Below are 144,179 nucleotides of genomic sequence, written 5' to 3' on the forward strand. Positions count from 1 at the left end.
ATAGAAGTAAGCATTTAGAATGAAAGTGAATCCTCAGACACAAAACCCGGAACAGCTGGAGCAGTCCCACAGCCTCCACCTCAGTTCAGCACATTGTGGAGCCCGCAGACGTGAAGCCTGGAGCAGTCCCACAGCCTCCGCCTCAGTTCTATGAAGAGCAGATTAAACATCGCGGAGCAGTGAATAGAACCGAGCTGCCCTTCACCTCTGGTCCTGACACCCTGCCTTTTCAATCCATCTGGCCTGGCGTTTAAATCATCCAAACTTTGCTCTGAGACCCAGGCTCTGTTGCACTGATACACTCTGGGCTCGGACCCGCTGCCACATTTCAGCCCGTACCCAAACTTTCCAAAGCAGCCCAGCGCTTAGATTGATCAAACTTCGCTCTCAGTTTAGATGGAAGGGTCCTGAATCTGCAGACATCCCACCCTGCAAAAACTGTTTTCAAGGAGGTAGCACCACCACCCCCGCCCCCCAATCGACCTCCAAGGGTGTATGCATACAGGACATTTGATTATGAAAGAACACAACAATTTATTTGATCACATATTGAAACTATTTACATACAAACATATATATATATATATTCCTTGTTGAGTATTTTGTTGGCAGTCTCAATGCTAATGCAAATAGCTTTTCTATTTCTTTACAAACTTTCCTTGTACTGTGATGTGGCTTGCTTGGCAGATTTGAGCATTTTGCCGAAAGTCTCAACCTCATAGCAGTCTGTGTCAATGAATTTGTTAATTTTGCATCAGATTCACAAGTGTTTTGTGAGACAGCTAACTTTTGAATTCTGTTTTGATGTGACACACCATGCTGAATGCCCTTTCTACATCACAATTAGAATTCGGCAGCACCAGAAACAGCTTCATCAGCTAGCAGAGCTCTTTGAATCTCAACTGCCCTGTGCTCACAGATTTTACTTTGGACAGCTTCCCCCAGAACTCATCAACTGGCAAACTTTTGTAGTTTGGCACCAGTCCTTCAAAGTTAGTTGAGACATAATCCAGGATTTCCAAGTGGAGCTGATAGGTCTACTTAGCACAAAGAGAGACTAATCAGGATGCTCTCTCTGCCACTCTCTCGCTACATCTATTGCTCCCTCTCTCTGTCTCTCTTCCTCTCCCCCTCTCACTCGCTCACTCTCAAAAAAATTGATTTCCCAGATGTTGTATATAATTTGCGGGCATCAGGGATCCGCTATCAGTATGCGGGAGACTCCTGGAACTTCCGGGAGAGGTGGGATGTCTAAATCTGCCTCTCCTCCACTCCAACTTTTCTCCACTCTGCTCCTCCGAATTCATCTCAAATAAGTCTTGACCTCAACCTGACTTCTCTCAAACATGCCCCGACCTCGCCCTGCCTTCACCTTGCACTCGCATGCTTCGAGTATCGACTTGGCCTTGCCATTGCTCACCTCTTCATTGTTTGCGGTGATCGTTTAGCATAATTTTTAACAGAGGAAGTGTTACTAATAAAGTATTTAGTTGTATTTCTTGTTATGTTAACCACCAGTAAGTTGTCGCTCGTCTTCAGCAGTGCCCTTTAAACCAGAAGAATATAACATGCAAATGGAAGAATATAATGAGCAATGTATTGTAGAAAAATGCAAGGTCAACCATTTTAATAATTTTTAAATGAGGGATTGATACAGTAGGTTTTGAAATACTAAGGAATCCTTGGTATTTTTGTACATGGATGAGTTGAGGTGAATATGCAGACAATTAGGAAGATGAACACTGTGATCTTATTGAATGGTGGAGCAGGCATGGATAGTCAAACATGGTGAAACATGGTACTGTTGGCACATAGCTTGTCAGGTTTGTTTGCAAAGTAATATGGATGGATGTTGAGTGGAGATCAGAGCAACTTCCAGGCCACAAATATGGAAAGGAACACTGAGAGATGTTGGATAGCAAACAACAGAAAACAACCAAACTTTACCGGCTAGATACAGACCTTTGTTCTGGAGATATGAAATCATTGTGGTTGTAGGGTACTATAATTGGTAGAAACGTACATAATTCATAGCCTCCAACATTGAGTTGGGGTTCAGTTTAAGAGGCTGATCTGACGTGATGGCGTAATTACATAAAGTACCTTTGCCACGTTTTGTGTTCCATGCTTGGAGTACACAATAAATGAGTTGTTATAGTTTGTCTTAAGCATAAAACACCTCCACCATTTTTATTTGAGAAAACCTACATTGGTGACTCCGATGCTTCAGGGCGATTCCAGAGTTATTGAACGTGTTGACCAACATGGTTGCTTTGAAACAGTCGGAATTTTTGGCAGCAAAATGCTGTTGCTAGGGTTGTACAAACCGAGGCCCAATCCGTGCATGAGAAATCTCTGCCGACAACACCAAATACTTCTATGTGGTACTGTAGCTTGGAAACTCCAGGACTGTGAGAGTGGAGGGTCTACTAGAACACCCACCTGAACACAATAAATACTGACCACTAAAAGCTCACCCTTTACAGACTTCTGGACTATCAAAGTTTGAGTGCACCAAAAGTTACTCTCCTTGCCCAGCCTCGGTGACGCTAAGCCGTTAGAGCTAATGGACCACATTCTGTCTCTGCTGGGAAATCACCATCCTTATTTTATTTTTAAAGACCTCTCCATGCAGCAAATGCCTGATCATAGCTCTCGTTTATGTACCCGTGAAGGATTATAGGAAGCTTGCGAAAACAGCTGATCGTCTATACTCAGCCAGATAGAGGTGCATTATTCCTCCTCCTTTCTCTACCTCAATAAGCCCAGTCAGCAAGGCCTCCAACATAAGGACACCCATGGCTGCAAAACAGATGAGGCCGGACCTGTATTTTTACCACGCTTGCTTTGGATTAGGAAGTGCCGACCACCTTGCAGCTTCGACAGTGACAGCGCATCAGGACATCAGAGGTCTGTGAACACTGTGGGTTCCAGCTGTGATGATTGTCTACTGTGCATTACGGACACTCTTTTAGGGCAAAGCTTCCTGTGTGACAAGGGTGCTCAAGTGAGTGTGCTGCCAGCATCGCCTATCAATGAGAAGGCAAAGAGCAACAAAAGCTCGCCAGAGACCGCCAACAGCAGCAGAATTCAGACTTATGGGAGATGATAGGTAACATTCTGCTTCAATGGCCGACGCTACACGAGGACTTCGTCCTAGCTAAAGTGGCTATACCTTGCTCAGTGCAGATTTCCTGTGTGCAAAAGTCTATTAGCCTATCTTCAGAAATGCCAGCTTTTGGATGTCAAGGACTTTGGCAAGCACATGCACCACCGCAGATGAGTTTACTTGACTACTGGGCAAATTCCCAAACCTCACCAAGCCCACATTCTCCACTACAGTCACAAAACATGGGGTCAAGGACCACATTTCTGCAACTGGCCTGCCAGTCCATGCCTGTTCTCATAGACTGGACCCAAAAAAACTGACAACTACGAAGGCTGAGTTTGCCAACATGGAAAGATTTGGCAATATACACTGGTCGGATAGCCCTGGGGCTTCACCCTTCCATATGGTCCCTGATGGTGGTTGCCACCCACGTGGCAATTACTGACGCCTTATCAAGGCCACCAGCCCCGATCATTACCCAGTCCCACACATCGAAGACTTTTCAGCACGTTTAGCCAGAAAGTTAATATTTTCCAAAGTTGATCTAGTCAGGTGCCTGTGTGCTTAGAAGACATTCCCAAAACAGCAGTGATAACCTTGTTTCTGCATATGCTGTTTGGGCTGAAAAATAGAGCACAGACATTCCAACGGCTGATGGCCTCAGTAGTAAAGGACTTAGATTTTCTTTTTGTTTACCTGGGTGACACACTTGCTGCCAGTACATCTAAATCCGAACACGTATCTCATCTCCGCACACCTTTTGAGTGCTTAAGTTAACATGGGTTGATTATTAACCCTGCTAGATGCCAGTTTGGGTTGTCAACCATTGACTTTCTTGGCCATCACATCTCCACAGAAAACTCCTCCCCCCATCAAAAGTAGCTGCTATTATGCATTTCCCACCACCCTGCACTACTAAAAATCTACAGGAGTTTTCAGGCATGGTGAATTTCTATCACTGCTTCAGTCTGCGAGCTATTGAACTTATGTTTCCCTATCTAGTGTGCTTAAAGGCAATATCTTTAATCATGTGCTTGACTGGTCAATGGACATGACCGGGGTACTTGATGATACCAAACAAGCTCTTTCCAACATGACCCTACTGGCACATCTGCTCCCCAATTCACCTATAGCCATTACTACTGATGTTTTAGACTACGCTGTGGGTGCTGTGCAAGGACAGTTGGTCACAGGTGTGTGGCAGCTTTGTCCCCCCAAAAGGAAGTACAGCACATTCGACTGTGATCTTCTCGGTCTTTATCTGGCTGTCCAGGAGCTGACTGTGCCAGCATGGCAGGCGACCAAGCTCCTGACCCAGACGTCAGTCATGGACCTGTGGTTTGCTGACATAAAGTTCAGGAAGCTGGAGTTTCTCTCCTGTGCAATGTCTCAACCAGTCGCCCTTGCCCCATAGTGTCAGCAAACTGGAGGCGGACTGTTTTTGACTCCATAGATGGTCTCTCACATCTGGGCCGGAAGGCCTCACAGTAATTGGTTGCACTAAAGTTTGTATGACATGGCCTTAAAAAGGACGTGCATAATTGCACTGCAGCCTGGGTGGAGTGCCAGCGGCCAAAAATTAACTGTCAGAGCAGCTTTTGAGGTCCCTGAGGGACAGTTTGACCATGTCAATGTGGATCTTGTTGGTCTTCTTCCCACCCCACCACCCACCTCCCATGGTTCCATGCAGCTTCTTACCATAGTGGACTGTACCACCAGGTGGCCAGAGGTTGTCCCTCTAGCATCGATGATGGCCGCAGGTGTGGCTCAGGTGTTCATCAGCACCTGGTTTGCCCCGTTTGGCACCCCATCTGACATTTCCTCTGACCGCGGTGGCCCAGAACCTCGGTGTTGGGTTACATCACAACACTGCGTATCACCCGCTGTCCAATGGCCTATGCAAGCGGTTTCACTGCTCCTTAAAGGCTTCCCGGATGGATGAGTGTTGGCATGATCGTCTCCCATGGGTCCTGCTGGGGCTCAGAACGGTTCCAAATAAGGACCTGAAGTTGTCCGCGGCTGAATTGATATACAGGCAGCTGTTATGAGTGCAAGGTGATTTTTTTCACGACACCACGACCACCTGGTTGACCTCTCAACAGCATTCCACCCTCCTCAGTGCATTCAATTCCTTTGCACCTATTTCTACCTCCCTTCACGGCGTACAGCACTCTTGGGTTCCTGTTGACCAACATTCTGCCTCGTTTGTTTTAGTTCACTACGATGTACGCCAACATCCCCTTCAGCCCCCTTACAATGGCCCATTCCGCATTTTGGAATGGAGAGAAAAGATTCTTATTGTAGATAAGAGGGGTAAACCTGAATGTATTTCAGTAGATCACTGTAAACTTCCCCACCAAGATTTGGAGGATATCACGACCATGCCCGCTGCCACAACATGACCATGAGCATGTCAATATACCTCAGGATGAGCCAGAGGCTTCTACTGTTCCTCCACCCATGGAACATAGGACCCAAGCCGGGCGGCTTATCCAGTGCCAGTCTGGACAGGCTCACAATGCTGGTTTTGATGAATTTTGGGGTTCCTGTGTAGGGTAATGTAATTGGTGGAAACGTACATAATTCACAGCCACCTACATTGAGTTGGGGTTCACTTTAAGAGGCTGGTCTGACGTGATGACATAATTATGTAAAGTACCTTTAACATGCTTCATGGTCAGTGTTAGGAATACAGTAAATGTGTTTATTTGCGAAATCCTACATGGTAATAGTGGTCGTGGGGAGAGGGTAATTACTGAGCAATCCTAATAGGGGAGGAGCCAGCATCCAGGGAGCTGTCTGCTTTTGGGTGAAAGCGAATGGATGGTAGCTGGAGAGTGGAAGGAGGATTGGAAGGGAAAGGAAGAGCCTAAGAGGGAAAGAGGTGAAGGAAGGGGAGGGAATGGAGAGGGAAACAACCATAAGGACTGTATGAGACTGAAGGACTAAGAATACAAGAATGGAAGGATTCAGGGTGGGGGGCAAAGAAAGAAGCTGCACACAAAGTCATGTGTGTTTTTGTCATGCAGTATGTGTGTGAGAGGTCAGAGAGTGTCAAGCAGTAAAAAGTGTCCTCTAGTTGTCTTGGATCCCCTTGTCAGTGGACCAAGACCTTGAGCTGTCAAAGATCTAATGGTAACAGGTGGGCAAAAATACTCCCATGTTAGAAAACCACATAGAGGCAACGAGTCACAGCATCAGCGTTGTAGTGTACAGAAATAGTCTCTTTGATCCACCACATCCTTGACGACCTTTTTGCTCAACTAACCTAAATTACATCTATATCTGATTATACTTTGCCTACTGAAGTGCGTAAATGTCCTTCAAACGTCAGATTGTATCTGACTGCCCCACCTCGTCTAGCAGCAAATTCCGCATAGCAGGCACTTTCTGTGTGAAATATTTTATATTCACAGAACATATGTAAACAGTGTAGCATAGGAACAGGGGAACAGGCCTTCAGCCCATGAAGTCTGTGCTGGTCATGATGTCAATTTAAACTAATCCCACTGCTTGCACATGATCTGTATCCCTGCATTCCCTGCCTGTTAATGTGTCTGTCTAGATGTCACTTTGATATTACCATCATCTAGAATCATAGAATCATTGAGCCAAAGAGCACTACAATACAGAAAAGGTGTTGAACTGTAATTCTGCCTAGACCCATTATATCTGCCTATAATAGACACAATACTTCAAATGTCGCCTAACCACTCCCCCCACCCGTTGCACAGGACTTCCATACTACTGTACTTAACACCTCAATTGCTAAAGGCAGATATTTCATACACCTTTTTAACCATCCTATTGACTTCTGTTGACACTTTCAGGGAGCTATGAACTTGCACCCCAGGTACATCGATGTCCCTAATATTCCTGCCATGTACTGTGTGCTTTCCTCTAATATTTAATGTCCCTCAGTGTAATGCCTTACACTTGTCTGCATTAAACTCCATTAAGCTCCATCTTCCACTTCTCTGCCCATCTTTCCAACTAATCTAAGTCCTGCTGTATCCTTCAACAAACTTTTTCATACAAATAATAGTATCATAAATAACCGAGGTTCCATCACTGGTCACTAACCTCCAATCAGAAGAACACCTGGCCACTACAACCTCTGCCTTCTACCGCCCAGCCAGTTTTTCATCTAACCAATCACATCTTGGATCCCATATGTCTTAATCTTCAGGATCAACCAGAATGCTTTACTAAAGTTCACATAGACAACATGCATTACCCTACCCTCATCAATCATCTTCACCTCCTCCTCAGAAAGCTCAGGTTTGTAGTATATGACTTTCCCACATAAAGCTTGTTTATTGCTAGTAAGTCTATGCTTTTCCAACTGCAAGTATATTATATTTCTAAGTATCTTCTCCAATAATTTTCTAACCACTGATGTAAGGATTCAAATCTCCTTTAAAAATCCTTTCCTCAACTCAAACCTATGCCCTTTTGTTTTTGATATTCCTACCACAGAAAAAAAACAATTCCGACTTTGTACCCTATCAATGCCTCTTATAATTTTTTATTAAAAGGAGGACCACTCAGCCTCCTTCAGGCAAGGGAAAACGAACCCATCTTATCCAATCTCTCCTCAGAGCTAATGTCATTCAATCCTGGCAACATCCTGGTGAATCACCTCTACATCCTCTCTGGCACAATCACATTCTTCTAATAGTGTGCCAACAAGAATCGCCTCCAAGTGCAGTCAAGTCAGCAATCTGTACACCCCAACTGTAATATTCTATGGCCCTACCTGTGTAGGCAAACATTCTATATACCTTCTTCAATACGTTTCAGGCCAAGACCCTTTGGCAGGACTGGAAAAAAAAAGCTGAAGGGTAGATTTAAAATGTTGGGTGTTGGCAATGCAAAGGTCCAGAGCAGGCAGAAGACCAAGGCGGGGTGTCTAGGAAGAGGAGGAGGGTTGAAAGGGATGGGAGTAGGGGTCATTGGTGTGGGGTTGATAATAAAAAGGTCCAGAGCAGCTGCTCAGCATTTCTTCTCCTGTCCTGCCAAAGAGTCTCGGTCTGAAATGTCGACTGTACTCTTTTCCATAGATGCTGCCTGGCCTGCTGAGTTCCTCCAGCATTTCGTGTGTGTTGCTTTTTTGGCTCCTATTTGGCCCTCCTAATTTCCATTCCCCAGAGACTCTTTGGACCTAGTTTCTACACTTTGGTTCACCCCACCCCAAGCCTCCCCTTTTTTGATCCCTCTGTCTCTATCTCAGGACATAAATTATCCACCGACATCCTCTACAAAGCCATTGACTCCCACAATTACTCCAACTACCTCTTCACACTCTGTCACTTTCTCTTAGTTCCTCCATCTTTACAACATCTGTTCCCGTGATGAGAACTTCCACTCCAGGATATCTGACATGTCCTCCTTTTTCAGAAAATGGGGCTCACTCCCATTGTTATGAAGCAGCCCTCACCCACATCTCTTCTATTCCCCATACCTCTTCCTTCACCCCACCCACTCCCTTGACTACAGGCATAGGGTTTCACTTGTCCTCACCTACCACCCCATGAGGCTATGCATTCAACATACCATTCTCCACAGCTTTTGTCTTCTCCTAGTGGATCCCAACACAAGGAGCATCTTCCCTTCCCCTTCGCTTTCTGAAGATCTGCTTGTCCCTCCCCACCGTGCCCCCTCCAGACACTTAACCCTGCAACCCTGTTAAGCATTATACCTGCCTCTGACCTCATGCCTCACCACCATTCAGGGCTCTAAACAGTCCTTCCAGGTGAGGCAGTTCTTTCCATGTGAATCCATTGGTATCACTTATTGCACCCAGTACACCTGCGTAGCTTCCTCTATATCCGTGAGGCCCAATGTAGATTGGTAGGCCACTTCATCGAGCACCTTTTACACCATCTTCTGTAACAGTCAGAATCTGCCAGTAGCCAGCAATTTTAATTCCACTTCCCATTCCTACATTGATATGTCTGACCTTCTCTGTTGCCAAGTTGAGGCTACCTGCAGGTTAGATGAGCAGCATCTCATATTGCACCTTGCTCATCTCCAATCTAACAGCGTCACTATTGATTTCTCTAAGTTCCAATAACCACTTCTCTCTCTCCTTTTTTCCCCTATCCCACCGGCCCCATCTCTTTACCCTCCTTCACCCTCTCAATCTTCCCATCATCTACACATTCCTTCCTCCAATTCCCTCCTCACCTACTTCCCTTTATTCATGGTCCACTGTCCTTTTCTAACAGATTCCACATGTTCAGCCACTTCACCTTTCAGCTACTTACATCATTCCCACTCTCTCCCTCCCTCATCTGCCTACCAACCCCTCCTCACCATGATCCACCTATCACCTATGAGCTCATGCTCCGAGCCCCAGCTTTTTATAGTGATTAACCCCCATTTTCCTTTCTAGTCCTGAAGAAGGGTCTTGACCTGAAACGTCAACTGTCCATTTCACTCCATAAATGTTGCATGACCTGTTCAGTTCCTCCAGCATTTTGTGTGTCGCTTCGAAACCTGGAATATATTTCCTATACCTCTTGTAATCCAAAGTTCCCAAAGTTCACCATTACTTTTCACCCTTACACGAACATGCTGGATCTGAATTTTTACTAACTCTCTTTTCAAAGAATCCCACTTGTCAGTTGTTTTATTTGCACTTACCTCCACCAATCTAGATTATAAGATTAGCTTTATTTGTCACACATGCATTGAAACAACGAAGCATACGTTGAAATCTGTGTCGAAGACCACAATGTAAGGATTGTGCTGGGGGCTGCCTGCAAGTGTTACCACAGTTCTGGCAGTAACATAGCATATCCACAACTTACTAACTCTAAAGCTTAAGTCTTTGGAGTGTGGAAGGAAACCAGAGCACCCAGAAGAAACACTCGTGGTCAGAGGAGAACATACAAACTCCTTGCAGACGGTGGTAGGAATCAAACCCTATACAGTATGCTGATTGCTGGCACTATAAAGTAGTTGTGCTACCATGCCAGCCACATGTGCTTTAGCAATGTTCCCTTTTAAATAATTGAAATCTGCACTTACCTCAGTCCAAGAGAGGACCAACCTTATCCTTTTCCATATATGCATTGAAACTTAAGAGAATTATGGTCACTGTTCCCAAAGTGTCCCCTCCATGACACCACCACCACCTGCCCAATTTCATCTCCTAAGGTAAGGTCAAGCACTGTTCTCTACATATTGTCTCGAGAAAGTTCTTAACAAATTTCACTTAACGTGAACTCCTTGTACTAAAGGCAATCCCAGTCAAAGTTAGTAAAGTTAAAATTTTCCACAACTTTAACCCAATTGCTTTGGCATTGTTTTACAGTTAATTCAGAACTGGAGGGCAGCATGTCATCCCTGACCACTGGGGCTGCCTAAGATTTAGATGGGTCCCTGCCTTCACTCTCCAACCATCCTCAGATATTTAGAATTTCTGTCAATTTTGTCCACACGTTACAGAGGAGCATTCAAGAATTATTTGCAAAACATTAGCAACACATACAAAATGCTGAAGGGTCTTGGCCTGAAACGTCGACTGTACTCTTTTCTATAGACGCTGCCTAGCCTGCTGAGTTCCTCAACCATCTTGTGTGTGTTGCCCGGATTTCCAGCATCTGCAGATTTTCTCATGCTTGTATTTGCAAAATATTATCTGTTTACCTCGTAAATCCTGTTTCACATCCTGTTGTGATAAATGTACCTTACTAAGTCTGTCTGTTGACTCTTTCATTGAAAATTGAATGGCCATTATTCATTTCGGCTATAAAATGTGTGTAATAACCCTTCAACACGTGCTATGGAGCATTCAAAAATGATGCAGAGAGAAAACATTCTCAGCATAATTTTAAAGCAACGAAAAGAGATTTATTTTTAAGAACCAAGGTGGTGTACAGTTTGATTCTTTTAAGTTAGATCAGATTAAATGTTATCATGTTTCATAGTTCACAAAGTTGAGTTCCAAGGTTATTTCTGAATTATGTGATGACCCTCCAGTTCAAACAAGCTGATTAGCACGGTATATGTGGGAGCATCTTACCTTTGTTTCCTTGCTTGCCCGGAGTCCCCAGTAAATTCTGTGGAGTCATCCTGTGCGCTGTTGGTCACTGGTCTGTTTACAATTACACAAAATATGAAGTCATCTTCAGAATGTTTTATGCAACATTAAAATATTATGGGATTAAACATAAGTTTAGGAGAAGTTTGAAATGTATAACATTAAATAATAACTTTAGGAACCATAAATAAATCTTACATGGACTCAGTTCAAATTAAAATTTAGGTGAAAACTTTCACACAGTAAAGCTCAGGATTAGGATTAATTTATGTGGTGATTATTATGCATGAAATATAAAGATGAAAAGGCACTTATCATTCATATCCATCCATTTGTTGAAATTTAACTCTATATTCGAGTTTTGTTTGCATGCAAAACAATCCTAGCAATTAAAAAAAAAGCTTCCAAATATTCTGAATGTGGGATGTGAAGTATATTATTACATCATACATCGGGGTGCTCTCTTCAGTTACTTGATGAGATAATCCTAGGCTTTGGCCAGGAGCAGATGGTGCCCAACCTTCCTAAAATGTTTCAACCCTTAACTACTACACTCTCCAGCTGGTGGGTCAGCAGTTCCATATCCAGCAAGAGGCCCTTCTTGCTTCCTCCCCCATCCTGCGAGCTGCTTGGTTCTTGCTCGTTTCAAGGCCCAGCACAGACAGCAACCTCCATGCTAATCTTGCATGGAACCCTCTAGAGTTGATCTCCACAGTTGATCTCCATTGTCCCTGTGCTCTTGGACTAAGGACTGGTACATCAGGGCCTTCCTCTCGTGAGCCTCCTCGCATCCTTCCTCCCGTGGTACTGTGAGCTCCACCAGGATGATTTTCTTGTCTTTAGTGGACCACCGTACGAAGTCTGGTCAAAGTGTGGTTCGCACCACCTCCAGGAACTGCAGCTTCCTCCCCACATCAACCCTCATCTCCCATGATTGGATTGGATTTAGGCCTCCTTGATATGGCTGGCATGGCCCTCTCCTTGATGAAAATGACTGCCCTGTTTGCTTCTCTGCCAGTGGGTCTCTTTGAACATTTCTCTCGCTCCACTGTGTCAGCAAGGAACAGCAGGACCTTGTCGTGGCGCCACCTGTACCATCCTTGTGTTGAAGCTGTTTTGCAGCCTGACAGTATGTGTGCCACTGAACCCTGCTGACTACCAAGCTTGCATTTAGGGTCCTCTCTCAGCCCCCATGTGCGCAGTTGTGATGGGTTAGGGACAGTGTCATACACAGACCACAGGAGGAAAGAAATGCGGAAAGGCTCCAGTCTCCAAAGCTCTGCCCAAGTGATCTTGTGCTTAGGAAGATCCCATTGCATCCAGGCGCCCTGTGACCCCAACTCCACTGCCTTCGATAAGCACCTTTCATCCTTGTGGTTCCATCCCTCTGCCAGGACCATGTCACGCCTATCCCTTGTGCTTGCACTTCCCCCTCGCTGGAACAGTGCAGAGCCGAGGCATTGCCGCCCCAGGCGTGGGTTGCCGATGATGTCTCTCAATTGCAACGAGCTCACTGCCTGGTCTATGGCTGAGTTGGCAGCCCACTTTTGGCCCATCCTTGTTGTGATTTCTGCTTGGTTTATTAGCTTGTCATCGAAGCCCCTCAGAGTTAACACAACTCAACACTTTGCCACCTTGAACTTCTCTATTACCAATGAAAATGGGAGCTGCAGCTGGCCTGATCTTATGCAGAGTCCCACTGAAGAAAAACTTGGGAGTGATCCCCAACCACCTCCGTACGTGCCCTGTTGACTTTCCTCTCAATGCCTTCTACAGGGGTCATGGGGAACTCGTGCACCGTGAAAAGCCAGAGCAGCCTTCTTGTTCAGCCATGTCTTAAATTTACCAGCTTTCCAGCTTTCAGGTGTTCTGAATGTGGGACATGGAGCACATTGTAAAGAGTGTGTCACATTTATATTTGGGGTTTGGTCACAAATGAGCACCATGCAGACAAATTTCCACAAGTTGTTAATTAGCTTGAATTTTAAAAAGAAACAAAAACCTATTGTAGTAAGTAGTGGATTTGTTGCCTTTCTGTTCTTTCCTGCCTGAAATAAATTGTTTCTGTGTATCTTATCATTTTGACACTCAATGCATTTGCAACCAATTTTACAAACATACACTTGTCAATGGTTGGTAACTTATTTTGCCACTCAATGATCGGTTTATGGCATGAACTTATAATATAATAAAACAGGTTATTCTTTGTCTCTCAATCTCACTTGACAACATAAACATGAGAATTATTCAGCAGGTCAATTTACTATTTTCTTTCATGGAGTATGTAAATTCTAAATATTAAATTGTAAAAGGACAGTATGGCCAAAATTGCAATAATAACCGTGTTTCAAGAGGTAGGCCTCTTAATATTTGCTTTTCTTTGGTGCTTTAATTTCATATGAAATTACTTCTGAAAGTAGAGATACAGTATGTTCCTCCCTTTAATTTTCCTTTGAAAAGAAGCAACAGACAAGAGGCCAACAGGGTCAACTATGACACTGAATGAAAGGATGATAGCGAGTCAATTCTGGTAATCTTTGAAAAGCTGAAGAGACATACATTGATTTCATACTCTTGCTAAATAAAGGTAGATGTTTACAACTGTACTGTCTGCCCTGAATTACATCTATATCAAAATCACTTAGCAAAGATGAACAGAGAGACTTAGATAGGGTGTAGATAGAGTGAATGTGGAGAGGATGCTTCCTATAGTCGTGGAGTCTAGGAGGAAAGGGTGTAGCCAAAGAATAGAAGAACGACCCTATGAACAGAGATGTAACAGAATTCCTTTAGCCAGAGGGTGATGTGTCTGTGCAATTCATTACCACAGAGAGCTGTGGAGGCCAAGTCAGAATCAGAATCAGGTTTATTATCACCGGCATGTGTCATGAAATTTGTTAACTCCGCAGCAGCAGTTCAATGCAATACATAATATAGAAGGAAAATCAATCAATCAATCAATTACAGTGTATGTATATTGAATAGATTAAAAATCATGCAAAACAGAAATAAAATATATTTTTCAAAGTGAGGTGGTGTTCATGGGTTCAATGTCCATTTAGGAATCGGATGGCAGAGGGGGAGAAGCTATTCCTGAATTGCTGAGTGTGTGTCTTCAGGCTTCTGTACCTCCTGCCTGATGGTAACAGTGAGAAAAGGGCATGCCCTGGGTGCTGGGTGTCCTTAATAATGGATGCTGCTTTTCCGAGACACAGCTCCTTGAAGGTACTTTGTAGGCTAGTACCCAAAATGGAGCCAACTAAATTTACAGCTCTCTACAGCTTCTTTCGGTCCTGTGCAGTAGCCCCCCACCCCCATACCAGACGGTGTTGCAGCCTGTCAGAATGCTCTCCACAATATATCTATAGAAGTTTTGAGTGTACTTATTGACATACCAAATCTCTTCAAACTCCTGATGAAGTATAGCTGCTGTCTTGCCTTCTTTATAGCTGCATTGATATGTTGGGACCGGGTTAGGTCCTCAGAGATCCTGACACCCAGGAACTTGAAATTACTCATTCTCTTCACTTCTGATCCCTCTATGAGGATTGGTATGTGTTCCTTCGTCTTACCCTTCCTGAAGTCCACAATCAGCTCTTTCATCTTACTGACATGGAGTGCAAGGTTGTTGTTGCGACACCACTCCACTAGTTGGCATATCTCACTCCTCTACGCCCTCTCGTCTCCATCTGCGATTCTACCAACAATGGTTGTATCATCAGCAAATTTATAGATGGTATTTTAGCTATGCCAAACCACACAGTCATGTGTATAGAGAGAGTAGAACAGCGGGCTAAGCACACACCCCTGAGGTGCTCCAGTGTTGCTCATCAGCGAGGAGGATATGCTATCAGCAATCTGCACCGATTGTGATCTTTCAGTTAGGAAGTCGAGGATCCAATTGCAGTGGGAACTACAAAGGCCCAGGTTCTGTAACTTATCAATCAGGATTGTGGGATTAATGGTGTTAAGTGCTGAGCTATAGTCAATGAACAGCATCCTGACATAGGTGTCCAGGTGGTCTGAGACCATGTGAAGAGCCATTGAGATTGCATCTGCCATTGACTTATTGTGGCGATAGGCAAATTGCAGTGGGTCCAGGTCCTTGCTAAGGCAGGAGTTCAGTCTCGTCATGACCAACCTTTCAAAGCATTTCATCACTGTAGATGTGAGTGCTGCTGGGTGATAGTCATTAAAGCTGCTCACATTATTCTTCTTAAGCCCCGGTATAATTGTTGCCTGTTTGAAGCAAGTGGGAACTTTCGCCCGTAGTAGTGAGAGGTTGAAAATGTCCTTGAATGCTCCGCCAGTTGGTTGGCACAGGTTTTCAGAGCCTTACCAGGTACTCCATCAGGGCCTTCTGCCTTGCGAGGGTTCACTCTCTTTAAAGACAGCTTAACATCGGCCTCTGAGACAGAGATCACAGGGTCACTAGGTGCAGGAGGGATCTTCACAGTTGCAGTTATATTCTCCTTTTCAAAGTGTGCATAGAAGGTGTTGAGCTCATCTGGTAGTGAAGCATCACTGCCATTCATGCTATTGGGTTTCGCTTTGTTGGAAGTAATGTCTTGCAAACCCTGCCTGAGTTGTCGTACATCCAATGTCGCCTCTAACTTCATTTGAAATTGCCTCTTCACCCTGGAAATAGCCTCTGCAAGTCATACCTGGTTTTCTGGTGCAGGTCTGGGTTGCCAGACTTGAATGCCACAGAGCTAGCCTTCAGCAGACAATGTACCTCCTGATTCATCTACAGCTTTTGGTTTGGGAATGTACAGCAAGTCTTTGTAGGCACACACTCATCCACACAGGTTTTAATGAAGTTGGTAACAACTGTAGCATACTCATCCAGGTTCGAAGATGAATCCCTAAATACAATCCAGTCCACCGATTCAAAGTAGTCCTGTAAATGCTCCCGTGCTTCCCTTGTCCATACCTACTTGGTCCCCACTACTGGTGCTGTAGTCTTCGGTCAACACCTCTACTCAGGGAGTAGAATTACAGCCAGGTGATTAGACTTCCCAAGGTGAGGGCATAGATTAGCACAGTAGGCATTCCTGATGGTGGTGTAACAATGGTCCAGTGTGTTGCTTCCTTTGGAATTGCAAATGATCTGTTGATAGTCATTGTTTAGTAATTTTTTTCAGACTGGCCTGAAACCCCCCCAAAATGATGGCAGACATCCCACCTCTCCTGAAAGTTCCGGGAGTCTCCCGCATAATGATAATGGCTCCCTGATGCCCGGAAATTATATACAATATCCCAGAAATTGATTTTTTTGACAGTGAGAGGGAGAGGGAGTGCGAGAGTGAGCATCCTGATTGGTCTCTCTTCGTGCTAAGTAGACCTATCAGTTTTCTCTGTGGGCAGGCTTTGCAGTCGACCTCAAAAATAATGACAGTGTTGCTCGCTGCACTGTTTGCAACAGTGATTTTTCTATTGCCCGTGGTGGGTTAAAATGTAAAAGGTGAGTTTAACAGGTGTCATTCGTTCATTAGCATGGCTAACGTTAATTATTCTAGCTGGCTGGCTGCTAAGGAGCTACTCTATTGATGTCCTATGTGATGAGGCCAAACTCCCTGTAGACTTGCTTAAAGTTGTAACAGAATAAACATGATAATATAATATAAGTACATATTCTAATGTCTCATTTTCTGCATATACCCAACTTGGTTTACAGATTAGACAAAATCACTAAACCAAGTATTACATACATCCTTGGAGGTCGACCGGGCGGGGGGGGGGGGTGGGGGGGAGTGGGGTGATGTGGGTTGCAGGGGTGCTACCTCCCTGAAATGGTGGTGCTACCTCCCTGAAATTAGTTTTTGCAGGGTGGGATGTCTGCGATGGTGAAGGCATTAGGGTGCGCAGTTTTGTGCATGTTGATCATAGAGTATATTTAAAGCAGAAGTTGATAGGTTCTTGATTAGTAAGGGTGTCAAGTATTACAGGGAGAGGGCAGGACAATGGGATTAAGAGGGATAATAGATCAGCCATGATGGAATGACAGAGCAGACTTGACAGACCGACTGGCTTAATTCTGCTGTGATGTTTTATAGAATTATAGTCTTAATGTTTTCCAAGTTGTTGAAGAACCTGATAACAGTGAGGAAAAGTTGTTGCTAAACCTTGAGTTGTGGGGAGCATTCCTTTGCATTTCTGATTTGACTCTTGTAGATGGCGGACAGGTTTTGGGAAGCTTGGAGGTGAGTTACTTGCCACAGGGTTCCCAGCCTGTGACTTGCTTTTGTAATCACTCTGTGCATATGGCTGCATTAGTTCAGTCTCTGGTCAATGGTATCCTCCAGGCTATTGACAGCTGTATTGAAAATAAATGAAAGGAGGTGATGGCTGGACTACTTGTTGGATATTTATGTGACACAAATTTTACTTGTGAACTATCAGCCCAGGCTTGAATATCATCTAGTCCTTGTGGCCTTTGGATGCATATTGCTTCATAACTGAGAAGTCACAAGTAGGGGTAGACATTGCACAATCACCCGCAAACAACCCGACTTCTGACCTTTTACGTTTAGGGAGGTCATTAATGAAATAGCTGAAGATGGTTCACCAAGGAACATTTACAGAGTGATTTTTAGGCTGTTTGGAAGTCAGGGGTTATGGAAATTGTACAGGAAAGTGGTTCTGAAGCAAGATCAGAGCATCCATCATTTTATTTAATGGGAGAGTTGGTCCACCCCATTTTATGTCCATCACCTCAATGATTGACAGTAGACTGATAGCATGATAATTGACTGATTGCCCTATTCTTTTGTAGACTAGCTATACTTGAGCAATTTTCCAAATTGTTAGCCGGATGCCAGCATTATAACATCACTGAAATTGCCCGCCTAGCTGCACAGCTTTTAACAACTTGTCTTCCCCTAAATCATTTGCTGTATCATTGTCCTCGTACATCCATAATAACAGGAGCTTAGAACGGAGAATACTTACCTGAAGTTGTCTCATGCGATTGGTATCTTCAAGAAAATATGAATTTAGATAGGATTAGACTTGGTGCCTGTCCATAGTGCCAGCTTAACACTCAAGCAACTTTGATTAAGCATACCGGTAGATCTGAAGATATAGAATTGCTCTGCTCGCTCATTCTCATTCAAAATCAAATTTGCTGATCCTTTGTCAGTGATCCAAGTCCTGACCATAAAACAACCATCCAGCTGGACACAGCAATACCAGCTCTTTGATGCTATTATTTTCAATGGGTCACTTCTCCAGGAAGCCTGCATATATATCTGGCCTCACGAAAATAGTTTCTCTGCACTTGGTTCAACAAAATCTATAAAAGAGAATTAATCCAAGATGAGAAAATCTGAAGATGCTAGAAATCCAAGGAACACACATAAAATGCTGGAGGAACTCAGCAGGTCAAGCAGCATAATAAACAATAATAATAGTACTAATACTTCATTGATCTGGAGTGGGAATTTCTTTTGTTACAGCAACATTTAACACCATACTTAGCAGTATGCAGACTGAACTAATAACAAAATACAGAATAATAATATAAGCAATGATAATGTCCCAATGTTCAATAATGTGGGATCTTGGGCCACATTCCGGACTATGGCGTCAGTTTGCATAGCTCAATCATTTGGTCTCTGGAATAAACACACCTTTTGCTCAATCTCAACTCCAAATGCAAGGTAGCCATCACAAATGGTCCTGGCACACGATAATCCAGAATGGCACGCAAGAAAACATAAAAATAACAAAAAAAAAGAAAAACGGCAAACACAGGAGCTACTGCAACAAGCTGCCACTAGCGTGGCGCCATCTATGGAAATGAATAAATCATTGATGTTTTAGGCTGAAACCCTTCCTCAGGGCAGCACCAACCCATTTGCTCATCTAATATTTGTAGTTTTCATTTTTTGCATTTTTGTATGATTAGAACATAAATTCAAAAGTTGATGAGTTACCCCTCATTATAGTTTTCCCAATATTATATTTCTTAGGTTATTCCTGTACTAAATAGCATATCTATTGCCTGTGGAATTTATCTTCAGGAACTACCTTTGTTTCTTATTTACTTTTGGATGTGTATATAAATCTTTTAATATTCCTAGTGGTATTTGTTTTTTTTAGTATCCACTGAGGATATTATGGTCCAGGAACATTTTGCCATTTCTTGTGAATACAAGAAGATATACTTTATGACGCTGAACAATAGTTGATTGACACCAGGGAGCAATGTTGTTTGTTTTATTAATAACAATGGAATTTATTTAGGAAGACTGCCTAAAACAATAAGGAAGTGGCTCTGCGCACCATGAGTTAAGGAACTGAAATATTGCTCTGTACAATGACTTCTCATGCAATTCCCAGTCATCTAGAAGGTACTAAGGGAATGGATATTATCTTTGACTGAGGGAGAAACAATGAGGAAGAGAAAAATGAAATACATGGCAGTTCATGTCACTTTTATTATTCTATGGATATTTCAAAACAACTTGGCTTTGAAATATCAAGAGACTAGTAATAATAACAAGGTGGTATTTGAGTATCACCTTCTCAAATAGGGAATAATATATCCTAGAGAACTGGGAAAATAATAAGTGGTTGTTCTCCAATTATTAGCTTACTGAGTGGGATCACTGCCCTCAAAGGAAGAAAGATATTAGCTCATTTCACTGACCGGAGCATGCCCCCAAACTATTTACAGCTATTGAAATACAATGTGCAGGCACTACTGCTGCCACTCCCTCAAACAGTAATAGAATAACCACTGGATAATCTGATATTGGGATATAGATTGGCTGGGCATTTGGGATAACTTTTCTGCTTTTTTCAAAATACTGATATGTAATTTTTGGCATTTGTGGCAGAACAGACAGGGCATGGGATTAACACCACACAACAATATTGGCATTCTAACAGTGCCCTGGAATTTAAAGATTTTGTTCACGTACCTCTCTGAGCTGGGAATGGAACTAACAACCTTGTGATTCAGAGTGAAGACCTAAGTGTTGACAACTATGGGCTATCACAAACTATCCAGAATCAGTCCGTGGAGCATTAGATAAATGTCTGAGTGTGTGGTAGATGACACTTCCCAGGGTCAAATTACACAGCTCAAGCTGGGATAAAACCTATTTGTATGCAGTTTGTAAAACTCAGACTCATGTCATTAAAAATACATTATATAAAAACAATTTTCAATTTAAGTAGTTTTCTTTATAGAGTTTGTCTTTTAAGTGAAGACTTCAAACCCAGAAAGAGATTCTAACAGGAGGAAAAATTAAGGATGAGATAATAAAACTGGACACATACCAAAGGAGGAGTCCAATATGAATTTGTTATGCCAAACCGTCCTCTTAATTCAGTCTGAGCAAAATTTGAATGACTTTGAAATCGGGTTAAAAATCAACGGAAAACTGATGTAAGGTATGCTGAGGTGGCTGTATTGATTACCAATATTGGAAAGGCAGAAGAAGGTAAATCAAACAAAATAGAACATGAACTGAAAATAAATTATAAGAAGACTAAGTCAGTTTCAATAAAAAAAGTAAGAGAATCACTTAAAAATTGATCTGAGAATGAACAATGTGAAAATGAAGCAGGTAGATAAAATTGTTTGCATGGGCAGCCTCGTAACATTAGATTGCTGAAGCAATAGAGAAGTTAAGTGGAATGTGGAATTGCAAAAAAGACACTTAACAACTTGAATAACTTTCCGCACAACTGCACATTGAAGATTGTGACAAGAAATCAAGTCTGTTTAAGTCTGTTGGCAAGTTAGTTTATTTTCTTGTTATTGTTTCAATTACTTTCAATAGTTAGTCAAAAATGGAATAGATAATGAAAGGGGATTGAATGTGCATGAGTAGGAACTTACAGAGTGAAAATGGTGACATTATGTAGAAGATTTCCTCTATATACTAAAGGCAATTAAATCAAAAAGTAGTCCTTTGCAATCATTTTTACAATCTTGGAAGACTTAGTATACTGGTCACAGTACTCTTGTTCTAAAGAGAATTGCTTGGAAAAGTGAATGAATGATTCACTTCACTTGAGCAGAAACTGGAAGATTTGAAGTTCACTGACACATCTCAGCAATAACAGAAATAAATCACAAAAGGGAAAAAGAGTTAATTTCATCTGCCTAAAACTGCTGAAGTATGTTTTGGCATGGATGGGACAAGTTCATTGTGCTTAAAGTGGTAGCAACTTGCCAACGTCCACATCAGGTTACATGTGACAATCCACCTTGAGTAAGGTAAGCAACTTAAATGCGTACTGAGGAATATTAGACTCACAATCAGAATCAGACTTAATATCACTGGCATATGTCATGAAATTTGTTAACTTAGCAGCAGCAGTACAATGCAATACATGATAAATATAGAAAAAGCTGAATTACAGTAAGTATATATGTATATTAAATAGTTAAATTAAAATGAGTAGTGCAAAAAAATTATAAAACATAGTGAGGTAGTGTTCTTGGGTTCAATGTCCATTTAGAAACAGGACGGCAGAGGGGAAGAAGCTGTTGCTGAATCACTGAATGTGTTCCTTCAGGCTTCAGTACCTCTTTCTTGATGGTAACTATGAGAAGAGGGCATGTCCATAAGAACATAAGACAATAAGACAAAGGAGCAGAATTAGGCCATCTGGCCCCTTGAGTATGCTCCGCCATTCAATCATGGCTGATCCATTTTTTCTCTCCTCTCCAAACCCAGTTCCCAGCCTTCTCCCCTTAACCTTTAATGCCGTGTCCCATCAAAAACCTATCAATCTCTGCCTTAAATACACCCAATGACCTGGCTTCCACAGCTGCATGTGGCAACAGATTCTACAATTTCACCACCCTATGGCTAAAGAAATTTCTCTGCAGCTCTGTTTTGAAAGGGCACCCCTCCATTCTGAGGCTTTGCCCTCTTGTCTTAGACTCTCCCACCATGGGAAACATCCTTTCCACATCTACACTGTCTAGGCCTTTCAACATTCAAAAAGTTTCAATGAGATCTCCTCTCATCCTTCTGAATTCCAGAGAGTGCAGATCCAGAGGCATCAAACGTTCCTCGTATGATAACCCTTTCATTCCTGGAATCATCCTTGTGAATCTCCTCTGGACCCTCTCCAATGCCAGCACATCTTTTCTAAGATGAGGGGTCCAAATCTGTTCACAATACTCAAGGTGAGGCCTCACCAGTGCCTTATAAACCCTCAACATCATATCCCTGTTCTTGTATTTTAGACCTTTTGAAATGAATGCTAACATGGCATTTGCCTTCTCACCACCAACTCAACCTGCAAGTTAACTTTCAGGGTGTTCTGCACAAGGACCCCCAAGTCCCTTTGCTTCTCAGATTTTTTGATTTTTTTCCCCATTTAGAAAATAGTCTACACATTTATTTTTCCTATAAAAGTGTGTACGGGGTCTTTCTTTTTTGTTAGATTTAAAATGGCTTCTTTTGTTATGTTATACTGAGGAATGCTGAGACAGTCTCTAACTAGACAGTTGCTTGGGTTATTAGAGATAGCAGGGTGCTATTAACCAATGGGTGGTCATGTATCGTTCTGTTTTTGGATACCATGCTGTATCATATGACTGGGGACGGGGTTTTTGACGGGGAGTCGGAGGAGAGACGGGGAGTCAGAGGAGAGATGGGGAGTCGGAGGAGAGACGGGGAGGACGGCAGACGTGAGGAGAGGCTCCGGTCGATCACTTCGGGTGGTTCCGAGCCGTGAGTCGACAGGATTCGGGTGGTCGTCCGGATTCGATTGAGCTCCAATGGTAGCGCGCAAAGAACTTGGACTTTGATAAGTCTTGGCGCCTTTTTTTCCATTACTTCCCTTTCTGTATCGAATTTATATTAATGTCATAGAATTAGTAATTTCTATAAAGTGTACTTGTTAAAATTTACTGGGTGTGCTGGCTGATGATTGATGTTTGGGCTTGATTCGGACGGCGACCGACCCTGTGGGGAGTGTTGAGGCGGGTGCGGGATGGGATTTCCCCTAGACATACACGAGCCAATATAACGGAACGTTACAAGTGCATGACCATGCATTTTCCAACATTGTATTTCATTTGCCACTCTCCTAATCTGTCTAAGACCTTCTGCATCCTACCTGTTTCCTCAACACTACCTGCCCCTCCATCGATCTTTGTATCATCTGCATCTATTCTATCATCTAAGCCATTTATATACAGCATAAAAAGCAGTCCCAACACCAACTCCTGCAGAACACCCCTAGAAAATAATCTTTTTATTCCCACTTGCTGCCTCCTACCAATCAGCCAATGCTCTCACCATGCCAGTAACTTTCCTGTAATACCATGGGCCCTTAAATTGGTAAGCAGCCTTATGTGTGGCACCTTGTCAAAGGCCTTCAGAAGTCCAGATATATAACATCTATTGCATCCCCCTTACCTATCCTACGTGTAATCTCCTCAAAGAATTCCAACAGGGTCATCAGGCAAGTTTTTTTTCCTGAAGGAAACCATGCTGACTTTGTTCTATCTTGTCCTGTATCACCAAGTACTGCATAACCTCATCTTTAACAATTGACTCCAACATCTTCCCAGCCACTGAAGTCAGGCTAACTGTTCTATAATTTCCTTTCTGCTCCCTTCCTCTTTTCTTAAAGAGTGGAGTGACATTTGCAATTTTCCAGTCCTCTTGCACCATACTAGAGTCCAATGATTTTTGAAAGCTCATTACTAATGCCTCCACAGTCTCTACTGCAACTTCTTTCCGAACCCTAGGGTGCAGCTCAGCTGGTCCAGGTGACTTAAGTACCCTTAGGCTTTTCAAGCTTCTGAGCACCTTGTAATAATAACTGCACTCACTTCTCTTCCCTCACACCCTTGAACATCTGGCACACTGCTGGTGTCTTCCACAGTGAAGACTGTTGCAAAATACTCATTTAGTTCATCTGCTCCCTCCTTGTCCCCAATTATTATTTCTCCAGCCTCAGTTGCTAGCAGCTCTATATCCACTCTCATCTCTCTTTTATTTTTTACATATTCAAAAAAGCTTTTACAATCTATTTTGATAGTGTTTGCTAGCTTGCTTTCATATTTCATCTTTCCCTCCTAATGATTGCTCTCTGTAGCATTTTAAAAGCTTCCCAGTCTTCTAGCTTCCTACTAATTTTTGCTTTGTTGTATGCCCTATCTTTTGCTTTTACATTAGCTTTGACCTCCCTTGTCTGCCATGGTTGTACTACTTTGCCTTTTGAGTATTTCTTCATGTTTGGAGTAAGAAGCCATGAATTCAGCATCTGATATTCCAGAATGTGTTGGGCTTCATAACTGTTTCAAAGTAAAGTAGTTATGTGAGATTCCTGTGTGCATAGTTTTGAGTATTGAGATCCTTCAGCAGTAATCATGCAGTATTTGCATATTTAGGGAGTGGTAGCTTTCTTTTCAAACAAAACATGGTTCATATATGATTCTATAAAACCGGATGTGCAGTTTAGTACTCCTTTGACCTCTGGGAAGCCCTACATTTGAGGAATTCCATATGTTTGTGCTGCTTGCTTCTCTTTATTCAAGGAAAAGGAAATAAATTCACCTTCCTTGCTGCATAACCTATTTTCTTGCAGCTACAAACCTGTAAATAATTAATTATCCTTTGCCGGAGGGTGTAGGTGGGTTGTGGAGTCTGTATATCCTCCTGCTCTTGACACCAAAGAACTTGCTTCATTTTGTCAGTGCAATGGCGGGGATCTAGAATTCAAGACACACATTTGTTTGTGGTTGCAGCCTGCCTGCAGCAAGTTACCATGTGTGACTGACCACTTCGTTTGAAAGTCTTAAAACAAAGACATCTTGTTCCTTCAGCAGCTGGAGATAGGAGTGTTGTTCCTGGTTTACTCTGCAGTAGCACTAGGATACATTCTTCCTTCAGCAGATAAAATTAGGAATGTTGTTTCTTGCTGAGTAGATCCTCCTGATAGAGCCCTTCTTCCATTTCTTCTCTGTCCTCAGGCAAGGCATCTTTGATTTAGGACCTCTTCCCCTGTTTCTGGTCATATTGGAAGACAAGGAGTGCATTACTAAGTTTTTTGGTTGTATTAGGATATTTCAGTTTCTCCTAAAGCACAACTATCACAAGCAATTTCAACATTTCAGCCGTAGACAGCCCAAAAAGCTTTGTAGTAATGTAATTGCTCCACAAGTAATTAAGGATCCCTTGAAACAGTATTAGTCTGAATGGTATGGTGATTTGCTCCACTGGTTACTATTGATATGGCAAAGTTGAAACTTAACTCCATTTTATTGCCACTCAGCAGTGTGCTTTATTTTTCCGGCTGTAAAATAAGATTTTGTATTTCCAGCTGAAGACCTATCATCAGAATTAACACCAATTCTAGTGCAATGAAAACATAACTCTGTTTCTCTTTCCACAGATGCTGCCTGACTTGTTGAATGTTTCCAGCTTTTTTGAATTATATTTCAAACTTCCAGCATAAGCCTGCAGTTGATTTTTAACTAAGTTTATATCATTGTTGTCATACTGATGAACTTATAACATATTCATTAGATCCTGGTGATTGTAGGGATGACTTACAGTGGACTGAAAAGCTTGAGCATGAAGATATTAAGAAAGAGGATGTGCTGTAGCTTTTGGAAAGAATCAAGTTGTGTAAGTCACTGGGACCGGATGAGATGTACCCCAGGCTACTGTGGGAGGTGAGGGAGGAGATTGCTGAGCCTCTGGCAATGATCTTTGCATCATCAATGAGGACGGGAGAGGTTCCAGAGGATTGGAGAGTTGCGGATGTTGTTCCCTTATTCAAGAAAGGGAGTAGAGATAGCCCAGGAAATTATAGACCAATGAGTCTTACTTCAGTGGTTGGTAAGTTGATGGAAAAGATCCACAGAGGTAGGATTTATGAACATTTGGGGAGGCATAATATGATTAGGGATAGTCAGCATGGCTTTGTGACAGGCAGGCTGTGCCTTACGAGCCTGATTGAATTTTTTGAGGATGTGACTAAACACATTGATGAAGGTAGAGCAGTAGATGTAGTGTATATGGATTTCAGCAAGGCATTTGATAAGGTATCCCTGCAAGACTTATTTAGAAAGTAAGGATGCATGGGATTCAAGGTGACATTCTTTTGTGGATCCAGAAGGCAAAGAGTGGTTGTAGTCGGGTCATATTCCGCATGGAGGTTGGTGACCAGTGGTGTGCCTCAGGGATCTGTTCTGGGACCCCTTCTCTTCATGACTTTTATAAATGACCTGGATGAGGAAGTGGAGGGATGGATTAGTAAATTTGCTGATGACACAAAGGTTGGGGGTGTTGTGGATAGTGTGGAGGACTGTCAGAGGTTACAGTGGGACATTGATAGGATGCAAAACTGGGCTGAGAAGTAGCAGATGGAGTTCAACCCAGATAAATGTGAGGTAGTTCATTTTGGTAGGTCAAATATGATGGCAGAATATAGTATTAATGGTAAGACTCTTGGCAGTGTGGAAGATCAGAGGGATCTTGGGGTCCAAGTCCATAGGACACTCAAAGCTGCTGTGCAGGTTGACTCTGTGGTTAAGCAAGCATATGGTGCATTGGCCTTCATCAATTATGGGATTGAGTTCAGGAGCTGAGAGGTAATGTTGCAGCTATATAGGACCCTGGTCAGATCCCACTTGGAGTACTGTGCTCAGCTCTGGACGCCTCACTACAGGAAAGATGTGGAAACCATAGAAAGGGTGCAGAGAAGATTTACAAGGTTGTTGCCTGGATTGGGGGGAATGCCTTATGAGAATAGGTTGAGTGAACTTGGCCTTTTCTCCTTGGAGCGATGGAGGATGAGAGGTGACCTGATAGAGGTGTACAAGATGATGAGAGGCATTGACTTTGTGGATAGTCAGAGGCTTTTTTCCAGGGCTGAAATGGCTAGCACAAGAGAGCACAGTTTTAAGGTGCTTGGAAGTAGGTACAGAGGAGATGTCAGGGGTAAGTTTTTTACACAGAGAATGGCGAGTGTGTGGAATGGGCTGCCAGTGACGGTGATGGAGGTGGATACAATAGGGTCTTTTAAGAGACTCCTAGAGGGCTATGGGTAACCCTAGGTAATTTCTAAGGTAAGGACATGTTCGGCACAGCTTTGTGGGGCATAGGGCCTGTATTGTGCTGTGGGTTTTCTATGTTTCTATGATACTCTATCCTCTGAATTCCTGTCCAGAGGCGAATTCGGTGACATACAGTAGCCAGCAGCCTGGAACTGCTGCAGTCTTGCTCAGATGGGATAACAAGATGGTCCCTTTATATTTACTAGCATTTGCTTGAATCATGCAATTGGGTTCATTAAATAATCAGTGTACAATTTATTTCTGTAGAAGTATTAATTCTGTTTTGTTCCCTGGATTTCTAGGGTTTGAAAACCTTGTTTTTTTGCTTCCATGAAGGAAATGATGAAGAATCATTGAGGACCCCGAGAGAAGCGGAGTGCAGCTTGTCAAAGGGAATCATTTCAATCTTCATTGTATCACACGTTCATGTACTTTTAGGTCTGCAATACGAATAAGTACTGACGGATGCCAAGATTGGGCAATGGAGATGAGGTTTCCCCAGACACAGTCACAAAGTACTGGTAAAATTCAGGCAGATGGAAGGTGAGCCTGCCACATTGTTACTTGTATCTTCAGATGAAGTTAAGTGTTTTGGAAGTTTGTCACATGCAGTGTCCACCTCCAATTCCAGTCCTACCCAAAACCTGCCTGAACTCTATAGCCCAGGGTCCAGAGCGTCATTACTGTTTAGCCTTCCTTTTCTCCGTTTACTTAGCGTCCTGAGCCTATTACGTTTGTCCAGATTAACTGTCATTTGCTATTCATCTGCCTATCATTCAGATTGCAAAACCTTTGTGTTCAATTTGCTATTTCATTATTGTTTAAGGCTCTTTCCCTGTTTGGTTTCATATTTGAACTTTGACAGTTTTATTCCTCCTGCAACATTGCATACATTCTATGCGCTGTAAAGACCAATGATGCTGGCATTCACTGCTCTGGCACCATAGTGTGAAGACTTGTCATGTTAACATAGCCTCATTTTCAATTTTTTTTTGTTTTTTCCTGGTTCGGACTATTCGCAGTCCATATCAAAGATATGCATTTTATTCCATGTCTTAGTACCTCTGGATTGATATATTGTTGAAAAAACTGCCCTTAAGACAAATATATCACATCCACACATTCTCTGTAGCCACCTCAACATGGGTCAAATGGTATCTGTGCCATAATAAATAAGTAGCTATGTATGATGACACACAAAATAGACAAACTACTGGTGCAAGTGGATACAGGTGGGTTTCACCAAATAGCTATTACTGAGACCTAGGTTATATGGTAATTAAGGTTGGGAAGTGAAGTTGGGATATCTAGAAAAGGAAATCCACTGGAAAAGGAGGTGTTTTAGGGCAGGGAGGGGAAGCTAATTGTGATAAATCCCAGTTATAAATAGCAACAGCCACAAGAACAGGAAATGAAGTTGGTTTCGGAAGAGATAACAATGAACAAAAAGCATTGCTGGAGTAGTTGACAGGCTCCTCACATCAGCAACGCATATTAATAGAGAATGAATGAAGAAATAAGAGAACCGTGTGGCAGTAGCAGTACAATAATAACATGGCCCCGAATCTTCCATTTAAATGGGCAAATCAAATTGACAAAGTAACTTGTGTGTAATAAGTCAGGATGGATGAGTGATCTCATGAGAAAATTTTTTTTCAGGAAAAGAGATGACAATATGAAAGAATTTTTATGCAATTTGAAAGTAATGCAGCTATTTAAGATGGAGTGTTGGAGTCTCAAATTTAACTGAAACCAGCTCTGTAGCAATGTTGGGTTCATTGGATAAAGTTGATGAGGAACCAGATAAACAAAGCAAGTATTGGAAGAAATATTACAAAATTTTCAGTGAAATTCATATTAGTGTTAAAGCTAAAAAACAAAATACTGGTTTTATGAGTAACTGACTAGGAATTAGTCAGGACTAGGACTAGGAACTAGGCTAGGAATTGTCTTAGAATAAAAGGAAGAGTTGTAAGTTTGAAAAGAATTTTCAGAGGGTTTTAAGCAGCAAGTAATGACCAAAAAATGATAATGTTAGTATGTTAAAATGAAATATAACTACAATTGAAAAAGTCAGTTCAACTATTTAGAAAAAGAAGAACATAGCAAAAATAAATGGAAATAGTGGAAGAAAAAATACAAAAAGAGTAAAGACCTGGTAGAGGCATGAGGCAAAAGCTTTGTATTTGCCTTCACTGTAGAAGTTGTAATAAATGTATTAGCTGGCTGGGAACTCGAGGTTAAAGGGATAGTGAGAAGTTTGAAGTAATTAAATTCACTAAATGACGTGGAAAATACACCAAAACAAGAGGAATGAAACAAATAAATCTTCTGGAGCTGATAGGTTGCAATACACAATTCTAAAACAGGGGCCATAGACCATATGAGCATAAGATACAGGAGCAGGATGAACAGAATTAGGCCTTTTGCCCCATCAAGTCTGCTTCACCATTTTATCATGGCAGATCCAGTATTCCTCTCAGTTCCGATCTCCTGCCTTCTCTCTGTATCCCTTCATGCCCTGACCAATCAAGAATCTATCAACCTCTGCCTTAACTATACGTAAAGACAGCTGTCTGTGGCAAAGAATTCCACAGATTCACCACTCTCTGGCTATAGAGAGAGTAAATTTATTACTAATGAAATTCCAAATTGTGTAGGTCATGAACAATCTAGGCAGATTGGAAACTAACAAATTTGAAACTGCTAGTTAAGAAAGAAAGGCAAGAAAAAGTGAACTGCAGATGAGTTAGAATAATGTTTGTTGTAAATGATGTTCTGGAGTTCATCATTAAGGATACTGCACTCCTGCTCATGCCACAAACTCAATAATCAAGTTTGAAGAAGTCTCAACTGTGATTGGCCCGACCAAAAACAATAACGAATCTACATACGGAGAGGAGGTGGTTAAACTGTCCGATTGGTGCTCAGCTGCTTCCGACTGGTGAACAGTACTACAGCATTAAGGCCAGGACCAACAGGCTCTGGGACAGCTTCTTCCACCAGGCCATCAGATTTATCAATACAGATTGATCTGACTGTACACACATGCATACGAAACAATTATGTATACAATCTTAGTGTTTGGGCAATATCCTCCCACATTTCCCTTCCTTATTCCTTGTACATAGCAATGGAGTTGCAATGTAAAGATTTTTACTCCCTCATGCTGTGAGATGGATATAAGAAATAAAAAAATCTAATTCTAAAATTCTGATTCTAACATCAAGGAGACCAAAGGAGTGATAATTGACCTCAGGAAGGCGAGAGATCCTGACAAACCCCACTATTCTTTAATGGAGAGGTAGTAGAAAGGGTCTTTGGTTCAAGCTTTTGGGGATGAACATCACCAAGGAGCTCACTCAGTCCGTCAACACAACCTCGATAGTAGGGAAGGCACAACAGCGACTATACTACCTGAGGTGCTTAAGGAGAGTTAATCTGTCCCAAAAGTTGCTGGCCTACTTTTATTGATGATTGATAGGGAGCATACTGACATACAGAATGACAGGGTGGTACTCTAGCTGCAGAAAGACAGATCACAAAGCACTCGAACAGGTGATTAGGGGGGCTCAGCAAATCACTGGGACTCTACTGGACCTGGGGACAATCTACAACTCTCAATGCTTACAGCACATTCGTAACATCATTAAAGATCCATCCCATTCTGGACACTGTTCAATCACTTGCCATCTACTAGGAGATAACAGATCACCTTAGCCAAGACAGTAAAACTACAAAAAACAGCTTCTTCTCAAGGACTGTTGTGTCACTGAATAATGCTACACTCTGACTTATCAATGACCTTTGAGTGTTGTGGATTATCAACGTCACTTATTGCATGTAAATATGAGGTTTTTTAAAAGTTGAGCCATACCGCATGCATTGTAAATATCTGTTTTGCAGAGTCTAGAGCAGCACTGCAATCTCAATGTCTTAAGCAATGACAATAAATTTTTGTTCTATTCTGCAGTAACGGCATTTAGAAAATTCAAACATGATTAGACAGAGTCAGTGGTTTGTGTGACTAAAACCATATTTGACATATTAAATTGAACCAGTGAGGTGAATCAGAGGCATATAGTATTCCGATATTTTCAATATGCATTTGATAATTGATGATGCAGAAAGTTGTTGCACAAAATAAGTGGTGAGGGGTGACTTACTATCTTGGATAGAGATTTTAACAAAGATGGGAGCATATGCATTATTTTCAGAATGGAGGATTATTACTTGTGAGATGTCACAGGCCCCCCCATACATAAAACAGGTCATACAGACAGACCCCTCAACTAGTCACCATTCATATTAATGATTTAGATGGAAAACCAGTGTGTAATGTATCCATGTTCACTGCTGATACAAATTGAGGCAGGAAAGTTACCTATAGGAAAATGTGCAATTTATTACATTGGGATATAAGCACATTAAATGAAGGGACAAAAATGTGGCAGATACAGTACAGTATATGTGAAAAAGGGTGAATGTATTCACTCTTGTAGGAAATACAGAAAAATACATTTTTCAAACAATGTTACATTATTAAATATGCAATATGTGTATGGAGGGTTCCAGTGATCAAAAAATATATATGTAATCAGGAAAACAAGTAATTAGGCTGGAAAACTGTATGCTGACCTTCATTACAAGGAGTACAAAAATAAAGAAATCTTGCCCAGATTGATCAGGGCTATTGGATGACTTCAGGAAAACTGCTACAGCTTTCATTCCTATCTCTTTTTAAAATTATTTTTTATCAATGCACCATAGAAAGTATCCTATCTGGATGTATAACATTTTGATATAGTATCTGCTATGCACGTGAACGCAAGTAATCGCAGAGAGTTGTGGGCATAACGCAGCTCAACAGAAAAACCACCCTCCTTTCCATGGACTCTGCCAAAACTTCTTGCTGCCTCAGTATAACAAAGACCAACCCACTTCAGACGTTCTCTCTTGTCCTGCCTGGCTTAAGGCAGAAGGGCAGCTTTCCCCACTCTTAAATGTGGATCCAAAATATGATAAAATGGCCTCTGGACCTCACAATCTATGTCATTGTTTATCTGCACTGCACTTTCTCTTTAGCTTTTACATCTGATTTTGCATTGTTATTGTTTTACCTTGTTCTGCCTCAATACATTGTGCGATGATTTGATGCGTATGAACTGTATGCAAGACAAACTTTTCGCTGTTATCTTGGTACACTTGGTACATATATCTCAGGGAAGATATATTTGAAACCAATGCAGCATGGATTTGTTAGGCTGATTCTTTGGTCAATGAGGTTATCATGTGAAGAAAAATTAAGACGACACTCACAGAAGTTTGAGAAAATGAGAAGTCATTTCATTGTAACAAACAAGATTCTGAAAGGGACATACAGCTTGTCCAGATGGAGAATCCAGAATGAGGAGATACAGGTTCAAAATGAAGGCTTTGGCAATTAAGGAGTGGGATGATGAAAACTTACTTTTGTCACTGAGGACTGTGAATCTTTAGAGTTATCTGGCTTGAAGGGTATGTTGGTTAGTCATATATTCAAATCAGGGATTGATAACCTTTGTGGAAACCAAGATACGGAAACTGGCAAGAAATTAGATTTGAGCCACAGAATCAGCCATGATCCATCTGAAAAGCACAGCAAGCTCAAAGGGCTGCTTTCTTATTCCTTTATATACTGTATGTTCTTCCCAGTTAATCTCCATGTTAATGTTACTATTTATTCTTCCATTGATCACAGCTGAAACCATTGCCAGAAACAGAAATTTATAAATACCATTAAAGCTGAAAAGGAATAGAAGGAAAAGACTATTGCGGGCAAATGAAAATACTACAGGTACATCATGTAGTCGAGATGACCGGTTCATTTCTAATCTGCATTGGCTGTGAAACTGTTGTCAGTGAACACAATGGTCCAAGTGCTCTCCTTTTGACCCATAAACCTTCCGCATAAAATGGAAAGTGGTTAAAATTGTTTATTTCAGTCAGCCAAGAATATCAGATGCTGAGGTACAAATGAATTAAAATGGAAAGTAGGAACTGTAAAAGGGACATTTAAGAGGATGCATGAATTTCTGCGTAAGCATAAAATAAGACTAGTGATAAGAAGAGCACAAGAGATTTGTGCAATAAACAAAACTGTGCAGATGTGAAAATTCATCACAAATGCACAAATAAGCTGATGACTAGAAATGCTTAAATTATGAAGCTTCAGAAGTATTTTAGAATATTCATTGGACAAGAAAGGCTAACAATGTAGCTCTGGAACTAGGCTGCTAAGACAGAGACATTAGGTTGCTGATCGTATGAAAAGAAAAATACATTTATTCTGGATAGTTTATTCATTAGAAAAAGAATGATAGTTATGGAAAAATTGCTGCAACTATTGAAGAGATTTGAGAAGAAGCTGGCTGAATAATGTGATAATGGAGACTGTAACACCAAGAATAGGCTTTGTAGCATCTGGGTATAATATATGCATAATATAAGTTTCACAGATTATTGATCTCCGGAGAAGGGGAGAATTATCGAAAAGGAAGAGAACTGAAAACTCCAGTCAAATGGGAGTTGCTTGATTGTGTATTTGAAACTTATGTAACTTCCCATTTGTTTAACAAAACAATCAATGCAGATCAGAACCTGCAACTTTTGAAATTAATTTTCAAAATGTGAATGCTGCCAGTAAGCAGCTACTTACGGTAAATCTTTAACCATGCAAAGAAGTTAATAGTAGGCATCCTTCCTTTTCATTGTTGTTTATTCTATAACATAAATTGATATAGCTTAATGGTTGACTAAGGTCTTCAAATGGCTGTTAACAGCCATGTTGATTTCCATTGGAGTCACGTATAGACCATAGTAGTAAAGAAGACCAGGTTTCTTCCCCTGAAAGACATGAATTAACCTGCAGGGTTTTCATACCACCCCCAATAATTTCCTGGTTTTGTTTTATTGAAACATTATATTTCCAAGTATTTTCCCTGTGGTGTTAAAAAGAACCAATGGGATTCCTGTTTTTAATTGATGAAGGAATAGTTATACGAACTTTCCAATAGCAGTTGACTGTTGTGTTCAATTGAGAATTAAACTGTAAGTAGAATGTCAAGGTCTTGGAGATGGTGTGGATGAGACTCACTGAGCTGTGCCAAGGATGAGGAATTTCAATTATATAAAGACATTGGGAAAACTGGGATTAGTCTCCTTAGAGATGAGAAAGTTGAAGGGAAGTTAGAAGGATGTTCTAAATTATGCAAAGCTTTTATGGAGGAAATATAAAAGCTGTTTCCATTAGTTAATAATGAGAGGATACTGATTTAGGTGGATGAGTAAGGAACCAGAGATGAAATAATGAAACATTGTATTCACAGCAATTTGCTTTCTCATGTAAACAAGAAAATGTTGGCACAGCTACATAAAAGCAATGATGTAATCCTGACTAATTAAAGGATAAGTTCTCTGGGTGGTGTAACAGAGCCGGACTAGATACAAGGAGATGCACTGCTGAATTTCACTAAAATGCTAGGCAGATCAAGGAACACATATAATAAAATTGTTTCAATAAGTATGGTTTAGTTGCTTACCAATCGCAAAAGATAAAAATCTTTAAAAATGCAAAGGTACCACCAAATCTAAACCGGCATTGAATGAATAATGTTAGTCAGAACATATCTTTTAAGAACAAAATAAATAGGAGAATGACTAGACAGTACTGGCTTCAATTCACTTTCCCACCTCATCCCAAATGTGTATAATTACCTACGCTCAAAAATCTACCTCAGCTTTGAATGAACTCAGTATTTGCAAATCTCTGGAGTAGAGAATTCTATCCATGTTCTTTTATTGTGCAGACATAATACTTTTTGCATAAGTAAGTCAAATTGTCAAGCCAACCCTATTTTACATCATGGATTTCAAGACTGTTTAATGTCATTTCCAGTACTAAAGTGGAAAGGAGAACGAAACAATTGTTACTCCGGATCCGAAGCAGCACAGGAAAAAAAATATGATAAAGGACAGGACAGTAAAAAAAAGAATTATAAATACATAAGATAGTTAATATATACCCTGTACATAGAGTGATTGTATGTCCATAAAGTGACACTAGGCACAGGAATGTCTGACAGGTAATGATAAAGTAGAAATGGTGGGGGGGATGGGTGGGTCAGTGTGATTAGGTGTTGATCAGCTTTACAGCCTGGAGAAAGTAACTGTTTGACTCTACGTAAGCTACCTCCTCTCTGACAGGAGTGGGACAAACAGTCCACAAGCAGGGAGGGAGGGATCCATCATGATGCAGCTGGCCTTCTGCCGGCACTTTTTCTATGTACGTGTCCTTGCTGGCGGGTAGGCTGGTGCAGGTGATGTGTGGGCAGATCTGACTACCCTCTGTAGAGCCTTCCTGTTCGCCATGGTATCGTTTCTATACCATACAGTGACGCAGCTTGTCAGAACGCTCTCTACAGCGCATCTGTAGAAGGATGTGAGTACAGATGTGCATAGTCCAGCTCTCTTTCACCTCCTCAGAAGGTAGAAGCATTGGTGCGCTTTCTTGATTGTGTAGAATGTATTCTGGGACCATGAGAGGTTGTGTGATATGTGCACTCCCAGGAGTTTGAAACTGCTTGTAGTTTCCATTGCTGTGCTGCTAATGTGATAAAGAACCATTGTACCATTGTACAAGTTCTCCTGAAGGTGATAACCATCTCCTTTGTCTTGTTAACATTTAACTAATTAACTGAAGATGTAACTAACTAAATGAGAATGTACGAGTAGAGTTGTGAATGCGGTGTATTTAGACATAAAGTAAGTTTTTGATAGATACCACTAAAGAAATTAGCATGTAGTATTGAAATACATGGGATTGGGAGTGAGGTACTGATATGGTTAGAGAATTGGTTAGTTAGCAGGAAGCAAAGAACAGGAATAAACCAGTCACTTGAGGTGACCAATGGAGATCCCGAGGGATCACTGATGGGATCCCAATTATTAACAAAATATACTTTGAAGAAATAACATGCTGGATAGACAAAGGAGAGCTAATGGATGTCTTTTACTTAGATTTTCAGGAAGCCCTTGACAAAATGCCGCACATGAGGCCCATTGGTATTACAGGAAAGATACTATAAGACCATAAGACCATAAGACAAAGGAGCAGAAGTCAGCCATTCGGCACATTGAGTCTGCTCTGCCATTTTATCATGAGCTGATCCATTCTCCCATTTATTCCCACTCCCCCGCCTTCTCACCATAACCTTTGATGCCCTGGCTACTCAGATACCTATCAATCTCTGCTTTAAATACACCCAATGACTTGGCCTCCACTGCTGCCCGTGACAACAAATTCCATAGATTCACCACCCTCTGACTAAAAAAATTTCCTCGCATTTCTGTTCTGAATGGGCACCCTTCAATCCTTAAGTCACGCCCTCTCGCACTGGACTCCCCCATCATGGGAAACAACTTTGCCACATCCACTCTGTCCATGCCTTTCAACATCCGAAATGTTTCTATGAGGTCTCCCCTCATTCTTCTAAATGCCAAGGAATACAGTCCAAGAGCAGACAAACGTTCCTCATACGTTAACCCTCTCATTCCCGGAATCATTCTAGTGAATCTTCTCTGTACCCTCTCCAACGTCAGCACATCCTTTCTTAAATAAGGAGACCAAAACTGCCCACAGTACTCCAAGTGAGGTCTCACCAGCGCCTTATAGAGCCTCAACATCATATCCCTGCTCCTATACTCTATTCCTCTAGAAATGAATGCCAACATTGCATTCGCCTTCTTCACTACTGACTCAACCTGGAGGTTAACTTTAAGGGTATCCTGTATGAGGACTCCCAAGTCCCGTTGCATCTCCGAACTTTGAATTCTTTCCCCATTTAAATAATAGTTTGCCCGTTTATTTTTTCTGCCAAAGTGTATAACCGTAAACTTTCCAACTTTGTACTTCATTTGCCACTTCTCTGCCCATTCTTCCAATCTATCCAAGTCTCTCTGCAGACTCTCCGTTTCCTCAGCACTACGGGCCCCTCCACCTATCTTCGTATTGTCAGCAAACTTAGCCACAAAGCCATCTATTCCATAATCCAAATCGTTGGTGTACAACGTAAAAAGAAGCGGCCCCAACACGGACCCCTGTGGAACACCACTGGTAGCCGGCAGCCAACCAGAATAGGATCCCTTTATTCCCACTCTCTGTTTCCTGCCAATCAGCCAACACTCTATCCATGTATGTAACTTTCCCGTAATTCCATGGGCTCTTATCTTGTTAAGTAGCCGCATGTGTGGCACTTTGTCAAAGGCCTTCTGAAAATCCAAATATACAACATCCACTGCATCTCCCTTGTCTAGCCTACTGGTAATTTCCTCAAAAAATTGTAATAGTTTGGTCAGGCAGGATTTTCCTTTAAGGAATCCATGCTGAGTTCTGCCTATCTTGTCATATGCCTCCAGGTACTCTGTAACCTCATCCTTGACAATCGACTCCAACAACTTCCCAACCACCGATGTCAAGCTAAGAGGTCTATAATTTCCTTTTTGCTTCCTTGCCCCCTTCTTAAATAGCAGAGTGACATTTGCAATCTTCCAGTCCTCCAGAACCATGCCAGAATCTATCGACTTTTGAAAGATCATCACTAATGCCTCCGCAATCTCCACAGCTACTTCCTTCAGAACACGTGGGTGCATTCCATCTGGTTTGGGAGATTTATCTATCTTTAGACTATTCAGCTTCCTGAGTACTTTCTCTGTCGTAATTGTGACTGCACACACTTCTCTTCCCTGACACCTTTGAGTGTCTGGTATACTGCTGATGTCTTCCTCAGTGAAGACTGATGCAAAATACTCGTTCAGTTCCTCTGCCATCTCCTTATCTCCCATTACAATTTCTCCAGCATCATTTTCTATCGGTCCTATATATACACTCACCTGTCTTTTACTCTTTATATACTTGGAAAATCTTTTAGTGTCCTCTTTGATATTATTTGCTAGCTTCCTTTCATAGTTAATCTTTTCCCTCTTAATGACCTTCTTGGTTTCCTTTTGTAAGGTTTTAAAAACTTCACAATCCTCTGTCTTCCCACTAATTTTTGCTTCCTTGTATGCCCTCTCCTTTGCTTTAACTTTGGCTTTGACTTCTCGTGTCAACCATGGTTGCATCCTTTTTCCACTCGAAAATTTCTTCTTTTTTGGAATATACCTGTCTTGCACCTTCCTCACTTCTCGCGTAAACTCCAGCCACTGCTGCTCTGCTGTCTTTCCCGCCAGTGTCCCTTTCCAGTCAACTTTGGCCAGTTCCTCTCTCATGCCACTGTAATTTCCTTTACTCCACTGAAATACCGACACATCAGATTTCGGCTTCTCTTTTTCAAATTTCACAGTGAACTCAATCATGTTATGATCACTGCCTCCTAAGGGTTCCTTCACCTCAATCTCTCTAATCACCTCCGGTTCATTACACAATACCCAATCCAGTACAGCCGATCCCCTAGTGGGCTCAACAACAAGATGTTCTAAAAAGCCATCTCGCAGACAGTTCTACAAATTCTCTCTCTTGAGATCCAGTGCCGACCTGATTTTCCCAATCCACCCGCATGTTAAAATCCCCCACAATTATCGTAACACTGCCCTTCTGACAAGCCTTTTCTATTTCCAGTTGTAATTTGTAGTCCACATCCTTGCAGCTGTTTGGAGGCCTATAAATAACTGCCATCAGGGTCCTTTTACCCCTGCTATTTCTTAGCTCAACCCATAAAGATTCTGCACCTTCCGATCCTATATCACCTCTTTCTAATGATTTAATATCATTTCTTACCAATAAAGCCAAGCCTCCCCCTCTGCCTACCTTCCTATCCTTCCGATACACCGTGTATCCTTGGACGTTCAGCTCCCAGAGACATGCATCCTTTAGCTAGGTCTCAGTGATGGTCACAATATCATACCTGCCAATCTGTAGCTGTACGACGAGATCATCCACCTTATTCCTTATGCTGCGGGCATTTAAGTATAACACCTTAAGACCAGTATTTGATACTTTTTGCTTTGATTTCACTGCAACTTTATTGCACTGCAACTCATTCCAATGGCTACAAATTTGCCCCATCACCTGCCTGTCTTTCCTGACATCTTTGCTGCTCACTGCCTTAGATTTATTTCTGTTTTCCCCTTCCTCCGCTCTGTCATGGATACTACCATGGATAGAAGATTGGCTGATTGTCAGAAGGCAAAGAGTGGGAATAAATGGGGCCTATTCTGGTTGGCTATTGGTAGTGCTCCACAGGGGTCAGTTTTGGGACAGCTTCTTTTCATGTTATATATCAATAATTTGGATGATGGAATTGATAGCTTTGTGGCCAAGCTTGTGGATGATATGAAGATAGATGGAGGAGCAGATGGTGTTAAGGAATCAGGGAATTTGCGGAACGACTCAGATTGGGAGAATGGGCAAAGAAGTGGCCAATGTAATATAGTGTAGGGAGGTGTATGGTCATGCACTTTGGTAGAAGGAATAAAGGCATAGACTATTTTCTAAACAGAAAGAAAATTCAAAAATCACAGGTGCAAAGGGACTTGAGATTCCTTGTGCAACATTCCCTAAATGCTAACTTACAGCTTGAGTTGGTGGTAAGGAAGGCAAATACAATGTTAGCATTTATTTCAAGAGGACTAAAATATAAGAGCAAGGACGTAATACTTTGGTTTTATTACATATTGGTCACACCACACTTGGAGTGTCCTGAGCAGTTTTGGGCCCTTTATCTAAGACAAGATGTCCTGCTGTGTCTTATGGTCTTATATTAATGATCTGGATGAGGGAATAAAATGTAAATTTCATTCAAATTTTGTGGATGATAAAAAAAAAGGTGGGTGGGATGATGAGCCTCAAGAAGAATGCACAGGAGTCCCAGGTTGGTTTGCACAGATTGAGGGAATAGGCAGATACATGAGATATCCACATTATGCTGACAGAGCACAATATGGATGTCTGACAGTATCATCTTTGGGGCCATAACAGGAAGGCAAATCTGAATGATAGATCAGGAAAAGGCAGGAAAGTAATGAAATCTTGATGCCCCTTGCACCAGTCACTGAGGGAAGCATACAGGTGCAGTGGCTGATTAAGAAGGCAAATTGTACACTGGCCTTCATTACAAGAGGATGCCTTGCTGTAGCTGACAGCACCTTGGTAAGATTAGACCTTTTGTATTTTTGTCAGCTTTGGTCTCCTTATTTGAGGAAAGGTTTTCATGACTTGAAAGGAGTACAGTGAAGGTTCATTAGTCTGTTTCCTGGATGGCAGTTCTGATAGATAATTGGACCAGTTAGGCTTATATTCACTCGAGTTTCGAAGAATTGGATGAGATCTTCATGAAAACATTCAAAATTCTAACAGAACGTGACAGACTAGATCAAGGAAAGATATTCCTGATTTCTGGGGAGTTCAGAAGCAGAAAGCACAAAATAAGGATAATGCATTTTAAAATGAGATGAGGAGAAATTTCTACTGTAAACAGGTGAAGTTCCTTACCACAGAATGCAGTTGAAGCCAAATCATTAAATATACCTTTAAAGGAGTAACAGTAGATATTGTTCATAGAGTTAAAGGGATGAAGAAACATCAGTAGAAAGCTAGAAAATGTTCTAAATTTGGACAATTATGAGCATGTTAAATGGTGGAGCAGGTCCAAAAGGCCAAATGGGCTGTTCCTGCTCCTATTGTCCATTTCCTCTTCTTGTGTCTTCTTCCTCTTTTCAAAGCTTTCTGTACATTTCCAGGGCTTTCTCTGCAGAGTTATACTATGTCTACCTGGAAGAGGCTGAAAGTTTGCTAATAAGAAGGGTTTGATGCTGACACACCTTTCATCTTAATCTTAAGGGCTGACATAAGCCCAATCAGGCTCATTAAGGTTGTCATAGCAGGGGGGAGTTAGTGGGGATAAGCTTGAACCACCTATTAAATGTTCCTAATGGTGTGCATCTCAAATTGCCTCTGACAACCAAGTCCAGCTCCTAACCTTCATGTGTGAATTAGCTACTAAGCTGGGCAGAACAATTTCTAGTGACAGGAGGAGGGCCAAAAGCAGGTTACTGGTGCCTTAAAACCAGTCACTTCAGGCAGATAGGGTTCATCAGCTGAGATTGGCAGCTCATTGAGGAGAAAGAAAACTCTGATCTTAAACATCTCCTGCCTTGTGGCTATATCCATTCATGGCTTCGGGACTAAACCACAAGGAAAAGTCCGGAGCTGGAGTCCCTAAGACTCCTATGTTGAGTTCAACGCTGACTGGCAACTCTTATGATGCAACAGGTGCCAAATTGTATCGGTCTCTGCGGTTCCTTAGAGTGGGAGCCTGCTGCACGGGTAAAAATTTGCTCTCCATATTGTACTGCCCTGGCTTGTGTAATGCTTTGTGTATCATGCAGACAACTAGGACACAATGTCCATGGTCTACCCAGACCAAAGGAGGGCCTCAAAACCCAAACACTGGTTTCTAGATGCTCCAGGAAGATCCATCAAATTGTAAGATCTGAACATATGCTCCTATTAACTGCTTTCCACCTCCTATCAAATTGCTCCCCTTTTATTCAATCAACATTAGAGTTACAAGACTTTAGGTTTTCTTGATGTTAACTTTGGACCACAATCAGTGACCATTATCCCAACTGGCAAAATCTCAGGTCTTCACTGATCATTTTGTGTGTAAGCCTCTTTTATTAATCTATAATTATTCCTACAATTTCTAATCTTATTTCATGGTCAGTGGATAAGAAATGGACATGAGGCAGCTTTTGGAGACAACATAAATGTATTAGGACGGAGGGTGAGAGGGTGAGAGAGGGAGGGTGGGAGGGTGGGAGGGGGGAGAAAGAGAGAGAGAGAGAAAGAGAGAGAGAAAAGAGAGAGAGAGATTTGAAGCAGAGACAGAAGATGAACGGTATTAATAAATGCAGGGAATTATGTAGAGACTCACCAAGAAGAAGGCTGGGAAAAATATAGCTACAAGTTGATTGCAAAATAATAAAAAATAGGGTCAGACACCAGACTCTTCGGAACATCTGAAATTTGGCAATTACTGAGAAGCAGACATACAGCCCTATCATTCCTTTCACGGCATACTTACTATATTTTTCGGTATCTCAAGCTTAAAAGTTATATCCAAACAGTCAGGTCAAATAACCAATTAAGTTCATAAAGGCCTGTCCGTAAATTACTCTTCTGGAATTTTCCCATCACTCAGTCTAGTGTACTTAATCACGGCTGCCCACTCACTTACATATTCGATTGCATTACACTTCTATTATGCATAATAGTCGGCCAGTCTAATGATATATGGCATAGGAGAGAACAGCACTGAATTGAAAATTTAAATTAATCCAATGTAGGCATATTATGATTAACAATGATGAATGGAACATTCTTACTAACGCGAAAGTGCACTTCAGAGAATGTATATTGTCCGATGACAATAAAACGAGCTTTTGCGTTGCGCTTGTAAATGTGTAAAGATAACTGTTTGTGCCAAAGTTTAAAAGCATTCCAGCTATCGGTATCCACATCCCTCACCTCTACAACTATTAAAAATTTACCAGAATATACATTCAAACATTAATATCATTTTAAAGACGTACTCAAGGACTTCAGTTCGATTTAATGAAGTATTACTTGATGCTGTTATTACCATAAAAGCTGACATACATAGCACATCCGTGTGAAAGTAATTATAGGTTAAATATTAAACGGTTATGCGCAGTGCTCCATATATCATTCTGGATGAGACAGGGTTGACCCAATCTTCGTTTGTTTATCAGTGTGTCTGATCTTATTAAAAGTGTAACGCTTAATGTATAATTCAATATATAATCTTCAACAGTTGTTTAGTAAAGCAGATGTGATTCTGATCCTGCCTGCAGTGGATGCAGCCACAAAGTTCACCTCATCTTCATGATCTCTTTACATTTGGCACTCTGTCATGTGCAGCCATTACTAGCCAGACTGCCGATCCGGAAGATCCATTAAGCCAGTTGGAGGCAAGGTAGCCTAACAGCGACATCTCCTGTGAAAGAAGCCAAAGTGCAGCCCAATTTCCAACAAGCTCACAATATTTTGTTCACAGCTCACACAATTAAACATTTTGTAGATTGTGTTCAAGGATTGGGGATATCAAAGGTATTCTGGAGCAAAAACAAAAGGAATTGCGTTTTATTTTACACCGCTTTTGCAATACCAAGAGTTTCATAACCATGAGGTCCAACTATTAACTGAAATTACATATTTCGAAGGTTTTGTATGAAACACGTTTATCCAAACAAAATGGCATGTGGTTTGAAGAGCAGTTTATTTTTCAAAGAGTGTGTGGGTGAAATTGGCCGGTATGGACAATATCTTTGTATTTTCGTTTTACCATTTACCATTTTAATGAACTGGAACGAGCTGCCAGCGCAAGTGGTGCATGCGAGCTCGATTTCAACGTTTAAGAGGAGTTTGGATAGGTACATGGATGGTAGGGGTATGGAAGACTATGGTTCCGGTGCAGGTCGGTGGGAGTAGGCAGTTTAAACGGTTTCGGCATGGACTAAATGGGGCTGACGGACCTATTTCGGTGTAGTGCTTTTCTACGTCTCTACGACTCTTATGATTCAAGACCCTTCATTGTGTAAAAGCTTCTCTATTGTTGGTTCAATGACATTCAAAAGTGGCAAAGTGGGTATTCGCACCTAAGATTATACTTGTTAAGGAGGGACGAGTCCTGGTTCCGCTTATAATAGAGGTTAAGGGGAAATACATCGTCTGAATTATTAAAATACTTTTATTACAATGTTAAAACCCATTCCTGTTTTACTTTAAGTAGCTGAATGGTTGATTTAAAAGCCGAAAATGCTTCTTCTAAAGTCACTTGGTGGGGGAAGGAAAATAAAGATTTTGCGGTCGTCATTCGAACGAAATGTCCATTAGCTATCTTTTGAAAATATAGTGTTGCTTTGCAACATCTCAGGAAATGCGGTACTATCTAACCAATATTTCACTAACCTCCTGCTCTGAAAGCACACCCTGAACGCAACATGAAATAATTACGTATAAGGCAAGTACTGTCGCTCCTTTGCAGCAGTACTGATTGTACCTTCAATTACTATTTACTGTCCTTGGGAAATTATATCAGAATTATAGCTTGTGCACATTTGCTCTTCAAAACAAAATATGTGCTACAATTTCCTGACTATGAAATGGATTAACGACAAGGCAACTTCCATCGATTTAATATCTATTAACAGGTGAACATTTGGAGTTATTACTTGTATTACTTTGACCTCATGTGCCCCAGCTCGCAGCTATTCTAAATCAACTATTTTAGGGCAATAATTACTTGCTTTCCCTCCCATTTTTTTCCAAATGTACAGTAAATGAACTATGAGTTTCTTGATCACCGTACACTAGCGCGTATAACAATGAAGCCCAACTATTAATTGAAGTTGCATGTAACCTGGAATACGACAATTCCTGACAAAATCACCGATACTGGAGACAGACATGGTCAGATCAAAGATTTTGTTGGCCAGATTTACAAAACTCTGGTCGGTCTGATGTTCAGCTTGCTCGGTACGAAGTATATTATAGGATCAACGCGCATGAAGAGACACGAAGGGAGATTGAAGAAAAAAGTATGGAAAAGTACATATTCAACTTTTGTCAGGCCTCGGTGGTTCCAAAGTTAATAACATTTGATCTAAAAACCAAATAAATTTCCATCAAAGACAAGTAAACTAAAGCGATTACCGTTTACGTAAAATCGGTTTTTGATAATTAGTCGAAAAGTAAAATCGTGTTCCTAACGGGTAGGAGGCCAACTCTGCCCATTCAATTGTACTATCACAATGATATAGTGATGTACTATCACGAAGACACAGTGGCCCAAATAAGGAAGTTAGAATGTTGGTGTAATATTACGTGTAAGCCCAGATCATTGCTGAGGATGTGATATTACATAGAACCAAGTCGATTGCAGGCTGTAGTTGGAGCGGCGCTGTGGTTAGTGGAAGCCTTACGCGTCATTCTCGTGTTGGAGTCCTGTTTGCATCCCGCCAGTGGGGCTGAAAAGAGAGGGCGCCGACCAACAGCGGCTCCGGGATCAAACGCTGCTCTCGCTCCCCGCGCAGGGAGACGGTCTCAAGCTCCAATTGCCATGCCTGATAACTTTTTGACATCATCAGTGTGGGAACCCAGGGAGGATCTGTGCAAATAAATGTTCCAGGCAGTGAGAGCGAAACCCGTGCGCTTAGTCCACGCTTAGCGGACTGAAAGTAAATTCAGCGTCAGGGATTGGCGTAAAATGAAATTTGGAAGCGGCACTTTGATCCTGAATGTTGGGGGGACCCGATATTCGTTCCCGAAGGATGTAATCAAGGACTTTCCCCTCAGAAGGGTGAGCAGACTTCACAGCTGTGCCTCGGAGAAAGAGGTGCTGGAAGTGTGCGATGACTATGATCACGAAAGGAACGAGTATTTTTTTGACAGGCACTCCGAGGCTTTCGGGTTCATCATGCTGTACGTCAAGTATGGGAAGCTCCGGTTTGTCCCTCACATGTGCGAACTGTCCTTTTACAACGAGTTAATTTACTGGGGACTGGACCGCTCGCACCTCGAATATTGCTGCCAAAGGCGGTTAGATGACAGGATGTCCGACACCTACACCTTCTACTCAGAGGAAGAGGAAGAAATGAAAAAACAGAAGAAGAAGGAGTTAAAAAACAGATCTCAGTTTAATAGGAAATGGCTGGACAGGATGAGGAGGACTTTTGAGGAACCCACCTCGTCTGTAGCGGCCCAGATTCTGGCCACCGTGTCCGTTCTATTTGTTATTGTTTCCATGGTGGTGTTGTGCGCTAGCACTCTGCCAGACTGGAAAACAGCCGAAAACAACAGTGTGGAGGAGCACAGGTACACAGAAAATTTAATGGGACCATCAGGGTATCTATAATTCCTTTTTAATTTATGGTGTTTAGTTTCTTTCTAAATGTAAGTCTTACTCATCTTGGGCTGTGAACGTCCCTTGTCCATGAATGTGTTTTCAAAGTACATTTATGTCATGGTTAAATCTGTGTCTTGTTTTGTCTCTTTTCAGTGTCTTGACTTCACAAAGAAAAACTTAATAAAACACAAACTCCTCGCCCTTCTCCCCGTGTGCAGCTCGGGCTACTGTCGTCTTGCAAATTTAGAATGTCAAATTCATTTGAAATCAGGAAAATAGGGTTGGCTACAGATCTGTCTCTCAAGGTGGCAGACTTGCCTCACTGATTTCTAAGTCAAAGGTTCTAGTTTCACTCCAGAATCTAGGCATGCATTCCATTGAATTTGGGGCCTTTGAGATGAAATAAATCATATGGTGGACAGAGAAGATCTCTTGGGTTACCTACCCAATATTTATCCCTACCGCCATGTTATTCGTGGAAGTTTGATCATTGTAAATTTACTGGTCTTTCACAACTGTAATTCTACTTCCTAGGTAATTTATAAGCTCTTTATAGGGTCGTGAAAGAAGCGTTACGTTCAGTTTTCTCTCCTTCCATGTCTGCCGTTTACCTCTTTGTTGCCTACTCTTTTTCATTGGCACTTGGTTACATCCCGGCAATTCCTGGCATATGCAGTTTGCATTTGCGGAGGATCCCACCGCGAACAAATCATAAACAACAGGTATTCTGCAGATGCTGGAAATTCAAGCAACACACATCAAAGTTGCTGGTGAACGCAGCAGGCAGAAGGGTCCTGACGAAGGGTCTCGGCCTGAAACGTCGACTGTACCTCTTCCTAGAGATGCTGCCTGGCCTGCTGCGTTCACCAGCAACTTTGATGTGTATTGCACGAACAAATCATGTCGGATTTCAAAGGACCAATTCTTAATCGGCCGACTGTGTTTCCAATCAGGCAGATCCTTTTGCGTGCTCGCCGGGAAACTGGATAGAAAATCGACATGTTTCCGCCGAATCCTGCAATCCGCAAACAATATGCAAAATTGAATGTGCATGGGGTGTGATGTAGATCATGTAGTGGCAATTCCATTAGATTTTGCACAATTAATTATCTCAACAGTGAATTTAATTAGTGCAAGAGTACAAATCTCTTCAAAAAAGTATGTCTGTACAATCGTTCACTTCAGACCCTTGTTAAGCTCTGTAAATGCGAACAAGTTTAAGTCGAAGTGCCTTTATTGTGAGCCAAACAATGGGATGCTGCTATTTACCAAACACATACCCAACTGGAAAGTCAATAAATTAGAACACGCCGGCATTTTAACCCCTCCTGAACATTCAGATTGAATGGCACTCCCCTATATATCTTCTCCTTTGTATAATATAAAACATTTCTTTTCACCCAAACTTGGAATTGAATAGTAATTTTCTAAAGTCATGGTTTCTCCACTATTATTGCTTTCATCTCGTTCATATATGTTCCTATTTTTGTATTTAAATGACTTCAAGATCAAGCAAAATCCATGCGTGACTAATATTAATAGCTCAGTGTTTTTAAATATCTCCAAGAAATATCTTTAAAAATTCGATACATTTACCGTGGATCTCCATCCTTGTTTCATCGAGATGGTATGCAAAAATAAAATCCAGCAGCTAATAAAATAACCTTTGCTGATGTAAAGTAGGACAGATAGTTCCCCAGAGAAAAAAAGCCGTGGCTTCACATTCACAGGCTTTTAAACACACATTCTTGCCTGATACCCGTGCATCACTGAATGTGTACAATCTTCCCTTAAAGTCTCGGGAAGACTTAACAGGTCTCCAAGCAACATTCGCCGTTCTCTTGGAGTCCTCGCCAAGAATTGTATCTTCCCATCAGTTCAATCATAGATATTTGCCGTAAGGATCTTTTTTTCCAGAATACAACAAACCCAGTTCGAAAAGTAACTAACTATGATTCGCTTCAGGATGTCCGGAGATACTCAAAGACACTTTATGAAAGCAAGACTATTGTTCTTTTGTGCATTTTTACAACTTCTCATAGCCCAAAACAATACTGAAAACTAAAAGTTAAAAGCCATTCTTGTAAAGCAAAAACGAATCCTGCGAAAGGCGATTAAATTATTAATCTGTACTGGAGTCCAATCGTACAATGGGATTATCACAAATTTAGCAACGTTTTTAAAACATGCCAGATATTACAGTTACACTCAGATTTGTCCCGTACTGCATGCAGTCGAGATTTCTCCCAGGGTTAAAAGATGAATTTGAAACAAAAACATTTTAACGTCCTTGTTGCCAAGTCAGCTGTCACTGATCGTAACTCTTTGAGGAAAAGCTAAAGGTTATTGCAGTGAATTGTATCCCCCGCGAGGAATGGTGCACACTTTTAATATTTTAAGGACAACTATCCGATGGACAATGTAAATCTTTTCAGTGGTATCCACAATGTGTTGTCGGGGCAATAATCGAACAAGGGTATCTATTTACTATCTATTTATTATTTATGGTGCAACTGTAACGAAAACCAATTTCCCCCGGGATCAATAAAGTATGACAATGACTATGACTGTTGCCTAGGAGATAATTTTGAAACTGCCCTTTCACTACATATTGGTTTGTTATGTCATCCAAATATTCATGCATTTTGCTTGAATACTGTTTGCTTGTTTTACTCAATTCTGTATTTTCTGTCTAAAGGATAATCGAAGCGATCTGCATGGGTTGGTTCACGGCCGAGTGCATCGTGAGGTTCCTCGTCTCGAAAAACAAGTGCGATTTTATGAGAAAACCCTTAAACATCATCGACCTGATGGCTATCACCCCGTATTACATTTCAGTACTGATGTCCTTCTTCACTGGGGAGAACTCTCAGTTACAGCGGGCTGGTGTGACTCTCCGGGTCCTGAGGATGATGCGGATATTCTGGGTGATCAAACTTGCTCGGCACTTCATCGGTTTGCAGACTCTGGGCTTGACCCTAAAACGCTGCTACCGGGAGATGGTCATGCTCCTTGTCTTTATCTGCGTCGCTATGGCCATATTTGGCGCCCTCGCCCAGTTGTTGGAAAGCGGGCTTGACCTGGAGGATAAAAATGAAGCATATACCAGTATCCCCGCCTCGTGTTGGTGGGTGATCATCTCCATGACTACTGTGGGTTACGGGGACATGTACCCGTTCACCGTTCCCGGCAGAATCCTGGGAGGAATGTGTGTTGTCAGTGGCATTGTCCTCCTTGCACTGCCCATCACTTTCATCTACCACAGCTTCGTGCACTGTTACCATGAGCTCAAATTCCGGTCCGCTCGCTGCGGTAGAAGCTTATCCTTGGAATACCTAAACTGATGGAGAGGGATGAAGTGAGAGAAACTCAGATTGGCATGGATCAGTTGGGCAGAATGGCCTGTTTCTGTGCTGTGGACTCTTGTAATCAATTGGGGGTCCAGAGGCTGCGTTATAGCAAACCAGCCAGGTTGAGAGGTAGAGGAGATTCGTGGTAGAATGCTCTGGGATCAAAATTCATTGCAAAACAATAAAATGGTCATCAACTCCCAGAAAAGTGATAACATCAGTTTCACTCACAATAATTCCAAGGTTCTGAATAAAACTGAACCTCTCCTACAAACTGAGGGATTATCATTCATATTGATTATTTAACAACCTGTAAACACACATCAGCCAACAAAACTTACTGTGTAAGGAGTGGGGAGAGAGAATGCCAAGAAGACAGGATCCAAGCAGCATTTTCAATTTGCTAAGCATGTGGTGCAGATATTGTTTGATCTAGTAGTCAGTGGGCTAATAGAAGTGACAATTCAAGCTTGAGCTAACCATTGGTGAAATTAGAACCTTTGGAGTTCGGCTTTTTCATCCAATACTGTATGCCTAAAACTAATCTTCAATAAAAATAGCTCCTTATTGTTTTATGTTTGAGCCCATTCACAGCTTGTTAGACTATATAACATGCCAGGAGGAGTTGGTTACTAAGGGAAGGTGCAGGGTACTAGACCACTATTGATTTGCTGGCATCTTCACATTGATGGAACAGGAACCTTGCTTTCAAAGTTAGTGCCAGAAAAAGGCAAACTGTAGAACAGTTAAGAGTAAGGTGCAGCTAGGCTAATCCTCCTTAGAATAGAACTGGAAGAATTAGTTCCTTTGTTCAAATTTTAGCAGATGAACTTGTATTTTGGCCATTTAAGAATACCCTTTTAATTGTTTCTGTCGGTATTTTATATAAAAATTTTCATTTATGTTCCTCAACAAAATACTGGTTTAACGTTGTAGAAAATATTTCTTATTCTGATCTACACAAGAGTGAGTCTAGCATACAATAAGTATACACCAAGAGTTCGACAGACAAATATTCATTACTTTTATAGAACTAGACCAGCAATATGAGTTTTATGGCAACAAAAATAAGGCAGTACAGGCCTATCCAGTGGCAATTGACCAATGTCCAGACATCCCAAAGCCTTTTTACTATTTCCATGATTGGAGCGATAGATGAGTCCAATCCTAACAGCACTCAGGAAATTGAAACTATTCAGAACAAAATGCCCTGTTTGATTCTCACACCATTTATGACCTGAAATATAAATTCCCCACCCTGCGTAGCACCCCCTCCCAACAGCACCACCTCTACCACCAGCAAACTAAAGCTGCAGCATGTGTCATCTACAAAGTAACTGCAGTTATACGTCTGTAATTTTCTAATGACCTCCAAGATCATGAAGCGTAAGGGCTTCAGGTGCATGGGGACACCACCAAATGAATGCTCCCCTCCAAGTCACACAGCATCCTGTTTTGGAAAAACATTGCCAATCCTTCATTGTCATTAGATTGAAATCCTAAATTGCCTTGCCCAAACCACTGTGGGGGCACCTTCACTAATACTGCAGTCCAAGAAGGCGTCTTATTGTCATGTCTTTTAGGGTAATTATGGGTGGGTCTGCCATTGATGCCGAGATGCTTAAGAAGTAATTCAAAAATTGTGTACTCAGCATCTTATGTAATAACTGGGGCAGAAATGAAATTTTTCCTGATGGTTCTGGAATTCCCAGATTAGGTGTAACAAAAGTTACCTCTATGTAAACTCATACATCCTGTTATGTGCACCCACAGACAATATACTTAAAACTGTCTACACTTGAAAACAATTTGTTATTTGGTCTAGATGTGAAAGTAAGAGAAGAAATGGAAGAGGTCATAATATTTCAAACACCTATAGATTAAAGGGTGGTACATGATGATTGGAAAATTGTACATTATACAACTTTGTTTAAAAAGATAGGTGGAGTGAACCCAATAATTATAGACCATTTGCTTTAACATGGGTGGAGGTTAAAGTTCTAAAACCAGTAATCATGGATAGAATTAGCAGTCACTTGGACAAGTGTGGATTAATTAGGGACAGCCAGCGTTGATTTGTTAATGAGAAGTTATATTCAACTGACAACTGAGATGGTGAGGGGAATATATGTAATTGATAAGGAACCACAAAAAAGATTGAAGACCACTGAATAAAAATGGCTCTAGTGGCATGGATAAAAAATTAGCTAAGTAACTAGAAACAAAGAGTAGATATTTTTCGAACTGGAGGGAAGTGTATAATGGAGTTTACCAGCAGATAGTAGAGCAACCACTACTTTCTGCAATGTATACTGTATCAATGAATGGATTTGAGTGACAGGAAGTACATTCCAAATCTGCACATGGCATACAACTTGGAAGAACTGTGAACTATGAGAAAAAAAAACATTCTTCAAGGATACATATTCAACCTGGTAGAATGGTGGACAGGTGGCGGACAAAGTGCGAAATGTGAACTATTAAATTTTGATAGGCAAAGCATTCGCAAAATATATTGCCCAATTCTACAATAGGTATAAAGCAGAGAGGTCTGGGTCTTTATGAAAAATGTTGGTTAAAAGTGGCAGGTCAGTTGAGCAAGCGGTTAAAATGCAAATGGCATTCTGTTTTATAAATAAAGGTACAGAGTACAAAAGCACAGAAAAAAAAAATGGACCTTTATAAAATATTGGTTTGGACACAACTGAAGAACTGTGTCTGTTTCTGGGTGCTGATTTTTTTTTCAATATGCATAAAGATATGAAGAAATAGAATTATAGGCACCAGAACCAGAAGTGGTAAGAGGTGAAGCTTTCTTTACTCAACAAGTGGTTGGGATGTGGATTCAATGGCATGAGAAGTACCAAGGGCAGATTCAATTGTACCATCAGAATAAATATCTGAAAAAAGAAATTCACAAGTTTTATAAAGAATGGGTGTGAGCAGGTGGTGGAACCAACTACAGTGCTCTTTCATAGATTTGGTCATGCGTCATTGATTAGCTATCAAAAATATGAAAAAAGACCTATTAGTACATAAAATAGTCTTAAGCAAAATTACGGCAAACCAAAATATGTATTATAAATATGTGAAGAGCAAAAGATAAGTAAGGAAAGAATAAGGTCTATGAAAGGCCAAAAAATAGGCTAATGTGTATGAAAAAAAATTGGTATGGATCTGAAAGTGATAATGCAGGAATTGCAGTGAAAAAGGCAGACCGTGAAATACTGAACGCAGTAAACATAATGATTGAAAAATACTGAGGGATCTAGTTCTTTGTTGTGCCTTATATTGTTGGTGAGAAAACTATTTGTAAGTCAATAGTATTAACCATTATTTAAAACATACAGGATAGAATGATAAATAAATCCTGGGAAGGACATATCTAAAAACTTTATCTTATTTTTAAATAGTAAAAGGAGGGTTGATAATGATTGCATGGTTATAAAAACATTTACTACAGCCATTGACAAGCTTTCAGATGGTAGACTTTTCAATAAAGTAAAACCCCATCACTTCCCAAAGAAAATGGCATTCTGGGATCAAGGTTGGCCCAGTGATAGAAAGCAAAGAATTTTGGGCAAGCTGATTTTTTAATGACTGTAAGACTCTTTTCAATGGAGTTCTGCAGGGTTCAATGTGAAAAATTGGCAGCTGTATGTAACTCAATTGGTAATGTTCTGAGTTGGAAGACTGTAGGTCCAATTCCCAATCCAGAGATCTGAGCTCAAAATGTAGCCTGACATTCCAAAGCAGTATTGAAGGAGCAATTGGATTTAGGATTAGGTGTTAAACATCCACTCCAACTGCTCCCTCAGATAAGCGTTAAATATCCCATCACAATACCTCAAAGAAGAATAGAATTATTCTGCTGGTGACCTGGCCAAATTTAAGAATCTTTAAAAAAAACACTGGTTATTATCAGCTGAAGAAGATTATTGAGCACAAATTGACTTCTGCATTTATTATGTTACACACTGAATATATTTAAAAAATCATCACTGGTTTTAAGTACTTTGGAGAGTGCTTAATCAGGATTGCTGTATAGTTGCAAGTTTTCTTTGTTAAAGCTCTTTGGGAGGGAAGTAGATTAAGACGTTTACAATTTATATAAAACTGGCCAAGTGACTGACAGCGAAGAGGGAAACTATTGTGAATGGCATTACTGTATCAGTGAATTGGTCAGGTGGGTAAAATGGAATTCAACTATAAGAAATGTGAGGTATTGCACTGGGAGATCAAACAAGACAAGAGGATAGGTTCATGTCTTGTTCAGTTGAGTTCATAAGATGCGTTTAAGTGCAGAGGGATCTGGGAATGCTTGGTCCCAGAGCCCTGCATTAAGATATTAAAATTGAGCATGTAGGAGTTAGTATGATCTGAATTACTGTTCAACCACAGTGGGAATATTTCATGTAGTTCAGGTGAGAGGGTACACATGAGAGTATTTAAAACGCCTGGACTGAATTTAGTTGGGGGATAGCTGCAGGAAGTAGAAGCTTTCATCACGTATAGAAACATGTGTGGACAGGACTTGATTTGCAGTAACCTACAAAAAAGATTCAACTGGATACTCCTCCTTAGCCAGCCGAATGATCTCCTGTATAGGAAAGTGAAACTGGGGGAGAAGATAAGATGGACATCCACGACCAAATTTTCCTCAAGTTTCTGAGCAGCTGAAGAACTGCATTTTTTCCTGAGATCAGATTCAAAGCCACAATAGGACACTTCAAGCAGCCAGTTACGATATGTTAAGCATGCCCTGAACAGAAATAATCTTAAATAACATCCAGATGAGCAACCCTGTGAAGCATTCACCAAAACTTTTAATTAAATCTGCTCTGAAAATAAATTGAGAAAATCTGATGCAGTCTTTCAGAAACCGAGGGGAAAATGAGAAATATTAATCTCCGTGGAGCACATCTCTAGTTGAAATGGTCAAAGCAAAGTATAATCCAGAGTAAAACGCAATGGGGAAATCAAAAGAAAGTGACTTTTCCTCAATTATCTCACAGACTGCAGTAAACTTTGTTTTAACATGGACTTCCCAAACCTTTGCAACTTTCCATTAGATTTGGTCAAAGTTGACCCCCAGTTTCTAGACTAAGGCAATAACCAGTGTACAGGGATCTCTATAAGTAAGCTTCAGAGCCTGACTACCCATCCATCTCCCAACGTTCTTGAATCTTGCAGAAATAATCGCAATGTAAACCTAGAGAACCGTTCTAAATACAGCAACCTGATTTCTTTTCAGGATGATTCCAACAGCAGCACAAAGCACAAATGAAAGAGTATCCCTGGTGGCAACAAGAGTCTTAAACAAGCAGCAGATAGATGTGCAGTGATTTGCCACATGGTTGCCTTCACTGGAATTGAACTGAATGATTGAGGTTCAAAAGATATACTGCTGGAGGAACTCAGTGGGCCAAGCAATATATGTGGAGGCAAAGGGATGGTTGGCATTTTGGGTCATGATCTTGCACTAGGGCTCCTGATAATGGATCTCAACCATCCCTTTTCCTCCACAGATTCTGCCTGACCCACTGAGTTCCTCTAGATTTTGGCATCTGCATTCTCTTGTATCTCTGAATGATTGTGGTGGAAGGTGTAAATCATTTAAGCAGACCAGGTCCCTCCCCTGCAAGTGAATGCAGATGGATCGGCGAAACTGCAGATTCCTGTGGATTGTTGGGAGGGAGAGAAGGAGTGAAGTAACGAAGCAAATTCAGCTGCCGCAGGTTACGATTCTATTGATGAATCAACACATTCCTGGAAGATATTCAAGACAATTGCAGATTTTTGTAAAAGATAATTCCTTGTTTTAGCCCTAATATTCTGTTTTCCAGCTTATTTGCAGAAAATATATTTAAAAATATTAAAATCATTTGGTACATACAACAAGCTTCAAACCAATTTATTTGTAATTTTGTAGTAAACTGTATTTTCTATACCACTAAAACCCGAGCTTTTCTTTGAATAAAAAACATAATATTGGACCATTGTGAGTGACACAAGCATCATAAAAATGTGGCAAGGTATTTATCAAAAGCTGCAGATTTCATAATTTTCTGAATAGGCAGCTTGTGGAGATTCCCAAATGGGGTTTGTCCTTGTCATGAAGTCCAATGATCAAGCAACTCTCTTTCTACAAGTTTAGAAATTAACTTCCTAATCCAGAATAACTTCAATGCAAAAGTTGCAGTAGACAATTTTCAGATATGGACTTTTTAAATTCCCAAGATGCAGCCCACAGAAAGTTTGGGCCAAGTGTAAACTTCAAGAGGAACAAATTTAGAGGTGAAGTTTTCTGATGATCTTTACAATTACCGCAAAGCCAACGACGAAAGTAAGTTGGTAAGGCACATCAGTCAGAACGTCACTGATATAATCATTTTTTATATCACAATGCCCAAATAAAAAATAAACTACTTTCACTCTGTGGCAGATGGACAGCTTACATTTTAAGGACAACCACCTTGTGCTTATTTTCATAATCTCAATATAAAGTCCTACACCTTTATTTATAATGATGACTAATTATGTAAACCATTCTGACAATCAAAACTGATTAAGCCAAAAACACCTGTGCATTAAGAAGAACATGTGCAATTGGAGGAGGTAACGTAGGTGGTTCCCATTCGGATTAATGAAGAAATTAGTTGACAGGTTTAGCTGCAGATGCAAAAGAAGTAGAATGTTCACTAAGTTTCTTTCCAATACACCCATTACTTTAAAAGAATAATTGCACAACTATTTCTTCAGGACTTATGCAAGCTTTCCACTGAGAGAATGCAGGATTGTAACCTTATGGAATTTCCAGGCATAGATATTTAACATTACTGATTGATCACCAGTGAAACTGTGCATAGTAAATCAGAGTCTCATTCCTGCTAGTTTCTGTTACTTTCATGATCTGTTATTCTACTCTTTTGTCTTTTACTCAGGTTACTTTCTTTTGCCATTCGATAGAAAGCACATTGGCTCCATTTGAATTAGCAATGGCGGGATTCCCAATCTCACTTTGGAATTCGCTTCACATATAAGGGTCTTGTAATTTTCCAGCACTTTTCACAGACTCAGTAAATATGGAAGTCCTTTATAGTCAATGAAGTAGAGTTCAATTGTCATCACTTGTAATGCAGGAAACACAGCACTCAAACTGCACAGAAAAATTGCTCAAAAACAGCAGTTATTGAATATTTCAACCAAATAATTTTAGTGACTTAATTGAGGGATTAATGTTGGTGAGGTAAAAAGGTGTAACTTCAAAATGGCATCTGTGAGATCTTCTTCTTTATGTCCACATAACAGAAGAGATGGCTCTCTGCATAATACCCCTTATAAGGATGGCACCTCTGACAATGCCCACTCTTAGGGCATCAGGTTCATATTTTAAGGATTGGATTCATCTCCTACTTTAGACATTACACCTCCAATATAGTTATGTAAAATTGTAAGGATATTTAACCCTAAAAGAAATGTAATGTAAATCACAAGTAAACTTCATCACCATGCTCTGGGCTAATAAGCAGAGTCATTCATTACTTGACAGTTAATCTGTTTTATCAATTCCAAACATATTAACAGTGCATCAAGTGTATTAGTTATAATTGTCAGATATAAATGTATCTAAAAGGAAGCAGCAACACATAAAGACCTGAATTTGCCTTTGATATCTTTTTCTCTTACTGTGTTCCTCCTTGTTCTTCAGTAATCCCCAGAGGCTGATTATGCCTTGATTCATTCAAGATCTGAGAATCAGAATGAGAATTAGGTTAGTTATCATTGACACAGAGTGTCATGAACTTTGTTGTTTTGCAGCAGCAGTAGAATGCAATACATAAAATATACTAAAAACACACACACGAGCCAGCTGGTGGTGCAGTGGCATCAGCACTGCACTTCAAGGCAGATGGTCCTGAGTTTGAATCCGGCTGGGTCCCAACCTGCAGCAGTATCTGCGCGGGAGAAAAGACTGGCAATCTCTTCCATATCTTGCCAGGAAAACCCAATGGACAACTACACTTCCAGAGGATCACCGTGAGTCGACGATGACTCAACGGCACTCAACAACAACACCAAGATACACAGTCTATAGACACCCAGTGGCTACTTTATTAGGTTCACCTGGTGCAGTAGTTGTTCAGATCAACAATCAGATTGGGGAGAAATGTGATCTAAGTGACTTTGACCACGGGATGATTGTTGGTGCCACTTTGGGTGGTCTAGAATCTATGCTTCATGATAAACTCTTTGTGGTGCTTGGACATAGCAATCTTGTCACACTCTTGTTCCCGCATTCTGGAACACCTAATGATACGTGTCAACTATTCTGCCTACCAACAGAGCTCTCCTTTGTGATCCTGACCAACCACAGATTATATATCACCAAAGGCTGATGTTGAGCAAGTACTCGAGGTATTGACTATTGCGATCAGCAAATAAGAAATACTTCAATTCATAATCGGAGGCTTCAATCAGGCTCCTTTAAAGAAATCCCAGCCCACTATCATTGGTATATCACCTGCAGCACAAGAGGTCTCAAAACACTCGACCACTATGATAAGGAATGCCTACCGTTTAATCCCTAGACCGCATGTCAGGAAATCTGATCATCTGACTTGCTCCTTCAACCTGCATACAGGCAGAAGCTAAGGATCAAGACTCCAGACTTAAGAATAACAAAGAGGTGGTTAGGGGAGGCAGAGGAATGACTACAAGATTGCTTTGAGTCAGTGGACTGGACCATGTTCAAGGACTCATCAGAAGATCTGAACAAATTCACCATGGTTGTCACAGACTTTATAAAGACAGTCATAGACAAGTTTCCCCCCCCCCCCAAAAAATCATTCAGAGTCTTCCCCAACCAGAAGCCCTACATGAACCATGAGATCTGCAATCTGCTGAGAACCAGATCAGTGGCATTCAGGTCTGGTGACCAAATAAAATACTAGGGGTCCAGGTCTGACCACCAGAAGTCATCTCCTGTGCGAGGTGGACTTTTATGTTTGCTTTGACTGTCAAAACCTGGAGGCACCTTCACAAACTCCCACAGCTCCTAAAAGCCCTGTGATTTCAGTCTATGTTACTGTTCGTCCATCGTTGACGTCGATGAGGACCTCGACACCATAATGATGGTGTCGAGACTTGCGCGTGATTTGGATTTAAGTGAGGGAGAGTTGCACAGCGTCAGCCTCACTCTCTCTTCCCAATTCCCATCTGGGTCCAGTGGCAAGACAGAGTCTAGACGGCTGGAAATGGGACTAGGCGCAGTGGATGACCAGGACGTCTTCTGTGTCTTGTCCTGCTCTACACGTTCCATGACGCTTGCAGAGACCGCCTTCTTGACCGTTGGACCTTCCATTGGTCTCATCCACTCAATCCGCCAGAGTCTGTCTTCACGTGCTGGGATTTCAGTCTATAAGGCCAATGTGATAGCATTCTTCGGGAGGATAAGCCCAAGGAAAGCATCTGGTCCAGACAGGGTACCTGGCCAAGTACTAAAGACCTGTGCTGATCAACTGGCTGGAGTGTTCACTGGATCTTAAATTTCTTGCTTCAGCAGTTTGAGGTACCCACCTGCTTCAAGCAGACTTCAATTATACCAGTGCCTAATAAGAACATGGTACCTTGCCTCAATGACTGTCGACACTTACATCCACTCTGATGAAGTGCCTTGAGAGTTTGGTGACTAAACATATCATCTCCTGCTTGAGAATCAACTTGGATTGCTCCAATTTGCCCAATGTCACAACAGGTCAATGGCAGATGCCATTTCATTGGCTCTTCACTCAACCCTGGAACATCTGGAGAGTGAAGGTGCATACATCAGGATGCTCTTCATTGACTACACTTCAGCATTCAATGCCATCATTCCCTCAAAACTAATCAATAAGCTCCATGGCCTAGGCCTCAATATTTCCTTGTGCAACTGGATCCTTGATTTCCTCACTTGCAGATCCCAGTCAGTTTGGATTGGCAACAACATCTCCTCCACAATCTCCATCAGCACAGGCACACCACAAAGCTGTGTGTTTAACCTCCTGCTCTACTCGCTTTATACTGTGAGGCTAAGCACAGTACTAAAACTGTACTTAAATTTGTTGATGACAGCACTGTCGTTGATCAAATCAAAGATGGTGACAAATCAGCATATACGAGGGAGATTGAAAATCGGGCTGACTAGTGCCACAACAACTTCTCACTCAATGTCAGCAAGATCAAAGAGCTGATTATTGACTTCAGAAGGAAGAAATCAGAGGCTCATGAGCCAGTCCTCATCGGGAGACCGGGGGTGGAGAGGCTCAGCAACTTTAAATTTCTCCGTGTTATCATTTCAGAGGATCTGTCCTCAGTCCAGCATCTAAGTGCCGTTGCAAAGAAAGCACAGCAGCGTCTCGACTTTCTTAGAGGTTTGCAAAGATTAAGCATGTCATCTAAAACTTTGACAAGCTTCTATCGATGTGCGGTGCTGAGTATATCGACTGCTTACATTATGGCCTGAGTTTACAGAGAATGGTGTGAAAAACAAAAAACGTTCGGTGCGCAGCAGATCTGTGGGTGAAAATGCCTCGTTAATGAGAAAGGTCAGAGGAGAATGGCCTGACTGGTTACATGTTACAACAGTGGTGTGCAGACGAGCATCTCCAAATACCCAACTTGCCAAACCTTGAAGTGCGTGGGTTACAACAGCAGAAGTCCACAAACATGCACTCAGTGGCTCTGTGGCCACGTTATTAGGTACAAGAAGTGTCTACCCACTGAGTTTTCTTTCCAGCAGCTTGTGATTCCATCTGCAGTCTCTTCTGTCTTCGTGTGGATGATATACTCCACTGACTGAAGCTTGTTGAGCATAATAAAATTTTGTTGCTGGAATCTTGACCTGACCTGCCAATAGATTTGGGGGATTTTGTGAAGACTGGTTTGGTACAAATTATGTTCTCAGTATTATTTATTTACTTATTTATTATATTGATATTAGTATTATTAGTTTTTTTATATTTGCACATTTTGTCTTCTTTTGCATATTGGTTGTTTGTCAGTGTTTATTTGTGTGTAATTTTTTCATCAATTCTATTGTATTTCATTAGTTTTTACAGTGAATACCTGCAAAAGAACTGAATTTGAAGGTAGTATGTTTACTTTGAACTTTGAGGATGTGTTGGGATGGAGTCAGGAACAGGTATCAAAAAGAGAATTCTGATTGAGGAAAAGTTTAAATTACTCTTTCCAGTGGCTAATGACCAGCTCTCTATCCTTGCGATCTCTTCTACTCTTGCCTCTCAGTAAATTTGATATTTGGGCCATAATTATCTCGATAGCACTGCAGAATGCATGCTATGGTTATTGTCTAGCTATTCGATTGTCTGTACCTTTTTTCCATCCACCACGAGTTCTTTAGTTACAAAGTTTTTTTGAAATACCTCAACCTATAGACATCTGTAGAATTGTTTCTTTTTCCACAATGGCGTCTCCAGTTTAGGAATGTCTTGAGTTGTGATTGATTACCTCCAGAACCTCCTTATTGTTCTTATAAATCCAGTATCAGTTTTGGGTTCCAGTGCAGAAGTTTACAGGCTCTTCTCAAATGCTAATTATGGTGGAATTAGAGCAGATGATGCACTTTCGACCTCTATGGTACATGTTGTCTGGGCCATCACCATGATATGCAGAATGGTGACTTTTCATAAATATCGCAGTATGGTGTTGTAAAAAGACAGTAAAATAACATTTCTGAGGGGTTTTTTTGAATAATTATTTTGAGTTGTTTTTCAAGTAAGGTTTCAAATTCAAACAAATGGACAGTTCTTATTTTTTAAGGTAGGAAGCAGTCCCCTCGGTGACTGTCAGGAGAGGGAGAGGGAAAGGGAAAAGGCAACTGGTGCAGAGTACCCTGTGACTGTTCCCCTCAGTAATGTATACCGCTTTGGATAGAGTTGGGGGGTGGGGGGGAGGGGTTGACCTGCTAGGGGGAAGTTGCAGCAATCAGGTCTCTGGCACTGAGTCTGGTTCTGTGGCTAAGAAGGGAAGGGAGGAGAGGGGGAGTGCAGTAGTGACAGACGATACCATAACTAGAAGAGAAGGAAGCAGATTCTGTGAACGTGAAAGTAACACCCAAGTGGTATGTTGCCTTCCAGGTGCCAGGATCAGGAATGTCCTGAATCGGGCCCATGGAATTCTAAAGGGGGAGGGTGAACAGCTGGAAATCGAGGTACATATTGGTGCCGAAGACATAGGTAGGGAAAGGGTGTAAGTCCTGAAGAGAGAATATAAGGAATTAGACAGGAAGCTGAAAAGCAGGACCTCCGGGGTAGCAACCTATGGATTGGTGGCTATGCCATGTGCCAGTGAGGGTAAGAATAGGATGATTTGGTAGATGAATGCATGGATGAGGAATTGGTGCAGTGGGCAGGCTTTCAGATTTCTGGATCATTAGGATCTGTTCTAGAGAAGGTATGACCTATACAGAAAGGATGGGTTACACCTAAACCTGAAGGGGTCCAATATCCTTACTAGGTTTGTTAGGGTTTAAACTAATTTGGCTTGAGGATGGGAACCAGAGTGATAAAGCTGAAGATGGGGCAGTGTGTAGTGAGACCGTGAGAAAAGACAGGCAAATAATAGGGCAAAATTGCAGTCAGTTGAATGAGTTAAAGTGTAATAAAATCAAAAAGGGTGATGAGTATAGGACTGAAGGTGTTATATTTAAATGCATGCAGTATATGGAATAAGGCAGATGATCTTGTAGTGCAGTTAGAGATTGGCAGGTGTGACATTGTGGGCATCTCTGAATCATGGCTGAAAGAAGATCATAGTTTGGAGTTTAACATCCAAGGATACACATTCTATCAAAAGGAAAGGCACGCAGGCAGAGATAGGCTTTATTGGTAAAAAAATGAGATCAAGTCCTTAGAAAGAGGTGACAAAATCAGAAGGTATAGAATCCCTGTGGATAGAGTTAAGAAACTGCAAGGGTAAAAAGGCTCTGATGGGAGTTATATACAGGCCTCTGAACAGAAGCCAGGATGTGGGCTACAAATTACAAAGGGATCTTGAAAAGGTATGTAAAAAGGCCAAGGTTGTGTTAGTCATGGGGGATTTCAATATGCAAGGAGAGTGGGAAAATCAGATTGGTACTGGATTACAAGAATGGGAATTTATAGAATGTCTATGTGATGGCCTTTTAGAGTAGTTTGTGGTTGAGCCCACTAGGGGAATGGCAACTCTGGATTGGGTGTTATGTAATGACTCAGATTTGAACAGGAAGCTTAAGGTAAAGGAATCCTTATAGGGCAGTGATCATAATATGTTAGAATTCACCCTGCAGTTTCAGAATATACCTTGAGCCTTGAAGGAGAAGCTAAAATCAGATGAATGAGAGAGGAGCTGGCCAAAGACGACTGGAAGTGGACACTAGCAGGGATAATGGCAGAGCACCAATCGTTGGTGTTTCAGCGGGAAATTCGGAAGGTGCAGGAAGGATACTGTACTTCACAAAGATGAAGAAGTATTCTAAAGAGAGGATGAGGCAACCGTGGCTGACAAGGAAAGTCAAAGAGAACATAACAACAAAAGAGAAGCATACAATATAGCAAAAACTAGTGGGAAGGTAGAGGATTGGGAAACTTTTAAAAACCAACAGAAGGCAACTCAAAAAGCCATAAACGCAGTAAAGATCAAACATGTAGGTATGCTAACAATAACGAGAATACAAAAATTTTTATCAGATATATTCCATAAGGAGTAAAAGTGAGATGAGTATGGATAGTGGACCACTGGAAAACGACACTGCAGAGGCAGTAAGGGGGGGGGAAACAAATGGCAGAGGAACTTAAGTATTTTGTGTCAGTCTTCACTGTGGAAGACACTAACAGAATGCCAGATATGTATGTATATCAGCAGGAGGAAGTGAGTGTTCTTGCTATTACTAAAGAGAAGGTGCTTGGGAAACTGAAAAGTCTGAAGGTAGACAAGTCACCTGGACTAGATGGACTACACACCAGGATTCTGAAAGAGGCAGCTAAAGAGATTTTGGAGGCATTAGTTGGCCCCCAACCAACACATATTCCACTCTCCCCTCCTACCCCTCCTCACAGCCCCCACCTTGCTCTCATGACTATACCCCTTTCCCACACGAAACCACCATGGTGGGCTTCACAGCTGAGAAGACAGCTGAAACGTCTCAACCCAAGCAAGGCTGCAGGCCCGGATGGTGTCAGTACCAGGGTGCTCAAAGCCTGTGCCCCTCAGCTACGTGGAGTACTTCACCATGTCTTCAACCTGAGCCTGAGTCTCCAGAGGGTTCCTGTGCTGTGGAAGACGTCCTGCCTTGTCCCTGTGCCGAAGACGCCGCGCCCCAGCGGCCTCAATGACTACAGACCGGTGGCATTGACCTCCCACATCATGAAGACCCTGGAGAGACTTGTTCTAGAGCTGCTCCGGCCTATGGTTAGGCCACACTTAGATCCCTTCCAGTTCGCCTACCAGCCCTGACTAGGAGTTGAGGATGCCATCGTCTACCTGCTGAACCGTGTCTACGCTCACCTGGATAAGCCAGCGAGCACTGTGAGAGTCGTTTTTTGACTTCTTCAGTGCGTTCAACACCATCCGCCCTGCTCTGCTGGGGGAGAAGCTGACAGCGATGCAGGTGGATGCTTTCCTGGTGTCATGGATTATTGATTACCTGACTGGCAGACCACAGTAGGTGTGCTTGCAACACTGTGTGTCCGACAGAGTGATCAGCAGCACTGGGGCTCCACAGGGGACTGTCTTGTCTCCCTTTCTCTTCATTATTTACACCTCGGACTTCAAATACTGCACAGAGTCTTGTCATCTTCAGAAGTTTTCTGATGACTCTGCCACAGTTGGATGCATCAGCAAGGGAGATGAGGCTGAGTACAGGGCTATGGTAGGAAACTTTTGTCACATGGTGTGAGCAGAATTATCTGCAGCTTAATATGAAAAAGGCTAAGGAGCTGGTGGTAAACCTGAGGAGGGCTAAGGCACCGGTGACCCCTGTTTCCATCCAAGGGGTCAGTGTGGACATGGTGGAGGATTACAAATACCTGGGGATACGAATTGACAATAAACTGGACTGGTCAAAGAATACTGAGGCTGTCTACAAGAAGGGTCAGAGCCATCTCTATTTCCTGAGGAGACTGAAGTCCTTTAACATCTGCCGGACGATGCAGAGGATGCTCTACGAGTCTGTGGTGGCCAGTGCGAACATGTTTGCTGTTGTGTGCTGGGGCAGCAGGCTGAGGGTAGCAGACACCAACAGAATCAACAAACTCATCTGTAAGGCCAGTGATGTTGTGGGGATGGAACTGGACTCTCTGACGGTGGTGTCTGAAAAGAGGATGCCGTCCAAGTTGCATGCCATCTTGGACAATGTCTCCCATCCACTACATAATGGACTAGTTGGGCACAGGAGTACATTCAGCCAGAGACTCATTCCACCAAGATGCAACACAGAGCGTCATAGGAAGTCATTCCCGCCTGTGGCCATCAAACTTTACAACTCCTCCCTGGGAGGGTCAGAAACCCTGAGCCAAAAGGCTGGTCCTGGACTTATTTCCTGGCATAATTCACATATTATTATTTAATTATTTATGGTTTTATTACTATTTAATTATTTATGGTGTAACGAAAACCAATTTCCCTCAGGATCAATAAAGTATGACTATGACTATGACTATGATTATGATCTTTCAAGAATCACTAGATTCTAGAAAGGTTCCTGAGGACTGGAAAATTGCAAATGTCGTGCCACTCTTTAAGAAGGGAGAGAGGCAGAAGAAAGGAATTACAGGCCAAATAACCTGACTTCAATGGTTTGAAAAAAGTTGGAGCCTGTTATTAAGGATGAGGTTTTGGGCTACTTGGAGGGACATGATATATTAGGCCAAAGTCGACATGGTTTTCTAAAGGGGAAATCTTGCCTGACAAACCCATTGGAATTCTTTGAAGAAATAACAGGCAGGATAGACAAAGAGGAGTCAGTGGATGTTGTTTATTTGGATTTTCAGAAGTCCTTTGACAGGGTGCCACATGTGAGGCTTCTTAATAAAATAAGAGCCCATAATATTACAGGGATGGATAGAAGATCGGCTGACTAACAGGACGCAAAGGGGTGGCAATAAATGAGGCCTTTTCTTGTTGGCTGCTGGTGACTCGTGGTGTACAAAGAGGATCAGTGTTAGGTTGCTTCTTTTCACATTGTAGGTCAATGATTTTAATGAAAGAATTGAAAGCTTTGTGGCCTAGTTTGCAGATCATACAAAGATAGGTTGAAGGGCAGGTTGTGTTGATGAAGCAGGGAGGCTGCAGAAGAAGTTAGACAGATTGCGAGGATGGTCAAAGAAGTGGTTAATGAATGTAGGGAAGAGCATGTTCATGCATTTTGGCAGAAGAAATAAACGTGTGGACTACTTTGTAAACAAGGAGAAAATTTTAAAAAATCAGAGGTGCAAAGACACTTGGGAGTCCTCATGCAGGATTCCCTTCATGTTAATTTTCAGGCTGAGTCATAGGTAAGGAAGGCAAATACAACGTAAGCATTCATTTTGAGAGGACGAGAATACAAAAGCAAGGATGTAATTCTGAGGCTTTATAAGGCGTTAGTTAGACCATATTTGAAGTATTGTGAGCAGTTTTGGACCCCTTATCTACAAAAGGATGTAATGAAATTGGACAGAGTCCAGAGCTGGTTCATGAGAATGATTCCAGGAATTAAAGGGTTATCATATGAGGAGCATTTGATGACTCTGGGCCTGTACTCGCTGGCATTTAAAAGAATGATGGGGGATTTCATTGAACCCTATCAAATATTGAAAGGTCTTGATAGGGTGGATGTTTCCTATAGTGGGGGAATCTAGGACCGGAGGGCGCAGCCTCAGAAATGAGCCATGTCCATTCAGAACAGATATGAGGAAAATCTGTGGAATTCTTTGTCGCAGGTGGCTGTGCAGGCCAAGTCATTGAGCATATTTACGCTGGAGGTTGATAAATTCTTGATTAATCAGAGCATCAAAGGTTACGGGGAGAAGGCGGGAGAATGGGGTTGAGAAGGATAATAAGTCAGTCATGATGGAATGGTGGAGCAGACTCAATGGACCAAATGGTTTGATTCTGCTCCTGGGTCTTATGGCCTTTATTTTACAGGGCAAGGCTATATCAGAATGCTGTTGATTGTAATATTTGGCTTTTGTTGCCAGAGGTAACTGAACTTTTTTTATGATAATATATCAAACATTTAAATTTCTTATCTATATTGCTGCACTTAAAGGGGTGGGTTTTATTATTTCTGTACAAAAAGGGTTGAAAGTGGAAGTATATGAAAACGTTCATTAAATGAGATAGCTGGATAGAGAACATATATATGTCCTTGAAAGCAAATGTTTGTCTACACGCCTGACACAGAGACCACAAAGACCAACTCTGGAAGAACCAAAGGGGTAGATTTTCAACTTTCGAGTCAAACATAAAGCTAGCACTACAAATTCGCCACACATTCTTGAAATAGCCAAATTTTTATTTCCAATTTCTAGACTCAGTTTTGCCTTCTCAAGTAAACTCGAGTTTGATTTTTAAACAGAGAGGCTCAGAAAAGAAACTCCTTGACTTCCAATGTAACATAGAGAGAACATCTGCAGCCTAGCTTATGTCTGAATTCCAGACATGTATTTATTTATCTCGGCTCAATTGAGAACTTGTGTCTTTGGGCATTGCAGTGGTCTAATTTTTAATGGTTTTAAAAGTGTTGTGAACTTGAGCATTCAGCTAACTTTTATGCAAGTACTATTTAGCTCATGCCTTTAAACTTCAGAATATGTGTCAGGCTGACATTCTCAGAGGAGAGCAGATGGAACAAATTTTCTAGGAAATCTTCACTGGGCATCAAGATTAAACACAATGTTTTGAAGAAAATCATTTTCTAAGCACAAGCAATTGCTAAATACTTTGCAATGCCTGCCAGGAAACTACCACAGCATGGGAGACACTGTGGAGAATTTATGACTGGCTCTAATGAATAGCTTGACACTATGAAATCAGCTGTGGTTTGTTTTCACCTTAATGGCCCCGAATAACTTCCTTGCAGCTCCAACAAGACCTGTCAACAGCAGTGGCAATGCCCATACTTAAAAGGAAAAAAGATTAGCTTTATTGTCACATGAACACATCTAATGTACCGTGTCTAGAATTCACATTCCTGGCGTATTTTGGCAGTATATTTGGTGTCATGCTAAAATAAGTATTAGCCTAAATAGAAACATGGTACATTAAACAAAGCAACTAAACAAATCATTTTGATCCAATCAATCATACAAAAAGGTCAACAATCTCTTTCTGCTGAAGTTCATGCTCACATTATCTTTACCCTTTAATCTCTACATCATGATAATTCTGTAACTGGTTTGGAGACTTGCATTGAACCTTATACTTCTGCTTCTAGAAATCAGTTCATAAACCATTCCCCCCCTCAAAAAAAATTCATGTGATGAGTCCACATGCCTGTGTGACACTCTGTTACTAGATTCCAGAAGATCATACCTCATCTTTATTTTCTTATCTGCTTTCAATCATCAAGACAGCAGCTAGATTTCATTAGGAGTTTGAAGAGATTTGGTTTGTCAACTAAAACACTCAAATACTCTTATAGATGTACCGTGGAGAACATTCGGGGGGGGGGGGGGCTACTGTACAAGACCAAAAGAAGCTAGACAAAGTTGTAAAATTAGCCAGCTCCATCTTGGGTATGAGCTTCCGTAGTATCCAAGATATCTTCAAGGCGTGCTGCCTGAGAAAGGTGACGCCCCACGCACTCACCACTCTCTGCATAAAAAACTTGCCCCTAACATCTCCCCTGTGCCTACTTCCAAGCACCTTAAAACTGTGCCCTCTTGTGCTAGCCATTTCAGCCCTAGGAAAAGCCTCTGACTATCCACACGATCAACGCCTCTCATCATCTCATACACCTCTATCAGGTCACCTCTCATCCTCTATCGCTGCAAGGAAAAAAGGCCGAGTTCACTCAACCTATTCTCATAAGGCATGCTCCCCAATCCAGGCAACATCCTTCTAAATCTCCTCTGCACCCTTTTTATGGTTTCCACATCCTTCCTGTAGTGAGGCCACCAGAACTGAGCACAGTACTCCAAGTGGGTCTGACCAGGGTCCTATATAGCTGCAACATTAGCTCTCAGCTCCTAAACTCAATCCCACGATTGATGAAGGCCAATGCACCCTATGCTTTGAGTGTCCTATGGACTCGTACCCCAAGATCCTTCTGATCCTCCAATTTCTTTCTATATTATCATATATTGCATTGTACTGATGCTGCTGTTAATACATTTCATGATGCTTGCTGGTGATAATAAACCTGATTGGTTCTGATTCTGATCTCATGCACCTGGTAGTAGATGCAGCATTTTTCCACTGGAGGTCAGTAACCAGTACTGCTCCACGCGGATCTGTTTCGGGACCCCCTGTCTTTTTTTTATAGAAATGACTTGGATGAGGAAGTGGAAGGGAGGATTAGTAAGTCTGCAGATGACACAGAGGTTGGCGTTGTTGCGGATAGTATCGAAGGTTGTTTTAGGTTACAACGGGACATTGATAGGATGTAGAGCTGGGCTAAGAAGTTGCAGATGGGAGTTCAATCCAGAAAAGTGTGAAGTGATACATTTTGGAAGCTCGAACCTAAAGGCAGAGTAGAAGGTTAATGGTAGGATTCTTAGCAGTGTGGAAAATCAGAAGGATCTTGAGATCCACGGCCACAGATTCCTCATAGTTGCTGTGCAAATTGATAGGTTGGTTCAGAAGGTGTCTGGTGTGTTTGCCTTTATTAGTCAGGGGACTGAGTTCAAAAGCAGCAAAATACAGTAATATTGCAGCTCTATAAAACTGTGGTTGGACCACACATGGAGTGTTGTGTTTAGTTCTGGTCAGTTCATTATAGCAAGGATGTGGAAGAATTAGAGAGGGCCCAGAGGGAATGCTGCTTGGATTTGAAAACATGACTTATTTATAAGCCAGGACTTTTCTCTTTGGAGTGAAGGAGGATGAGTGGTGACTCGGTAGAGGTGTATAAGATTATAAGAGGCATGGTAGAGTGCAGAGCCAGCACACTTTTTCCCTGAGAGTGACAATGGCTAATACATGAGGACCCCCTTTTAGGGCGAGTAGAGTAAGATTTTGGGGCGATGTCAGAGGCAGGTGTTTTTTTTTACAGGGAGTAGTTAAGTGCCTGGAATGCACTGCCGGGGTTGGTGGTTGAGACTGATAAACTGGGGGTATTTAAGTGACTCTTAGATAGGCACATGGATGTAAGAAAAATGGAAGATTATTTACTGTGTAGGAGAGAAAAGTTAGATTGATCACTGAGTAGATTTATATTGGTTGACACAACACTGTGGTCTGAAGGGCCCCTTCTGTGTTGTACTATACTGTTTTTTATTAGGTTATCTAGAACACTTGCCCAAAACAGTCTGATTCTTGTAATTATCCCTCAGTGGTTGGACAATCCCAAATGCAGGAGAAATGGCAAGAGCTTTTGCCCCACATAATCCTAATTATACTAATCACTGAGGATTCCAGCCATTCAAAGATTCATCCACTAAAATATTCAGATCTCATCCAGGAACAATTGAGAACATAACTTCCTTCACCCTGAACTGTGATATCCGCTCTACCACAGGTGAGAGAGCCCTTGAGTCCATTTCATCCATTTTCCAGAACTCATCTTCCCTCCTACCCCACCCCACTTCCTGGTCAAAGCAACGACTCACTTTCCCTGGCCAACAAGATTTGATCAACAGACATCTTCCCCACCTTTTATCACTTCAAAGGGATTGTTCCCTTGGCTCTTCTATGTTCTGTCTATGCACACGGTAGCTTCTAGACTCAATATACAATTTAACAACTTAAGCAAAAATTAGCTTTCTGTGTATCATAATCTCATATATTTGGGATTTTAGCCCAGCCATTTTCTCTGTTAACATACCTCGACCTATTTATACCCCTGTATTTCACAACATTTTATACTCCTTGTTTTGCATTTTGCCTCTGTAGCTGTCTTATTAACCCACCCACCAGTCTAACTTATCCCCATAGCAACTCTAGCCAGAACGTTTAACAGACATTCCTTCTGACCCAGCGACACAGTAAAAAAAAAATCCCTTCCTCCCACAAATGCTGCTCGACCTGCTGAGTTTTTCCAGCGGACTATCCGATACAGTATTCCTCTTGTCCTGCACATCTCTTCCCCAGCTCCTCTGCAACTTGTTTTCTCCCTTCCGCAGTTCTGGAGAAGCGTTTTCAATCACAGATGCACCCTGACCTGTTGATAATTTTCAGCATTTTCTTTCTGAATTCCCGAGCACGGCATGCACATCAATTTGCATCTTACTGAATTCTTTTTGAAAACAAACGGTTACAGAGACACTATTCCCTTGTAGAGCTTCATTCATCTACTTTTCAAAGCAGGAACATGCAGGCAGCTCGGAGAGGGCCCGGGTGACGTCAGGGACACGGAAGGCCCGGGCTGAGGCCTTCGCTGTGCAGCCTGGAGCCGGATTGGGAGGGTGGCTGTGAGTGAGCGGCGGGCCATGTTCTACAGGTTTGATGGGTTCACGCAGAGGCTGAGCGGCGCTGCCGGTCCGGCCGCCTACTGCCCACAGGTAGGAGTCGAGCAGTAGCGTGGCTGTTTGGGAGCTTGGGTAGATTGGTGCCCGGTTTGACCTTGTCCCGCCGGTTACCGGCGTCTAACAACGTCTGCCAGGGGCGGATGCCCTCAGTCTACCCTTCGCTGACACAAATGGGAAGGTCACCCTTTCAGTCAGATCCTAAACTGAGCCTCCGAGCTCCCAGGCAGGTGAAACGATCTTACAGCTTGTGGCGGCTGTGGGACTCTTATGTGAAACAGCTGTGGCGTTACAATATCACGTTGACCTTCATAAGACTGCAACCGTTTGCCGATAAAAGCTTATAAAATGTGGGAGGCAGAGAGGTAGCCGGTATCTTTTATCTCCCTCGGGGTTGCATTGTCTAATTCAGTGGATTCCGGTTAATTGGATTCCAGTATATTTTGACCCTCTTAAGTGGCTGCCCCAATTAGCTGAACTTTTATGGGAATAGTTAAAAAGATGTAGTACTATAAAACTGCATTAGCTCTTAATACTTATTGATGGAGGAAAGTACCTGCTTCGTGTTTTTTTGATGTAAATGAAGAAATTCAGCGCAGGCACCTAGTGCAGATAATGGCCTGCCTTCATAAAATGCTTTCGACAAATGCGTTGTTCATATCTTCATTTTAATTGTAACATTCAAGATGATTATCGATACTTTCAAAATCTTCATAGTTCTCTTATTTTGTTGATGTAATGAAATAGTTTAATTTTCACTCCCACAAAATGCTGGAGGAACTTTGCAGGCCAGGCAGCATCTGTGGAAAAGAGTACAATCGACATTTCAGGCCAAGACCCTTCATGCGTAGCTTGGATTTCCAGCATCTGAAGAGTTTCTCTTGTTTTGTCATTTTCTGCAAGCCTGAATGCTAGAAATCGCAGCGAGCAGAACAGTTCTGAATTGACTTACTACTTAATTCGCACCAACTATCAGTGACAAAAATCGCTGCTTTTTGAAGACAAACATGCAGCTGATACTATTTTTTAAAAAATGCTTAAAAACAGTGAAGTGTAACCGCCACAGAAGCGCACGCGACTGGTGCTAGTTAGAAACTGTTCGGCAACAGTGTCCTCTGCAAATTAAGTGGCACAGTGTCTCAAATAAACGAAGGAAATCCTGGCTATTTTCTTGTTCGTTTTTTATTCTATAAGAGTTGTCCCAAATAAATGACTGCCCAGATTAACCGAAGGTCCAGTTAACTGAAATCTACTGTACATTTAAGGTGAGGGGGGTATGCAACAAACTCATCCGTAAGGCCAGTGATGTTGTGGGGATGGAACTGGACTCTCTGACAGTGGTGTCTGAAAACAGGATGCTGTCTAAGTTGCATGCCATCTTGGTCAATGTCTCCCATCCTCTACATAATGTACTGGGTGGGCACAGGGGTACATTCAGCCAAAGACTCATTCCACCAAGATGCAGCACAGAACGTCATAGGAAGTCATTCTTGCCTGTGGCCATCAAACTTTATAACTCCTCCCTTGGAGGGTCAGATACCCTGAGCCTATAGGCTGGTCCTGGACTTATTTCATAATTTACTGGCATAATTTACATATTACTATTTAACTATTTATGGTTCTATTACTATTTATTATTTATGGTGCAACTGTAAGAAAACCAATTTCCCCCGGGATCAATAAAGTATGACTATGACTTGAAGGACAAGTGGAGGGGGGGCGGTGGCAAGTATTTATATACTCAGAGTGGTGGGTGCCTGGAATATACTGCCAAGTTTGGTAGTGGGGGCAAATATGCCTGAGGCATTTAAAAGGATCTTAGGCATTTGAATGTCCAGTAAGTGGAAGGTAGAAATGATTAGTTTAGTTACAAGTTTAATTAGTTTGGCACAACATCCTGTTCCTGTGCTGCATTATTTTATATTCAATAATTGCGTAACTTTCAGTTCTTTGGCCAATGCAGCAGCAAGATTGTCTCATGTCATTTCCAGTTTGCAAGTGTAAAGTTGTTACTCCTTTAACGAAATTAATTGTTACGCCAAATCCAATGTAGCATATAAAAAGCACACTAACATAAAGAACACAGTAAGAAAAAATAATTATAAATACATAAATTGATTATATGTACATAAAGTGATGCTACATACTTTAGTCTGTTCATAAAGTGACTGACAGGAAGTGATAAAGTAGCTGGTTTGGGGTATGGAGAGTGAATTAGTGGGTAAAGGTGTTGATCAGCCTTATGGCTTGGGGAGAGTAACTGTTTTTGAGTCTGGTGGTTCAGGTGTGGATGCTGTGTGTTCTTCTTCCCTGATGGGAGTGGGATAAAAACAGTCAATGAGTAGTGTGGGTGCGATCCTTCATGATATTACAGGCCTTTTTTTCCTGCACTTTTTTGTATATACGTCCTTGCTCGGGGGTAGCCTGCTGTGATGCTTTGGGCAGTTTTGACTACACGTTGTGAAGCTTTTCTCTCTGCTGCAGTGCAGTTTCTGTACCATGCAATGATGTAGCATGTTGGGATGCTCCTTACTATGTATCTGTAAATGGTCATGAGTCTGGCGTGCACAGTCGAGCTCTTTTCAGCCTGCTCAGAAAGTAGAGGCATTGGTGAGCTTTCTTAATTGTGCAGGGTATGTTCTGAGACCATGAGAGGTTGTGTGATATGTGCTCTCCCAGGAGTCTGAAGCTGCTTGCAGTTTCCACTGCTGTGCTGCCAATGTAAAAAGGGGTGTTAATGGTACAAGTTCTCTTGAAGTTGATAAACATCTCCTTTGTCTTGTTGACATTGAGGAAGAGGTTACCTTTGCCTGCAATCAGGCCTCAAGCTCTGCCATCTCCTCTCTGTAGGCTGTCTCACCGTTGTTGGTGTTGAGCCCCACCACTGTCGTCTCATTTGTGAACTTGATGATGTGATCCAGCAAGATCTAGACAGCAGTTTTTTTAGAGGATGAACGAGTGAAAAGGAACATGTACGTCAAAATGTGCTAAGAAACAACCATTGGCAACGTAAGAGAGTTTAACCACTGACTGTTGACATTCAGTGGTGTTACTAATGCCATGCCTAAAGCCATCAATATCTAAGGGATGAGTGGGTCACCACTGACTAGAAACTAAATGAACCTTTCAGATAAATACAGTGACCAAGGTCAGATTCTGGGTGTCCTATGAGAAGAGATTTGTTTCTTGATGCCCCATTATCTTTCAACAACTACAAGGGACAAATTAGGAAGGTGATAGAATACTCTCCATTTGCTTGGGTGAAGTCTGTCCCAACGTCATCAGAAGCTCGACTCTATACATAACAAACCAGCTTATTTATTTAGGCACTCTATCAAACATCTTAAGTGTTAAAAGTTGGCACAACCTCATGGGCTGAAGGGCCTGTACTGTTCCATGCTCTTGTCCATCTCTGTTTTAAATGATTGCTGCCTAATCTTATAGCCATGTTCCTTGTTCAAAATTCTCTCACCAGTGGATGGAAATATCTCGAGATCAACTCCACAATGAAATCATCACTCATTCTTTTACATTCTGAAGAACATAAATTTGATTTCTTTAGTTGCTAAAGATCAGAAAACTCTTTCATCCCAGTAATTAGCGTAGTTAATTCATCTTTCATCCCAGTGCTAATATATCTTTTCTTAAATAAAGGACCAAGATTGTGCATGTACTTCAGGTGTGGCCTTGCCAGTATCTCGTATTGTTTATTTCTCTTGCTTATTTCTCAACTCCAATCTGCTTGCAATATGCCATTTGCCTCACAGATTAGATGCTGCACATGCCCAACTGTTTGTGATTTATATAGAAGAGCAGTTGGATCCCTCTATACTTTGCTCATTTGCAGCCTTTCTTCATTTAGATAAGCCTGTCTTTAGATTCATCTGACTGCAGTCCCTAATTCACACTTCCACACCTCCAGCTTTCCAAAAGGTTGTTGGTTCACTGACATTTCAATGGCAATAGGTCTTGGCAATGATGACACACCTTGAAAAACGAATAAATAAAAATAATTGAATTTTTTTAAGAATCCAAAATGCATGACTTTTGATTTAAGCTGTGGAACTGAATGGTTTCCTTGTGACTTTTTTTGTCCACTGCTGAGGTAGCAGTTATCAGTTCTTTTATTTTAAAGTGTTATGTGCATCTCAACAGTATTGGAAACTTAAGATGAATCAACTTTACAACACATTGTCCTTTTTGGATACTGATATGCTCCCAACGCTTCAGTGGTTTACTTGTACAAATGGCAACCATTAATGTTCAAGTCTTAAATCAAGATTTATACATTTTGCATGAAGACTTTAAATTTAATTTTGTATAACAGCACTAAATATATTCCTATGGTATTTTGCTACTGGAACATTCCCATATTAACAGCTTTTAATGTTTCTAAGTTACGTGTATTGATGGTAATGATGACATCGATACAACGAAGCATTGTGATTCTGATTCTTGTATTATGGTTGAAGTTTAATGTCTTTTCTAAGCAAGAATATGCTTGACGTGAGGGACTGCAACAAATGGCTCAATTCTTCAGCTAAAATGATCCCATTTAAAGATTATTTCCCCTCGGATCGCAATAAGTACAATGTCCATGATGTACTCCTATTACTCATGAACAAAATAAATTTTATCTGTAATTATCTCATGTTTCTTTTGTTTAATCATACCTGCAGGGTCTGAAGCCTCTGGTTTCCACAGAATCTTCTACTCTGGTGTTTGCCATGCCAACAAATGTCGTATCAGAATCAGGGGAAGGAGTCCAATTTCTGGGACAAAATAAAGTGCCTGATTTCCAGAAACTTTTTCAGGTAAAACACTCATGGTTGAATTCATTTTTGTTTTCTTTAGTTGCTATCTTAATGCATTTTTAAGGGATTCAAAGTATTTTGTAAATGAGAAAGTAGTGATCTTGGATTTTGCAGTGTGATAACATTTGTGAAATTAAAGCTACGGTTGTGTTGTTGGATAATTAATTATGTGTCACTCTGGGGAAAAAATAAGAATGTCCTTTTATTCTAAGAATCCTTATGTGACAGATGTGCCAAGTATTTCATAAGTCTTCAAATTCGGGCTGGTGATTTGAATTGTTCTTATACTTTATCTAATTTTCATTGTGCTGTAAAACACTCTTTACCATTTATTCTGTTATGTCTTGACTACACCTTCTGTGATTTCTCTGTCGTTTTTTGTGGAGACCAGAACAGTTCATTGTAGTCTTTATGGCCTAAAAAAGGTTCTACATGAGTTCTATATTTTCTATCTTTTAATTTCTATCTGTCTAGAAATAACCATTACTCCCCTTTTTATGACATCAATTTGTTGTACTGATTTTGTGTTGAGTCACAGAAAACAGAACAGAAAACCATTTGGACCATTGTCTCCTTGTGCTCTTTTGTGGAATAATTACATAGGCACACCCCTTATATTTCTTACATCTGTTGAATTTTTCTTTCAATTATTTTGCCAATTACCCTTGAAGGATACTGTTGCATCTGTTTCCACCTCCATTATCAGACAATACATTCAAAAATCTAACTGCTTGGAGTTTGTCAAAAAGTTTCTAGGTTGTTTGGCAAATTAAATCTATCACCTTTGAATTCTCTTTGCCCTTGAACTTGTTCTCTTTATTATCTGAATTATGATTTCAAACTGTAATGATACTCCAAAGACATCTTTCCTCCTCACAAATGGTTGGTTTAAACTTTCTGCCAAAATAGACTACTTGGCATTGTTCTTTAAAAGTATTTGTGCCTTCCTGAATTTTGAATATACTGATGTCTGTAGGCAGTGAAATTGGAAGAAGGCAGCTTTCGGCACCAGTGTTGCCTCCTACATGCATGCAGAACTCTCCAGTTTCATCACCTGCACCATCAGCTTAGACCTTGAGCTTTAATACACAGGACCATCCCTAAATGCATCTTCCTTTTCTGGATCATGCCCTCTTCATCCCAGGAGACAGGCAGTCTTCTATAAGACCGCTGAATCCCATAGCTGCCTGGACTATAGCTTCTCTCACCCTGCCTCCTGTAAGGAATCAGTTCCATTTTCTCAATTGCTTTGTTCCACCGTGTCTGTTCTCAGGGTGAGACCTTCATTCTCAAAAGCTTTTGAAATGTCCTCCATTTGCAATCTTTCCGGTTACACTTAAGGCTTGATACGGTATCTCTTGCCTCCACAGATTGCATTTACTCATTGAGTTCTTCCAACTTTGTGTTTATTGAATACAGCTGAGGATTTAACAAAATTGAATTGATTTGCATCAGGGTGTTCATCATAAGGTCATAAAATCATCTAAAGGTGAAAACAGTTTGAGGTACATCAATCAAGTAAATGAAATGGTTATACACCAAGTAGAAATATATGGTCATGATCAAATGCTTTTAAACATCTCAAGCACAAGAAAATCTGTAGATGCTGGAAGTCCAAAGCAATACACACAAAATGTTGGAGGAATTCAGCAGGCCAGGCAGCATCCATGGGAAAAGAGTACACAGTTGATGTTTCAAGCTGAGATCCTTCTTCAGGACTGGAAAGCAAGGTGGCAGGTGATAGGTGAAACCAAGAGATGCGGAGGGAGTGAAGTAAAGAGCTGGGAAATTGGTGAAAGAGATAAGGTGCTGGAAAAGGGGAATCTGATAGGAGAGGACAGAAGACCATGGAAGAAAGCGAAGGGGGAGAAGCACTAGAGGGAGATGATGGGTTGGTGAGGTGAGAGAGGAAAACAGGAATGGGTAATGGTAAAGGGAGGGCAGTTACTGGAAGTTCAAGAAATTGATGTTCATGCCAACAGGTTGGAGGCTACCCAGATGGAATTTAAGGTGTAGGTGTTGCTGAGTGTGGCCTCGTCGCAGCAGTAGAGGAGGCTTTGGACTGACATGTTGGAATGGGAATGGGAGGTAGAATTGAAATGCGTGGCCAGTGGGAGACCCGATTTTTTTTTTTCTGGCAGATGGAGTGTAAGTGCTTGGTGAAGTGGTCTCGCAGTCTACGTTGGGTCTCACCGATATACAGGAGGCCACACCAGGAGCAGTTCCCCAATCAACTCGCAGATGAAGTGTCATCTCACCTGGAAGGACTGTTTAGAACCCTGATTGGTAGTGAGCGAGGAGCTGTAGGGCAGATGTGGCACTGTTCCGCTTGCAAGGATTGGTACCAGGAGGGAGCTCAGTGGATAGGGATGAGTGGGCAAGGGAGTTGCATAAAGAGCGATCCCTGTGGAAAGTTGGAAGGGGGAGGGAAAGATCTGCTTGGTGGGGGGATCCCGTAGGAGATCCATCTTAAACATCTTTTGCATTATATATTACTGAGGCAGTAAGACTTGTGATTGACAAGCTTTACTTGACTCCTAATTAGGCACATCTGTCATACCCAGAAATTCAGTTCATTTTTCTCTAGATCTTTTTTAATTGTTCATACTATCTAAAAAGTGTTTATTTAAAAATAATTTCTCAGTTCTCCATTAATATTTAAATACAATGCATTGTTTTGTAGTGTCTACATGTAGAAGTTGATGGCATTGTCACTGATATCTTGAATGCATCATTTTGGACATTAGTTTTGAAGGGTACACATGTTCTATGAATAAGATTATGTTACTAATTTATGCACACTTAATCCTGTTAACGTAAAGCTATTATAACTTTTACTCTGCAGAAGTCTGATGGTGTGCCTGTACATCTGAAGAGAGGAGTTCCCGATCGACTATTATACAGGACTACAATGGCATTGACAATTGGAGGGGCCGTTTACTGTTTGGTAGCACTGTTTCTGGCAGCTCAACCCAAAAAGCAGCATTGAACTGACTCTGTTAATGTGACTGGTGCTTCTGAAATCCTCAAGATATGGACCGGCATACAACGCTTTGCACTTCCATTTGCTGTTTTCAAGGTTTTCTTTCCTGCTGCACCACTTTCTCTGATACTTACTCAGCAGTGATTTCCCTGCAGCTCATTTCAGTCAATTTTGTTCTTTGATTATTATCGAGGATTCCAAATCTCAGAATCCTACTTGATCATGATAAAAACAAATGTAATGATCAGGTTAATTAGAATTTTTTTCCATTGAATCATGGAAAGTGTTCAGGAAGATAATGTTTGAATTTAAGTAGATGAATAAAATGTGATGGCACTTTACATGGAATGTGATGGTAGTTGTGGTGGAATATGAATAAGTGTCTTTTCACTTAAAAGACAAAAGGACTTTTGTATCTATCATGTCCAAGAGGAATGCTCATGTTCACTATCATAATTATGAGATCTTATGTACATCTTCATGCTGTCTCAAACATGTGCACAGGCAGTTGTAGAATTTGTGTTTAAATACAAAGTAATATTCATCTGGAAACGTGTGATAGTTCAATAAATTCAAATGACCACTGATAACAATCTCATACTTGTCTAAAATACATTATCAAATTGGAATTTTGTTCTTCTTATTTCTGCAATCTTGGTTGCCATCATTTTTGTTTTTGTTTTATTAGAGATGAAGCACAGTAAAAGGCTCTTATGGCTCAATGAACCTGCGGTGCACAATTATACCCATGTGACCAATTAACCTGTTAATCTGTGCATCTTTCGAATGTAGGAGGAAACCAGAGCATCTGGAGGAAACCCGCGTGTCATGGGGAGATTGTACAAATTCCTTACAGACGGTGGTGGGAATTGAGCCCGGGTTGCTGGTGTTTTAATACTGTATCTACTACACTACTGTGCTGCCCTTTTTCTAGCTACTGAAATGTATCAATGCCATTGTCACCTCCAACTTTTCACCAGTACTCTTCACTGCATTGGCATTTATTTATTATCCCCTTATCACCATTAGTTACTCAATTTCCAATTAATTAATCTCCAACATTTTTAAAATTTTGAGCAGTATAGCAGTAAAATTTGTGGTAAAGTATACAGTATTTTCCTGTAGATCCTGCCCTTGGTATGGCTGGTGTGCCCAACTATACATTGTTAGTGTTTTTTTTCTATTTACTATTGTTATGTAGACAATTCAATTAATAGAGAGGTGATTTATTCCTTAATGTCAACCAATAATTTGGGTTGTGTCTGAATGGAGGAAAAATACCGTATTATAGAAAATGCCCTTATTCAAAAAGAACGGTTAATATGAGCAGAATCGGACTTAAATGCTCATTTGATAGTGCAACGTGGTAAAGTAATTGTCATTGATCTTTAATCTAACGACAGCAATACAAAGTGACTAAGACGTTGACTGAGAACTTAATTTATTGGTTCTGTGTAAAAACATGGAATTGGATTTTAATATAAATGATATTCGTGACCAACAGAATGAATTATCAGTGTAATAGGTGATCTTGAATTGAGATGTACACAGATTCATGTTGTTATTGTGTCTCAATTTTCTGTGGCATTGTGACCATCAGTTCTGAGTCTATTTGTAGTGATTATCAGGTTTAATACTTGGGTTTAGACCTTTAGCTTTTATTTGTAGAATTTAAATTCTACCAGTTGCAATTGAGAAAGTAAATATTGTGAAGTAGATTTGTCAGTATTGGAATAATCTTAGCTTAATATTTTAATTCCTTTCATCCAAACTTTTCTCTTTCAACATGATTTGCAGATTATATTGCACATCATTTGCACAAATGGGTAAATTGTAATGCTACTTCTTATAAGCAAAATCCTTCATATGATGGATTTTTAAGGTTGTAATACCTAGCCAAAGCACTTTACAAAGGAAAAACAAGAGACAGGATTCTCCTTGAGCAGTGGCTCTTTTCGGCAAGGATGATTTATTTCCACTCTGACCACAGTAAAACCTGCAAAACCAATGTGGGAACTCCAGACTCTTCCATAGAAAGGTTAACAGGTGGCTGATGGGGCAGCTGGGTAGGTAGATTGTGCAGTGCACTCCTGCTCCTTTCTGCTCTTGATACAGGGCCTCAGGGTTCCCAAATAATGCTTTTCCATTGAGTGAATGTGAGCCAGAGGTTCCTCAGAGTTATGTGACTATCCCAAGCTTTGATTGCACCCTCAAATCTTTCACTATCTGCCTTGAGAGAGTTTTGAATTGAATGTCTGTTTAAGGAAACTATTGTTGGCCATGCACTTGCTGTGGCCAAGCCAACATAGCTAAGTAACTAGGGGGTGTTGGCCTGGTAGAAGATGCTGATGTTAGTTGAGTGGCTGCAAGTGGCATAGATAAAAGATAGAGATTTTCACGGAGATGGAAAGACTAAGATCGTGAAGGCTGAATGATCGTTGTCCGTTGTATCCAACAGTGACAGGAGACCTGGGTGGGAACGTTTTTATAATGGAAAATACATTGCACTGGAGCAGTTCCACTCAACCCTGGAAGTCCAGGTCTAGTGGTACGAGTAGTCATCACAAAATGGGGACTTCCTTAGTTGACGTGAATGACCATGAATTCTTCTGTGCTCTGCCATGCCCTTCGCTCTCCCATGACGTGTTGCAGAACCACCTTCCTGGCTGTTGTATCTCACTGTTGATCTCATCCACGCAGTTCACCGGCGCTGACTACACATGCTAGTACAGTAATGTCTCTATCTCATTGGGGTATGAGGCCTGCTGGTTTAATCCGCCTGTCAAAGCAGTGTACTAGGGTGTGGCTGCTGTCACATGAAATTGAGTCACAGGTGAGAGCTGAATGTCTGATGGGCACAAAAGGTGAGTGGGCTGCCCCAGAATGGACACAACAAGCCCCTTCACCAGAGGTGCTACCCCTTCCTGGACACTCCTGAATAATACAGTATGTCACTAAATGAGAGACTAGAGGAAATCAATATGAATAAAGGGGTCTTGAGGAGGGCAGGGCTGAGAGACTTTGGAGATAAAGTAGGGTGATGCTATTTTGTAACTAACAAATTTGAAATGGTCCTCTGGAAATGGTGAGAGGCGAAGATGGCATAATGAATTTCAGCAGTTGTGGGGTGATTTAAATTTAAGACTAGCACTGCAGGGATGAAAATGAACTCTTGTGTTCTTGAAATCAATCCTAAAATAAGAACATCTAAATTTTCTTAGCATAGCTTTTTCTGTTTAGTGTTTTAAACATTCAAATCTAAAAGGAAAAAGAGAGCAAAAGGTTTTTGATATTTTAGGATTCATCACATGCTTGTAATTATTTATGTATTAAACTTCAAATTGCATGATGCTGTTACAGCTTGGGACATTGGAGTTTGGAGTTCAAATCTGGTGCCGCCTGTAAAGGGTTTCTATGTTTTTCCCATAAATGCACGGGTTTCCTCTGGGTGCTCCAGTTTCCTCCCTCAGCCCAAAGATATATCAAATAGTAGGCTAGTTGGCCGTTGTAAGGGTCTCGGCCCGAAACGTCGACTGTACCTCTCCCTAGAGATGTTGCCTGGCCTGCTGCGTTCACCAGCAACTTTGATGTGTGTTGCTTGAATTTCCAGCATCTGCAGAATTCCTCGTGTTTACGATTGTAAATTATCCTGTGGTTAGGCTAGAGTTAAATAGGCGGTTTGCTGGACTGAATCATGGGAAATTCACAATTACAGATGCACTGGGCTGTCCGCACCACTCTCTGCAGAATCCTGCGATTAAGGGAGGTACAGTTCCCATACCAGACAGTGATGCAGCTAGTCAGGATGCTCTCAATTTTCCCCTTGTAGAAAGTTCTACAAGGATTTGGGAGCCCATACCAAACTTCCTCAACCATCTGAAGTGAAAGAGGCGCTGTTGTGCCTTTTCAACCACACAGCTGGTGTGTACAGACCACGTGAGGCCCTCAGTGATGTGGATGCCAAGGGACTTAAAGCTGTTTACCCTCTCAACCCCAGATCCATTGATGTCAATAGGGGTTAGACCGTCTCCATTCCTCCTGTAATCCACAACCAGCTCCTTTGTTTTTGAGGCATTGAGGGAAAGGTTATTTTCTTGATACCTCTGCATGATATATGGACTGTGTTTTGCACCTTGGTCATAGAGGAGTTTTTAGCTGTATACATATACTGTATATAGTTGAATGACAAGAAATTTGAACCTGAATTGATTGTGAACTTAAGGAACGGAATGTCAAGAGAGCACATACCACTCCTCAGAGGGGTCGGCAGTGGAAACAGAGAACAATTTCAAGTTCCTGGGTGTCAGCATCTCTGGAGGCCTATCCTGGGCCCAACATAGTGATGCAATTACAAAGATGGCACATGAGCAGCAACATTTTGTTAGGAGTTTGAATAGATTTGATATCTCACCAAACACTCCAGCAAATTTCTACAGATGTGCTGTGGACTCTTGCTCAAAGTTCGAAGTAAATTTTATTATCGAAGTACATATATGTTACCATATACAACCCCGAGATTCATTTTACTGTGGGCATCCTCAGCATATCTATAGAATAGTAACTATAACAGGATCAATGGAAGATCAACCAGAGTGCAGAAGACATCAATCTGTGCAAACACAAATATAAATAAATAGGAGAGCCTGACATAACAAGATAAAGAATAGTTAAAGTGAGATCATTGGTTGTAAGGAACATCTCAATGGATGGACAAGTGCGTGTACTTTGTTCCAGCCACCGAATGGATGAGCCAAAATTTCCTCCAGTTAAAAAAAGAGAAAAGTAAAATAATCGTTTTTGCTGCCAAAAAAGAACGATTAAAAGTCAGTACTCACTTAGAATCCCTCTCGTTACAGACCTCAAAGCAAGGCAGAAACCTTGATGTTGAGATGGATTCCAATTTAATTTTTAACTGCCACATTAAGGCAATTACAAAGTCAGCCTACTAACATCTTAAAAAATATATAGCGAGAGTTAAAGGGCTTGTGTCTCAACAAGATCTAGAAAAACTCGCCCATGCATTTTTTTTAGTAATCTTGACTACTGTAATGGTGTTTCACAGGTCTCTGTAAAAAAAAATCCCTCAGATAGCTGCTGCTCATTCAGAACTCTGCTGTAGAGTCCTCACTAAGACCAAGAAAGTAGAGCACATCACTCCAACTCTCAGATAGCTACACTGGCTTCCTGTCCATCAGAGGATTGACTTCTAAAATATTTCTACTGGTTATAAAGCACTGAATGATCTAGGGCCGAAATACATCTCCGAACTCTTGTTGCACTATGACCCTTCCTGAGCTTCCAGGTTGTCTGGGGTAGGTCTGCTTACCGCGTCCCCAGGGTCAAAACTAAACATGGTGAAGCAGCTTTTAGTTACCCTGCTCCACGTATCTGGGATAACCTTCCAGAGGATCTGAAGTCTGCCCCAAATTTAAGCTCTTTTAAATCGAGGCTTAAAAATTTTCTTTTCACTGTGGCTTTTAATTATCCTGCACTCTAACTTCTATTTATCATATCTATTTCTGTGTGATTTTATTCTCTTATGTTGTCTGAAATTTGACGTTTGATTTTTATATCTTGTTCTATGTAAAGCACTTTGAACTGCCTTGTGTTTGAATAGTGCTATACAAATAAACTTGCTTGCTTGTTCAAGCGCCTGTCTGATGATTGTGGGGTAGTAACTGTTGTTGAACCTGATGGTGTGAGTCCTGAGGCTCTTGTATCTTCTACCTGATGGCAACAGCAAGAAAAGAGCATGGCTTGGGTGGTGGGGATGTCTGTTGATGGATGCTGCTTTCCTCCAATAGTGTTTCATGTATATGTGTTCAATGGTTGAGAAGGCTTCACCCGTGCACTACTTGTGTGTTTTTTTAATATTTCTTATTGTAACTATTAGTTTTGTGTATTGCTCTATACTACCGCCACAAAAGAACAAATGTCACGACATATATCAGGGAAAAGGAAACTGATTCTGATTCTGAAAGATGTAATCAGTAAATGAAAACTTAAAAAAAAACAGATACTGGAAACCTAAAATAAAGACTGGGAGGGTGAGGATGGCATGACCTGCACATTAATGCTGAGTTACAGTTTAAACATTGGACAAAGGTACTTTGCTCCAACTCATTTTCTATATTTAATAGGATTTTTACGACATGTGCTTTTATAAGTTGAAATGGGACTGCAAAGCAGTTGTAAGAGTAATCCAAGAAGAAAATAGTTTAAGTGGCAAAACTGTTAAACTTCCATTATTTTACTTTATGAAAAATACATTTAGAATCTAGAATGAAACTTCAAAATGGAGAATGAAACTAATTTGAGTAAATATTTGTGCAATTGTGAACATCATTTCACATCTTTTATTTCTCAGGGAAGTACACATGTATATTAAGAAAACCTGTTATTTGGATAATTTTATTCTCTGATCTGACCTTTAGCAGAACCCTGGTTTTGGTAGGAAAGTTAAATCACAATGTGAATTTTTCCCAAGTGTTACATTTTGCATTCACTACATAATGTTCCAAGCAGAAGGTAGCACATGGAATAATTGATGCCATCAGGTATATGTGGAGGAGAAACACAAGAAACTATCTGCCAGATCTCTGCGCTTCCATTTGGGCAATGTGTGCAAACATGTACAGATCAAGCTGGATGTTTTCACTATATGGTGAATTTTGTCATTCACTGTAATGTAATACTCATTTCCGAAGCTATGCTATGTACCAAGTTTTACTGAAATGGGGATCACAGGAGAAAGTGGAGATGAATCATCCCTATAGCAGATCTGGCTGAACACATCTTTAGCACTCAAATGTTGGGCCATGTCATTGTTCAACACAATTAAATAATATGCCTCTTTCATTATTTATTTGTTTATCACTGTTCACAACTGTATGTGACTTCAGAGCTTTAATTTGATCCATTTAGTGTAAGATTTCCCAGTTGCGCTTGTAACATGCTACCTTTCCTATTTGGCACTTTGGTAGTCCTGAATTCAGCTTCAGCAGATGGACACCTTATTTTTATTTTCAATGAGCTTGCTGTATTCCGTTCTGCACTGTTGATTTTCTGGCCTGATCGTTAAGGCAGAAGGAAGTATATGCTGGGTTATGAGACAGGTATAATGTGGTGTACATACCTATTGTTGCTGATAGTCCACAATATATCAAGATATCTAGCTCTGTCTGGCAGATCTGTGCTGAGCTTATCCGATCCAGAATAACTGTAGTGCCACACAACATGATAAACACTTCTAATGAAGGTCAACAGATGCCTGAGGAACACCTCATTGACCTTCAGCTCTTGGAATTCAATATCCTTTTACTATTTCAGGTGACCATCTTTTCATATTTATGTCACTTCAGTTTTTCTTTATCCATGGGTGCTGTTTGATTTGTCAGGTATCTCTATCATTCTGTCATTTTTCAGATTTTCAGCAACTGTGTGGTGCTGTTTCTCACAGTTACAGCATATTCTTTAGTGTTTTCCTCTCTCCCTAACTGCTATAATTCACTCTGATCTACTTTGATCTCCTCCCTTTACTCTCTCTACCAGACTACCCCTCTCTGGAACTTAAAACATAATTATTTACTCACTTCTCCAATTGTAGAGGAGGGTCATTGGCTTAAGGTGATAACTCTCCAATAAATGCTGACTGACCTGCTGAGCATTTCTGGCACTTTCTGTTTTTATTTCGCATTTCTTACACGTGGACATTGTTTGATTCTCAGCATTGGTTGTTGTGAGGATGGAACTTTGTTTTTGTGAGCTGGCGGCTTCCACCAGTGCTAGCGTGGATGAAGCTGTCACAGACAGTTTGATGAGCATGAGGTTAAGTAAGCTTGTTGTGTATTTTCTGCAAGAAAATATGTGCACTTCTGAAAGCAGATTCTCACCCATAAGAGAACTTGTGTAATCAGTTGACTATCCGCAGTTACCATGGAAACTGAAGGCCTCAGCCTTTCTATTGTACAGAAAGCTGAAGTACTCCAGATGCAAGTATAGTTTCAAATAATTGCACATCAATTGAAACGTTACTGAATAAGAAGTATATATATATTTTTTTAAATGAAAGATGAGGTAGCTATTTCAAACCAACTAAAACCACGGACTAGCATATCATTTTGAGGCTATTTCATTCAATTTTTCAAAATGCATTGAATAAATCTGATTTCTCAGAGAAACCATTGAATAAAGCATTGATTGCATTGAATAAAACTGGTTTTTCATCAGCCCTTCCTAAATACTTAAATCTTTTGAATCAAGATATGAAGTTGCATCTTCCATGAGGCAGATTAGAAAATTCTGAAAGCATATACCACCAGCCTCAAGGACACATTCTATCCCACTGATCTAAGACTATTGGATGGTTCCTAAGTACAATAAGATGAAATCTTGACATTGCATCTTATTGCGTACCTGAAAAGCACTTTATTCTGCATTCTATTATTGTTTGACCTTATACTACTTCAGTACACTGTTGTAATGGTACATAAAGCAAGTTTCTCATTTTACATCAGTGTATGTGACAATAAAGAAACTAATTTAACTGTATTTGCACGAACCGGACTAATATGACTAATTCACATCACCAGAATTGTAACATGAAGTCAAGGGAGATTGAGAAAATTTGTTTAGCACTGGCCATAGTCATGAAAGACACAACATATAATAGCAATATTTTAAACAGGTTGGATCTGACTCAAGAGTACAGTCTGATTAGCCTAATATCAATAGGTAAGAGAATGATGGAAATTTTACAAAGAAGATCGATTAGATATGTCCCACCATCTGTTGATCAATTTACACCTTTAAAGCAAACTTGAAGGATTTTGCTTTACATACTTCCTTGAAGTTTATGGAAGTTCAAATTTTAGAGTTCAGTTTGATTTTTATGTTATGGCTAAGATATATCAAAATATACCTTTGATATATTTGAACTTGTATGTGTGTATTATATAGAACATAAAACATAGAAAATCTACAGCACATTACAGGCCCTTTGGCCCACAATGTTGTGCCGACCATATAACCTACTCTAGAAGCTGCCTAGAATTTCCCTCCCTCATAGCCCTCCATTTTTCTAAGCTCCATGTACCTATCAAAGAGTCTCTTAAAAGACCCTACAGTATCTGCTCCTACCGCATTTGCTGGCAGTGCATTCCAAGCACCCATCACTTTCTGACTATCAAAAGATATATCAAAAAACTCACCTACATTTTTTCGGAGTTGCTATTACATATACTCTTTTCAACAGGCAATTAATTAAGTCATTCACCTTTTCCAAACCAAAGAAAACAGCATACAGCTTCCCCTGTTAAGCCATAGGACACAGAAGCAGAACTAGACCATTCGACCCATTGAATCTGCTCTGTCATTTGATCATGGCATATTTCTGTTCTAAAGGGATGTCCTTTAGTTTGAGGCTGTGTCCTTCAGTGCCAGATTCTTCCACTACTGGAAACATCCTCTCCACATCACTTTATCCAAGCCTTTCAGTATACAGTAGGTTTCAATGAGATTCCCACCACCCCATCCCCAAACTCCAGCAAATACAGTTCTAGAGCCATCAAATGCTCTTCATATGTATGTAAGCCTTTAATTTTTGGGATCATCATCAAAACCTGCTCTGGATTCTCTCCAGACCAGCACATCCTTCCATACATATGAGGGCCAAAACAACTCACAATACTCCAAATGTAGTCTGACCAATGCCTTCTTTACATTTCATTCAATTTCACAATCACTGGGTGCATCAGGAGATTACCATTGGCTGCTGGGAGTTTGAGAAGTAAAATGTTAAGAAGTCCTACCTCCAAATTGTACTCTCTGATGTACAAGTACATCAGATTTGTGGAGAGAATGGTTGAGTTGATGAAGCTTGGTACAATGCACTTTGTGATCAGTAGCCTAATCTTGCTTAGTTTTGGTGGCAACACTTGAAAACGACCCTTTGGGTTGCTTATACCTGGACCTTGATTAGAGGAGGGAAAACATCTAACACAAAAGGAAAATAATAAATACTGAAGGCATATCATTACTTCACCATATTCCAATGATTGCTCATTTAAAAATCATTGATTTCAACAGTACCATTACTTTGCTCTTGTAACTTTGACTGATGTTGATAAGTGGAGTTCCTTCTTCAGGTGTTACTAATTCCTCTGTACTTCAGATGTCCATTAAAATCTAGCAAATGCCAATTATTTTTTTGATCCAGGAGATTAATTCTTAAAATCCCATTTATTAAGTTATATATGGAGACATACCAATATCTGCAAATGTTTATGTTTACATAAGTTGTATGGTTTGAAAGAATCTATCACTCATGTAAGTAGTTTATGCAATCAACTAAGGCTGTTAAAGTTGCAAAATTATTTTCAAGAATGCTGAAATTTAAAAGCGAGGCACTTCCTCTTTATTTAAAGCAGTATCTCACCAGATATTTTAAATACACAATACATCAACCAGTCTTTGAAGGAGAAAGGGGAACACACAAGTGACTGCAAATTCTGGAAGGGAGACAGCTTTGATTGAGAAGCCTGAAGCAACAGGCTTCTACAACATGCCTTTCTGTACATCAGCTCTTCTTATAGCTTTGCCCCAAGCAGAAGATGGGCCTCGTTAAAACTGTAATATAATTAAATACAAGAGTTCCAGCATCAATCTTTGAATAACCAAATGGGTTCCTATGAACAATTTGGTACCTGCCGTCCAGTCTTCCTTCTCTAAAAATACACAGGTTTGAAAATGATAAAGCATTCACATGTCAAGCAATTCCAGTCTTTTCATTTTTTTGAGGATTTGAATGTTCTTCCTTAACCCTTAGTGACCATGTTACTTTTGCTCTGATAGAAAACTAACATAGATTTGATGGACACTAGAACAAAGAAATAAGCCATTCAGCCCATCTAGTTCATGCCAAACTGTTATTCTGAGTAGTCCCGTTGACCCACACGTGGAACATAACTCTCCCGTTCATGTGCTTATCCAAATTTGTTTTAAATGTTGCGATCGAATCTGCATCCACCACTTCCACTGGCAGCTCATTCCACACTATCACCACTTCCTGAGTGAAAAAGTTACTCCTCAGTTTTGCTTGAATTACTTTGTCTTTAACCCTTATGACCCTTCTAGTCTCACCCAAACTCAGATGAAAAAGCCTGCTTGTATTTGCCGTGTACCCTTCATGATTTTGAGTACCTCTGTGAAATCTCTCCTCATTCTCCTGCACTTCAGGAAATGAAATCCTAACCTATTCAACCTTTCACTATGACTCAGGTCTGCAAGTCCCAGCAACATCCTTGTAAGTTTCTCTCTACTCTTTCAATCTTCCTGTAGGTAGGTGACTAGAACAATGGCACCAAGATCTGGGTTAACATTTCAGGTCTCAGACCCTTCATACTCATTTTTAACTCAGAGATTTTTAAGCTCGAGGAGAAGATAAATTGATAGGTTAAAGCACTGCTTTTCCAAAGTTTGATAATATTTTTGAAATTTGAAGGTCAGATTTTCTCTTTTTTTTTAGGAATCTACATTGAAATTAAGTATTTGGCAAATTGTTAACCATTCTGAAATTATACAAAGAGAACAACTTTAAATCTAAAATTTCATGTGATTACTCTAAGTTTACACAACACATTTCCTTAATGGTGTTCAGTTTGCAACTCAGTTCTGTGCTCCATTAAATGTCATCTTTCCCTCTGTGTCTGAACTATTAAGCCATTATACATGTCTACATGTGCTAAAATGATCAGCTCAGTTGAGATTTGACAAAACTCACCAGAAGAGTGTTATCTAAAATACAATGGGATCTAGATCAAGCTCACAGATAAGGAGGGTGCTGTAGTAGTCTGGCGGACTGTCCTCTACCTTGCTGAGGCCAGGTGACAACTCTCAGACACATCCTCTTACTTACCCCTCAAACAGGACTCCACAAAGGAGCACCAGGCCATTGTCTCCCACACCATCATCGACTTTATTAACTCTGGGAATCTCCCATCCATTGCGAACAACATCATAATTCCCTTACCCTACACCTCCCAGTTTCTACCTCCTACCCAAGATCCATAAACCTGCCTATCCAGGCAGACCCATTGTTTCTGCTTGTTCCCACCCCACCAAACTTATATCTGCATAACTTGACTCTGTCTTATCCCACCTGATTCAGTCCCTTCTGACCTACATCAGGGACATGCTCTGGATCTTTTCAACGACTTCAAGTCCCCTTGCCCTGATCATCTCACTTCCACTATGGATGTCCACTCCCTATACACTTCCAACCCCATCAGGAGGGCCTCAAAGCTCTCCGCTTCTTTCTGGACACCAGAACCAACCTGTTCTCCTCCACTACCACTCTCTTCCATCTGGCGGAAATGGTCCTCACTCTCAATAGTTTCTCCTTTGGATCATCCCACTCCCTTCACACCAAAGGTGTAGCCATGGGCATTTGTATGGGTCCCAGCTATGTCTGCCTTTTTGTCAGCCACATGGAATAATCTACACTGGAATCGCTCCCCAACTTCTCCTACACTGCATCAATGACTGCAATGGTGATGCTTCATGCACCCATGCAGAGATTATCGACTTCATCAACTTTGCCTCCAACATCCACCTTTACCTCAAATTTACCTGGTCCATTTCAAACACTCTCCTCCCCCTTCTCGATCTCTGTCTCTATCTCTGGAGAGAGTTTACCTACTGATATTTTTTATAAACCCCCTGATTTTCACAGCTGCCTGAACTGTACCTCTACCCACCCTATCACTTGAAAAAAATGCCATCTCCTTCTCTAAGTTCCTCCATCTTCACTTTTTCATTCCAAAATTAATAATATGTCCTCCTTCTTCAAAAAAAAGGGGCTTTTTTCCCCCACCAGAGATAGGGTTCCTCTTGCCCTCACCTACCACTTCACTAGCCTTCACGTCCAGCACGTAATTCTCCATAACTTCCGCCATCTCCAACAGGATGCCACCACCAAGCACATCTTTCCCTCCCTGCAACTTTCCACTTTCTACAGAGATCACTCCCTAACCGACTCGCTTGTCCACTTGTCCCTCCCCTCTGATCTGCCACCTGACACTTATCCTTGCAAGTGGAACAAGTGCTACACCTGCCCCTACACCTCCTCTACCATCCAAGGCCCTAAACTACCTTCCAGGCGGGATGACACTTCACCCATGAGTCTGTTGGAGTCATTTACTGTATTCAGTGCTCCCGGTGTGGCCTCCTGTATATCTGTGAGAACCAACATAGATTGGGAGGCCCTTTCACTGAGCATCTGCACTTCATCCACTAGAAAAAGTGAGAACTCACACTAGCTACACATTTTAATTCTACTTCTCATTCTCATTCCAACATGCCAGTTCATGGCCTCTCTACTGCCACACTGAAATTGAGGGAGCAACACCTTAAATTCTGCCTGGGTAGCCTGCAATCTGATGGAATGAAAATCAATTTCTCAAACTTCCATTAATTCCTATTTCCCTCTCTCACCTTCTCTTTATCTGCCCATCATCTCCCTCTGGTGCTCCTCCTCCTTCCCTTTCCTCCATAGCCTTCGACCCTCTCCTTTAAGATACCCCTTCTCCCTTTATCTCTTTCACCAATCAACTTCCTAGCTCTTTACTTCACCCTCCCCCCTCCCAGCTTCACCAATCATCCACCACTTTGTACTTCTGCCCCCCCACAATCTTCTTACTCTGACTTCTCATCTTTTTCTCCCCATCTCAGATGTTCATTCTTTTTCCATAGATGCTGCCTGGCCTGCTGTGTTTCCCCAGCTGTTTATGTGTGTTACCTGCAGTATAAGTTCCACATTGAAATACTTGACTAGTTGTCCTATAGATCAAGTAGTAGTGTTTGATGGCTAGTTAGAGTAGAAGTCGGCCTAGCTTTTGCCGCAGACGTAGCACTTCAGCCCTGTGCAGACTTTTGACCTGAAACATTGACTTACTCCTTTGCCTCCACGGATGCTGCTTGACACTCCGAGTTCTTCTAGTATTCTTTTATTTTTTTTCAGTACCTCAGCTGGTGAGAGTCATGGAGTTATAGAGCATGAAAACAGACCATTTGGCCCAACTCATCTATGCTGACTGAGCTGGTCACATTTACCTGTGGTAGGTCCATATTAATCTAAATCTTTCCTGTCCATTTACCTCTTTCTCACGAATTTCTTTAGCCAGAGAATGGTGAATCCATGGAATTCTTTGCCACAGGCAGCTGTAGCGGTCAAGTCTTTATGTGTATTTATGGCAGAGTTTGATAGATTCTTGATTGGTCAGGGCATGAAGGGATGCAGGGAGAAGGCAGGAGATTGGAGCTGAGAGGAAAATTGGATCAGCCATGACGGAATGGTGGAGCAGACTCAATGGGCCAAATGGGTTAGTTCTGCTCCTATATTTTATGGTCTTATGGTCTAATTGTTCCCACATCTACAGCTTCCTCTGGCAGCTTATCCATATATCCATCATCCTCTGTATGAAAAAGTTGCCCCTCAGGTCCCTATTAAATCTTTCCTCACACTCCTTAAAAACATGTCTCTATATTTAGACTCTCCAGCCTTGAGGAAATGGCTATGACTGTTTACCTTATCTATGTTCCTCATGATTTTACATATCTCTATAAGGTCACCCATCAGGGGAAAAATTCCTAGCCTCTCCTGCTAACTTAAGTCCTCCGATACTAACAACATCCTTGTGTATCTTTTCTGCATCCTTTCCAGCTTAATGACATCCTGCCTAGAGCTGAGGAACCAGAACTGCACATGTCACTTCAAGTGTGGTCTCACCAATGATTTGCGCAATTGTAGAATGATATTCCTCTCCCGTACTCAGTCACCTGACGATGAAGCATGTCAAATGCATTCATGCATGTCATGCCATCTACCTGTGTCTCCATTCAGGGAATTATGTACCTGTATCCCTCAGTGTGTCTCTTCAACAAAACTCCTCATGGCCCTGTCACTCAGAGCATATGGCTTATGGCTTACTATATCAAAATGCAATACCTTGAACTTGTCCAAGTTAAATTCCATCTCTCATTTTTTGGTGAGGTTAGGGTTAGTGCGGAGTGAGTGGACAGCAGCGCGTTCGGAAGGAGAGAGGTTGGAGTTGGAGAGAGGAGCGGTAAGGTTGAGACAGTTGATGTCTCCTTGGCAGTTAGCAATAAAAAGATCCAGAGCAGGCAGAAGACCAAAGGAGGGTGTCCAGGAAGAGGAGGAGGTTTGAAGTTGGGAGAAGGGGTCATTGGTACAGGGTGGAGACTCCTTGCCAAAGACATGGAGATAAAGGTGGTGGAAGGACAGCTCAGTGTCATGGCAGGCACGGAACTCACTGAGGTAGGGGGACAAAGGCGAGGCCCTTACTGAGGACAGAACGTTCTGCCTCAGAGGGAACTGTGAAGATCCGGCTCAGATGGGAGCTGGGATCAGAGGGGGAAGAGGGTTGGTAAGAATCTGAGGAGAGGAGAGGGTTGGGGTTTTCAGGGATGGTGAGATAGAAGGAAGATGGAGTCTGAGGACCCAAGAGCTGATGGTGGTACCTGAGAGACACGGGATTGCAGAGTGGTGGTTGGGGAAGGGGAGATTGGAGTTCCAGTGACAGCGCATAAAGTCTCGGCCTGGAAATGCTGTCACTCACGGTCCAGGCTGAGTCAGAGTTAGAGCTCTAGGTTACTACAGGGTTCCAGTTCAGCAGACATACATAGGATATTAGATCCAGACTAGATTAAATAATCCACATTTTAGCTTCTTAAGACCTCTGGACTATGACTATGATTATCTCTGAAGATTTAAGGCTTTTTTCATTTACCTGTTGTCAATTTACAATAAAATTCTAACGTACATCATAATGTTGTAAGCTCCAAATGATCCAGAGAATTATTTTTCTGTTTCTGTTTTCTCATCTAGTACATATCCCTTTGATACATCAATAGTCGTCTTTCAGCAAGAGAGTGAGCAGCTTCAAGTTCCTTGGTGCCAAGATCTCTGAGGATCTAACCTGGTCCCAACATATTCATGTAGTTATAAAGAAGGCAAGACAGCAGCTATACTTTATTATGAGTTTGAAGAGATTTGGCATGTCAACAAATTCACTCAAAAACTTCTATAGTTGTACTGTGGAGAGCATTCTGACAGGCTGCATCACTGTCTGGTATGGGGGGGCAGATACTGCACAGGACCGAAAGAAGCTGCAGAAGGTTGTAAATCTAGTCCACTCCATCTTGGGCATTAGCCTACTAAATACCCAGGACATCTTTAGGGAGCAGAGTCTGAGAAAGGCAGTGTCCATTATTAAGAACTTCCAGCACCCAGGGCATGCCCTTTTCTCCCTGTTACCATCAGGTAGGAGATACAGAAGCCTGAAGGCACACACTCAGCGATTCAGGAACAGCTTCTTCCCCTCTGCCATCCGATTCTTAAATGGACATTGAAGCTTTGGACACTACCTCACTTTTTTAAATATACAGTATTTCTGTTTTTGCACTTCTTTTAAATCTATTCAATTTACGTAATTGATTTACATGTTTATTTATTATTGTGTTTTATTTTATTTATTATTTTTTTTCTTTCTCTGCTAGATTATCTATTGCATTGAACTGCTGCTGCTAAGTTAATTGATTCTGATTCCCTTATCCTTGTTCCGTGTCCTCCTCCTACCTTACAATCAACTGACAAACCTTTTGACACCTTTTACATTTGATACTTGTGACTGTACATGTTGCCCAGGAGTGGGGAGGTGTTGTGGGGAAGACATGTCTGGGGCCCAAAAAATAAACATGCTGTTCAGCTGGAATCAAGCAGAAAAACGCCTTAAATCTTCAGAGATTATCGAAGTCCAGAGGTCTTAGGAGGTTATAAAAGGACCCCCCCCCACCTTGAAGTCCATAGGCTTCTTTAAAAAGCATGATTAAATACCACACTTGATTGACATCTTGCAGCTGAATGGGTTAGGCAGGTGAATAACATCAAAGTCTGTATAGAAAGGTTGCACCAATTTTGCTGTTCATGAAGAAAAAATTGAACTTTACTTTTCTTCACTTTTTGAATTCTAAATTTTGACATTCACTTTTCGAAAAATGTACAATTATTGGTTTAGAGATCTTGCAGGAATTTCACAGAGAGTGGATTTAGAAAGTTTTAAAAGAAAATTGACATTTAAAGAAATAGTGGGTTAAAGATCAAAACCAATACTGATGGTCAAAGTCAAATATCAAATATATTTCTTTATTCATAGTTTCAGGTTCAAAGTGAAAAACCTGCGACTGTTCTTACTATATTTCAACCTTCAAATGCTAATAGTTATGGGGCCATGTGATACTGTCTGTCTGTAGTTACTTTGGATGTTTATGAAAGACATGATAAAGCACTGTGCAATTTCACCTTCCCTTTTTTACTTCTTTCTTTCTTGTCCTGTTTTCTTGGCTCTCCACCTGCTTTTATCAAATATTTTTCTTTAAGAAAAATAGCATACATTCCGTAAGCATCTATACCTCATGTAGAATTAATATTAGACAGATTTTGTCCTTTATAAGATAGTGCGTAATTATGTAAACTAAGTAACTCAGAGGTTCTCACATATTATTCCTTGGTAGGTACTGACTTGAGTGAATTTAACTCTGGAGATCCACTGTTGTTCTCATTGACACTAGACTCAGAAGAACAGAATAATTGGGATCCTTTATGCCAATCAATAACCATTGAAGAAAACATATGTCTGATCAAAAGGTTTTACTGTAATCTACACTGAACTGGTGGTGGTATCCGATAGTCTCGCGAGACCATGGAACTGCGCCTGGAAAGTCTTGATTCAGTCTGTGCTGGTAGAGCAGTGTCTGTTGTGGCTGTAGAGGCCCACACGGGAGCGACAGTCTCAGCTTCAGCGACTGCACTTGAAGGCGCTGTCCTCCGGTGTTATCTTGGTGCTGTTTTTCCAACGAGTGCGCTTTTCTTCAGCAGCAGGCCTCAGCTTCCCTTCTCCTCTTTTTAGACCTCTGTGTAGTTCCAATCTCCAGTGAGAGCGATCACTTGCAATGTCCTTCCACCTCTCGATGAGCCCAGTTCCCCATACAGCAGGTCTTTTGGGATCCTCCCGTCTGATATGCGGTGTACATGGCCCAGCCAGCGGAGATGGCGTTGTTGGAGTAGGGTGAAGAGGCTTGGTATCTGGGCATGGGCCAGGACCTTACCGTTGGTGACTTGGTCAACCCACTTGATGCCCAGGATGCGTCTTAGGCTGCGAAGGTGGAAGGCGTTGAGACGCCGCTGTTGTCTGGAGTAGAGGCTCCAGGTCTCGCTGCCGTAAAGCAGCGTGCTGAGGACGCTGGCCCTGTAGACTGCAACCTCGGTGTGCGTCGTCAGCCTTCTGTTCTTTGACTCTTTGTCAGGCTGGCAAATGTTGAGCCTGCTCATCCAATCTGTCTGTTGATCTTGGGGTCTAGGGAGAGGCTGTCCGTGATGGCGGAGCCAAAGTGTAAACTCGTGAACTACCTCCAGCTCGTAGTTGTTGATGGTAATGGCAGGGCTGTGTACTCAACACATTGGTCTTCTTCAGGCTGATGGTCAAGCTGAAGTCCTGACAGACTCTTGAGAAGCTGTCCATGAGGTGTTGCAGTAGCTCTTCAGAGTATGTTGCCAGTGCTGCGTCATTTGCAAACAACATGTCCCTGATGAGTACTTCATGAACCTTGGTTTTCACCCTCAGCCGGGGCAGACTGAACAGCCTCCCATCCGATCTGGTGTGGAGGAAGACACCATCAGTTGTTGTTCCAAAGGCGTGCTTCAGCATGACTGCGAAGAAGATGCTGAACAGGGTGGGGGCAGGCACACAGCCCTGCTTCACACCGCTGCGGACGTTGAAGGCCTCTGAAGAAGAGTCGTTGAACTGAACGACACCCTTCATGTCTGTGTGGAATGACTGAACTATCCCGAGGAGCCTTGGGGGACAACCAAACCTGGCAAGGATTTTGAACAGGCCGTCTCTGCTCACAAGGTCGAAGGCCTTCGTAAGGTCAATGAAAGCCACATAGAGTGGTTGTGTTTGCTCTCTGCATTTCTCTTGCAGTTGTCGAAGGGAAAGATCATGCCGATTGTGGAGCGTTCCAAACCGAAACCACACTGAGACTCGGGATAAAGGTGTCCCCCGCTTTTTGAACGTTTGCTTTACGAAACTTCACTGTTACGAAAGACCTACATTAGTACCCTGTTTTCGCTTTCAGAAGGTGTTTTCACCATTATGAAAAAAAAGCAGCGCGCGATAGAAGGCAGCACTCGCCCCGAGCAGCCGCTCCCCCCTGGATTTGGAACTGCATACTCGCCGGCATTGCTTAAACACATGCCTGTGAGCAGCCGTTTGCAAGATGAGTTCTATGGTATCGGAAAAGCCTAAAAGAGCTCGTAAGGGTGTTACTTGGTGTAAAACTAGACATAATTAAGTGTTTTGATCGTGGTGAACGAAGCAAGGACAAAGTGAGTTTGGCTTGTGGAAGCTGACGAACATGATGTTGAAGAAGTTTTGGCATCCCATGGCCAAGAACTGATAGATGAAGAGCTGATGCAATTGGAAGAGTAAAGGATAACAATCGAAACCGAATGCAGTAGAGAAATGAACGTGAAGCAACTACGTGAGATTTTTGCTGCAATGATAAAGTACGACTTTAATTTTGAAAGGGTACATAGGTTTAGGGGATATTTGCAAGATGGTATGAGTCCTTACAAAGAACTGCGTGATAGAAAAATGCACGAGGCTCAGCAGTCAAGCAAGCCTTCCACATCAGCCACAGCAGACAACGAACCTTGACCTTCGACATCGAGGCGGGCAGAGATAGAAGATGACCTGCCTGCCCTAATGGAAACAGACAATGACGAGATGACACCCCAGTGTCCTGCCACCCCAACCCCCGGGCCACCGACAGAAACCGATTCGCAGAGAATGCAGCGGTAGCCAGGAGGCACGCAGCACATCTTTAAGAAAAAAGCCGAAATAAACATGCTAATTAATTAGGTGCCGCCCGACACATAATTGTCGGCCCAGAACAGAGATGACGCAATCATAAATCGGCACTGATCTGGGCCGACACCTAATTAATTAGCATGTTTGTTTTGGCTTTTATCTTAAAGATGTGCTGTGTGCCTTCCAGCTACCGCTGCATCCCTGCATGCTTCGCAGTTCGGTATCAGTTGGCGGCCTGGAGGGTGGGGGCCACTGCACTACCCAAACTGCGACGACCCAGTCTAACACACCATCACCAGTGTGCTCGGCACTGTCCTGATTCCGGTAAGTGATACTACACTGTACATACATTATTTCTACTTTATATAGGCTGTGTATTTTTACGTGTTATTTGGTATGATTTGGCAGCTTCATAGCTTAAAGGTTACTGGAGAGCGCTTGCGCCGTGCTTTTGCCAACAGCGCTTGCGTGAGATTTTCTGGCTGACGGCGCTTGCGTGAGATTTTTGCTACGGAGAACAGTGCAGTAATGATTGTGGAAAAGCATATCTACTTTATATAGGCTGTGTATTTATTATATCATTCCTGCTTTTACTATATGTTACTGTTGTTTTAGGTTTTATGTGTTATTTTGCATGATTTGGTAGGTTATTTTTGGGTCTGTGAACGCTCACAAAATTTTCCCAAATAAATAAATGGTAATTGCTTCTTTGCTTTACGACATTTCGGCTTATGAACCGTTTCATAGGAACGCTCTACCTTCGGATGGTGGGGGAAACTTGTATACCCTTTTGGCTATTTTCTGCAGTCTGTTCAGGACCACGTGGGTGAAGACCTTCCCAATGATGCTCAGCAAGGAACTCAACATTGAACTAGAGTGCTGATATTCATTGTGTGTTCCTTGCATTAACGTCACTCACTGAATTATAACCCAAAAGTGGGGCAAGAGTTTAAAGAAACGGAATGCAGAATATTGGCAAATTAACAAACAAATCCCCTTAAATGCAAGTTAAAATTTTCATTGTTGGCTTTGGAGCAAGTAACTATGTCTATCATGCACCTTCAATGGATGGTTTCACTGAGACTAATGTCTATATCACCGCTGACTGAGCTGATCAGCTCGGAAAGTCACCAGCTTATCTGTCACAGATGTCTCTGTCTGGGTTGGTACTGGTTGAATGAATCAGTTGAATGGAGCAGCCAAACCAACAGGACAAGAGAGAAAGAAGGAAAAAAGGGAAGGTGAAATTGCACAGTGCTTTATCATGTATTTCATAAACATCCAAAGTAATTACAGACGGATAGTATTGCATGGCTCCATAACTATTAACATACAGCACTGTGACCCAGCATCATCAGCATCAGCAGCATTTTATTTCACTTAAATCTGTAACCTCATGGTCAGATATGTCACTCACTCCCTTATTGCTGCCAAGCCTTCCAGGAATCCTTGGTTTAGTGCTTGTAGAAGAGCAGCATCAGATATATGTACAAATCATATACCAACCTCAAGCCACAACACAGAACTATACACATGATAAATTGTAAAAACAGTATGGAATAGACAGGAGTAAATTATTCTTTAAATATCCAATCAGTTGAAAGCCCAGCATCCTCCTGATCCACTCAGCGATGGTGATAGATATTTAAGGACAAAGGAGGCTTCAAGAACATACAGTATAAAGATGTGTGAGTGTCAAGTAGTGCCAAATGTATAATCCATCTTGACCCCCTCCTGACATACCCTCCATTTGAGAAGCTATTCAGAAGTCAATTTCACCCAGTCCATGTTATACCAAGAAAAGGCTAGGTAGGTTTTCTATGTTTCTATGTGTAAGGGGTTTCTTCTTGTATGTTACTGTGTATGTTAATCAAAATGGCTTCTTTGTTATGTTAATCTCTTATGTTACTGTGTGTGTTAATTAAAATGGCTTCTTTGTTATGTTAAATGCTGAGAAAGTCTCTAGCTAGTAGTTTGCTTGGGTTATATTATTGATAATAGAGCAAACGAACCAATGGGTGTCCATGTTATTCTTTCTAGTGATGATATGCTGGATCATATGGCTGGCAAACAGGGGTTTTGGTGGGGAGTTGGAGGAGAGACCGTGAGGACGACGGACATGCTGGGAGTGCTCTGGTCGATCACTTTGGGTGATCCCGAGCTGCGAGTCGAAGGGGACAGAGTGGATCGCAGGGGGAAGAAAGAAGGTCCTGAGTTCCAACTGTGTGTGCAAGAAGAAATTGAACTTTGGTAAGTCTGGCGCCTTTTTTTTCCATGCCCTTTTGTATTGTACCTCTATTAGTCTCATAGTCCTAGTAAGATTTATAAAGTGTAATTTGTAAAACGTACATTGTGTGCTGGCTGATGATTGATGTTTGAAGCCGAATCAGGTGGCATTTGCACAGCAACCAACGTAATCAGGAGACAAGGTTGGGCTGCGGACGGGGTTTCCCCTAGATAAATACGAGCCAATATAGTTGAGCGTTACACATGTTTTTTACACTGCCTGTAGCAAAGGTTATAGGGACCCAGCGACATTTGGGCTGTATTGCTGAAGATATGTTCTCCAGAACCAGTAACATCTATAGCTATGCTGTCAAATTCAGACTACCCAACAATGTGAAAAACAGTCAAGGGATCTCCATTCCACAAAAAGGTGGGAGAATTGAGTTAATGACTGCCCCAAGTGGTGCATAATAATGGCCTGCTCATCGACACTCAGCAGATGTACAACAGAGCCACTCAGCTTCAGGCATCTTTGGCCAAAGATGAAAAAAAAGACCTGAATTCCATTGCTGAGGTAAGGTACCTGCGTCTGCTATTAAAACAGGTATGAAGAAGTCTTAATAAGATCAAAGTCAATGGACATCATGAAAATTCTCTGCTGCTTGGGGTCATACCTAGAACAAGGATAGCTATGATTGTTGGTGATCAATTATCTCAGCCAAAGTTCACCATAGCTTTATATCTCAAATTTATTGTAAATAAAATACAGTTGCTGAAAATTCTCAGCAGATCAGGCTGCATCTGTGGGAAGAGATATAGATGTTTCAGGTCAAATATCCTTCTTGTCAGAACAGAGAAGATGACAAAAGAAACCTGTTAAGCTTTAGGGAGGATGAGGAAAGGAAATTGTCTGATGGGGAAAAACTGGGGTGACCCGCGATGATAAATTGTAACAAGATGAAGGGTCTCAATCTGGAAATGTTATTGTTTACCTCCCTCTGTAGATACTGCACAAATTGCTGTGCTGTGAGATATATATATATATATATCTCTGGAGGAACTCAGCAGGCCAGGCAGTATCTATAGAAAAAGGTAGAGTCGTCATTTTGGTGAAAAACCCTTCGGCAGGACTGGAGAAGAAAAGCTGAGGAGTAGATTTGAAAGGTGGAGGGAGGGGGAGAAAGAAACCTCAGGCAATAGGTGAAACTTGGAGGAGGAGGGATGAAGCCAAGAACTTCACTTCCTTCAAACAAAAGTGGTAGCCATGGGCACTCTCATGGGTCCCAGCAATGCCTGCCTGTTTATTGGCTACATGGAGCAGTCCACGTTGCAAGCCTACATTAGTGACCGTCCAGCACTTTTCCTAAGCTACATTGACGACTGTGTTGGTGCTGCTTCCCGCACCCGTGCTGAACTTGTCGGTTTCATCCACTTTGCCTCCAACTTCCACCCGGCCATCAAATTCACCTGGTCCATTTCTGACACCTCCCCTCCCTTTCTCGATCTTAATTTCTCTATTTACAGAGACAGCTTATTCACCGATGTCTATTATAAACCAACTACCTGGACAGTACCTCACAGCTACCTGGACTATACCTTGTCCCACCCTGCCACTTGTAAAACGCCATCCCCTTCTCTGTCTCTCACAATGAGGCTTTTCATTCTAGAATGAAGGAGATGTGCTCCTTTTCCAAAGAAAGGGGCTTCCCTTCCTCCACCATCAATGTTGCCCTCAACCACATCTTTTCTATTTCACACACGTCTGCTCTTACCCCATTCCCCCGCCACGCTACCAGGGATAGGGTTCCACCCAACCAGCCTCCGCGTCCAGCACATAATTCTCCAAAACTTCTGACACTTCCAACCGGATCCCACCACCAAACACATCTTTCTTTCCCTCCCCCCCACCCATAGAAACCATAGAAACTACCGCACAGAAACAGGCCTTTTGGCCCTTCTTGGCTGTGCCGAACCATTTTCTGCCTAGTCCCACTGACCTGCACACGGACCATATCCCTCCATACACCTCCCATCCATGTATCTGTCCAACTTATTCTTAAATGTTAAAAAAGAACCTGCATTTATCACCTCATCTGGCAGCTCATTCCATACTCCCATTTCTGTTTTCACAGGGATCGCTCCCTACACAACTTCCTTGTCCATCCATCCCTTCCCACTGATCTCCCTCCTGACACTTATCCTTGCAAGAGGAACAAGTGCTCCACCTGCCCCTACAGCTCCTCCTTCACTACCATTCAGGGCCTCAAACAGTTCTTTCAGGTGAGGTGACACTTCACCTGTGAGTCTGTTGGGGTCATGTACTGTGTTCGGTGCTCCCAGTGTGGCCTCACATAGATTGGGAGACCATTTTGCCAAGCACCTATGCTCTGTCCGCCAGAACAAGTGGAATCTCCCAGTGGCCACCCATTTTAATTCCACTTCCCATTCCGGTATGTCCATCCATTGTCTCCTCCACTGCTGGGATAAGGGCACACTTAGGTTGGAGGAACAACACCTTATATTCTGTTTGGGTAGCCTCCAACCTGATGGCATGAATATCGATTTCTTAAACTTCCAATAATGCCTCCACCCCAACCCCCTCCACCATATCCCATCCTCTTGACCCCCTCTCGCATTATCTCTTTGCCTGCCCATTGCCTCCCTCTGGTGCTCCTCCGTCCCTTTCTTCTTTCTTCCATGGCCTACTGTCTCTTTCACCAATCAGCTTCCTAGCTCTTTACTTCATCCCCCCCCTCCAAATTTCACCTATTGCCTGGCATTTCTCTCTCCCCTCCCCCTACCTTTCAAATCTAATCCTCAGTTTTTTTTTCCTCCAGTCCTGCCGAAGGATCTTGGCCCGAAACATCAACTGTACATTTTTCCTATAGGTACTCCCTGGCCTGCTGAGTCCCTCCAGCATTGTGAGTGTGTTGCTCGGATTTCCAGCATCTACAGACTTTCTCTTGTTTGTGATTTGGAAGATAACATTTAGCCTGGGCAAGTTTGAGGTCACTTTAGGAGGTCAAATGACAGGAGGAAGTATACAGTTAACGGTATGCCTCTTAATAGCACTAAATTGCAGTGGGATCTTGGGTTCAAATCCATAGTCACTGAAAATGGCTAAGCCATTGGATAAGGTGTTAAAGGGGTTTGTATGGCATACTCGTCTTCATTGCAAGAGCACAAAGTTATGCTGCGGCCATATAAAACTTGAAACACAAGAGATTCTGCAGATCTTGGAAATCTTCAGCAACACACACTAAAATGCTGGAGGAACTCAGCAAGTTGGACAGCATCTATGGAAGGGAATAAACAGTTGACATTTTTGGCTGAGACCCTTCATCGAGACCACACTTGGAGTATTGCGTGCAGTTCTGGTCACCCCTTTGTAGGGATGAAGTGGAGACTGGAGAGGTGCAGAAGAAGTTTAGCTGGATACTGGCTGGATTAGAGGGCATGATCTCTGAGCTATGAGGAAAGGTTGGAGAAACTTTGGTTCATCTGACTTTGCGCGAATTAAGACCTTTTTTTACCAGAATGGTAGGTAGCTGAAATGGGTTACCAGGGCAGTTTGCTGGCATTTAAGAGGCTTTTAGAGATATGAAGAGAATGGAGGGATAGGGATGACACACAGGAAGAAGACATGCAGTGTAAGTTGGCATCAAGATTGACTTAACATTGTGAGCCAAACAGTCTACCCAGTACTGTACTGTTCTATGTTCTTGATTGACACTTAATCTTCTATTGTAAAATTCACTTCCTCCACCATTGGCACACTGGTTGAAATGAGTATAATCTGAAAACTGCATTGCAGGAACTTGTCTTTGACAGCAACTCCCATACCTACACCCACTACCACCTGGAATGACAAGTTTCATTTTCTCCTGACTTGGATATAAATTGCCGTTCTTTCACCATGATTGAGTGTAAGTAATGAAATCCTTTATCTCATGGAATCGCAGGAGAACATTCACAGTTCCTGCAAACGTTTAAAGTGATGCTTCACTTTATAAACACCTTTATAAACACCTTTTCAAGGGCAAATAGAGATGGACAATAAAGCAAAATCCACATACAGAAGCCATTTCTTTTAAAAAGCACAAATAACAAAGTGAGCTGTGACTCATTGTTACTATGTTTACAGTGTTGTGATGTAGGGGTTAGAGGTGGAGTCAAGAATTCCATATACGTGCTCTATCGCTTTCTGGCTTTTGACCTGTGCCATCTGCTTTTTGACCGAGATCATGGGCAGGAATCAGTCGTTTACAGAGATTTAAATGCAGGTACATCTTTATAAAGCTTTTCAAAAAATAAGTTAAAGGTAGAATTTGCTTTAATAATGCTCTTCTGCCACCAAGCAAATTAAAATAAAGCCTTATTTTGACAACGTAGTAGCTTGCAACCAATATAAGCTAATGCAGGGTTATAAATAACATTTTTAAGGTGTCAATGGGACTCTGGTGTCAAAAGGCAGTATAAGGGCATGAATAACTAAAGCTGCATTATCAGCTCCATCTCACCAATGTTATGAACCTTTGACACGTAGGTTTTATATTTTTCTTTATATTATTCAAACTTCTGAGATGCACACAGTTATGAAGGTAATTTGTGAAAACTATTAAATTTAAATTCAAAGTGAATTTCTGTAGGACATACATGCTAACAAAAAAGCCTGATTTGTGTCAACTGCTCTCAGAATTAGTCTTTGGATATTGAGTTATTCAGTGCTGAATGAATGTAAGTAATAAATGGGGAATTATAAACATTGCACATACTGAGAAGTTATAGCTAAGAGCAATTTACAGATGCAAATTAAACATATATCATGTAAAGTGGTTGAAATTCATTTAGAGGTTAAAAAATTGGGCTGAGAACCTCTCTCTCTTTATGTTTGCATGTTGCTGTTCTTCAAGCAAGGTGAAACTCAAATCTAAAGTCGCCCTACTTGCAGTGATAAACATAGAAAACCTATAGCACTATACACGCCCACAAAGTTGTGCTGAACATGTCCCTACCTTAGAAATTACTAGGCTTACCTATAGCCCTCTATTTTTCTAAGCTCCATTTACTTATCCAAAAGTCTCTTAAAAGACCTTATCGTATCCGCCTCCACCACCATTGCTGGCAGCCCATTCCACACACTCACCACTCTCTGAGTAAAAAACATACTCCTGACATCTCCTCAGTACCTACTCCCCAACACCTTAAACCTGTGTGCTCTAGTGGCAACCATTTCAGCCCTGGGAAAAAGCCTCTGACTATCCACACAATCAATGCCTCTCATCATCTTGTACACCTCTATCAGGTCACCCCTCATCCTCCATCGTTCCAAGGAGAAAAGGCTGAGTTCACTCAACCTATTCTCATAAGGCATGCTCCCCAATCCAGGCAACATCCTTGTAAATCTCCTCTGCACCTTTTCTATGGCTTCCACATCCTTCCTGTAGTGAGGAGACCAGAACTGAGCACAGTACTCCAAGTGGGGTCTGACCAGGGTCCTGCATAGCTGCAACATCACCTCTTGGCTCTTAAACTCAATCCCACCATTGATGAAGGCCATTACACTGTACGCCTTCTTAACCTCAGAGTCAACCTGCGCAGCTGCTTTGAGCATCCTATGGACTTGGAACCCAAGATCCCTCTGATCCTCCACACTACCATGAGTCTTACCATTAATGCTATATTCTGCCATCATATTTGACTTACCAAAATGAACCACTTCACACTTATCTGGGTTGAACTCCATCTGCCACCTCTCAGCCCAGTTTTGCATCCTATCAATGTCCCATTGTAACCTCAGACAGCCCTCCACTATCCACAACACCTCCAACCTTTGTGTCATCAGCAAACTTACTAACACTTCCCTCCACTTCCTCATCCAGGTCATTTGTAAATTCAAAAAGATTAAGGGTCCCAGAACAGATCCCTGAGGCACTCCACTGGTGACCGACTTCCATGCAGAATATGACCTGTCTACAACCACTCTTTGCCTTCTGTGGGCAATCCGGTTCTGGATCCACAAAGCAATGTCCCCTTGGATCCCATGCCTTCTTACTTTCTCAATAAGCCTTGCATGGGGTACCTTATCAAATGCCTTGCTGAAATCCATATACAATACATCTACTGCTCTTCCGTCATCAATGTGTTTAGTCACATCCTCAAAAAATCCAATCAGGCTCGTAAGGCACAACTTGCCCTTGACAAAGCCATGCTGACTATTCCTAATCATATTATACCTCTCCAAAAGTTCATAAATCCTGCCTCTCAGGATCCTCTCCATCAACTTACCAACCACTGAGGTAAGAATCATTGGTCTATAACTTCCTGGGCTATCTCTACTCCCTTTCTTGAATAAAGGATCAACATCCACAACCCTCCAATCCTCCAGAACCTCTCCCGTCCCCATTGATGATGCAAAATCATTGCCTGAGGCTCAGTAATCCCTTCCCTCGCCTCCCACAGTAGCCTGGGGTACACCTCATCCGGTCCCGGTGACTTATCCAACTTGATGCTTTCCAAAAGCTCCAGCACATTCTCTTTCTTAATATCTACATGCTCAAGCTTTTCAGTCTGGTGCAAGTCATCACTACAAATACCAAGATCCTTTTCCATAGTGAATACTGAAGTAAAGTATTCATTAAGTACCTCTGCTATCTCCTCCGGTTCCATACATAATTTCCCACTGTCACACTTGATAGGTCCTATTCTTTCAGATCTTATCCTCTTGCTCTTCACGTACTTGTAGAATGCCTTGGGGTTTTCCTTAATCTGTCATGGTCCAGTCCTTGAAGTCTGTATTCCGGTTCACGGTCCGGTCCATCGACCTTTGCTCCAGGTTTTCCTGTTTACCCTGTTTCTGTTCTTGTTGAGCTCTAATTGAGGCAGCCAATGCTCATTGGGGCTGGCTGCATAAATACCTTCAGAGACCATGGTGTGGCTGCTGGATTGGTCTTGTCTTTACTCCTTGTATCCCTTCCTCTGCCTTCTGTTTCCTCGCCTGAAGCCTTGCCTTGTCTTGTCGGTAACTCTCGCCTCGCCTGAAGCTCTCGTTTCACCTTGCATTGCCTGAAGCCTTGTTGGTCTTGATGGTAACTCTCGCCTCATCTCACCTTCAGTCTTGTCCTGGAGCCACCCCGTACCTAGCTCCCTTCCTATCCCTTGCCTCTGCCGGGTAAGTCAGGCTGTCTTGCCATTACCCTGCGGTTGGTTCCGTCCCTTCCTGTCCCTTGCCTCCGTTGGGTAAGCCAGGCCATCTTGTCGTTACTTACAGTTGGTTCTGTCCCTTCCTGTCCCTTGCCTCCGTTGGGTAAGCCAGGCCATATTGCCATTACCTTCGGTTGGTTCTGTCCCTTCCTAACCCTTGCTTCCGTCGGGTAAGCCAGGCCGTCTTGCCATTACCTGCAGTTGGTTCTGTCCCTTCCTGTCCCTTGCCTCCATTGGGTGGTGATCCACGCCCTGCCCAGGAGAACCGTGCCCTGCCCAGGACAAGCCTCCAGCCTCAAGCCTCCTGCGTCCTGCCAAGCCTAGACTCAAGCCTCCAGCCTCAAGCCTCTAGCCTCTAGCCTCTAGCCTGAAGATGCCAGCCTCCTGCCTCCTGCCAAGCCTCACCTCAAGTCTCTGGCCTCTAGCCTCTGGCCTCTAGCCTCAAGCCTGAAGACTCCAGTCTCCTGCCTCCTGCCTCCTGCCAAGCCTCGCCTCAAGTCTCCTAGACTCCAGCCTCGTCCTGCCTGCCAACCAGGCCTCGTCCTTGCCTAGTTCTGGGGTCTGAGCCAGAGGCAAGACCTAGATACTGGGTCCTTGTCCAGTCTCTGGCTCGGAGTCCAAGCCCGGGCTCCTAGCTCTCTTGTCCAGTACTGTTCTGGGTTCCCAGTTTTCAAGTCCATGTCCTTGCCCTCACCCTGTATCCTAGTCCTGTCCCTAGTCCTTCAGTGTCTGTGTCTTGCACTTGGGTCCGTTGCTAGCCACCTCCTTATGACATAATCCTGCCCGCCAAGGCCTTCTCATGACCCCTTCTGGCTCTCCTAATTTCCTTCTTAAGCTCCTTCCTATTAGCCTTATAATCTTCTAGATCTCTAACATTACCTAGCTCTCTGAACATTTTGTCAGCTTTTCTTTTCTTCTTGACTAGATTTATTACAGCCTTTGTACACCACAGTTCCTGTACCCTACCATAACTTCCCTGTCTCATTGGAACGTACCTATGCAGAACTCCACACAAATATCCCCTGAACATTTGCCATATTTCTTCCATACTTTTCTCTGAGAACATCTGTTTCCAATTTAAGCTTCCAATTTCCTGCCTGATAGCCTCATAATTCCCCTTACTCCAATTAAGCACTTTTCTAACTTGTCTGTTCCTATCTCTCTCCAATGCTATTGTAAAGGAAATAGAATTATGATTACCATCTCCAAAATGCTCTCCCACTGAGAGATCAGACACCTGACCAGGTTCATTTCCCAATACCAAATCAAGTACAGCCTCTCCTCTTGTAGGCTTATCTACATATTGTGTCAAGAAATCTTCCTGAACACACCTAACAAACTTTACTCCATCTAAACCCCTTGCTCTAGGGAGGTGCCGATTGATATTTGGGAAATTAAAATCTCCCATCACGACAACTCTGTTATTATTACACCTTTCCAGGATCTGTTCCTGATCTGCTCCTCGATATCCTTGTTACTATTGGGCGGCCTATAAAAAACACCCAGTAAAGTTATTGACCCCTCACTTTTCCTAACCTCCACCCACAGAGGCTCCGTAGACAATCCCTCCATGGCGTCCACCTTTTCTGCAGGCGTGGCACTATCTGATCAACAGTGCCATGCCCCCACCTCTTTTGCCTCCCTCCCTGTCCTTTCTGAAACATCTAAAACCCGGCACTTGAATTAACCATTCCTGTCCCTGAGCCATCCGAGTCTCTGTAGTGGCTACCACATCATATCTCCAAATACTGACCCACACTCTAAACTCATCCGCTTTGCTCACAACACACCTTGCGTTAAAATAGACACATCTCAAACCTCCGGTCTGAGCGTGTCCATTCTCTTTCACCTGCCTATCCTCCCTCTCGCACTGTCTACAAACTTTCTCTATTTGTGAGCCAACCTCCTCTTCACCAATCTCTTCAGTTCGGTTCACACATCCCAATAATTCCAGTTTAAACTCTCCCCAGTAGCCTTAGCAACACCGGGCAAGGATATTTTTTCCTCTGGGATTCAAGTGCAACTCATCCTTTTTGTACAGGACACACTTGCCTGAAAAGAGGTCCCAATGATCCAGAAATCTGAATCCCTGTCCCCTGGTCCAATCCCTCAGCCACGTATTTATCCTCCACCTCACTCTATTCCCATTCTCACTGTCATGTGGCACAGGCAGTAATCCCGAGATTACTACCTTTGCGGTCCTGCTTCTCAACTTCCTTCCTAACTCCCTGTACTCTTTTTTCAGGACCTCTTCCCTTTTCCTACCTATGTCATTGATACCAATATGTACCATGACCTCTGGCTGTTCTCCATCCCACTGCAGGATATCTTGGACACAATCAGAAACATCCTGGACCCTGGCACCTGAGAGGCAAATACCATCTGAGTTTCTTTCCTGTGTCCACAGAATAGCCTGTCTGACCCCCTAACTATAGAGTCCCATATCACTACTGCCTTCCACTTCATTTCCCTACCCTTCTGTGCCACAGGGCCAGACTCTGTGCCAGAAGCACAGCCACTGTCGCTTCCCCCAGGTAGGCTGTCTTCCCCCCCCCCACCCCGCCCGTCAAACAGGAGTACTTATTGTCAAGGGGTACAGCCACAGGGTTACTCTCTAGTACATGACTCTTCCCCTTCCCCCTCCTGACTGTGACCTACTTGTCTGTCTCCCGTGGCCCCGGCGTGACCATCTGCCTATAACTCCTTTCTATCACCTCCTCGCTCTCCCTGACCAGGCGAAGGTCATTGAGCTGCATCTCCAGTTCCCTAACTCGGTCCCTTAGGAGCTGCAGCTTGACACCCTGATGCAGATATGGCCGTCCGGGAGTCTGGGAGACTCCAGGGCCTCCCACATCTGACACTGAGCACAGAAAACTCTCCTAACACACATACTTCCTCCTTTCCACAAATTTGAGCAGTAAACCTACCTCACCTCATCCCGTTACTGTCATGGTCCGGTTCATGAAGTCAGCATTCCGGTTCACAGTTTGGTCCATCGTTCCTTATTCCAGGTTTTCCAGTTTTCCCTTGTCCTGTTGTGTGCCTTAATTGAGGCACATGATTCCCATTTTGAGCTGGCTACATAAACAGCTCCTGGGTTCAGCTTCAGTTGCTGGGCTGTTCCCTTCCTTCACCTTCCTCCTGAAGCCTTTACCTGAAGCCTTGCCTGCAACCTGGCTTGTATTGCTGTCAGGTTCTACTGCTGGAGCAAGACTGGAGCCTTGCTGTGTCTAGATAAGGAACTGTCTTTCGTTGTTTGGAACTGTCTCCTGTGTCCACACCTTCTCTAGGTTGGTCCGGCCATTTGCTGTTACCTCAAGGTAGCGGCAAACCACATATCTGTCTCTGTGTATGAGTCCTGGCCCTACATCCTGCTCCCTAGGAAGGGTCCTGATTCCATGTAGAGCCCCGGCCCCAAGTCCTGTTCCCAAGGAGGGGTCCCGGCTCTGCGTTCCATGTTCCTGTTCTGCCAAGACCAAGTTAAGGCTTTGGGTTCTCATCCTGTCCATGTGCCTTGTCCTGTAGCCATGCCATGTCCTGTAGCCACGCCAGGTTCTCGCCTAGATCCGGAGTCCGAGTGCAAGTCAAGACCCAGGTTCTGGGTCCCTGTCCAGTCTCTGGCTCAGAGTCCTTGTCCAGGTTCCAAGTTTCTAGTTCCTTGTTCAGGTCCCGCTTTCCTGGTCTAGTCCTAGCCCATGCCCTGTATCCTAGTCTCATCCAGGGCATGTGTCTTGTCCAGTGTCGTTTCTTCTTCACTTCCCTTGCTTTCTTGACACACCAAATCCTGTTCCTAGTACTTCAGTGTCTATGTCTTGCATTTGGGTCCACTCCCAGCATCCCCCCCACCTTATATGACAGTTGCCGCCTAAGCCCGTTGAGCCAAAGCCCTATCACTCTGCTGCCTCCCACTCCACTGCCTGCTGGATATGGCGGTCTTCTTTTCACATTCATGAGGAGATGCTCTTATGCTTGGTGTATCAAGGATTACCAATAAATGCCTTTGGTAATAACTGACCACAGTCTCAGCAGGAGCTAAGAGCATCTGATTAAAAGATTATATATATTTAGGCCTGAAAACAGAAAACATTTATGTTTACACATTGTGGGAAGTTGTGAAATGCTCCATTAGAGTTAGTGACAAGGGCATAGAACATGCCAATAACTTAAAAGGTTAACTAGACGAGTGAAGAAAAATGCAAAATGGTGACAAGCAGAGGCATATATGATTAAACCATCTGCTGATATTGGGAGTAATCATTTCCACTAAGTGAATAGGCTGCATCGTGTCTGTCTCTGTGCTTAAATCCTGTTTGACCTAAATTTAATCCTCCTTCTTACTCCACTCCCCTGCAAACCAGTACGTTGATTCCATTTAATTTTTGCTGATGCAGAAAACTACTTAATGTTTACTACAGAATGTTTTTAGTCCCTAAAGAAATTATTAAACAAAGAATGAATAAGTTAATTTAAGGTCATTTGAATGTACTACTATATAAAACGTTAAATCATCTGTGCAGTGACATGGTGACAATCTAATCAAAGGTAAATGAGTTATCGAAGAAAAATCAGTTCTTAAAAATAACTAAGATATTGTATGTCACAATCTGATTTTGATGGCACAAGTGAGAAACTAGAGAAAACAGGAGCAGATGCATGTGGGAAGCTTTTAAAAGAGAGTTGTCAAGATTTCAGGGACAGCTAGTAAGAGTGAAAGAAAAATATGACAAGGTTAGGGAATCTTTGCTGACAAGGTTATTGAAAGTTTTATTAGAAAAAAAGAGGAAGCATAGGGTATGATTTCTGCATCTGGGCTGAAAGGCTAGCATAGGCATGGTGGAGCTCCGTGTTATTTCTGAGCTGTATGACTCTCTAACACTATCACATCATTCACATCTGGGAAGAGAGAAATGTTCCAGTGCACCTCAGAAATGGCAAAATCTTCATGAAAAGAGACAAATCAAAAGATGGTATCTGTCGAGGGGTCTTCATAATTCTCCCACAGGTAAAATCAATGCCAGAGTACTTCTTTCAATGGCCAAAGCAGTACTTCCACGATCACTATGTGGATTGCTTTCATTAAAACATACAATGGACTATGTGAGGACTGCAAAAGTAAGCAACACCAGCCGCTATACATAACCTTTATTTAACCTCATAATAATCTTTTACTTCATTAATTAGAAAGGCTGGGAGCACCCTCCTCCAATTTGGTTTTGTGTCATGTTTGTTAAAGCTATGATGCCAAACAATAAATCAATAAGTCAATTTTATTGAAGATTTATGACATTGCCTCAACATTTTTCTCCATCTTTCTTGCACCAATGCTGAACTTCACCTCTGATAGATTTCTGGTGGGATTGGCGCTAACCTTTGGAATTAGCAACTGCAATCCAAAACTAAACTCAATTTATTTTCAATGGATGACAGTCAATGCTCACATTTCTGCACAGTTGAAGCACAAGCGCTGAGATGTTGTTAACTTGTTTACATATGAGAGCATGTGCCTTATGCTATACTCGAAGCTTCATAGTGAAATTCTGTAATACATGAATCACATCCTGTACCTCAGGAGCCACTTTTTGGGGAAAGAATGCATTGATTTTGAAATACCATTCCCTAAAGTCCCTAGATACTACTCCATACTCAATTATGGGATGAAATTACTAGGCAGGGAGAGAAAATAAAATTCCACATTGTCCTCAAGAAATGTAACATCTTCACTGCATCCTAGGAGCCTCTAGTCCAGGGGTTCCCAACCTGGAGTCATGGACCCCCCGGCTATTGGGAGGGGACAATGGCATAAAAATGGTTGGGAACCCCTGCTCTAATGTAGAGTATTGGGAACCTTGAAGGGATGCAGTAGGAGCACAGGTCGAAAAAGCTTACCATCTACAAACTACTCACTTGCCTGCAATCAACAATCACTTGCTCTGTTTCTTTTTGCCACATTGACCTCATCAGCCATTTCAGCACTTAACAGTAGAATGGATGACCTACCAGAGGGAGCCACTACAACTAGGTCTCTGCACTGAGTCTGGTGGTGTGGCTCAGGAGGGATGGGGGGAGAAGAGGACTGCAGTGGTGATAGGGGATTCCATAGTTAGAAGACATGAGATTCAGTTGAAGAGACTCCTAGATGTTATGGTGCCTCTCGGATGCCATGGTCAGGGAGTCTCGGATCGCGTCCACGGCATTCTAAACGGGGAGGGTGAGTAGCCAGAAGTCTTAGTATGTATTAGGATCAATGACCTAAGTAGAGAAAGTGAGAACGTCTTGGAGAGAGAATTTAGGAAGCTAGGAAGAAAACTGAAGTGCGGGACCTCCAGGGCAGCAGTGTCTGGACTGCTGCCAGTGACACGTACAGTGAGGGTAAGAAGAGCATTACTTACCAGATGAATGTGTGGCTGAGACACTGGTGCAGAGGGCAGTGTTTTAGATTTCTGTGGAAGGTATCACATGAAGATAAATTTCAGTCGTAGCTGAAAGAATATTATAATTAGGAGCTTAACATCCAAGGGTACACATTGTATCAAAAGGACAGGGAGATAGGCCGAGAGGGTGGGGTGGATCTGTTGGTCAAAAATGAAAACAAATCCTTAGAAAGGGGTGAGATGGGATCAGAAGATGTAGAATCCTTGTGGGTAGAGTTGAGAAACTGCAAGGGTAAAAAGACCCTCTTGGGTGTTATATACAGGCTTCCAAGCAGTAGCCAGGATGTGGTCTGCAAATTACAATGGGAGATAGAAATGCATGCTAAAAGAGCAATGTTATGACAGTCATGGGGGATTTTAAAATGCAGGTATATTGGAAAAATCAGGTTGGTGCTGAATCCCAAGAGACAGAAATTGTAGAATGCCTACAAGAGAGCTTTTTAGAGCAGCTTGTGGTTGAACTCACTAGGGGGATCACCTATTCTGGATTCGGTATTGTATAAGGAATTGAATTTGTTTAGGAAGCTTAAGGTAAAGGAATCTGTAGGAGACAGTGATTATAATATGATAGAATTCACCCTGCAATTTGAGGGGAAAAAGCTGAAGTCAGATGTGTCAGTATTGCTATGGCGTAAAGGGAATTACAGAGTCATGAAAAAGGAGCTGGCCAAAGTTGATTGGAAGGGGACACTAGCAAGGTTGAAGGCAGAACTGCAATGGGAGCAGTTTCTGGGAGCAATTCAGAAGGCACAAGATACATATATATTAAAGTAGTAGTAGTATTCTAAAGGCATAATGAAGCAACGAAGTCTGACAAGAGAAGTAAAAGCCAACATAAAAGCTAAAGAGAGAGCATATAATAGAGTAAAATTTAGTCAGATTGAATATGAAGGTAAGCAGCCAACAATATCCAAGAGGATACCAAAAGGTTTTTCAGATATATAAAGATAAAACAGAGGCAAAAGTAGATATTGGACTACTGGAAAATGATGTTGGAGAGTTGGTAATGGGGACAATGAAATGGCCGACAAGCTGGATAAATATTTTGCATCAGTCTTCACTGTGGAAGATACTAGCAGTATGTCAGAAGTTGAGACTGTCATGGGGCTATTACAAGGGAAAAGGTGTTAAGGAACTGAATGATCTGAAGGTAGATTAGTCACCTGCACCATATGGGGTACACAAAGAGGTTGCTGAAAAGATTGTGGAGGCATTAGTAATGATCTTTCAAGAATCATTACATTCTGAAATGGTTCCAGAGTACTGGAATATTGCAAATGCCTCACACTCTTCAAGAAGGGAGGGAGGCAGAAGCAAGGAGATTATAGGCCAGCTAGGTTGAGCTCAGTGGTTGGGAAGAAGTTGGATGATTGTTAAGGATGTGGTTTCGGGGCACTTGGAGACACATGATAAAATAGGCCAAAGTCAGCATGTTACAAGGGGGCGTTGGGAGCGGACCCACGTACAAGACACAGACACTGAAGTACTAGGAACAGGACTAGGTTTATCGAGATAGCAAGGTGAGTAAGGAAGAAATGACAGTGGACATTGACACAGGCCCTGGATGAGACTAGGATTCAGGGTCTAGGCTAGGACTTGGACTAGAAACATGGGACCCGGATGGGGAACTAGGAACAAGGAGCCTGGACTAGGAACACAGAACTCCAGAACCAGAGATTGGACAAGAACCCGGAACCTGGGTTTTGGTTGGGACTTGGAACCTGGGTCTTGACCTGGAACCGGAACCCGGGTCTAGGCTAGGACTCAGGACTAGAATCTTGGCAAGGACAGGATAAGGTACTCCGGCACAGGACGAGGTACTCCTGGGCTGGGCAAGGAACCGGAACTCGATGAGGACACGAAGCTCAGATTTGGACAGGGCTGGAACACGGTGACTGGACTTGGTCTTGGAACACAGGAACACAGAGCCTTGGATGTGGAATGGATGCTCAGAGCCTTGGACGAGGTACTCCAGGGCAGGACAAGGCTCTTGGACTAGGTTTGGCTCGGCTCTTGGACTCAGCTTGGTTAGGCTCTTAGGTACGGAGCCAGGACTCCTCCTTGGAGCACAGGGCCAGGACCCTTTCTTGGACACAGGGCTGGGATGACTACCGAGGACACTTGTTGAGGGAACTGCCAAGGGACTCCTGGACTGGACAAGGCACATGGACAGGATAAGAACACAAAGCCTTGACATAGACAGGACTGGAACACGGCACCTGGAACATGGTGCACAGGAACACAGTACACAGAGCGGGGACCCCTCCTTGGGAACGGGGCCAGGGTTTTACACAGAGTCAGGACCACTCCTTGGGAACAGGACCTAGGGCCGGGACTCTTCTTTGACACAGCCACTAAACATGGGGATACAAAGAGATAGTTTCAAACTCAACAATAGGTAGTTCCTTATCTTGGCATGGCAAGGCTCCAGTCTCAGTCCAGTGGTTGAACTTGCCAGGAATGCAGACAAGGCTTCAGAAGGAAGGAGAAGGGAACAGCCCAGCAAGGAATCCTTGGTTTGAGAGGTATTTATGTGCCAACCCAAAAGGAGAATCAGGTGCCTCAATCAAGGCACCCAATGGAACAAGGGAAAACAGGAGAACCTGGAATAAGAAATTGACGGACCGGGCCGTGAACCGGAATGCGGACTTCATGGACTGGACCATGACACAGCATGATTTTCTCAAGGGAAAATCTTGTCTGACAAATCTGTTGGAATTCTTTGAAGAAATAACAGGATAGACAAAGGAGAATTGTGGATGTTGTGTACTTGGATTTTCAGAAGGCTTTTGACAAGGTGTAGCACATGAGCCTGCTTAACAAGATAAGAGCCCATGGTATTGCTGGAAAGATACTAGCATGGATAGAAGATTGGCTGATAGGCAGGAGGCAAAGAATAAAAATAAAGAGTGCCTGGTTTTGATTGGCTGCCAGTGGCTAGTGGTGTTGGGAAGGCTTATTTTTACATTGTATGTCAATGATTTGAATGACAGAGTTGATGGCTTTGTGTCCAAGTTTGCAAACAATACGAAGATAGGTAGAAGGGCAGGTAGTATTGAAGAAGCAGGGTAAATGGTTAAAGAAGTGACAAATGGAATACAGTGTGGTGAAGTGTATGGTCATAAACTTTGCGAGAAGAAATAGATGCATAGACTTTTTAAAATGGAGAGCAGATTGAAAAATCCAAGGTGCAAAGGGACTTGGGAAATCTTGCGCAGGATTCCTTAAAGGTTAATTTGCAGGTTGAGTCAGTGGTGAAGAAGGCAGTATTGGGATTCATTTCAAGAAGACTAGAATATAAAAGCAAGACTGTAATGCTGAGGATTTATAAGGCACTAGTGAGGACTCACTTGGAGTATTGTGAGCAATTTTGGGCTCTTTATTTAAGAAAGTATGTGCTGACATTGGAGAGGGTCGGAGAAGGTTCATGAGAATGATCCTGGGAATGAAAGGCTTATGGTACAAGGAGTGATTGATGGCTCTGGGTCTGTACTCCCTGGAATTTAGAAGAGTGAGGCGGGTTTGATTGAAACCTATTGAATGTTGTAAGGCCTAGATAAAGTGGATGTGGAAAGGATGTTTGCTCTGGTGGAGGAATCTAGGACTTGAGAACACAGCCTCAGAATAGAGGGACATCCATTCAGAATGAGGAAGTTCTTCAGCTAGAGGGTGATGAATCTGTGGAATTCATTGCCACAGGCAGTTGTGGAGCCTGGATCATTAGGTGCAGTGTATTTAATGCGGAGGTTGGTAAGTTCTTGATTGGTCAGGACATGAAAGGTTATGGGGAGAATCCGTGAGAATAGGGTTGAGAGGGAAGTAGATCAGCCATGATGACTTGATGGGCCAAATGACCCAATACAGCTCCCATATCTTATGGACTCAAATCATCCTTTCCCCCAGGAGAAGAAGAAGAAGGAGACAAACGTTGCATAAACTTGCTATTATTAATGTATTTATCAGTGAACTAAAGGGATGTTCTAGAAGTATTTACTTAGAGGAGCAAACTTGAAAGAAATTCAATATACCTCCTGCTTTGTTCTAGTTTGCCATCTGTTTGCTTTTCTGTTATCGAAAATTAAATTTCTTTTCTGCTTTTGAAAGTAATTTCATGAAACTCTATTGCAGTTGAAGAAAGCCCAAACAATATTGGAGCCAACAATTCAGTCATTATCTGTAGGAGTGCTGGCGAAATGAGAAATCCTTAGTCCTTGATTATTTTCTTGATATTTGCTGAATATTCTGGTAACCTTTTTATTGCTGGTGTTTGTTTGAATTTCTGTCATTGACTTGGACTTAACAACAGGCGAGAGTACACAAGCATGCAGTCAGAAAGATGCAGCATGAAACTAGCCCCTTCCACTCACTGAGTCAACACCCTCCATCTGCTACCAATTTACATTAAACCTACATTAATCTAATTTTTTTCATTCTTGTCACAGTCAAGTAAGCAAACCCTGCACCCCATTCTGATACTACCAGGCATTAGAAGCAATTTGCAATGGCCAGTTAACCTGGCCACTGAAGAAGTGGGAGGACAATGACAGCATATCTATGTGGCCCCAGGAAGAATGAGCAAACTCCATGCAGGCAGCACCTCAGGATGGGGTTGAACTTGTGCCACTAGTGTTAAACAAATCATCTTCATTTGTTATACTATTATGTTTTTGCTTATAGTCATCCAGTTTATCTGAAAGCAGTCTATACATAGTGGAATAAATGAATCCTTCATTTTGCTTTCTTCCTCAAGAATTTGCTCTACTGCTCTCCCTTGAGTCCTAATTTTTTTTTCATATAGACAGGGACAGTGCTCCTTCTGTCCAGTAATTCTGTCTCATTACCTTTTTACCCTTCCTCTGCTAAAGTCAGGGTTGAACCTTTGAAGGACCTTTGAAGCCATTGTAACAAGATGGCACTGGTACCAGCGACCAACGGTGATGTCCTGCCGACTGTTCGTGAACCTAGTTCTCTTTCTTCTTCTAACTTTAAATATGCTTCTACTGCTAAACTGTGTGCATTTAGAGCCTGTAATTTACATTTTGATGATGTGTTTTTGGGCTGACTGAGTGAACTGGTGCTTTGGCTGTCTCCAGGGGAATTCAGTGAGTTTGAGAGTGGTGTGTGCGGCCTAAAGGTGGAGCATGAACCCCTGAGTGGGTCCATTACTCCTCACCGATTAAAGCATCGAGAAAGATTGAAATGGACAAAGATGAGCACAGAAGGCAAGTGGGTGTTCAGCCCTGTCTGCCTGCATTTGCCCAGTATCCCTCTCCCTCTGACTGCTGCCAGAGGAAGCTGCAGGACTTTTCCTCACGCTGCAAGGTTTGATTGGCATGGCTCATAGCCGTAGACTCGTTTTCAAGGACTTTGTGGGTCACATCAAATGCGTTTCTGGTTTCTGGTTACTCTTTGTTTTTTTGCTATTTCTGTGCGATTTAATTGGGGCACTTCGGCATGGACTGGCTCCTGCAGTCATTGAACAATACAGCGTTAAACTGAACACTCCTAGACTATTTTGAGGAAATCTCCAGTTTGATATTTAATGTTCCGTATGTTATTCGCTCGCTTTCTGCTGTTTGTGAAATTTGCTCTTTTTTCACACAGAGTGTGTTTGATATTTTCTTTGAACAGATTCCATGGTGTTTCTTTGTTTTGTGGTTGTCTGCAGGAGGACAAATCTCAAGGTTTATACTGTATACATTTTTTGATAATAAATGTACTTTGAATCTTTGATTCTTTGAAATACCTGTGATTGAGAACAAGTAGATTGAGCAGACTGGGACTTGATTCAGAAGAATAAGAGCTGACTTCACTGAAATATGGAAAATTCTTATGACCTTGACAGGATGGAGCTTGGTTAATGCTTTGCCTAGCCTGGGTGAGTAGAACGAGGGGTCAGAACAAAGATGAGAGTAGACTTCTTACCCAGGAGTAGTATGTAACATGCAGTAAGGTTTCACTGATAATGTAATGGTTTCTCTGCAGCAGCAAAGTTTGGGTTATGACTGGAGATAATGGGGTTTGGAATGCTGTTGCTCTTTCTTGTGAGTCTGGAAGAGAGATTTTTGTCGTCTTTTGCCGGGAGAGATGAGGAGAGAAGACGCGAATGGAGAGAGATGGTAGACCACCAGACAGGGTGGACTTGGAGCGAGGGTCTGAGGGGCAGCAACGATCGGAGGAGGTCGATGGTGGATGACCAGCTTATCAGTGAGCTCTAACATTGCATAATAGACTGTTTCATAAGAATTGGACCTTTTTATTTTCTTTTGTTTTCTTTACTAATCATCTAGTCAAAGTAAGAATTATAAAGCTTAATTGTTTAATCACATATTGTATACTGTTCGTTATTTTGGGGTACTGATTTGTAACAGGAGACACATTGTGCAGCATCCACCCAAATGAGATTTCTTAAGTTTGGCTGGGCTGGGGACTATCACCCCCTATATTAAGCCACTAGCTGAAGCAAGAGTTACAAGTAAATCTCTGGAGTCCTCCACCCAAAGCTGAGATAATCCTAAAAACTGTCCAAAGATTCATTCACCTCTATCTCAAGTATGCACAATTATTTGGTATACACAAGATAAGAGATGGATAGATTTTTAAGTATTAGGGGAATCAAGATACAAGGGGTTAGTTTAGCTAAGTGGCACTGAGGTTAAATAAAAAAGAATGGCTGAGCCATATGGGTTTCTCCTGCATGCACTGTCATAGTGAGGTAACTCTCCAGTTGGCAGAGCGACATCTCATATTTCATTTGGGTAGCCTCCAACCTGATGGCATTGATTTCTCTAGCTTCCAGTAATTTCTTCCCTTCCTCTTCTCTTTTTCCATTCTGCATTCTGGCTCCCCTCTTGCCCCTTCTATTCTCCTTACCTGCCCATCACCTCCCTCTGGTTCCTCATCTCCTTCCCTTTCTCTCAGTCCACTCTCATTTCCTATAAGATTCCTTGTTTTCCAGCCTTCCAGCTTCTCACTTCATCCCTCCACCTTCCCAACCCACCCATCTTCGCCCTCACCTGCCAGCTTGTACTACTTCACCTTTTTCCCCACCTTCTTATTCTGGCTTCTTCCCTGTTCCTTTCCAGTCCTGATGAAGGATCTCAGCCTAAAACGTTGACTGTTTATTTCTTTCCATAGTTGTTGCCTGACCTGGTAAATTCCTCCAGCATTTTGTGTGTGTTGCTCTGGATTTCCAGCACCTGCAGAATCTCTTATGTTTACTCCTGTTTCTATTCTTTATGTATGTTCTTGTGACCTCAGGTTTCTGTTGATTTTGTTAAGATTTGTGCCCTATTTCTTTGGGTTTCTTGCTCAAAATTCTGTTACTTAATTTCCTGTTGCCTCACACCTTTCATCTGTTTGCTGTGATAAAAATCTCCGAATTCTCCAGTACAGCAACAACTTACAATTAACACTGCCATGGTGTAGCACTCTATCCCAAAGTCAGCACATGACATTTTAATATCTGTCATTTATTAGCTCAGCCGCCCAAGTTATTAGAGCATGTTGATTCTGCTCAGTTATTAGTAATCTTCTCCGCTTTGATATCATCTCTAAACTTGGAATATTGGAAGTGACAAATATATCAGTCCTGATTCTGAGAATCTCCATGAGGGACTTGATGATCTAGTATCACTAACCATAGATTCAGCCAAAACAGATCTGTCCTAGAAGCATTCTTGCTTTGTTATGCCTTAATATTATTGAATTATTGCTCAGGTGGCAGTGTATCGAAAGCTTTGTAGAAATATAAACACACAACATCAAATGAGTTTCTCTTGTATCTTTAATTCAGAGCCATAGGTTAGATCTCCATAACATAAACCATGCCCAGGGCACATAATTCAAGTGAGAGGGTGGCCACAGAGGAATTTCCCTGGATTGGACACAGAAGAGAAGTTGAGGGAGCAGCAGAATCTCAGGTGGGTATATAGCTACGGAATACAGGGAGAATATAACTACAGCTAAGAAGATCCTTGCTGCACCCGGTGACCCCGTGATCTTTGGCTCAGAGGCCGATGTCACCATGTCTTTCAGCAGGGTGAACCCTTGCAAGGTGACAGGCCCCAGTACAGTACCTGGTAAGGCTCTGAAAACTTGTGCCAACCAACCGACAGGTGCATTCAAAGATATTTTCAACCTCTCACTGCTACGGTCAGAAGTTCCCACAAAGGTCAACAATTATACCAGTGCCCAAGAAGAGTAGTGTGAGCTGCCTTAATGACTATTGTCCTGTAGCACTCACATGTACGGTCATGAAATGCTCTGAGAGGTTGGTCATGGCTAGAATAAACTCCTGCCTCAACAACAGTCTGGGCCCACTGCAATTTGCCTATCAGCACAATAGATCTACGGGAGAAGCAATTTCAATGGCTCTTCATGCGACCTTACCTGGATAATGCAAACACCCAAGTCAGGATGTTGTTCATTTACTATAGCTCAGCATTTAACATCATCATTCCTATAGTCCTGATTGCTAAGCTACAAAACCTGGGCCTCTGCACTTCCCTCTGCAATTGAATCATTGACTTCCTAACTGGAAGACTACAATCTATTCCTTGCTATTGATCAACACTGGCACACGTCAGGGATATGTGCTTAGCCCACTGCTCTAATCTCTCTGTACCCATGATTGTGTGGCTAGGCATTGCTCAAATGCCATCTATAAATTTGCTGATGATACAACCATTGTTGGCAAAATCTCAGATGGAGATGAGAGGGCGTACAGGGGTGAGATATACCAGCCAATTGAGTGCTGTCACAGCAACAACCTTGCACTCAACGTCAGGAAGACCAAAGAGCTGAGTTTGGACTTCTGAAAGGAGAGGATGTTGTAGCATGAACCAATCCTCACAGAGGGATCAGAAGTGGAGAGGGCGAGCAATTTCAAGTTCCTGGGAGTCAATATCTCTGAGGATCTAACCTTGTCACAAGATATTGATGCAGCTATAAAGAAAGCAAGACAGTAGCTAATTACATTAGGAGTTTGAGGAGATTTGGTTTGTCACCTAAAACACTCAAAAACTTCTACAGCTGTATCGTCGAGAGCATTCTGACAGGCTGCATCACCGTCTGGTATGGGGGGTGGGGCTACTGCACAGGATTGAAAGGAAGTGGTAAAATTATTCAGCTTGATTACGGGTACTACCCTCTGTAGTATCCAAGACATCTTCAAGGAGTGGAGCCTCTGAAAGATGTCCATTATTAAGGATCCCCATCAGCCAGGACATGCCCTCTTCTGATTGTTATGGTCAGGTAGGAGGTACAGGGGCCTGAAGGCACACGCTCAGCGATGCAGGAATAGCTTCTTCCCTTTTTCCATCCAAATCCTAAACGGACATTGAATCTATGAACACTACCTCACTTCTAAAAATATTATTTCTGTTTTTGCATAATTTTTAATCTAACTATATATATATCACTGCAATTGATTTGCCTATTTATTTTTTCCTATATTATCACGTATTGCATTGTACTGCTGCTGCTAATTTAACAAATTTCACAACATGTGCCACTGATATTAAACCTGATTCTGATTCTGATTCTGAAGAAGACCTTTGGGAAAACACACTGAAATGTTGGATGCATTTAGAAGCCTGTCAGAGAGTTTGTATTCAGAGGCAAGGAACACCTACCTTGTATAGGGCTTCGTATTTAACCACTTTGACAACCATGGAAACAGTATTTCATAACTCATGATAATGACTGCAGAGGGCATGAGGAGAGATTAATACACCAAGTTGAAGTAAACACCGAGGCTGCAGGTACTGGAACCTGGAGAAACACAAGATGGAGTTGGAACGCAGTGAGCAAGATAAGGTACAGATGAAGGTAGATCAACATAAAATGTCAACTGTCCACTTCCCTCCACAGATGCCTCCTAATCCGCTGAGTTCCTTTGGTATTTTATGTGGTCCTACGAAATACATGCCATGCTTCATTTCAAAGGTTTCAGCATCCAGCTTGTGCTAATATGCTGCTATTCACTGGATAACCTGATGGATGCCTATGTTGTTCTACATATAAGACTAATCTGCATCACATGCAGGATGGGTGCATTTTGGCTGGAAGAAATATTGGCGGTCAGGAAAACTTGACCTTGAAAATATTGAAGAATGTTACAGCAAAGAGAGGGAGCATTAAGATTTTTGCATTCTGTAAATGAGGCTTTGGTGGTTAGACCAAAAATAAGGAGAGGTGTCCTGTTACCAGCTGGGACAAAGGAGTCCTGAAAATAGATGTTCAGAAGGCAGGGGACAAATAGCTGTGGGAGCCAGTTATTTAGTCATGGAACATGATTTTGGAAGAGTTTGCAGCATATGAGGTTGCCTTGCAGGGGCATTCAAGGAAAATAAATTTATCTTCAAATAGTATTACCTATCAAACTTATTACAGGCCACAAACACTGATTAAACATCAAATCTCCTCAGTCAACACACATCAAAGTTGCTGGTGAACGCAGCAGGCCAAGCAGCATCTATAGGAAGAGGCGCAGTCGACGTTTCAGGCCGAGACCCTTCGTCAGGACTATCTGAAGGAAGAGCTAGTAAGAGATTTGAAAGTGAAAGCTTACACCCTCTGTTCAATGTTGGACATACAGCTATATAGTTATTCAGTTGCCAGAATGCCTAAATATTCATTTACACACCAGTGTATAGCAGCGCACAACTGTATATAACAGGATCAATGTTGAAGGATCAGAAAAGCTTGTATACCTTAAATCCTGTGGTGGACAGATGGTGGCCATTATTATCTAGCCCATTTGGAATTTGTGGCCAAAGCTAAACTTGAAACTATTACTCATTCCCAGTCCACCATTGTAAATCTCATATTCACCCACAACCCAAACTCCCTGTTGACTTAAGAGCTGCATTGAACACAGTGTTCTCCAGTTCAGCTTCATGTATTATTTAGTGTGTCAATGAGTACCATGTTCTAAATTTGGCTATGGAATAACTAGCTGTGTGCCCAACTTTGAAAAGTGGGTGCAAGTTCTGTAGTAGTGATAGAACATTGAAAACAAGATAGGAACAAAATACATCAGAAAAGCACAAATAATATGAAGCAATCAAGGCAATTCAAATTAACCATCATTTTTCAGATGTACCATATTCCCAAACCAACTCTAGTGATACCCTGGTATAATAACCTTTCCAGATGATCTTGAGTGGGGATGAGTGTCATGTTCATTACAGCAGGTCTAATTGAACTCTAACACTTGATGCACTTTATGTAGGTGCCAGATTCTCACTCAGTCTTTATCCAACACCACATTTTTTTTACATTTCTGAAACGTTCTGTATGGAAGTCTTTTTATTTGTCTTTGACTTTCTGCCTGTCAATCATGTGGTGACTAAAAATGAGTTGAAATCATAGTGCGTGGACTGAAAATAAAATATAGAGCACATTAAAAAGACAGGTGCAGATATGGTCCCTTAGAAGACGATACATTGTCAAGCTGTCTGATTTAATTTACAGTGGGTAGGAAAGATTAAAGCACTGCAATTTGAAGTGATAATTTTATGTAAAGCAATAGCTGAAAAATGAAGAAGAATTGGTGAATATTAATAACAATGAGCTTGTGTTATTGAAACATTCCAAGGTATATTGCAAGATCAGTAGCAGATATTGAATAGAGACCTGGGATGGTCACAGGAGTAGGTTCTGAGGAGGTGGAAACTGGCCATTGTTAATTAATTGATAAGGTGATGATATGTACTTACAAGCCTATGCTGTTACAGGACACTCATGGCTAAAGGTGATGATTACACAATTAGACATCTGTCTAGTAACTATCTAGAGATGTTTTTGTTTTGGGTTATTGCCTGGTTGCAGCACAGTGGTAGTTTGCTTTCACTGGCATCAACCATCAATTCCTCACTGGATCTGCGAGTTGGGACCTATTTGTAATGAGCTCTTCGAGCCTATGTGGGGCACCGTTGGACTCAGTTTTTCAGGGCACCAGAATTGGTTAATTGTTGTTTAACGAGAGTCATTAATCATTTAGAGTTGCTTGTTCTTGTCTCGAGCGACTCGCACTTTGCAATTCAGTCTCTTGATGCTTTCTGTTTAAGTTTGTTAAGTTTATTTTGATAGTCTCAAGGATTCCGTGTTACTTGTATAATTTACACGGACACCTGGTTGGCGCTAATTGCAGAGTCCTAGTTTCGAAAATGGTACTTCTCACGGTGTTGCTCGGCCAAGCTAATGATTTTCCTTTGAAATTATTATGAATAGCCTATAGTTGCCGTCGGCGTCTGTCTTTCCTCCGCTCTTGGATTCCAATATTGCCTGTGCATACCGTGACACTATTATATAGGCCTTCTATAAAGGAATCATGGGTGTCTTGTTGCACCTCCAGGTTGTCAAAGGTATTTTACCAGTGTGAGTAGAAATCATGTGTCCAAACTGGCAAATTTTTCACAGGTGGCTTATGTACATTTGTAGTGGGTGGAATAGGAACTCATGAAATGAAATAATACATTTTTTCCACGACAAAACCTTTCAATTGTCATTTTTTTCATTAGAAAACAGGATACAGTGGCATTTTGGTAGGATTTAGTAAACTATTAAATTATTTATTTTGTGATTTCTTTTTATGATTTCGCTTGTTACACATCTTACAGATGTTCTATAACACAATATGTGAAATAAAATAAGTCACAACCTTTTTATTGCAGTTCCATGAAGACTGTATTTTACGGATGCAGCAATGGAAGGACGACAAATAATGAAAAGGAAAATTCCAATTCGGTATCAACAGAAAGAATGTGCCACAGGTTCCTTGCGATACGTATCCGTTCAGAGTGCACTTGGTCAGCGTGGGCTTACACAATTAAAGGCATTAGTGATTGAATCAGTCTATAGAGCCCTGTGAACCTTGTGAGCCTACCTGAATGTAAAATTTGTATTTCAGCAATAACTATGATTATCAAAAATATGCTGGTTTATATCTCAGCATCTTTCTTGTACATTCCTTTGGTACATTCTGCAACAAATTAGGTGTATAGCAAAAATGTAACATCTTTGTTCCTTGGTATTTTCTTGAGTGTAGTCCACTTAATTCAATTATATTTCACTAAGAAGTTAAAATTCCATGTAGGTCTTTCAATAGTATAGTTACTCTACAGGCACACACCATCTCTCCTAATTTGCATCTAAACTTCTATCGAGCCCTTCGAGGGAGATCGAGCCCTTCGAGGGAGATCGAGCCCTTCGAGGGAGATTGAGCTTATTGAGGGACACTGGGAGAAGATGATGCAAGTGAATAGGGAAGGAGCCAAAAACCCAGTCAGCAGTTATTATTCCATATAAGTACTCACAGGATGAAAGACATGCACTTACCTTCCATTCTTAACTATTCTCTGAATCTTTCATCATTCCAGAGTGAAAAACAGTTAACATTTCAGACCATCCATACAATATGGTTGTGTGAATGGCCGAGGTATTGGGTATGGTGGTAATAGCCTTGTCTTCAAGAATGATCTAAGCTACCAAAGCCAAAATAATCATAGCAACAATAGAAAAAACCTCAAAAGTGTATTGAACTTCTGCTGCTGAAAGGTAGTTTGTGTCTGGGCTTACATGTCAAGGCAAGAGATTTTCTCCGCTAGAGAAGTTGAAATGATCATCATCAACCTGAAATAGTAACTTGGTTTCTGTCTTCACAAATGCTGCCGGATCTGTTGAGATTTTTCAGCATTTTCTGCTTTTATTTCAAAATTCCAGCATCTGTCATCTTTTTATATATTTTTTATTTACGAGAGCATTAGTTCTGCTTTTCTAATAGGGAGTAGAAACATAGAAACCCCACAGCACAATACAGGCCCTTCGGCCCACAATGCTGTGCCGAACACATACTTACTTTAGAACTTTAGAATAATTTACGTGAATTATTTAAATTATGCACATATTGCATTTTATTGTTTTTGGATTGCTGCATAATGAAAACAGTATGTGAGCACTCTAAACACCGGGCAATAACAAAAAGTATCAAGTTTCAGTTGTTCAATACCGTACAGTATGTGCAATTTAGACTAATATGCCTTTCTTATGTTTCATATAATTCTTGATAGATGGAACATTTTTAAAATCATACTGTGCCTTATAGCAATCATTATTTTGATTTTAACGCTTGACATTTTAACATTCCAATACTCATGTATTCCATAAAGTTTGCTCTGAATTGAATGAAGTTTATATCAATCTACAGAACAATCCTAGATTAATAAATTTCTCATGCAAGTATAATCTGCCTTCTCTGTCTGTAGTTTTCTGGTACAATGTCATAACATACCGTACACCCTTGTGAAACATCAGAATTGACCATTTGAGCATCACTTCACACTTGGCAACAAGGGTCGTTGGAAGGCGATGTGATTAAACTGTGCTTCTGCCCTTCCCGTGTGATGATCCGACCAGAATGTTAGATCTGGGCAACAGTCTATTTCTTGTATTCAAAGCAATCCCAGTTTTGTGCCTACATTCAATATCATTCCAATACAAAGTTTGTTAATTTAAACTTGGCCAGGCTACATGAAAAATCCTGTGTACAACTGCAACTTTTTCAAAGGCCAATTTAAAATTTTAATCGATTGCTTGGTGGTTTCGAAAACTTCAGTTTTCTCTCAGGAGTATCAAAACATCTTTTGTAACACGCACAAAATGCTGGAGGAACTCATCAGACCAGGCAGCATCTAAGGAAAGGAATAAAGAGTCAATATTTTGGGCCGAGACCCTTCACCAGAACAGAATCTCCTGTGTTTAAAACATCTTTAACAGCTTTACAATGTAACATACCAAATAATAAATACTAAATTTTTAGTAACCCATGGTACAACTGAACACATACTTCCAAATATCAGTGTAAACATCTCAATAACATTGTGTGGAGTCTATAAAGTTAGCCAACATTTAAATGCGTAGAGTTCCCTTATCCATAGACAAAACACTGCGCATGCATTCAATTACACCAGTGTTAGGCAATGGCGATATCCAGCAAGGGAAAATGCAGCCATCACCACCTGACATTCAATGGCATTGCTATCACTAAATCCTCCAATATCAATATCCTGGGGAGTGGTGGTGGGGGGTCATCATTGACCAGAAGCTAAACTGGAGCAACCATGAACACAATGTGGCTACCAGCGCAGGCTGAAAGTCCTGTGGTGACTAACTCACCTTCTAACTCCCCATATCCTGTCCACCATCTATAAGGCCCAAGTCAGGAGTGTGACGAAATAGTTTCCACTTTCCTGGATAAGTGCAGCTTAGACTGTAGTCAGGATGTTTGACACCATCCGGGACATAGCAACCCGAAGGATAGGGTCCCCCATTTGCAAAACATCCACTCACTGTACCCCCACCCACAGTTGTAGCAGTTTATACTATCTACAGGATGCAATGCAGACTCCCTAGACAGTACCTTCCAAACCTATGAACTCTACCACTTCGAAGGACAAGAGCAGCAAAACCATAGGAACACCACCAATGGGAAGTTACCCACCAAGTCACACATCATTCTGGCTTAGAAATGTCTCAGTGTTCCTTCACTATCACTGGATCAAAACCTTGGGACTCTCTCCCTAACTGTGTTGTGGGTAAGCCCACGATACAAGCATTGCAGCAGTTCAAGAAAGCAGTTCACCAGCACTTCTCAAAGGCATCTAGGATTGGACAATTCAATGTTGGCTCAGGTTCTAAGTCCACATCCCTTGAGAGAATCTGTTAAAATAAAATATCTAATCTGCTGGTATTATGTCATTCTGAAGAGGTAATGATTGCAGACCAGTAATTGTTTTTTTCATTCCTGGAATAGTCTGAAGGCTGCACTGGACTAATTTGTTAAAGTTTAGCTGTGGCTTCTGGAAGAAATCTAGAAGTTCTGTCTACTTTATTTCAAGGTCTCAAGTTAGGTGACGGAAATACATTTATTATAAATTACTCTCTTTGTTCATGGTTCCATTCTAATGTGGTACAAAAGAAGGTCATTTGCTATCTGAATGAAAGTGACAGGTTAATCATTTGAAGATTCCTCTACAGTGTTACTATCCATTTTTGGACTCATTATAATTGAGGTCCTTTGGTGATTTAAAGACCTAGCAAATTTAATTAGAGATAAGGAGTAGGAAAAAGACAGTTCATGGCCAAGTTTCCTTGTACTAAATTAGATCTGATTGACTGTGAGGAATAGCTGAAAAGCTGCAGATGTTTGATGACGTTTCCCATCAAGGATTCCATTAAACTTTATAGAAATTACATTTAGATATATGGGGAAAGGATAATTAACATTAATTGATATTTAATACCATACATCCTTGAGACTACAGTAATTGGGATCAAAAATTTCATTACTGTAAGTTTGACTTTATTTGTTTCGCTTTAATCTACATGTGGTTGTCAGGTGATATGACAATGGATTAGTGGTATTAGACCAGAGATCAGAGATCTGTTATTAAAGAGAATGATTAAAATCCCATCAAAACATCTGAGAAACTTAAATTTGTAATTCAATGTGCTTATAATTCAAAGGCAGTATTGGTAAGAGTTACTGGGAAACTAATGGATTGCTATAAAAAGTGACCTTGTCCGCTAAGGTTCTTCTGATGTTCTTACTTTTGTGGTGCATATGTGACTCCAGATCCATCATGATAGTTGAGCCTCAACTGTCCCATTTAATGCCCAATCAAGTCTCTAAGTTTAAGGTGCAATTAAAGTCATTGCACTTTGAAAATCATTGACTTGAAAAGCTCTCTCTCTCTAAAGCTCTGCTCAGTGTTTGCAGCATTTTTTGTTTTCATTTCAAATTGCCACCATCTGCTGTTTTTATTGCTTTTTGATGGACAATGACATTGGCAGGGCAGTCCATTTGCTGTGAAATCATAAAAATCAAATTGTATCTTTTAATAAGCTAACTCATTTTTACAAAGATGCTTCATCTGTATGTCAAGGACTTGACAACTCATGTTCTCAGTATTTTTTATTTGCATTATTTGTCTTCTTTTACACATTTTTTTTGGCAGTCTTTACTTCTGCGTTGTTTTTCATAAATTCTGTTGTATTTCTTTATTTTCCCATAAATACGGCAAGAAAATAAATCTTAATGTAGTATATGTTGACATATACTTACTTTGATAATAAATTTACTTTGACTTTGGCTTACTGCAGCACAATTACAAAATTCACCATAGTTCTAGAAGCACCTACCATACGATAAATCTGTGCAACCTGAGCACCATTTTTTACCATCTGATGTTTATTTGAATAAGGAACAAAGTCCTGACTTGCACTGAACTTGTTGCAAGGAAATTCACATATCACCAAAAGCCATACACCATTAATTTTAGATCTGATTTCTGTTCTATGTTAATTTGGTTTATTTCAGCTAGGAATCAATTCTGCTGCTATAATTATCCACAAAAGAATCTGTATTAGAAGGAAGATTAATCTATATATCCTACATAATTGAGACAGTGGCGTGGGTTTTGTGGTTACTAGAGAATGAATGGTGACTCTCATTGCCTTTGACATGTGTCCATGTTTTGATAGCTTCTCCCACAGATTGTAGTGATTGAGAATTCAAAACATTGTGGTGTCCTCTAATTATGATCTCGGACCTATGTGGATAAGGTAGTAAGTCATAGATGTATTGACTTATACAGCATGGAAACAAGCCTTTTGGTGCAATTCAGCCACTGTTAACAAGATGCTGCCTGAATTAGACCCATTTACCTACGGTTTGCCCATATGCCTCTAAATCTTTCCAATCCATGTATCTGTCCAAATGTCTTTTAAATGTTGCTAATTTACTTGCTTCTATATATGTGCACCTCAGCTCCCCTTTTAATCTTTCCCCTCTCATCTTAAAACTATACATCCTGTGTTAGACTGTGACACTCCACTTTATCAGTGCCCTTCATGATTTGGTAAACCTCTCTTAAGATTACTCCTCAGCTTCTTTCATTCCAAGAAAAGCAACCCCAACATACCTAATTTCTCCTTATAACTCAAGCTCACCAGTCTCAGAAACATCTTTGTGAACATTTCTTGCACCCTTTCTAGCTTAATCACATCACATCTATAGTGTAGTGACCAGAAATGCAGACAATGTTCCAGGTGTGGTCTCACCAATATCCTGGGCAGTTGTAATGTGACTTCCCAACTCTTGTATTCAAATCCAGAGACAATGTCCCTTGAGGTCTTGCTTCTGCCTAACTCCCTATATTTGCTTGGCAGGAACATATTCTTTTTCTACCTATATTGTTGGTACCAATGTGTACAATGACCTCTGGCTACTCGCCCTCCCTTTGAGAACATTCTGCTCAGAGACATCCTAGAACCTCGAACCCAGAATGTAATCCACCATGCTAGAGTCTCATTCATGGCCACTGAATCTCCTATGAACTCCCTTTCTCATGAATTCAACCCTCCCCTGTTGTGGTACTGCACATCTGGCAGATTCTGCTGCTCTCCTCTGAAAGTACATCACTCCAACAGTATCCAAAATGATATGTTTGCTAATGAGGTGGATGGCCTCAGGAGAACCCTGCATTCCCTTTACTCCCCTCTGGCCTTTCCTGGTGGTCACCCAACCACTTGCTGCCCACACCTTGGAGTGACTACCTCACTAAAGCTCTTCTCTTTGATTTTCCTAGCATCACGCATGTAGCCACTGGGTGCATTCAGTGTGGAGCTTGGCTAGACACACTTACCGCAGGTCAAGTCACTAGGACCATATCCTACAAGGAGGAGCATGCAATTGCCCTGATACCATCTCAAAACTATATTCTGTCTGCCATTCCTTTGCTCACTTTCCCAGTTGATTAATATCCTGTCATAAGCTTGGACAACCTTCTTCACTGTCTGCAGTTCCACCAACATTGGTGTCATTTGCAAACCCACAGATCGTGTCACCTGCTGTCTCAGTCAACTAAAACTGAGAAAGATTTAAGATATTACCTTGTCCTACCTTACTACTACTCAGTCTCCTCAGTGAAGCCTCTTGAGATAAAGCCTCGGCCCTTGCACGTTAAATAGAGTACTTAACCTCACAACACCACGCTCACACAGCTGCTCTGCTGCAGTTAAGCTTTTGTTAAACGTTCATCAAATATACTCTTGCCAGGATTATTGAGAGCAATCTCCCTATTCAAGTAGAATGAAGTAACTTCATGCCTTTTGCTGTCCTTGGAAGATCTAGCCACATAGTAGCCAGTGGAGTAACAGGTATAACCTCTTGACATAATGTATATGGCTCACTGTGCGTTTGGAAGTCATTATCCGATTTACCCATTAATGCTGATGAGAAACAAAACCCTCACTTCCACTTCACAGAGGGAGAAAAAGGAGAGTGAGAGAAAGAATTCTCTTACTAACTCTTCCTTCAGTTAGTCCTGATGAAGGGTCTCGGCCTGAAACATCGACTGTACCTCTTCCTAGAGATGCTACCTGGCCTGCTGCGTTCACCAGCAACTTTGATGTGTGTTGCTTGAATTTCCAGCATCTGCAGAATTCCTGTTGGTCGTCCTCACTTCCATTTCTGGCACAAAATGAGGTTATTATCCTTAGGCAAAATAAAACATGAAGGATGTACAGTTGAAGTCAGAAGTTTACATACACCTTAGCCAAATACATTTAAACTCAGTTTTTCACAATTCCTGACATTTAATCCTAGAAAACATTCCCTGTCCTACATCAGTTAGGATAACTACTTTATTTTAAGAATGTGAAGTGTCAGAATAATAGTAGAGAGAATGATTTATTTCAGCTTTTATTTCTTTCATCACTTTCCCAGTGGGTCAGAAGTTTACATACACTTTGTTAGTATTTGGTAGCATTGCCTTTAAATTGCTTAACTTGGGTCAAACGTTTTGAGTGGCCTTCCGCAAGCTTCTCACCGTAAGTTGCTGGAATTTTGTTCCATTCCTCCAGACAGAACTAATGTAACTGAGTCAGGTTTGTAGGCCTCCTTGTTCCCACACACTTTTTCAGTTCTGCTCACACATTTTCTATCGGATTGAAGCCGGGGCTTTGTGATGGCCACTCCAATACCTTGACTTTGTTGTCCTTAAGCAATTTTGCCACAACTTTGGAGATATACTTGGGGTCATTGTCCATTTGGAAGATCCATTTGCGACCAAGCTTTAACTTCCTGGCTGATGTCTTGAGATGTTGCTTCAATATATCCCCATAATTTTCCTTCCTCATGATGCCATCTATTTTGTGAAGTGCACCAGTCCCTCCTGCAGCAAAGCACCCCCACAACATGATGCTGCCACCCCCATGCTTCACGGTTGGGATGGCGTTCTTCGGCTTGCAAGCCTCACCCTTTTTCCTCCAAACATAACGATGGTCATTATTGCCAAACAGTTCAATTTTTGTTTCATCAGACCAGAGGACGTTTCTCCAACAAGTAAGATCTTTGTCCCCATGTGCACTTGCAATCTGTAGTCTGGTTTTTTATGGCGGTTTTGGAGCAGTGGCTTCTTTCTTGCTGAGCAGCCTTTCAGGTTATGTCGATACAGGACTCGTTTTACTGTGGATATAGATACTTGTCTACCTGTTTCCTCCAGCATCTTCACAAGGTCCTTTGCTGTTGTTCTGGGATTGATTTGCACTTTTCACATCAAAGTACGTTCATCTCTAGGAGACAGAATGCGTCTCCTTCCTGAGCGGTATGGTGGCTGCGTGGTCCCATGGTATTTATACTTGCATACTATTGTTTGTATAAATGAACGTGGTACCTTCAGGCATTTGGAAACTGCTCCCAAGGATGAACCGGACTTGACATCATTTTCCGACCTCAATCCGATAGAAAATTTGTGGGCAGAACTGAAAAGCATGTGCGAGCAAGGAGGCCTACAAACCTGACTCAGTTACACCAGTTCTGTCTGGAGGGATGGAACAAAATTCCAGCAACTGTGAGAAGCTTGTGGAAGGCTATCCAAAACATTTGACCCAAGTTAAACAATTTAAAGGCAATGCTACCAAACACTAACAAAGTGTATGTAAACTTCTGACCCACTGGAAAAATGATGAAAGAAATAAAAGCTGAAATAAATCATTCTCTCTACTATTATTCTGACATTTCACATTCTTAAAATAAAGTAGTGATCCTAACTGACCTAAGACAGGGAATGTTTTCTAGGATTAAATGTCAGGAATTGTGAAAAACTGAGTTTAAATGTATTTGGCTAAGGTGTATGTAAACTTCTAACTTCAACTGTAGGTAGATGGATTCCATAACTGGAAAAGTAACATTTGCCTTTAATCAAATTACAGCAATAATTTTTGACACATTGATTGTATTTGTTGTATTGTATAGTAATAGTTTATTTTAATTATGAACTATGTTTCAAAAATAATTCGCATATCATGATCACAGCTGTCAGGAATTTTCTTGGTACTAATATCAAGAATTCAGTGGATGAAATGAAATAATGCCATCCATTTCTTATGCACTTCCATAGACCTTTATTCCATCTCTTAAAGTTCTTCATATTTAGGCAGATTGAATTTGTGATGGCAACTCTTAAGAGGCATTTTAGTCAGGCACATGAACAGACATGGAATGGAGATATAGACCATCTGAAGGCAGGACTACAGTGTAAATTGGCATCATGGTTGGCACAGACACAGTGGGCCAAAGGACCCTTGCTTATACTCTACACTCTTATGTTCTATGTCCTGTACATTATACAAAGTTCCCTTTATTTTTTTCTTCACAGCTGCATGGACCAACCATTGCTCTAAGCAGGAAATTTTTATGTGGCCTGAAAACTGCATGGCACTTTAAATGGTTTTTTTTATAACATGCATACTATGAATACTTAGAATGGAAATTGAAACAAGTCACATACTTCTGATTTTATTTATTTATTAATTGAAAGGTACAATGAAATACAGAACAGCAAAGAAAATCTTTCATTTTTTTTAAGCATTTACTTGCCTGTATCTAATATAAATCCATTGTCTATAAACACCGTCCAGATTAATTCCACATCCAGATGAAAGATACATCTTATTCCTTATCAGATTATCCAAATGCTGGTTCTGGATTTACATTTCATTGAATTCACAAGACTGAATCCATGTTTGCAGTTAACACTAGAAGCTTAAAATGTTCCAATAATGCCAACAAGAATTGATAGTTTTCCAAGTTCTTTGTTTCTAAGCATGTAGTTCAATATATCTTAACTAGTCTTAATTTTCTCAGAAATGATAAATTTTGAAAATATTGTTGCAATATTTTGACGCAACACTTTTGTCATAGTTCATAATAGTAGCTGAGTGTTTATATCATTGTAAAACATTCTTTTATCCAAATTCAAAATTGGTTGCAGCTTTTGGGAACAGCTTCTTTCCAACTGTGATAAGACTGCTGAACGGATCCTGACCCAGATCTGGGCCATACCCTCCAAATATCCAGACCTGCATCTCGGTTTTTTTGCACTACCTTACTTTCCATTTTTCTATTTTCTATTTATGATTTATAATTTAAATTTTTAATATTTACTATCGATTTGTAATCCAGGGAGCGGGAAGCGCAGAATCAAATATTGCTATGATGATTGTATGTTTTAGTATCAATTGTTTAGCGACAATAAAGCAACAGGGACAAAAGCTTGCCTTTCTCTTAACTGTTCGTCAGGAAATCTATTATCAAAATGATTATACACATGTTAAATGAATTGAATAATAGGCACAGCATTGACATCAGAACTTATAGATGCAAGACGAACTTTTACTTCATCACTCTGATAAATGGTATTGCCAAGTTGCTGTGGCCATAACCCTAACTTGTTATTTTTTGCTTTTGCGTATTGCGCTGCTCCAGTTGTACTCAAACAGCTTTTCTGGAGAAATTTACAAACAGATGACGAATCTTGTTAAGGACTGTTAATACACGATATTGTGGATTGGTCAAAATCTTCAGGCAGTAGTTGCTAATTGGACCATTACATTCATTAACTTGCTCTTTGAAGTACTGGATCAAAACTTTGAAATTCCTCATGAAAGCAATAACAGCCAAATGCAATGACTTTGACAATAAGTACACTGAAGCTCTGAAATGTTTCAAAGTAAAGATTGTGATATGTTTATTATTTAGAAAATTTATGGATTATATCCATTAACACATAATGAATTACAGGGTGTTTCATAATTATATTAACATAGATTTTAAAATTATATGAGCATAATTCAAAATTATATTAACATAATTTCACAATTGTATATACACTATATAAAAGGAACCCAGCTGTGCAGTAACAAAGGCTATGTGCGTGGGAGCATTTCAGTTACTGCGGGGCTGCACATCCACACAGCTTAACGGAAACAGTGATTATAAACCAAATTATTTAATAAATTGGTGGCATTGAGTCAACAGAAAGCACAGGCAATTGTGGCAATGAAAATGATGTTGAAAATTAGAATATTTTCCTTTAAGTGAATTCAACTAGATAAATTGTTTCATAATTAGTTTTGCAACCTGAGAGGAAAATATAAAGAAAACTGTCATGCAGTTCTATCTTCGTTTAAGGTGAATGTGTTTATGTTGAACTTTACCTCTGAGTGATTGCCTTTGCATCAGTTATAGCAGCATACTTCCTTCTTTTTGAATCTTAAATGTAATTAAATAGCCCATGTTCTTCCAGATGTAAATGATCAAACAAAATTGGATACCATGTCACATTGAAAGAATTAAGCCAGGTGAAAAGTTATTAATAATTGAAGCTCAGTGAAGCAGACTCCTTAAAGTGCAGAAGCAAAGGTGAAATAAAATGGAATAATGTAATTAACTGACATCAAACTTGGTTTTTCTAAAGCCTGCAGATGGTTGAGGGAAAAAAAACTTAGCTTCAATAGTCTTAAGTACCGTAAAAGAAACAGTGGAGTTTAAATGAGCTCTGACCTTAGTGACATCAGTGCAACAGCACAAGATTCAAGAGTGTTCAATGTCATTTCCAGTATAGAAGCGTAAAGCAGAATGGAGTAATTGTTACTCTGGATCTGATGCAGCACAAAAATAAACCACAATAAATATAAATACATGAGATAGCTTATAGGCATTGACTGATTGTATCTCCATAAAGTAACACGAGGCACAGGGGTGTCTGTAAGTAAGATGGCTGAGAGGAAATGATAGAGTGGACAGGATGAGTGTGATAGTAATCTGAGAACAATCAGCATTGTTAATATTCCCTGTGTGACAGAAACTTTGTGCTGTTGTTGGTGATTTTGACCAGCAGAATGCTGGGAAGTAGTAGGCACTTAGGGATGTCTTGGATGTTAATGATGCTACATAAATGCAAGTTATTGTTGTCGCTTCTCAACCTGCATTAACATGTTGACAGAGTTTGAATGGTCTATAGACAGCTGCTCAGATCTTGCGCCTTCATTAACTCTGATACACAGAAAATATGCTTACTTTGAATCACCTAATTGTCAATGCATGTAAAATAATGAAGTATTTAATGATCTATTTCCTTCCTTTGTAGAAGATGATCTGACTTCACTATATGAATGATAGAGAGGATCACTTTGCAACTTGTGGCAAAGGGAACTATTTTGTGTCAAAAACACGAGAAAGTCTGCAGATGCTGGAAGTCCAAAGCAACACACACAAAATGCTGAAGGAACTCAGTCGACATTTCGGGCTGAGACCTTCCATCAGGACGGAGCAGGAAGGGGGAGAAGGCCAGAATAATGAAGGTGGGGGAGGGAAAGAGGTTAGCTGGAAGGTGATAGGTGGAGACAGGAGGGCGGGAAAGGTCGAGGGCTGGTAGGAGAGGAGTGTGGACCATAGGAGAAAAGGAAGGAGGAGGGGACCCAGAGGGAAATAATAAGCAGGTAAGAAGAAGTAAAAGGTCAGAGTGGGGAATAAAAGAAGTGGGGAGGGGGAGTTTGTTTAGTGGAAGGAGAAATCGATATTCATGCCCTCAGGTTGGAGGGTATCCAGATGGAATATCAGATGTTGTTCTTTCACCCTGATGGTGGCCTAATTTTGGCACAAGAGGAGGCCATGGACTGACACGTATTGGGAAATTAAAATGTTTGGCTACTGGGAAGTCCCACTTGCGGCGGATGGTGCAGAGGTGCTCGACAAAGTGGTCTCCCAATTTCCGATGAGTCTCACCAACGTAGAGGAGCCTGCATCGGGAGCACTGGATGCACTAGGCGTCTCCAGCAGATTTGCAGGTGAAATATTGCCTCACTTGGAAGGACTGTTTGGGCCCTGGATGGAGGTGAGGGATTGTAACTACCCATTCTAAGTGATCCAGAGAAGTTTCCGCAGGGACACTTAATCCATGCAGCAATGCACCTTTAAACATCGTGTGATACTTTCCAACTGTACTTTAGTAGGTTAAAATTATTTAAATTTGCATGCACCTGAAACTGTTATATAATTATTTTGGCATCTCTGATTAAAGAGCAGTGCTGTGGAAATATGGAAATAAAAGCAATTTACAACTATTACAGTCTTGACATTTTTGAAAATGAGATCATCATGTTCTTGGTGCTTTGAAACTGGCCAGTCCCAGCTTGTACATGTCAGATAGTTGTCTCCTACAACCTTTGCTTTTACTAAGTGCTCCTGCAGCAGAGGTGATGCTGTTGCTATAGCAATATAACCCATTACCATAATGTTATCTTCTCTCATCCTCCTTCATTATCCTGTTTTTGTGCAAAAAGGTATGGCCCCACTAAAACATTACAGATGGTTCAGATCTGTTGAATATATGTCAAGAACAAAAATATGAGGGCAATAGTTGTTTTTTTCCCAGGGAATCAACTTATGTTTTCAATGTTGAATTACTCAAAAAATGAAATCCTAGATGCTCTGCATTCATCAGTGGTAATGGAAAGACCTGTATGTGCATAATATCTTTCATGACTTTCGGATGTTCCAACGTCCCTCACAGGTGGAGAAACATTTTTGCAACAATGTGAAGGCACTATTGTCATAAATGAAATGCCACAGCCAATTGGCTTTCAGTAAAATCCCATAAATGAAATAACAATGAACAAGTATCAGATTTAGTAATGTGGATTGAGACACAAGTATTAGCCAAGACTCCAAGAATGACAGCCCTGTTCTTCTTCAAAACAATGCCCTATATCTTCGACAGCCACTCAAAAGGCCTGACAACGTCTCAGTGTAATAACACATCTGACATTGAGCTTGTCTGAAAGAACAGCATTTCCTCATGGCTACACTGGGGAATTAGCCCAGACCCTGGCATTCAGTTCCCTGCACAGCCTGTAAAGTACTGGCGACTAATGGACCTCGATGTTCCACTTGTGTTGGGATAGTTGACCTTATCTGCATAATACTGAAGTACTACATTTGCCCAATACCCCTAAGTATCTTTCTTTAAGGATTGCCAAAGGCAGAATTCTGGATGGCTGCTTCTGGTCACTAAATGGGCCCCAAGTCTGAATAAACATCTTCAGGAGAGAAAATTGGAAAGGCAAGGATAAGAATTAGTATTTATTATAGACTCAGCAAGAACTTAAAGAGAGATGCATTGATGCAAGAGAAAAAGCAATAGAAACAAAATTGCATTTTAGAGATGGCTCACTTAAGTTACAAATAAATGAGGAAGTGTTGGTTTCTGCATGACTGATGTAGCCAGAGATGAAATTATAGATATGATGTAGAAGCAGCAAATATGCTTCCGGCAGGGAATGCAATCAAGGTTCAGGATGGTGGATCTGGGAGAGTCGCAGACGAGTGTTTCACAATTTAAAAACATAAACTCAAAGTAAATGAAAATATATACAAGAAACCTAAAAGTAATGGCTAAAAAGTGATGGCTCAAGAGTGGGAGAGGAATATTTTGCTCCAGCTTGCTAGTTGCCAGAGTCCGGATGTGGGGTCTTGATCCAAAGCATAAATGGTGCTTTTCCTCCACACAGCCTGCCTGACCCACTGAGTTCCTCCAGAAGCATTGTTTTTGTTGCAACAAATTTCAGCATTTGCAGTCTCCTGTGTCTCCAGTCTGCCATTTGTTGGTATCTATTTTTCAAGGTCATTCAATTAGATTTTAGTTATTTTCTGGAATGGTGGAGCCGTGGAATGGGGTAGAACTTAAATATTTTCTGTTCTTATTATTATAATTCGAAGCAACATTGTAATAAAGCAAAATACCTTTGTATGAAACATCAATAGCTCAGAGCAACGCACCCAACATGCCGGAGGAACTCAATAGGTCAGACAGCATCTATGGAAATGAATAAACAGTGGACGCTCTGGGCCAACACCCTTCTTCAGGAGTGATTGTTGCTCAGGATTGTTGTTTACAATTTCTTACTTTCTCTCGTGTCCTAACCTATTGAACTTATTTTAACCATCTCTCCATCCTGAAAAGCCAAACATGCCTAGGTGATACGTTTTCCGATAGCAGCTCATTTGCAGATATTATAGGTGTGTTGCTGGACCTTTGGGATAGGCACATGTTTATTCCGTTAGTTTCTGCCAGATAGAAGTGGAAATCCAACTGCATCGCTTATAAATAAAAGGAAACTTGGGAACTTTTGTGAAATAATCTTGAGAATTTCAAAGAAATTACAATGTGGCTGTCAGGCAATTTTAAAATCACATTGCAAATCCATTGAAAAGCTGTCAGAACTGGTGATTAATGGGCAAGTATACTGAATTAGGAACTGTGTATATATTACGTGCCTCAGACATGTAATAGCAGCGTGAGGTCAGATACTCATACAGAATAATAACCCGATTATAAAACTGTTGGGAAAATTGTCTTGAAGTTCTGTTTCCATAGGCAGTAAAAAGTGTACATATAGGTAATGAATATATTTTGAAACAAACTGGGTTAGATTAGTAGGTTTTAATAATATTTTGATGCGCATTAATTAAAACGAAGGTTACGGGGCGAAGGCTGGAGAATGGGTTTGAGAGATAATAGATCAGTCGTGATGGAATGGCAAAGCAGGCTTGATGGCCCAAATGTCCTAATTCTGCTCCTATGTCTTTGTGACGTGAGTCCTCAACAAGGAAGATTTGGACCCAACTGCTGGAGTATGTTCTAGGATCAAGACATGGAATAAAAGTAGGTTGAGAACTGAGCACAAAACAAAAAACTAGATGATACCTCTGGTTAGGCTTACAACTGAGCACTGAGGCTCTCTTCAGTTGCTCTTTAAATACTTAATTCTTGGCACCCAAAACATGATTGCCAGTTAGCGGGATGGTCCTGAATCTTTAAAGGGGCTGTGCCAGATATCCATATTCTGTAGGATTAGAGTCTCTAAAGTCCAGAAGCTGGAATGGTTGGGTGCATGTCAGCACAGGACCCCTCTTCTATGGCTGACTCCTGATGGCCCTGGCAGCTCAGGGAGACGATGATGAATGAGTCATGAATGACACCCGGATCCAGGATATCTCTTTCAGGAACCCAACACAGTTTCTTGAGTCCGAATCCTTCCCAGTCCACGAGGAAGTGTTGAATATCCAAAACAGTTTGTGAATCCAAAATTCTTCTCATGGTGATGACCTGTTCCCCGCTGACAAACCCGGGTGGCGGCGGAACTGATGGTGTAAGGGCTGGTGTTCACAGGTCAGGGAAGAGTGGCGGAGAATACCCAAATTGGCATTCAGAAGGGGATATTCCGTGCACCGAATGCCATAAAGTGTGGTGGGCGACCTCTGCTCACATCAAATGGTTGCTCCACTCGTCTGGTTCTTCTGAGGCCAAGCATCTTGGAGTTCATTACAAATCTTGGTTCACCCATTACACCTGGCTACTGGACTACGGGTGAAACCCAGAGGAGAGACTCACTGTTGCCCCAATCAGCTTAAAAACACCCTCCAAAAACTTGACGTGAATTGCGGGCCATCATCCGACACAATGTCCACCGGAACACCATGGATCCTGAAGACTTGGTGCAGGACAATTTTGGCCGTCTCTGCCATAGATGGCAGTTTGCCCAAGGCAATGAGTTTGTAGGCCTTCAAAAAAAATGATTGACAATTACCTTGATAACGATCTTCCCCTTGGAAGGAGGAAGACATGACAACATCCATGAAGATGTGTAGCCATGGTCTGTCTGGAACAGGTAGAGGGTGAAGGAGTCCTTGAGATTGGCTGTGGGCTCCTTGTTCCAGGCATACACCTCACATGCCTGCACATATTGACAGACCTCCCTCGTCATTCCAGGCCACCAAAGTCTTCTCTTAATGAACTCAAGGGTCCTGGCAATCCTTGGGTGAATGGTGATTCTCATTGAAGAACCTGAGACTGGACGGAAGCAGGAATGAACATCCAACACTGGGGGTCGTTCGGAGGAATCTCTCCTTGCGCCTGAGCCTTGCAAACATGTGTGTTGATTCCCCAGCGAATTGGTGCTATCTCCTTGGTTTGGGACAAAATGGTGGTAGGTTGCTCCT

The 144,179-nt window shown here is 41.5% G+C and overlaps 2 protein-coding genes and 1 long non-coding RNA gene across 4 annotated transcripts; 2 read left to right on the forward strand and 1 right to left on the reverse strand.

Moving 5' to 3' along the window:
- Positions 1-11,170: 11,170 nt before the first annotated feature.
- Positions 11,171-70,906, reverse strand: LOC134350480 (uncharacterized). Its single transcript, XR_010018907.1, has 3 exons — positions 70,727-70,906; positions 57,180-57,273; positions 11,171-11,213 (listed from the first exon to the last, which is right to left on the reverse strand). It is a non-coding gene; the product is annotated as an uncharacterized LOC134350480 (long non-coding RNA).
- kcng3 (potassium voltage-gated channel, subfamily G, member 3) lies at positions 45,245-55,388 on the forward strand. Of its 2 annotated transcripts, none has more exons than XM_063055022.1 (2): positions 45,245-46,171; positions 48,871-55,388. In XM_063055022.1, the coding sequence occupies exons 1-2, from the start codon at positions 45,534-45,536 to the stop codon at positions 49,514-49,516; spliced, it is 1,284 nt and encodes a 427-aa protein (XP_062911092.1). In that variant the 5' UTR covers positions 45,245-45,533; the 3' UTR covers positions 49,517-55,388. The 2 variants fall into 2 exon arrangements, with proteins under 2 accessions (XP_062911092.1, XP_062911093.1); XM_063055023.1 differs by having other exon boundaries at positions 45,245-46,141.
- Positions 70,907-71,044: 138 nt separating the features above from the next.
- On the forward strand, positions 71,045-79,574 carry LOC134350478 (cytochrome c oxidase subunit 7A-related protein, mitochondrial). Its single transcript, XM_063055691.1, has 3 exons — positions 71,045-71,202; positions 75,846-75,980; positions 78,826-79,574. Exons 1-3 carry the CDS (start codon positions 71,131-71,133, stop codon positions 78,967-78,969), a joined length of 351 nt encoding a protein of 116 aa, XP_062911761.1. The 5' UTR covers positions 71,045-71,130; the 3' UTR covers positions 78,970-79,574.
- The last annotated feature ends 64,605 nt before the right edge of the window (positions 79,575-144,179 follow it).

The sequence above is a fragment of the Mobula hypostoma genome, chromosome 8 (genome assembly GCF_963921235.1).
Source record: "Mobula hypostoma chromosome 8, sMobHyp1.1, whole genome shotgun sequence".
Taxonomy (NCBI): Eukaryota; Metazoa; Chordata; class Chondrichthyes; order Myliobatiformes; family Myliobatidae; genus Mobula; species Mobula hypostoma.

Coding starts and splice junctions, on each gene's coding strand:
- kcng3 (XM_063055022.1), top strand. CDS start 45,534: ATGAAATTTGGAAGCGGCACTTTGATCCTGAATGTTGGGGGGACCCGA. Junction 46,172..48,870: donor AATTTAATGGGACCATCAGG/GTATCTATAATT, acceptor TTCTGTCTAAAG/GATAATCGAAGCGATCTGCA.
- LOC134350478 (XM_063055691.1), top strand. CDS start 71,131: ATGTTCTACAGGTTTGATGGGTTCACGCAGAGGCTGAGCGGCGCTGCC. Junction 71,203..75,845: donor CGGCCGCCTACTGCCCACAG/GTAGGAGTCGAG, acceptor TCATACCTGCAG/GGTCTGAAGCCTCTGGTTTC. Junction 75,981..78,825: donor ATTTCCAGAAACTTTTTCAG/GTAAAACACTCA, acceptor TTTACTCTGCAG/AAGTCTGATGGTGTGCCTGT.